General features: G+C 53.8%; 1 long non-coding RNA gene across 1 annotated transcript; it reads left to right on the top strand.

The window, feature by feature from the left end:
• The first annotated feature begins 40,143 nt into the window (after positions 1-40,143).
• LOC128627720 (uncharacterized) lies at positions 40,144-135,163 on the top strand. Its single transcript, XR_008392018.1, has 6 exons — positions 40,144-40,225; positions 123,957-124,040; positions 124,560-124,754; positions 132,061-132,210; positions 133,405-133,875; positions 134,595-135,163. It is a non-coding gene; the product is annotated as an uncharacterized LOC128627720 (long non-coding RNA).
• The last annotated feature ends 7,153 nt before the right edge of the window (positions 135,164-142,316 follow it).

The following is a 142,316-nucleotide window of genomic DNA, read 5'->3' as shown; positions in this document are numbered from 1 at the left end:
TTAACGAGTATACATTTTACTACATTCGTGGGACACCTCTTACGTATTCTGCCGTGTATGACGCACGCTTTTTGGCCCGGGTTTTTGAGGGGAATAAGAGTGCACATTATACATGGGTAGTACTAATTCTGTATCTAAATAAATATTTTAAATTCTGTTATTTATGTTTATGCATTAAACATGCAACTCTAGAAAGCAATAACAATATTCGCATGCAAAATAATACCCTGGAAAACGATAATTGGTTTTGTTCCTAAATATGTAAGTAAATAAAAAATTGAATTAAAAAATTCAAACAAAACATTTTCTCCCTGAAAGTTTGAGCCCCAAAACGTGGGCGCACAGTATACCTGGGAGTGGGTTATTCATGGCAAAACATAGTACGTACTGAGAAATTAATTTAAGAACCTAATGGCTTGTTTTTAGATTAGGCGCAGACATGCGTGTCCTCGTGCCCATGGTCACAGGACCCACAGGTCTTGACGCGGCTGCAGGCCGAACTTCGGCGAAGTCTCCCCATTGGGACGACCCCTGACTTCTCTGCGAGGGGACTGTTGAAACAGCTGTAAAAACGTGACAAGACAGCATCTGTAAGAGCATCAGGGATGGCATCTGAAATTAGTTTGTGAATGTAAAATTCTTTCTTTCCATATTCCCCTGACTCCACTGGCAGGGCCCTTATTGGAGAAAGAGAGAGAAAGATGTTAGTTGGAGTTTAGCTCTGAGTTTCAAATTCCAGTTTTGGTTATCAGGAGCCCAAACTGGAAGAAATTAGCAGGTGATCTATCTCAAAATGACAGGATTTCATGGAACACGTTGGTCCTTTTCCTCTGCGGCCCCCCACTCCCGTCCAGGGCGGGAGCGCAGACTTCCGCACACTCTGGTGGCTTCTGCAAGTGGGGCTCGCTCCGCAGAGTGGGGCCGGGCCAGTGCTGGATGGTGTGGCTCTCCTGCCTCCCGAGTTCCCTCCAGCTCCATCCTGGACAGGGGCACCTGGGGAGCTGGTGACAGAATGGCCCTCAGTGTGGGGAAGTCCAAGTGCAGGGGACCTGGGCCTCCCCGCTGCAGACTCTGCCCTAGGGACCCAGAGTGGACTCCCCCACGCAGCCTGACCCCGGAGCAGGGAAATTCAGAGACAGGACATTGTCCAGCATGTCTTAAGCCTTTATGTTTTGCCGAGTGGAGCCAATGGAATGGTCGCGACACGGGCTACACATGTCCCAAAGTCGCGATGGTGACTGGACGTGGACAGAGTGGGAGCTGCAGGGGGTCACGAGCAAAAACTCCCAGGGACAGGGTTCCATTCAGAGAGATAGCAGGGGGTGACAGTCCTACCCGAACAGGGTGACCTTCCCGCAGATGTCCTGTGAGGCCTCAGTCTGCCCGGAGCGCGCTCAGTCTGGATTGAAGGGGAGGAGAAAAAGGAACAAACTCTGTGTTTACCTGTAGACTGAGAAAAGGGACTGGAAGGGCCGAGTTCCCGCGAATTGGTAAGGCTTACTCTCCGAGAGGTTGGAATGGGAGCCCAAGGTGGATGGTACGTCGGATGGTAGGGAGACACAGTTGTGTTTCTGCTCCCTGAGCTTGTGATTGGAAGTCCGCCCGGCCGCACACACACCTGGGAAGAGGCGCTGCAGGTAGTCGGGCCGAGGGGACCACGGGGACCCCAGCTTATTCCACCTTGGACATGCCTCGGGGAGAAGGAAGGAGTGTGACGAGACCTCAGAAGTGGGTGGCGTGTGAATGGGGACGGTGGCAGGACGGACAGGAGTGAGGCGGCTGGGGAGAGGGAGGAGACCCTCTGCTTGGAGCAGGACGACAAGTGATGAGGGTGTCCGCAGAGGCGTGGGAACCGCAAAGGGAGGGAAGTGACACCGTGGCTCAGGTGGCGGAGATGCCCCTTCTAAACACACAGGAGCCAGAGTAACAAACGGAAGGGTTTTTAAAATGCCGAGGCTCAAAGAGGAGAAGAGGACATGTTGAGACGACCCAGGGAGACGCTGGTCAGCGGGGACCCGGAAGGTGGTGGCACCCACGGCCACTGGAGACTTGGTTTGGGCAAACTGGAGACGAGGAGCTGGAATCCCTGTAAAAAGATGGAAACAGAGAAGATCAGTGTTTCAGTGGAATGTTCTAGAAAAACTGCATGCATGGCCTTCGAGAAGCCAAAGGAAGCTTGCCATCTCTCTGCTGGAGGCTCTGGGTGGTGACGAAATGTGTCCACCCGAGAACCAAGCCTGTGCCTGTACCTGGCGTGGTGTCGACTGCACACAGCCGGCCAGGCAGGGGTCAGGCCTAGAGCCCTGGCCCGACAGTGACCGGGAACACGAGACTGCTCCCTGGGGCCCTTGAACTCCCAGCGGATCCGGACCCGCCGAAGAGGAACTCGTACGAAAATGGGAGCAGTGATGGGTGTGTGGGACTCGGTGGTTATCAGTGGGGGCAGGGGTGGGGGGAAGCATGAGCAAATTCATGGATAGAACTCAAGGGCCCTTGGAGAAGAGAGTAGCCAGAGCCCAGCCCTGGCTGTCACCCCAAGGCTTGGTGATGGCCCGGAGTTAGTCACAGTGTTTGGCACCGCCTTCGGCCCAGGGAGACTCTGACCAGGGCTTCGTGGGGGAGAAGGTGGATGTGCCTTTTGAAACAAGCACCATGGGCTTTCTAGAGAGAGAGGGGAGCCCACTCCAATGGACAACCTGCCATTAAGAGGAAATGTGGGTCACTGTGGATGAGGAAGCAAGTCCCCAGACCTCCCCGGAGGCAGGTGAGTGGGAGCCCAGGCTGGCGGTGTGGTGGGGATGCGCACAGGTAGCGCCTGGGGGGTGAACCTGAGCGTGTGGTCTAGAGCAGGAGCCTGTGGTCCAAGAGCGGGGGCTTTGGAAGCACCTGCTTGAGGGGTAGGGTAGGTTCCTCCAGCCTCAAGGGGCATCTCTGACTTCCAGCCCCAGCAAAGAGCCGGAAGCCTCCAGGATGACTTTCCAGCAAAGGGACACCCAGGGGACCCCGGAGACTCTCCGGACAGAAGGGACAGATGGCCCGGGCCTGACAGTCCGTGGGAACACGTAAAATCTCTGTGACCTATTTTACACCCTGGTTTCACGCACGTGGGCCCCGTGGTTTATACTCAGCGTACCAGGGTGCTCCCGGAGGACCTGGGACAGCCTGCCCGTCCACCCTCGGAGGAAGGCTTCTGTCTTCTGCCCGGGACGCCAGAAAACGCAGCGGGAAAGCCGTCATCATCTCCCACCTCTGTGTTGGAGTGTTTCTGTGGCTATCGCCAGCTCAGATCTTATTTGGTTCCCCATCACCTGCCCCCTGCTGCGCTTCTCCTTCGGCCCTTGCACAAGGCCCACCCTGTGCAGTGCCCGCTTCACCGCTCTATGGTCAGGCCTTTGGGGCCCGTCCCTATTTTGGGTTGGCAGCGCCTAGTTGCTCACAGTGGCCTGTGGGCGTCTCAGATCTGCCTTAGTTTAATTAGAAACAAACCAAAACAAAGCACCCAGCATCGGTACACAACATGCAATCAGCAGGCATCTCCACTGAACTTCCTGCTGAAACACACTGGATTTATTGTTTGATCAGGACGTCATCTGTGCTCACATACTGTGCTTCATACATGCTCACACGTCTGTGCTGTTTTGCATATCTTTGTTCTGAGGGTCCTCGCCATGCCTGTCCTCGCTGTCCTGGACCCTCATCTCAGAAACACGGTCTCTGGCCTCAGAGTGACATTTAGGGTCTGCGCTTGAACTACTTAGTTCTTTGGATGCAGGCGGTGCCTTTGAGCCCATGGTGCTTAGAGAGGTGGTGGTAGCGAGCGGTTTGGGAGTGAGGAGCCAGCACCTGCCGCGGTGAAGGGACTTGGCCGAGGTCCCGTTACTAACGAAGCCGACAGCCGTAATTGGAACCTCGCTCTCATTTTGTAAACGCAACACTTTTCTATTCTCAAGAAATAGCACTTCTGCCCAAAGAAGTGAATGTTTAACTGGTGCCCAGCACTTACCAGTCTATGTGGCATTTCTCAAATCCTTCTTCCAACTTCCCTGGCATGAGAGGACAGCGCTGGCCACCTGCCACCGGCTGCCGACCGAGGACCAGGCAGCAGGACCTGGGGCAGCCGGCACCAGTACTCCTCACGCCGGGGTTTTTGTTTGTTTGTCCCTTCATCGCTTTCAGCACCCTCTCTTCCTCTTCCTCACTCACTTCCTTAGAACTGACCTGCTTACCTTACCCCAGCCTACTCCAAAAATAGAGGGAGAGAAAGGGAGATGTATCCGTTCTCTAATTTCATGCAGAGAGTTTGAATAGAGTAACTGTGATGCCTTCATTTTTCTGATTGTAAAAGCAACGTGTGCTCATGTGGTAGGAATTTGGAAAATACTTTAAAGTCTAAACACTAAAACACACCCCCGTTACTCCAGTCCCCAAAATAACTACTCGTGACATCTAGCTGTTGACTTACTGATATTTCTCTTCCCTCTATTTTATCTCAGCTATACTATTACCTGCTTTTATTTATCTTTTATTTATGTTTCCAGATCTCTGTAAGTATAATCTTTATAAATGCAGATCAAATCAATATAGTTTTACTCATAAATATATAATAACCAGTTGCCCATGGGATCCATAGTTCTTAGAGATGTGATTTAGTGGATCAGTTTCCTGTTGGCCATTGCTGCTGTCCTGAGGTTTTCCTTCTGTGATAAATTTCCTTCTGAGACAACCTTCCCAGACCCCCCGACTTCCCCAAAGAATCGGGCATCCTCACGGTTGCTTGTAAGTTGCTTATTTTTCTAACATGAGGGAGGTGTATGGGTACAGTGGGACCCCAAAGCAGATACCCTGGGGGCTTGACAGCTGCAAGTCCTGAGCTGGCTGCAGATAGACCACTGGACACTCGCGCCCGGAGGCTGGACGGCTTTGGGAGCCCTTGGCCCCGACAGCTTCATGAAAGCAGCCACCAGAGTCTCTGGGACAATAGCAGACGGGCCTGGAATGTTGTGTAGAAGCCAAGTTCCTTCCGGCCTTATGTCCCAGTCGATGAAAGGGTGGCTTCTGATCTTCTCAGGGGGGTCGCGTGCCTGAAACTCCTGTCCGTAATCCAGAGCCTTCGGACAGTGTGTATTCACCCTTGGGAAGGCTACACAATGGGTGCTGAAGTGTCTTGGTTGCTTGGAGTACACCAGCTCAGGGAGGGAGGCGATGTCCTCGTTGGGCCAGTGCTCTGTGGGGTGCAGCCCAGGGAGGGTCAGGGGCAGGGACTGCGGGACGCCCTTGACCTCCCTCGCCTCCTCTGTCCTTCATAGTGGCTCTAATGGGGACGTTTCCTCCTGGTCCCTCCTCCCTTCGGGCACCTCGGTGAGGTGAAGGGATGCCTCCTGGCCCCGTGGCTCGCCAGTGGTCAGAACGACCGATGAAGCCGGTCCCCGTAACTCAGGGCTCCCCTGTCCAGCCTGTGCCCGTTTGGTCCTGGATCACTCTTCGCTGGGGGAAGGGTTAGGGTGGGGCTGTTCCCCAAGTTTGGGGCGTTTAACAGCATCTTTGATCTCCGCTCACTAGGTGGAGGGGGCACCTTGCCACCTTCCCTAGTTGTAACAACCAAAAAAGTCTCCGCTGTCAAATGCCCTGGGGGGGGGCACGTCATCCCGAGGAGAACAGCCAGCTCTGTTCCATTGCACGGGCTTCAAGCAGCGGGCAGTGTTTCATCTCCCGGGAAAACACGCTTTACCTAGTGGGTTCCATTTGCCGGAAAATGTGTTTGTCTCAGCGCGAGCCTCAGGTTGATCGGCATCCTCTGGTGTCACAGGGGGGCAGGGGACAGAGGCGGTGCCGTCGTGCTGGCCGGCTGGCCTGCTGGCCTGCAGGTCCCCACGGCAGCCAGGCCTGCTTCCCAGTGTGGAGGCTCAGCGTTCCAGTCCTTGGAGAAAGCGCCTCTTTTTTCTCTCTCATCAGGCGGCGCGCTGGTCCAAACAGGAATCTTCTGCATCAACATTCTGAGCATCGGATGACTTTGTTCACGTCCGTCCTCGTTCTCCAGATGCTGCCTTTTCCCTTTCACAAGCTGCCTCGATGCCTCCCGGTCTTTGCACACCTGGCACTGGGGCGAAGGAGGCAGATTGTGAAAATGCTTACTCTTGCTTCCGACTTAAGGTGGAGAAGGATGGAAGTTCATGTGGGTTGAACAAGTCATTCCTTGAAATTGTCCGGGGACGAACCAGAGGCTGGCAACGACCTCCGTCCGAATCGGCCATTCAGGGGTCCAACGGCAAGTGAGCGTCACCTCCGGAAACTGCATTGCCGTTGCTCCGTGGCCTGAATGCCTGCCAGGGCCCTGCATTCAGATGCAGCTGCACAACAGCTGGGATGAAAACTGGTCCTTTCCCAGAGCCCAGTGACGAACGCCCTGCCCAGGCCGTGTGAGCGGGGTCACGGCAGATTGCTGTGTTCGGCCGAGCTCTCTAAGGTGCTCAGAGACATCGCAAACGTGAGTGAGTGTGTGTGGCCTGTGCCTGCTGGTTGGGGACAGGCGCCTGTCCCAAACCTCCGAGGGAGGAAGACAGGACAGAAACTGCCGCATGTCTCAGTGGTGGACTTGGTCAGCGACTCTGGAGGGACACCTTGGACAGGGTTCTGGTGGTCACCCTTCTCTGGTCAGTTCCAGCCTCAGAACGGTCGTCCGGCCAAGCACCAGCTCATCTGCGGAGGCCAGTTGGCTCATTTCTCCCTCCCCGAAGGGGTGAAACAGAGGTGGGTGGTATATGGATTGAGAGGCACCGTGACGTGGAACCCAGACTGCTGGCTCTGTCACCTCGGAAACCTGACCTGCCCGGTCCCTCTGTGTCTCAGTGTCCTCGTCTGTCATGCAAGGAGAAGAGGGGGAGGGACTCCGCACCGAGTCGCCTGGACTAGGCCCCATGCTTTCTTGGTTTCATGATCTCATTTGTAAGGACCCAGGAAGCCGTGAAATCATCAGTGAATAGGTTCCTGACGCACACACCCATGACACTGGAGACAAACACCCCAGGCCTCGAGGAACGCGGAGGACTGCTGTCACCCCCACCCCCACCAGGGTGGGTCCCCTCACAGGGCATCCGACAGCTTCCCAGGTCCTTCCTGCGCGTTCCTGGAACCTGTGTGAGCTCCTGGACCCGCCACCTGCTCCTCCTTTACTTGCACAGCAGACCCTGGGGGACTTACGAGCGGGCCAACAGGACATGCCTCTCCCCAGTTCTTACACCAACATAGCTTTTCCACACGACCGGCCTTTCTCTCTGTATCTCACCTGCTTTGGCGGAGGTTTGGGGGCCGTGGGGCGAGGCTGTCAGAGCTGAGGGCTGGGCCACAGGTAGCTGTCTGAGGGTGAAAGGACACTGACCCTGAGAGCAGGGGGCACCCCCATGCAAATGTCTGTTCTTGGGGAATTAGCACGTAACACGAAGGTCCCTTTGGGTGCCACGTAGCCCCGGACCTGCCTTTTCTCCTGGAACGCTTTGGTCTCTGGCCGTGGCAAGTGACCCCCTGGGGCCCAGCTGCTGCCAGACTATAGCAGCTGTCTGGATCTGACTGTCCCTCCAGGCTGGCTGGAGCCATGGGTGCACCTTGGAGAGGAATGGACAAGGCTTCTCAGGACAAACGTCGTGTTGGAAGCAGGGAACCTTGGTGCTGCTGGGACCCATTGGGTACAGAGCCAGGCTCTGGGCACACACATGCCCTGGGCTCCAACCCCTCGCAGGAAGCCAGACACGCGGAGGCCACCAGATGCCCCATGCTGAGGGACAGGTGGCCTGTCCAGAAATGCCAGGTTTGGCAGCTCCTAAAACCCCTTCTTCCTGCTGCCGGTGGCTCTCAGCTCCAGCAGGGCAAGAGGGACGCCGGCCCTGAAGTCTCCTGAGGGGACCATGTTAAAGGGCCTTTTTGGCTCTGCTCCCCAAGCTGACCGTGTGTGTGCTTCCTTGGTGGCACGCTGATGGCACTTCATGGTGGGCTGAGGGTCAGAGTATGCTTGCTGGAACGCATCTCTGGTTTTGTGGTCTGTCCAGGGTCCCCGGTCGGTGGGGCTGGGAGAGACCGGACCTGTTAACAGGGCTCGAGTTTTGGGACTGGCAGACATCGGCACACACTCTCCGGTCCCATTTGTAAACAAAAGGTTGCTTTCTGATGTTCCTGCAGCGGACACAGCCCTCTCTCTGAGCCCCCGCCCTGCTGGGCAGCAGAGAACGGAGAGATTTGCCAGTTGGCGGGTTGGCAGTCCCTTCTAACTGAAGAGACACTTTTATGAGATGTGGGCTGTTAACGAAACCTCAGCTCGTCCCTGCGGTGTTTTTGGGGGGCTGCGTTGACAGAGGCTCCCGAGGAGGGGGCAGCCGAGGCACCGACTGGCCCAACAGGGCAGGACGGAAAGTGACCAGCATCCTTGGCGCCCAGGTAGCACTTCTCCGGCTCTGGGGACGTTTGTCGGGGTGGCCACGGCACACAGGCGGGGAGAGTGGAGCGTGTTCTGTCCGGCCCACGCCCGGGGACACGTGGCCCGGGAGGCGCCGCGTTTGATCACGACACAGCCTTCAAGGTGCTGCCTTTGGCTTCCTCGTCTCAGATGAAGAAACGGGCTTCCAGGCCTGGAGATCGTGCCCGAGGGACCCAGCCGGGAAGTGTCAGAGCCGGGGTCTGAGTTCAGGGACCACAGGCCCCGCACCCTCGCTCCTCCCCAACACCACACTGATTTCCAACCTTCGGTCCTGACCCGGGGTCATAAAGGTGCTTTGCTACGCAATAGGGACTGAGCCCCAAACCCAGGCAACAACGCTGACAAAGCGTCCCTGTCCTGGGCAGAGACAGAGCTTGCTTCTCACGAGGCCTGTGCATCCTCTGCCTCTGCTTTTTAGAGAAATATGACACAGCCGGGGGGGTGGGGGAATTAAAAAGACAATAAGTGCCCACACCCTTGGCGGCTGAGTCAAAGATTTGTACCCGCGCCCTGTATTTATAGCTGCAAACAGGGAAACGGGTGGGGGGGGGGGGGGGGAGAAGCAGCTGCTGGCTGCTATTTCGAAGAACTCAGGCGTCCAACCAAAATAGTCTCTGAACTTTGGAAACTCTCTTTCTAATAGTCTCAGGGGGAGTGTACCAATATCCTAGAATTTGAGACGATATTTTTAGTCTCGCAGTAAGTTGCGCGGTTTCCTCCCTCCCACCGCACTGTTCCCGCATCTTTCAGGCCGAACCCTGCGGTTTTACACGGGGGAGGGGCTCCTGGGTGAGAGCGCCATTTATAAAAAAGAAAGAAAAAAAAGACCTCGAAATGTTTATACACTCAAGAAATTGCCCCAAGGAGTCGAGAAATAACTTTAAAATATGTTTAAAAAATTTAAAAAATAAGATAGCTTGCTTTTTCATCTTAATAAAGACGCTTATTAAAATAGATTTGCAGATGCTGTGGCCCATATGCGGGCTGCGTATCTGTGTTCCTCGTGCGCATATATTAAGCTTGGAATGTTACATTCCATATGCCCGGCTCCTTGCCGTAGGGAAGGCGGCACCGGCGACAGAATCTGGACCCACCGTGGCCACGTCTCCAACCAGAAACGTGGGCACTGTGTTCGTTCTTGCCCCCGCTCGCCCCCACGCGCAGCCCCTCGGTGGGACTGGTGGCGCCACCTGTGGACTGTCTGGGGTCCGCCCCCATCGGCCCGCCTCACTGGCCGCACCGGCCAGCTCACCGCCTGGGCTCCACTCCCCACCCTGGGGCCGCCTGGCGCAGGCTGGTGGCAGTCGGGGCTCGTGGGCTTTGCCCTCGGAGGATCAAAGCTCCAGGTTTGGGCAATGACACCGTTGTCACTGTCCCCGCTGCATGGCATCCGCCTTGGTGGGACTGTGACTGAGGGGTGGTCTCCCCACCGTGCCGATCTAAGCCAGACTGTCGGGGGCTGCCTCTGGCCCTGGGATCCGGAGAGAGGGCGCCCGAGCCAGGGGGTCTGAGGTCTGCTGCTGGGGACCCGCCTCCTCTGGCTGCGCAGACGCCCCGGGGATGGGTGTCCGGCCTTGTGAGGGCCGCTTGTTCAGAAATGTGGTCACTTCCCATGTGTTTTGTTTCACCAGAATTGGGTTCTTTTGTACTTAACCGAAAAGTGCGATGGATTGGGAGGTCCTTGAGAATTTGGTGAGGGAACGCCGCACCTCTGTTCGCCCTCGCCACCGTCCCCGTGTGCTTAGACAGGAGGCTGTCAGGCAGCGGGGGACCCACCAGGCTGCCCAACCCCTGGGGACGGGGGTGTGAGGGGCCCCACCTGGGCCCGCAGCACCGGGCGGCACCTGGGGCGCCTTCTCTCTCTCTCTGGAACTGGCTAACGCCTTCATGGGGGCTGCGCAGTCCTGTGATCTACCGTGTACAAGCTGGAGACCGAGGGCGTCCCCGGGTGGAGGTCAGTCCTGGTCCGAAGGCCTGGGAACTCAGGGCCCAGGGGCATGTCGGGGCCAGAGTCCAAAGGCCTCAGGGCAGGAGACACCGGACGTCCCAGCTTGAGCATGAGCTGAGTCCTCCTCCTCCTTCCAGTTCTGCCCAGGCCTTCGACAGCCTGGGTGGCACCTGCCCAGGTGGGTAAGAGTGACCTTCGCAGAGGCCACTGCTTCCGGTGCCGATCTGCTCCAGAGAGACCCTCGCAGACACTCTGGGGAACGCCGTCTCGCTGGCCCTCTGGCGCTCCCTTAGCCGGGGCCAGCTGACACATACAATGAACCATCAAAAGATCTTTGCTCCTTCCTCTCTCCAGATGTCTGGTTTATGTTTCTCAGGGACTAACTCGCTCCCTGGGGCACAGAACGCCACGTTCCCATTGCGCAGGCCGCGCTTTCAGAGGCGCCAGGAGAAATTCCGTCTCCTGCCTCCAGCCCACGCGGTTGGAGTGCAGTGGCCCCATGCTCCAAATTCCCTGAACGTTCACCCTAATATCAAATTGCTTGTTTAGTGTGTGTGGCGTCTTTGAAGATGCTGTGTACATCTGTCTAATTACCTGGGACATGGCGTTTGTGGCCGAGCGGTTATGGAGGAATCGGTTCACCACGGCACCATTCGAGGGTCTGGGGCAGGCGCGGCAGAGATGTCATCACAGGCCACCACCTCTGTGTCCCCCCAGAGGGAATGGGCGTGGGAGTGGCCCCTGCCCACAGTCCCCAGTCGCTCTCTGGGGGACACCACAGCACAAAACTGGAGGAAGACTCTGCAGGCCCTGGGCTGGGAACAAAGTGGCCGCGTCTCACTCGCTCCGCGTCTGCCAAATCATCTGTAAATTATAGTCCGTTGCCTTTTTTTCCATTAATTGCACATATTCTTTTTCATTTGGCTGCAAATTCCATCACTTTGGCCAAAAATGTGTACTTCTGCAACAGCACAGAGTTAGCACTTTGAAAGGACAAGCAGTTCGGAGAGAGGAGGTAATTATACCAAGGAAGCCGAGAGCAGGAGGAGAGCAGAGGCCCCCAAGACGGAAACGAGAGGAAATGGAATAAAACGAAGTCCCCTGCAGTCTCGGAACCAGGCAGATGGCTGACGCCCGAGGGACGGGCCGAGTGCCTGCCCCCCCCTGGCTCCCTCCTGCTGACGTTTCCATGTCTGTGCCCTGGGGTTTGTCCCTCACGCCCCCTCTCCCTGTGGCGGGGGCAACAGAAACCACCACACTGGGGAGATGTGGTGTCCGATCTGCCCCGCGCCCCAGTTGTGTTGGGGCCCAGGCAGTGCATCTGGAGTGTCACTGTGTGTGTGTGTGACCGTCCTTCCACGCCGGGCCGGGCGTGCTGGGTGGCCTCCCTGCTCGCTGCCACTAGGAGTTGGCATTGTTGTGCCCTTTTCCCAGAAGGTGAACTGGTCAGAAACACTGGTGGGTTTTCACAAGAATCCACTGGGCCGTCCAGCGAGCGGGCCGGGCTTGCAGCCTGACCGTCCGGAGCAGGAGGGGCGGATGGACCCCCTGAGTCCCGAGGGCCCTCTCCTCCTCCTTCAAGACCCCCGCAGACATGCTGGGTGACAATGGGGACTGCGTCTCTAGGGTTCTCATCGGCCAGTTCAGCTCTTTCGTTCTTGGGGTGGGAGGTGGGGCGGGGATGAGGGGCCACTCTCTGTTGACTGCCGCTGTCCAAACATGCAAACTCCACATTAAAAGGTGGATTCCCCCTGTGTGTACATTATGCCTTAATTATAAAAAGAGAAATAAATATCTCATAATTACTCCTTTCTGAGCCACAGAACCACAGCTGGCCATCACTGGCCCTGCTGTTGAGCAGAGTCCTGGCTGAGTCCCCCCGAGGGCTGCAGTCCTGGTCACTCTGCATCTCGTCCCCCTGACTCTGGGCACCTTTGAGAACCAGTCATGTTGGGGAAGAAGGAAATCTGCAGACGGCCAGTGGCAAAGATATGCCCTCCCCTCTGGAGCCCTAGTCAGTCCTAGAGAGGAGAAAGCTTCGTTTAAAATGAAACTGTGCAAGTTGCCTGAGACTGGCAGACCGGCAGGACACCGCTTCCCCGTATTGAACCACACAATTGCATGTGTTTTCATGGAAGGCTGATTTGTGATTTCTAAACCATCAGCGTCCTGCTGGATAAGGGCTTTCCCACTCTGGGCCCTTATTGTGGCCGCCGGGAGGTGGAACTGACCCTATAGGTCTGTGTCGCTGCTCACTCTTCAAAGACAAGAGGAAGACCGACACTATGTGAGCTTTCCAGACACAGTGGGAGCTGCCGGCACAGGCGTGGGCACAGGCGTGGGACAGGCCCCTGAGGACAGGGGATGCTCTCGGGGAATTCTCCGAGGCTGCGCTGTTTGGCCTTTGATCGGCATTCGCTTCTTTGTGCCGAGACCTCTGCCTCCTCAAGGCCTTCTCGTCCCATCAGCGTGGGTGTGGGCAGGAGACGGGAGCTGCTGTAAATGCGCTGGGAACAGCTGGGAACAAGGCAGGTTTAGTGCTCACCGAACACTGGGAAAGCGCCCGCGGAAGGATCCGGACAGACCCTGAGACCCGCATAGTGAAGGCAGCGGCTTCCAGATGCTCACCGAAAAGGTCTGATTTCTTTAAAGTGCCCGAGGGAGCTCTCGCCAACCACCTAGGACTAGCAGCCAGGTGGGCGTGTCCCACTGCCCGTGTCTGTGGAGCCGGTCCCTACCCCCAGATCCGCTGCCCCTGCCTCCGGAGAGTGCTGGAGCCTGCCCACCTCTGGTCCCAGGTCCGCGTGGGCACACTGCATGAAGTCACGCAGAAGAAGGGAAGCTGGGGGAAAGTGTGGCCCAGGGGCGTGGGGTGGCCAAGCCTCGCTGCAGTTCATTCGCCACACACACGCTGTTCCAGGCTCCTGGAACACTGTTCCCTCACACCCCGAGGGCCGCAGGCACAGTCAGTGCAGCCTCCCTCAAGGTCCCAGTCTCGAGCCCGTCCTTTCTAATTCACTTCTCACTAAGCTCTCATCCTTCCTCACAGGACCTATTATAGTTCGTGAGTCTGCAGTGCTAGGTTTCGCCCACCCGCGACGTGCGCCTCCACGGGGTCGGGCGCCCCAGCCACCAGGCTTCCTTCTGTGGGCCTGTGTCCTGACGCAGTACTTACCAACAACCACGCACCGACTCAACTCCTGCGTTCAAATCCTCCTGGGGCATCCCGAGGCCAGTCTGTATCATTTACAGAGTGCGCATCCCCGTCTATAAAGAGAAGAAGGAAAGAAGAACTACTGGGCAACTGTTACTGCAAGGCGGGCTTCTGGATGCTGTGGACGGAGCGCGCAGGCGTTAAGCAGAATGGGTTCCTCTCTGGCTTTCAGTCATTTGCTCCTGAACACACTGGGTCCGAGAGAACTCAGACCTCCCCCCCCCCAGGAACGCCTTTGACTGGGTTCCTGCTTCAGTGTGAGAGGGCCTCTCTGTTTCATAGAATAACGTGGTTCTTTTTATTTAGTCAGTTTATGCCGTGGTCCAGAGTGGAAGAGAGACTATTAGCTGCGAAGGTTAGGGACAGGATATACGAGCTGAGGAATTTGGAGCTGGTCTGTGTAGCCAGGGTTTCTGACCAACGCAAAGAGGGCTTAGAAAGGCAACTCTGGGGTGGCGGCTTGTTGGGTCTCCAAGCTCCATATCACTGTTTCAAACTTCGTTTCAGTCACGTCATGTTAGTTCTTGAATTGGGGAGAAAATACAAGTGTCTCATCTTTTCTTTGGTTTTGGATAACAGAGAAATAACATAACTTTAAGATTTTTCTCGTGAGACGGGGAAACTTTTAAAAGTCATCTTTGGTTGGATGTGGTATCACACCTCTTACCCGGCAGGTTAGTTAGATGTCTGTCTAGTTGGGAGGGGAACTTTAATTGAAGAATATACCATTTAAATGGTTTGGAAAATGTCAACATGGTTTCCTATTTTGAGCCCAACACAGATGATAGAACAAGAGGGTATAAATGAAAATTAAAGAAAAACAAATTCGGAACAGATGTCAGGAAGTGTTTCTTTTTCTATTTTTTTTTCCTCCGCTCAGAGAATCATGAATGTGCGGAATAGCTTACCAGGCAAGATAGTTAAGGCACAAATTGGGAGGTCATTAAATAAACAATTTGATCGCAAATAGATGGCAGAAACAAGGCGCTGCAGTGAATGGAATGGTCTCTCTCTTCCTCAGCGTGTGCATGTTTTTGGGATGAAATCAAATTTTTGGCCACCACTCAAGCCTTGAGCATCTTGAACAGGTGGAGGGAGCTCATGGATGTTCCAAGGTCTGTGTTTCTGTGCTTCAAATGTGTGCTCATCGAGCGTCGTCTTGGGAGATTTTCGTGCTGGAACCCTTCCACCCAACGCGTGTGTTCCGGGGGAAATGGGGAGCGTGAAAACACGGAGTCCCCGGGAACAAGAGGCGTGGCGGCAGATGAAGGACTGAGATGACGGCTGGGCGTGGGCACCGGGCCGCACCTGCTGCCTGCGTTAAAGAATCAGAACCAGTCCTAAGAGTGCGGCTAATTCCGCGCGTGGTTGCTCCGTGGAAACCAGTAATAGATGGAACTGCAGGATCGAGAGGCATCTGCCTGGACAGGCCCTGTCCTGGATCAAATGACTGTGTCCCGTGTCCTACACTGACTTTGTCAGGAAGCCCCAAATGTCCCGTGGTCACTAAATCATGGCACTCAGCAAGTAGAGTTATTTTCCCACCGCGTGACTGCGGCTTGACCGGGCGCACGGCGAGACCGGCCGCCCATCACACTGCCGCGTGCAAAATTCTGGATGATGGCCGTGGCCACTCCCGGGTCTGGCTGAGCAAAATGCAAAAGAAAGGCCCGAGAAGGATTAACAGTACTTTTTCCTGTATTCGAGAAAGGGAAAATTGTGTGTTGGCCCAAGTGCCAAGTTTTGAAGATGTAAACTGTTTATTTGACATAATCTCCCATCACTACCCACGCTCTGAAAATCACCGAGGTTGTAACTGCCAACCCAGCAAGGACACTGCCAACCCATCAAGGACACTGCCAACCCTGGATGGCGAGCCAGCCCATCAAGGACCGCCTTACAGCTGGACACAACAGCCAGTTAGCACGTGCTTCTCTCCGGGGTCCTGGCCTCTGAAAGTCAGTCTTACTGACTTTCTGGAAGTTGCAAGTTACGGTGTCTGAGCACTTCCCCTGGTCAAAGCCTGCCCACCTTGTGGGCGGGGCTTCCCCAACCTCCCGAAGGACCAAGGCTGCACCGACTGTACCCGGGAGACTGCAGGAGTCTTCCCTGCTCAAGAACCACAGGGCTTCGATCTTACATGACATCTACAGTTTAATGTATCCTTTATCATTCAACCTGTTTACAGTCACTTGTAATTGCAAACTTGTGAGTGACAGACGCACTGATGTCACTGATGTGGCGCTAATGAGCTCAAATTCCATGTTGTCAATCCCTGTGATGGTTATTACCCTTTTTTTTAAAAGTGGAGACATTATTCTTTAGAGCAGTTTTGCATTCCTAGCAAAATTAGGCCCAAGAAGCAGAGATGCCCCGCAGATCTGTGGTCCTCACAGGTGCAGCCTCCCCCGTCGTCAATATCCTTCACCAGAGGGTCCTCTGGGTACAAACGGGGAACCTACACTGACACATCGTCACCCTCCAAAGTCCGCAGTTTACACTGGGTTCCTCTGCAGTGTCAGGCTGCTGTGGGCCGGACAAATGTGTGATGATGTTCACGCTTCACTCGGGTGCCATACGGAGTGTTTCCACCGCCCTGAGCGCTGTCTGTGTTCTGCCAACTCATCCCTACCCCACCCTTCAGTCCCTGCAAGCACCGAGCTTTGTACCGTCTCCATAATTTTGTCCTTTCCAGAATTCATAGAGCTGGAATTAGGGCCCACGTAGCCTTTTCAGACTGGCTTCTTTCACTTACTTACATGCATTTAAGTTTCTTCCGTGTTTTTTTTTCATGGCTTGATAACCCATTTCTTTGAAACTGAGTAATATTTCATTTTCTGGACAGACCACATTTTGTTTATCCATCATACACTGAAGGGCAACTTGGTTGCTTCCAAGTTTTGGCAATTATGAATAAAGCTGCTATAAACATCTGTGTGAAGATTCTCTATGGACACAGGTTTTCAGTTCTGTTGGGTAAATACCAGAGTCCAACTACTGGGTCACATGGTAAGAGTGTTTAGTTTGGTGATAAATCGCCAGACGGACTTCCGCCGTGGCTGCGTGACTTTTGTTCCCACTGGGTCCTGTTGCTCCACACCTGCACCGGCAGGTGCTGCAGTCTCTGCCACAGACCCTGCACACTCTCAGGTGTGTGGCGCGGTCTCCCTGTTTAACGTACACTTCCCTGATGACACGTGATGCACACCCTTGTTTCATTCACTTATTTGCCATCCGTACATCTTCTTTGTTGAGGTGTCTGTTCAGGTCTGACACACTATTTAATGAGGTTGTTTGCCTTTAAAAAATATAGTTGATTGGTTATGCTGTTATAGTTGTCCCATTTTTTCTCCCCTTTATTCTCCTCTGCCCTGTACCCCCCTCCCACCGTTATTCCCCCACATGGTTCATGTGCATGGGTCGTATATATAAGTTCTTTGGTTCTCCATTTTGTAACCAGCAATTATGCTACTTATTCTCTGTACCTTCCCCCCCTTCCCCCTCCCCTTTCCTGCTGATAACCCTCCATGTGATCTCCACTTCTGTGAATCGCTTCCTGTTTTAGTTGTTTGCTTAGTTTGTTTTTGATTCTGTTTTTGTTTTTTTAGGTTCAGTCGTTGATAGTTGTGTTTTCATTTTATTTTTCATATTTTTGATTTTTTTAGATAATTCCCTTTAATATATCATATAATAAGGGCCTGGTGATGAGGGACTCCTTTAACTTGACCTTATCTGGGAAGCACTTTATCTGCCCCTCCATTCTAAATGAGAGCTTTGCTGGATAGAGTCATCTTGGATGTAGGTCCTTGCCTTTCATGACTTGGAATACTTCTTTCCAGCCCCTTCTTGCCTGCATGCTCTCTTTTGAGAAATCAGCTGATGGTCTTATGGAAACTCCTTTGTAGGTAACTATCTCCTTTTCTCTTGCTGCTTTTAAGATTCTCTTCTTCCCTTTAATCTTGGGTAATGTAATTATGATGTGCCTTGGTGTGTGCTTCCTTGGGTCCAATTTCTTTAGGCCTCTCTGACCTTCCTGGACTTCCTGGAGGTCTATTTCCTTTGCCAGATTGGGGAAGTTCTCCTTCATTATTGTTTCGAATAAGTTTTCAATTTCTTGGTCTTCCTCTTCTCCTTCTGGCACCCCTATCATTCGGATGTTGGAAGATTTAAAGATGTTCTTGAGGTTCCTAAGCCTCTCCTCATTTTTTTAAATCCTTATTTCTTCATTCTGTTCTGGTTGAATATTTCTTTCTTCCTTCTGCTCCAGACTGTTGAGTTGAATCCCAGTTTCCTTCCCTTCACTGTTGGTTCTCTGTACATTTTCTTTCATTTCACTTTTCATAATCTTCACTTTTCCCTCTATTATGTTACCATATTCAACCAATTCTGTGAGCATCCTGATTACCACTGTTTTAAACTGTGTATCTGATAGGTTGACTACCTCTCCATCACTTAGTTGTATTTTTTTCTGGAGTTTTGATCTGTTCTTTCACTTGGGATATATATATAGTCTCAGTGAGCCTCTTTTGTAGTAAGGGGTGGAGCCTTAGGTATTTGCCAGGGCAGGCAGCCCACATCGCTGTTTCGTGATGCTGAATGTGGGGGAGGGGCCGAGAGGGAGCAGTGCCACTTGTTCAGCTCTCTGACAGCTTTTAGTCACTTCCCTCACTTCCCGCAAGCAAATTGGGCCCTTCTGGTGCTGATTCCAAGGTGGGTGGGTTTGTGTGCATTCTAGGACCCTGTGGGTCTCTCCAACAAACTCTCCTGTGAGGCTGAGAGCTTCTCCCACCCCTGCTACCTCCACAGGTTTTTTCGATTAGAGGTTTTGAGGCTTTATTTCCCTGTGCTGGAGCCATGGGTTGCGTGGTCTGTCTCGCTTCCCAGTTGTTCCTCCCGGTTTATCTGCGCATAAATGTGGGACCACCCAGTCCACCAGCCACCACCTTGCCATGAGTCTCCTTTGCTCGGCTGCCCATCTCTGCCCCTCCCACCATCTGGGTGAGTGTTTCTTCTTTAACTCTGGTCGTTGGACTTCCATACAGTTTGATTTTCTGGCAATTCTGGTAATTTTTGTTAAATTTGTTGTTGTCCTTCTTTCAGTTGCGTGAGGAGGCACAGTGTATCTACCTACGCCTCCATCTTGGCCAGAAGTGTAGGTTGTTTTCTTATTGTTGAGTTTTACAAATTTTTTGGCATATTTTGGATAATCATCGTTTATCACCTATGTGTTTTGCAAATATTTTCTCCCAGTTTGTGGCTTATCTTCTCATTCTCTTGACATTGGGTTTCACAGTGCAGAGATTTTCAGTTTAATGAAGTCCAGCTGATAAATTACTTCTTTCCTAGGTCATTTACGTACACAAGTTTTGGTTGTGTATATAAAAAGGTACTTCCATACCTGAGATCATCTAAGGTTACTGGTATTATCTTCTAGGAGTTTACCGTTTATCTCTTTACATTTTGACCTGGGGTTCCTTTTGAGTTAGGATTCATTAAGGTTGTTACCTCTGTGTACAGATTCATTCCTTTCTGTGTGAATTTCCAGTCGTTCCAGCGCCATTTGTCAGAGGGAATATCTTTGCCCTGTTGGGGTGCCTTTGGTGGTTTGTCAAAGATTAGTTGACTGTATTTATGTCGGCCTCTTCCCATGTACTCTATGTTTTTGCACTGATCTATTTGTCTTTTCTTTCACCAACAAAATTGTCTAGATTTTTGTAGCTTTCTTATATGCCTTGAAGTCAAATAGCATCCAATGTTATTCTTCTCCCTCAAAACTCTTGGCAGTTAGAGTTCTTTCATCTTTTGACCTAAAGTTTTAAATAAGTTTGTTAATATTTACAAGGTGATTTGCTGGGATTTTGACTGGGGTTGCACTGAATCTCTGTATACAGTTGGGAAGAACTGACATCTCAACAACACTGAGTCTATGATCCGTGAACATGAAATATTTCCCCATTTATTTAGTTCTCTGATTTTTTCCCATGATAATCTTGTAGTTTTCCTCATATGGATGTTGTACATGTTTTGTTAGACTTATGCCTAAATGTTTTGGGGGAGGGTGTTAATATATATGGTTTTATGTTTTGATTTTAATTTCTGTTTACTCATCGCTGGTAGATAGAAACGTGGTCAACTTTGGCGCATTAACCCGGTGGCCTGACAACTTGCTGCCAATTGCTTCTTAGTTCTGGGAGTTCTTGATGATTTCGAAGATTTTTCTTCATAGATGATTATGTCATCTTGGAGCAAAGATAGTTTATTTCTTCCTTCCTAACCTGCACACTTGCTATTTCCTTTTCTTGTCTTTTTGCAGTACAGTAGAATTCCCAGCACGGTGCTAAAGTGAAGCAGTGAGAGGGGACAGACTTGGGCTGTGTCCGGTGTCAGCGGGAAAGTGTCAAGGTTCTCACCATTAAGCATGATATTTGTGGTAGTGTTTTTCTAAATATTCTTTATCAAGTTCAGGAGATTCCCCTCTACTTCTAATTTACCAAGAGTTCTTTTTAAAATCAAGAATGAATGTGGAATTTTAAACATTTATCAAATGCTTTTTCTGCATGCATTGATATGATCATGTGATTTTCCTCATTTACTTTGTTGATACAGTGGGTTGCAATGATTTTTGAATGATCAACCAGTTAGACTTGCATAACTGAAAGAAATCCCACTGGGTTGTGGTATAAAATTATTCTTCTGCATCGTTGGGTTCAATTTGTTAGTATTTTGTTGAGGAATTTCACACCTATGTTCATGGAAAATATTGGTGTGTAGTTTACATGTAATGTCTTTATCTGGTTTTGGTGTTAGGGTAATGCAGCCTGACAGGATGAGGTAGGAAGTCTATTATCCATTTTTTACTGGTGAATATTTGAACTCCAAAAATGTCAAAACACAAGTGTCAATTTTACCATAAACTTTCTGAACAGTAGGAATTCTAGTTCCGTTTACTATTGCAGAGGCTATCAAATCTCTGGATGCCCCCGCCTTTTCATGGCCAACCACGGCGGCCAGCAGTCCCGATGCAGACACATTTTCCCTTTACTTGAGTAAGACTTTTCTCACGTAAAAACTATCCTATTGAGAGTAAACACCTTCCACACAAGACTTTAGGAATCACGGTGCACTTTTGCAGATGCTTATGTGTAGTGGCAAGTACTCAAATAAAATTTGATAATTTTATTGATCGGTGAACATCAGTTTTTTGGTGACTATTTGAATGTATTTCTACAAGTTTATCAAGTGATTCACTATAATCCTGAATAAGACTCACAAAAAAAGTTATGCTCTGAAAGATGCCATTGTGTCCTTGAGCAAATGGAGGTTGAGAGTAATTCTGGAGTGTCCGCATGTGTTTGGAACTCTGGTTGTACCAAAAAACTCCCCTCATACTCAGCACGTAACTCGAGTGCTGAGCATGAGTTTTAAGGCACAAAAGTGGAATTAGTTGGGTGTGACGCTGTGGGGGCTGTCTCAGGGTACACGGCCGGAAGTACAACTCTCTGCCAACAATTGTATTTGTCCGTTCCTAGGAGCCGGGCAGCAAGGTCGAACAGGTGGCTGCTGGCACAGGTGGCTGTACACCATGGTGTGCAGGTGAGGTGACAGCGTCACTGACTGATGGACACATTCTGAAGTGGAGACCATTCTAGACTGGAACCTGGCTCTAGAATTGGGGCGGCTCTGTTTGGGATTTTTATCTACGTGGCCTGCTGGAGAGAGAGCAGGCTGGCGCTGGAGGGTGGTAGACAGTGGGTCGGGCTGCTGCTCGGCTCTCCACCCCGGTGACGGTGGAGACGCTGAGTCCCAGGGAGTTTGAGAAATGGGAGAGGAGCCGGGCGGGCAGTCTGCTAAGTCCAGCTGGGAGGCTTCTGCGCGTGGTGTGGGATGGAAATGGTCGGCCAGGGCCGCCCTGCTGTACCAATATTGTTTCTATACCCAAACCAACATGCCCCTGGGCTGACACCAGGAGTGGCAAGTGGGGAAACCAAGGGGGACTCCTCTGCACGAGCATGCGTGTGTTTCTGGCAGGGATTCAGTCGTACCCTTTGGAGCGGCTCCTGGCCTCGGGGTCAGTGTTATAGACTTACAGGCTCTCCAGAAAAATAAAACACATGAAAGAAAGTTGTCAAAGACGGAGCCCGCTGCTACTGCAGTTAACTTCATCTTGAAATCCCTAGGAGGCAGGCCAGGAGTGACTAGGGAATGAAAGGTCCCTGTACCATGAAGGTAATTGTCCCTCCCCGCTCTCACCTTCCAGGCGTCTCAGGCATTTCTCGGAGGCGGCGTGTTTAAGTTTTCAGAGTTGGTTTTCGGGGAGTGTGTGAAGCGTCGACTCTCAGGTTACCCTCCTCCTGATGCAGCCTGTCAGGGCGCTCCGATCGGCCGCTGCCACCCGCGGGGCTCTGTTCGTACAGGGAGACGTGTCTCAAACCAAACTCTCTCTCGTTCTCTCTCTTTTCTTGCACCAGTATATTTCATAAAGGAATCAAGGCATAAAAGTTCAGTGTTTTTAACCTACAAAAACCTGTCTTCATGTGCTGGAACTCAAGGTGTGTACTTGTGTATTTTCTCCTGCTCCTTGGGTGTGAGTTCATCTCATCACCTATTGTTTACTAACTCACTTCTATATGGAGGGCACCTACTATGTGCAAGACAACAGGCACTATGCCAGACACCGGGGTCAGATATCTAACAAAGTATGTTCCTTGTTGCTGTGGAGCTTGTGGTCAAGGGGAAAAGTACTTATTTTAGGTTTTGCTCCAAGAATACTAGTTCAGTGAGAGAGAATCCGAAAAAGCCACGTAACTCAAGAGCATGCAACTTCCACTGTGCACTCTCAGCTCGTTCCTCAAGACTGAGCAACATAGCCTCCTGAAACAGACCTGAACTTGAACCCCGTCTGTCACTTACTAGCCATGAGCTCCTGGGCTTTTCCTCGGATGCAGATATGGGGGGGGGGCCGTATTTCATTTCTTATACCCAGATTGGTGCCCCTGTAATTCAGCCGTCATTCTCTACTGTTGTAGGAGATGAGGAAGATGCCATGTAGAAGGTTGCCATGGTGACTAATAAAGTTCATCTTGTAAAAGGTTTTGTATATTTATTTTCAGAGGTGGAGAGAGAGGGACAAGAAGAGGGAGAGAAGCATCGATCGGTTGCCTCTTGCACTTCTGATGTCCTTTAGTCCTCATAACAGGTATGACACTCAGAGTGCCACTGGCCTTTAGTGCCGTGGATAACTGCTCCAAGTTCGTGGCCATGGCTGGGTTTGCTTCCACGGCAGCCAGTCCCGAAGCGAGTGCTCTTATCCACTGAGCTACAGGCTCTTCCATGTTTGGGTGGAGCTTGGGGTCGACACCTCTGCAGTTACTCCTTGGAATGACGCCTTGTCGTTCGTTCTTAAAGCAGTCTGGCTCTGTCACAATTGTTCATCAGGGACCCACCATCGTGATGGTTTGCCGCCTCATGCGGTCCACTGCCTTCATGAGTGAGTGTCCTGGGTGCTCCCGAGTCAGTAAGCATGTTGGCGTCTGGCTGTTTCTTCTGGACCAACTGCAGAAAAAGAGAGAGGTGACCTCACCGATAAAAAGAGAAACGGAGAAGGTCGCAGAAGACTTGTTTTTGCAATAAGGGCTTGAGAGACAAAGAAGGGAGAAGAGGTCGGAAGTCGAGGGGACTGGTCTCGACACCACGTGGCTGAGTGACCTGGGCAGGGAGGAGGGGCTGCGGCTAACCCCCGGGACCTGATGGCAGAATCTCTAACATGCATTCCTCTGGAGAAGGTTCAAGAAGGCTGGGAAGAGGCCGAAACATACCCACAGCCCCTTTTCTGTCTTACGGGTCCACGAAGTGCAGCCTGTTGGAAATCCTGGCCTTACCCGGGAGGCGTGAAGAGAAAGCCCCGGACAGAAGGCCGGAAAGTACTGAGCAGTTTGCTGGGAGACCCCGCAGAGGAGAAATAAAGGACCCCTGTCTGTTCACATCCCTCAGCCGGCCCGGAAGAGGGGGACGTCTGGTTGACCCTGCAAACAAGTGCTTTGAAGCTGTCTGGGAGAAACAAGGCTAGGAAAGGGGACCGATGCGTAAAACACATGATTCCTCACGGGAGATGCTTAGCGGGACGCTGATTTGTTTAGTGTGGGTGCCTTCTGTTTTAGTGTGGAAAGATGTATGTAACACAAAATTTACCATTTTAAGCGCAGTTTGTTGGCATTAACTACCTTTGCAGTGCAACTGTCACCCCTCCATGTCCGGAACATTCTCGTGCTCCCGACCACACTCTGTTCTCTAACATGCTGACGTCCCGCGCTGTCTCCCAGGCCTAGGAGCCGGCGTCCCACGCTCTCTGAACCGGACCACTTCTAGGTGCCTCATCCAAGGGGACCCTGCAACACTGACCTTCGTGTTTGGTGAGGTCCACTCAGCGGGGTGTCTCCCATGTCACCTGTGTTGTAGCAGGCATGGGGACTTCATTCCTGAACACATTCCGCTGTGGGGACAGACCACAGTTAGTCCATCTCCTGCGGTTAGACATGTGGGTCGTTCTCACTTTTTGGTTACTGTGACCAGTGCTTCTGTGAACACGGGTGCGACAAGGTCCGTTCAAGGCCCTGATTTCAGCACTTCTGTGTGTACAGCCAGGAGAGGAATGGCCGGACCGGATGTTATGACTGGAAAACATTCTAAGGCCTCGCAGAACCTTGCCACCCCTTCCCGCACTTGTTTCCCCGCTCAGGCTCCGCTCCAGCTCTTCCGCCTCGGGCGCTCTCTCGGCTGGTGGCAGAGCCGAGGGCCGTTCCGGAGCGGAGCTTCCGTGGCAGGGGGGACACTCACGGTGGGGTGCTCGTGGTTTCTGAAGCGTTTCTCACACATGGTCTCTCATCGGACCTCCGCAAGGCTGTGAACGGGCGTGGCGGTCTGATTCTCTTCTTCCCGCCGAGTGACTGACGTGGCTTGCAAGGTGTTTGGACGAAGTGCAGGGTCCGAAGCCATACAGGCCTGCCTGGCTCTGGCCCTGCCCGTGCCCGGCTGGGGTGCGGGGCTCGGCCCCCCCGGCGCACCTGCCAGTAGGTCCCCTTGCTCATGGCTCGGACCACCTCCACTTGCTGTTACATGTAGTCATTCACATTCGGTTGTCAAAAACGTAGTTTCTTTGTGAAATAATTATCCACCCCCCACCCCCAAGAAAAAGCCAACTTCCAGTACAGATGATGAAAAAGGAAAAAAAAAAAAAAAGAAAGTGAGACAAGCTCAGACACTTCGGATTCTTCGCCAGAATATAAAAATGAGTAAATTCAAGAGAAAAATGCATTCAGCAATGGCTCAGATCTGCGCAATGAACAAGTTCACCAATTTCTCCCTCCAGAAATGAGAAAAAAGACATTTGTGAAACTGCTGTAAATGATCCAGCCAGTGAAAAAATTGCTCATCAAGTGAGAGATAAGACTTAAGTGAAAACTGAAAAGGAGGTTAATGTGTGGAGTGAGAATACGCACAGGAAACACGGGCTTCGGATGGAAATGGGACTCGGCAGGAAGCCCAGACCTGGTACAAACATTCCCACGAAGCAGCCGTGGGGGAAGGTTCCAGGTGGCCCCTCCGCCAACCTTTGCTGCGAGAGCAGCCGACTGGGAAGCTCAAAGGAGCGTTTTCCCTCGGGTGGTACCGGTCGGCCTCTGTGTCCAGGACCAGCTGTCTCCCACGTCCAGAAGACCCCGAGAGGGAGGTGTGGCGGACCCCCCCATACTCCGATGCTGGTCTACGAACCTTCACGGGAGGAAGCACGACTCGGCGAGCGTAGGAATCTGCGAGCGGAGTGGGTGCTAAGACAAAGGCAAGGCAGCCGAGGACGGTCTCCGCACTTTGGGACGGGGGTGAGCTTTGTGGGTGAGCCGAGCTTGCCCCACCAGCTCTGGAAGCCCACGGCCCGTAGAGTCAAGGAAGAGAACTGCGTGTCCACCAGTGACCTGCTGGAAACGCCACGCTGGGGACGTGGCACGTCACCTGTGCGCAGGACAACTGTGCTGTCAAAGGGCAGTGTGAACGCCTAAGGGTCTCAAGGCCCCAGCCCCGTGATGCAGATGGGGACCCTGGGACGGAAATCGCACTGGAAAAGAGGACAGAGACGTGTTTTTCAAACACAGACCAGTGTCGCTCCAAAGTCTATGCTGCGGTCACTGTCCCTACTGAGTCCCAGGAGTCGGGGCAGGCAAGACTCGCTTCCCGGAGTCTTGAACCCCAACCGGAGGGGAGCAGGGTGGAGCCCTTTGGCGGTCCCCTTCCGTCCGTCCCCTCCGTCCGTCCCCTGGCCCCAGCTGGCACGTCATCGGAAACTGAGCAAACTCCCAGCATGCCAGCAGCTCCATCTTGATTTTATATGTTTTAAAGATATTTTTCTATCAATACTGTTCACAATTTAATTACAATAATTAACATAGTTTCCCAATATTATTTTTGCATTTGATTATATGCCTAAAAACGTTGCAGCTGTGTTTACCTATGTGCCTTTTGTCTTAGGCTTCATTTAAAATGAGGAGTAAATATCATTTTTATATATAGCTTTCCACTTGCTTTGTGAACTATTTCCATGACGCCCGATTTAGCCACAGGCCCCCTCTGCTGCGCTCAGCCCTCTCCAGTTTGAGGCGAGCGGGACAGAAATCAGGGGACAGCCTCAGCTCCCTGGCCCTAACAAGCGTTGTTTCCAAGAGCTAGGAAAATAAATCTATTTTTCTTCATAGAAACAATGTAGATAATTTGTAGTCGTGTTTGGCTACCCATCGCTGTGCAGGCAAAATGGAACAAAACAAAATCCTTTTTGGCTCCTCTGCCTTGGAGGAGGGAGGAAGAGAGCGGGCTGCTGACCAGAAGCCAGTTTCATCTTGACTGTTAAAAAAAAAAAGGAAGAGAAAAAGAAAAAAGCCTTTTAAAGACCACATGCCCCTCCCCCAAAGCAGTGCTCCTACTTGGAGCCGGGTGTGGGCTGCAACCCGTTGGTGGCTGACAGGCAGCGGGGAGGAAGCCAGCATCGTGCTTGTCAACTCGGGTGACCCCCGGCCCTGGCTGCAGGTGTTTGTACCTGAGTCAGGGGCCTGGACACAGAGAAACAGGGTGGCAGGCCCTAACCCGCGTGGGGAACTTTGCACATGCGAACTGTGGACTTAGTTTCTTTTGGGGAAGGTTGCCTGGGGTCCCCCGTACACTGGTGGGACACACCCGGAGGCTGTCTGCTGGGGATGCCTGGGTACCGCTGTGTGCTTGTCCCTGCTCTGGTTCAGTGCTGCAGAAAGTGTGACCTGGAAGCCACGGTGACCGCAGGGTGATCTCAGGTGTACCTCTGATGCAGGAGGAGACTGAGGCCGGGGCTGGGCCGGGCCAGGCTGGGCTGCCGAGGGCCCACAGGGTGGTGGGGACGGGAAGGAGAAGACGGGCCGCAGAGGAGCCAGGAAGGTGAGAGGAGGAGCCGGTGCACCAGCTCTGTGCACGCACAGAGCAGCCGCTGGCTCCCTCAGCTTGTGACGATAGTGCCTCGGACCAGCAGAGCCAGGACCACGGGGCTGCAGATGCTAAGGCCTCTGGTGCCGGAGGAGGGACCCACCTCCCCAGGTTGAGATGCAGCGGAGGGGCCCTGATGCTGGTCGTTCTGAGAGCCTGGGGGTCTCAGCAGCCTCTGATGTCCAGCCAGGAGGGCGGCTCCAGAACGCAGCTCGGCAAGGCTCCATGTTTGACGCTGACTCTCAGGCTGCAGCCTCCCAGCTCTGTGAGCCAGGCAAGTCCTTCGCCTCCTTGAACCTCGATTCTTGACTGTGTAAAGGACCCGCCTGTCGTAGGATGTCGTGAGTGCAGGCTGTTGAGGGGGGCAGGTCTGAGTCCATGACAAGGGTCCAGTGTAATTATGATCACCCATCCAGACAGATGGACCCAGACTTGGGGGTGAGTCCTCCGAGAAATGCGCCCGTTTGATCAAATACCTAAGACATTATCAGTCATTGACCTGGTTACACACTCCTGGAAGGGAGCTGAGGGCGGTTTTGCACGTCTTGCAAGCAGCTGACTTCGCACACGGCCTTCGGTGCGAGGAGGCTGGGCGGTGTGGGGTTCAGCGCTGACACCCCTGCCGTCCAGGGGAACCTGCAAGCAGGTGCCTGCAGGAGAAGACCAGCTTCGGGCGTGTGTGCGACTCTTCCTGGAGGAGAAGTTTATTGAACGCCTTGCTTCCCTTGGACAGCTGCCCACTCAGGGTATTTAACAGAGAAGGAGCTTTGCCCCGAGTTAGATACCTTGGTGGGAGTTGTGAACAGGAAATTCCACTGTCTGTTGACATAGATGCCCCCACCCAACCCCACGTGCCCAGTAGCATGTATCCTGTGAGACCGGGGGCGGCCACGGACTGTCGGAGGCCAGCGCTCCCAGTGATGGGGGGTCGAAGTGCCCTGGCTGGGCAGGAGTCCTGGGGGTCCCCACAGCAGGGCTCTTGGACTTGCGCACCAGCCCCACCTGCCCCCACCCACGGCCTGTTGAAGTGCAGATTGCTGATTCCGCTCTGAGAGCTGGCTCAGGAGGTGGTGGTGGCCCTGCCCTTTGCACGCCAGCCAGCGCCCACGCTGGTCCAGGGGCCACGCCGTGAGGAGCACCGTTCTGCGTTTCCCACGCCTTAGCGTCTGATCTCCTTCACCATGTGCAGACGCTCATCTCTGGGCCGGTGCAGGCCATCTTCTGGTTTCTGTCCTTGATGGGAACACCTTTAGCCATTCGTCCTTCCTGCCCGGTCCCCAGCGGTTAGCCGGGAGGTTGCCTGCAGCGGGCTTTCAAAATTTCCTCTGTTTTCAGAGAAACTGCTTACCAGGAAGATGCTGAAACCTACCAAGTGTTTTTCTAGGAACTTGTGATGATCACGTTTCTTTTTCTGTTTATTCAGATAACCAAATACCAAAACTTTCTGTAGTGCTGATTGAAGTCCGGCTGTGTTCTTGGATGTTTTATTCTTAAGTGTTCCGATGAATTAGATTCACTCATGCATTTTGCAGGGTTTTGCTTGTGTGCAGAAGTAACCGTGACTTACTGTGTTGCTGTTCCCTGTTCTCCCTTCCTTCCTTCTCTCCTCTCTTCCTCCCTTACCTTGTCTTTTGTCCTCTTGGTTTCGAAATGACGCCAGCTTTGTATTTCAGCAGAAAACCAGCCCACCACCCTCTACATCACGGGCTGTTTTGCGTAGTGCAGGACTGATCTGTTTCTTGAGAATTTGGTAGAATTTATGTTATAAAACAGTGTAGGTTTGCTGTCTCTTGGAGACACAGATGCTCTCTATTATGTAGGACTGGCCCGTGTGTTTTAAAAACATATATTTTTGAATTAAAATACATGTTACAGAAGATGTACAAAGATAAATATAGCCTTCACCTAGCTTTTTTTGATGTTGGCATAACCATTGTACATTTGTCAAAACTCAGAAATTAACATTGGTACGATACTGTTAATTAAAGCACAGCCTTTATTAGAGTTTTTCCACTCTCCCCCTGGTGTTCTGTTCTGTGTCAGGCTCCAGTGCAGGTGCCACGTCACACTTAGTCGTCACGCCCCCCACCCCCCAGTTTCTTCTGGCCTGGGACTGTTTCTTATTCTCTTCTCATATGTCATGACCTTGAAACTTCGGGAATCCCAGAGCCTGTGCAGAGTGTCACTGCGTTTGGGTACGTCTCCTGTGTTTGCATGATTTGAGTAGGTCAGGTTTATATAGGTGTGGGGGGAGAAATCTGCAAAGACCAAGCACGTGTCATTTTATCACGAGATGCGCGGTAGCATCCTGATTATTCCTGGTGACGTTTATTCTGATTATTTGGTTAAGATCATGCTGGCCAGGTTCCCCACATAAAGTTTATATTTTCCCCTTTCTATACTCAGTTACATGGAAGCAAGCCATTAAGCAGGGACAAGATCATAATCAAGAAACACACAGCTTCTAGCACCGCCCCGTGACGTGAATTAAGTAACACAGACAACAGGGATGGAGGGTGCCTGGACCCAGGACCGGCTCTCCTGGAGGCCCACGGGAGGCCTGCAGGAGGTGACACTGAGTTTGAGACTTGAGTGATGAAAAGAACGAGGCCAGTCGAGTGCCCAGGAGAGGGGATCCTGGCCACGAGAACAGGCGTGGCGTGTCCCAGGGACAGCGAGCGGCGGGGGGGGGGGGAGCGGCGTGTGTCGTGAGGCACGGACTGAGCTCGGGCAGAGTTCTCCCACGGCGGGGAGTCTGGATTCTGCTCTGCACACAACCGGACACCGTGCGAGCACGTTAAGCCAGGATGCGAGTGAGCTTCTCCCGAGCGTGCTGTCAGAGGGTGTTCTGACGGCTGCATGGGGCGTAACTGAGGGGACGTTGTGGAAGTGGAACCGAAGCAACTCCAGCAGCCTGGTGGGCGTGTCTGGTCCAGGGGGTTCCAGTGAGCGCAGAGGTGGACGCACTCGGGGAACAGATTCCGAAGTAGCACCCGGTGATGAGTACGCACGGGGCCTGGGGAACAGTAGAGAATTGACAGTGACCCCTAAGTCATCCATTGGACCCCCCCTGGACCGATGGCAGTACTGCTGCCTGCAATGTGGAGGACTCCAGGAGGAGCAGATTCGGTGGGGCTATGAGCTGCAGACCAGGAGCTGTGTTGAAAATGTAGAGTTGAAGGCTCGTTAGACTCACTAGTGCGCTGTGTGTGTCAGGCAGGCAGTTACGTTCAGAAATCCGCTCGTGGGGGCACATCAGGCTGGGAGCCACCCCCAGGAAGACGACGTGAGATGTTAGATTTCCACTGCCTTTTAAGGCAATCAGATCGCTCCCAACATTCGGTAAGGAGGACGCCCTGCTGGGGACTGACATGCCCCCTCGTACCGAGTCCAGCGCAGCCAGGCCTTCCTGCTGTGTCGAAGCGTTGAACTGTTTCACGTGCGTGGACACGTGCGTGTGCAAAGTCACCGGCTTGTGCTTAGCAGCCACGCCGAGGGGAAACACGTGTTTTAACACACTACAATCACATCCAGCATGGTGGTCTGATGGACATCTCAAATTAGGTATCTCCAAAATAGAATTCACGGTTTCTTTCCAAAAACTGTCGGATTTGTTTCTGCCCAATGACTTCACCTTAGCCGATGGCTCCTCTATCCATCTGCGGCTCAAAGGACCGATAAGGGTACTTGTCTCTCCGAGAGGTTCACAGCATTGGGCCGAGGGAAGCAGTGGAAGGTCTTGCTTCCCCTTGTGTTTGTTTTGGGTAGAAATAGGCAAAGGCGGTAGCCAGCCTCCGCCACAGCTCCGGAGATCCCACCTCTAGGAGCTGACCCTCTCTTGTGGTCCCTCCCTTCCTTGTACCGCAGTTGGTCTTGGTGACCAAGTGTAATGTGCCAGAAATGGTGGTATGTTTACTCCTGAGGTGAGGTTATGAAAGACCCCAGTTTCCGCCTAGAGTTCTGTCTCGGATAACCAACCTCGTCAACTCACCTTGAAGCCTGCCTTGCTCTGAGGGAAGCCATGTGCTTGTTTTGGGGACCTACTCAGGTGGCTGCCGTGCAGACAGACCCACGTGGAGAGGAACTGAGATTTCCAGCCAACGAGAAACCCAGGGCTCCCACCGACAGCCCCTGGGGTGAGCCCTGTTGGGAGTAGCCCCCCAGCCCCCTCTGGGCTTCCGGGGTGGTCATCCGGCCGACAGGAGGTGCAGCCTCAGCCGGGACCCTCTGCGGCTCCCAGGCCTCTGACTCATGAAACTGGGTGAGGCGTTACACCTTTCTTTCTTAAACCGCCAAGTTTTTGGACAACCTGTTACACAGCCGTAATAACTACTACATGCAGCAAGGGGGCCTGCCGGCCTCTATCGGTCAGTTCCCTCTGGCTCTGGCTTCAACTCGGTTCTTCTGTCTCCCTCCATCCGCTTTGCCACAACGCCACGGCTGCGGCTGCCCCACCAAACGCAGACCCTCTTTGCAGCCGTCCTTTCAACTGTGAACAAAGGTGAGCAGCTCGCTCGGCTCTCACTGAGGGACCCGGCAGTGAATTAGAAAGCAGACTGATGACCGGGGTCCCTTCCTCACCGGCTCAGTGCCTCCGGAGCTGTTCCATCAGGCTGATGAAAGAGAGAATGTTAGTTATTCGCTTTCCTTATAAAGGGAAAGATCTATCTGATGGGTGCCTCCAAATTTGGGCTTATTTCTGAAAATTGGCCCTTTGCTTCCAAAAGAAAGCATAGCATAGATAACCACACTAGCAGAGGCCATTGGAGAGCATTCGGTCCGTTTTGCCCGTTTTTTTCTGGGGAGCTCCGATGCCCAGAGGGGGCAGGACGTGCCTGACAGCGACCGGACCACTTAGCAGGGCGGGGTGAGAATTCAGGGTTTCAGCTCAGGGCCCGACCTCGCCGCCCTGCGCACCGACCTCAGCGGCAGTGAGTCGCCATCACAAGTGACAGGAGCGGCACGGAGAGCTCGCTGTGGGCCAGCTCGTTTCCTTCCTGTGTCTGTGGAGTGGGTGAACTCACTCACTTGTCCTGGTGAGCCTGTCAGCTGTCAACATGCCATTTCTGCAAATGAGACAGTGGGACCCAGGGTGACTGGGTCGTAGCTGGTGCTCTGAGGACGGGTGAGTCTCCGACACAGGCAGCCTGGTCCCAAAGTCGCCCTCCTGTGCTCCTGTCTCATCCGTGGGCAATGAGAACACGTGGCTTCTGTCTTTTCCACATTCACAGGCAGGAACGTGTTACATACTTCATCACAAAAAATGTTCATCCGCAGAAACTTCCGTGAGTCCAAGTTCAATCTCTTCCCATCATTAAGACCAGTAAATTATTTCCAATTGGAAACTGCCAAATTTTGCCTCAAACATTTTTTTTCTAGTTGGAATGAGACATTTGTACACTTCTTTATTACGGGAAAAGTAGTAAATGCTGTAGAAATGCTATTAAAATATCCTGTGAGAATTATTTTTAGCTTCTTTCGCGTAGATGGCAATTGCTGCTGTATTTTGCTTCCCTGGATGACTGTGTTGTGGAGCGCGGAGAAAGGCTTGTGAAGTTAGATTAAAGCCAGCGCTAAATCACCTCTCGGGGCTGGTTCCGAAGCCAAGCGGTAGATGGGATTTCATTAATGCGCCTTCACCTTCACCCATCCAAATGCATTTTGGAGAGCTGCTAGTAATTAGAACACAGCGCTGATGGCCATGAAAGAGGCTGAACCGACATGAGGAAACTTGCTTTCACTTTAAATTCGGGTCCGGAGGGCTCTGAGGCCGGTCTGCCCGTTCACCCGCCGTCTGTCCAGAGAGGTCATCGTGCTCAGACCTCCTGCTCCTTCATTTCCCACTTAGTAACGAGCCTGGAGACACCTTTTTAATGCCGGCCGCAGAGCCATCTCGCGCATTATCTGGGAGAACGAGGGTGATTTCCGCCTTGCCCGGAGAGCGGGAGTCGGTGAAAACAGGCAGCTCCGTTTTAGTTCTACACCCACCGGGAGGACGAAGGCCTCTCTGTCTCGGAGGGTTTGCTGTCAGTCTGGGTGCCAGCCAGCGCCCCTGGGCTCCCAGGGACCCAATGCCAGGCTCTGGGTTTGCCTTTGAACTAGTGCCTGAGCTCGTGTTTACTGAGCTACGTTCCGGTCACGCCCCTCGCACTGCCGGGGTTCCTGCGTGCTCAGAGCTCCAGGCTGACCCTCAGAAACTGCCGGCCCTCCAGGCACACGTGGGACGCTTTTCATGGGCATATGTCTCAGCTGCATGTACACGCACATGGCCATGTGACATGTGGGCCCTGCACTTCAGCAGTTCACAAAGCGATGCCTCCCAGTGAAAGGCGACCAGAACTGGACTGTCCACGTGGCGTGCGGACTGTGCAGGGCACGGAGCCCTGTGTACGTGTGTGGTGGTGTGTGCACGGGGGCCGTGGGGCACGGAGAGACGATGAGCTGATGCGTGGAGCACTCGTGGGAACAGGAGGGGCCCGGGGACACATGGTGAGGACTGTCCAACACGGTGGGGCTGGGTGTCTTCACCTGGGGGGATGGAGGAGGGCTCTCACCAGACTCGACAGCTGCAGGAGGGGTAGTCACGGGGGAGCAGGGGTTGGGGGAGTGTCGGTCAGTGAGCTGTGAGCTGTTTTTAAAAAATATGGACTCTGTTCCCATGATATAAAGGCAAGATATTATGTCTCAAGTACGTCTCTAAACTGTTGTGTGTATTTGTAAAATTGAAAACTTGTATTCTACTTAGGCCCATCATGGTCTTGTAGTTGAGGTTTTTAAATTTGACACCCTTTAGATTTTAACATTCTCGTGGATATGTCTGTGTAAACTGTAATGAAAACTATCCTACTACCTTCTACTTGGTTACGGCATCAGTCATGCTTCCTTGGAGTGGAAGGACCTGACCTCGGCCCTCAGCACAACTCAGCGCACCCGCGTCAGCCTGTTGTGAGGATGATGACGGTGGAGACAGCAGCTGCTGGTGCGTGTCAGCCCGGAACGACCGGGTGTGACTATGTTCGCTAACAACGGCAGAAATGCCCGCCTACCTTAGAGGTGGGCCGAGAGCCTCTGAAATGAAGAGCGGAAGTCCCGGAGAAACTTTCTAGAAACGCTGTTCTTAAAAATATTGCTTTCTGCCACGATGTGAGAAAGCACAGAGGGAGCCGGGGGAGAGGCGTGCTGTCTGGGGGTGCGAGGGAGCGTGGAGGGGGTGGCCCTTCTCGCAGGTGCACTCAGGAGACGGAGGAGACCAGGCGCCCCCCACCTCCTGGCAGAGGACGTGGGCTGCTGACGGGTCCTGTCAAGGACACCGAGGGGAGGGGACGCAGGATGGACGGTCACTCACCTGATGGTGCCAAGAAGCCCGGTTGGAAGTGCCACCTTGTGGGGTCCCCTGCCCAGGACACCATTAGCGCTCAACAGTTGTCGAAGGAGCAGGAAACATTCAAAGGAATTGGACAGAAGGTTGACTTCAAAGTGAGCCACATTCTTCCCCTGAAATGCTTTTGGCAAGAACTAGATCAGCACACCTTTCTCGCGAGGGGGGGGTATCTATCACATTCTCTCACTATTACAGTTTTATCACACTCTCCGTCCCCGCTCTGCTGACCGGTTTCCGTGGCCAATCAAGCTGCTGTGTTTCTGCCCCGAGCTGGCAGAACCGCTGCCTGTCTGAGCAGGCGGCCAGGGCGGCTCCTGTGATGTGCTTGATGTCCCCACTGAGCGCCGAGGCCCTGGCCTGAAGTTACACACACGTGATTCCAAACAGGCGCAGTTGTGTTTGAAGGGCGAATTCCCCAAAGTAAGTGTTAGACCGAAGAACTGTGCATTTAAAGTTGGTAGATATTATTAAATTTCTCTCTATGCAATCAGTAGCAGAACGAATTATCACACCGCTTGAACTCTGCTCATCTGATCAGAAAAAATGATGTCTTGTGGTAACTTGCCTTCCTCTTATTACAAATGAGGTTGAATACCTTTTAAAATGTTTAAGGGGCATGTGTGTGTGTGTGTGTGTGTGTGTGTGTGTGTGTGTGTATTTGTGTCTATGCGTTGGTATAGCTTGTTCTTTGCACATTTTTCTATTGGGTTGTTTGTCATTTTTCAAAGTTTATTTGTATTTTTAGAGAGAGGGGAAAGGAGGGAGAATGAGAGAGAGAGAAATGTCAATGTGGGAGAGAAACACCGATCAGTTGCCTGTCATTCCTGCCCCGACTGGGGACTAAACCCATAACCCAGGGACGTGCCCTGAACAGAAACAGAATTAGTGACCTTTGTCTTTGCAGAATGATACCCAACCAACCAAGGCACCCCAGCCAGGGCCAGAGTTTATTTTAAGATATATTTATAGTTTAAGAAAGTTAGTACTTTGTCTAAATTCCCAAGCATGTGATTTTAACTTTGTTCAGGGTGATTTTGTGATCGGAAATATTTTATTTTTACACAGCCTACTGTATCAGTCTTTTCTGTATGGTTTCTTCTTTGGTTCCAAATTTTAAAGTCTTTCCCGTGACTTTTAAAGGAGATCGATATTATCAGATATGAATCTGGACAAGGTGGCTCTGGCCACAGCCCGGACACAGGCGGCGGCGGGACCGAAGTGGGAGAGGGCAGTCCCCAAAGTCCGCGTGAGCGGCGCTGGTAGCGGTGCTCATGAAGACGTGGAAGAATCCGAGGCCTGTGTAGGAGGCAAAACGGGGAGGCAATGGACTGGACCTGGGGCAGAGACGGGCTTTTGGTTTCCACAACCGGGCCGAGGGATGCCATCCACCGAATTAAAGAACCGCGGGAGAGGAACTACTCTTTTCCTGTTTATTTATTTACACGTTGGCTCGTTTGTTTGGTGCAGAAGGGCAGAAGGGGGCGTCATGAGTTTGGTGTGCTGTGCGCTCCTTCTGGGTGGCTTTGCGATTTCCTGAGGGAGTCACTGAGTGTTTTGCCTGGAGACGGAGACAAAGGAGTCAGGAACTGGTGATGGCATTTGAACCTGGGCGTGGGTGGGCTTGTCCGTGGGGACAAGTGAGTAAAAGGTGACGGGAGCCTGGGGGGGACCTGGAAGAACTGTGACCTGTCGTGACTGGGACCAGGGGGGTGACCCTCCGGGAAGCACTGAATGCCACCTGACCACCAGGGAGGGAGAGCTGGGGGAACCACAAGCAGTGAGGGGACAAGGGCCAGGCTGGGCTCCGGGCAGGGTCCCCACAAGGGCCACAGTGAGGCGGGCGCCCCATTGGGCGGGGCGGCCGGCTTACCAGACAGCTCTGGGACATCTTGCGTTCCGTTCAGTACGCTTTCTTTCTGCATTCCACATGACAAGGGGACAAAAGACAGCGTCCCCTTCTCTCCCCCGACACTGACACCCAGTGTCTGTCTGCCACTTCGGCTTGTTAGTGACCCAGACAGACATTCAGGAGAAATACGCTCTGTTCTCCACAGGCAGGCTTGGTCAACTAAAGATATGGGGTTTACACTCCAAACTGCAGTGCGAGTGACTCGGGACGTTTTCTCGGCATCTCTGTCAACGGGCTCTTGTCTCCCTTGCCGTTGTGGTGGCGTCGTGGGTACGGGCAGGTGTTAAACGTGTCTGGGCTGTGGTTCGAACCCCAGCACTACCTCCTGCTACAGCTGCGGCTGCAGACACGTCACCTTTTAAACCTCAGTTTTCTCCTGTACAAGGTCAGTGTAATCATGCTTGCGTCCCAGGGCGAATGTGAGACCCAGAGTGGGAATGCGGAAGGAACCTAGCACAGGGCTTGTCTCTCACCCTTAGGTGCTTAATTGCCTCCGCTCACCTCCCTCCTGCCCCCATCTCCCTCCGGACAGTAAGTAAGATAAGCTTGCTCAGAGTCGAGCCGGCCTCTCTTCCCAGTCTCCGAAATTCTTCCTGTTCCCCTTGAAGCAACAGGAGATGTTGCAGGTGCAATGTTTCCGTTTGTCTTCTGTTACCTTCGCCGCTGGTTTCTGGGTAACTGTAGGTGGTGAGCAAATACGCAGAGACTGAAAAGGGCCAGGACCCCTGGCCTTGAACTTGCATGCAGGGAAGAGTGAGAAGACAGACAGTGGTCAGTGTCTGGAGGCACAAATGAGGGACATATACCCGCCTCCTGAGTCCTGGCTGGACGCGGGGCTGCTCACAGCCCCCCAGTCCGCCTGCTCATCTTTGAAGAGGATCTCAGGATCTCTCTGTGATGTCACCCAAGCCACCCCATGGAGGAAAGCAAGTGGCCTCTCCACCAAGGTCTGATTCGTGAACATCTCATTTTAAAACCTGTGGGCAAGACCACCCCTGCCCCAAACACCCCCTGGGCTGTGTTTTGAGAGAGAAGAATGTCCAGCGCTGTGGGGGCAGAAACTGGGATCCCAGAACTGGTCATGGGTGTATCCTGTGCCCCAGCTCCACACTCGCTCACTGATGTGCGGATTGTGCCAGGTCTTTGCCTTCTCGGGCAGGGCCTAGAGCCCGAGCCCTTTGACTGCTGGGATGTGCCCTGGGTTTGAGGAGCTGGGAGACAGGAGACCTGGCGGTCCTCCTCACTTCGCGGGGCTGGGCTGGGTGCTTCAGTCCCGTGAGGAGCCGGCTCTCCTACCGGCACCTTGCACATTTTTATTATTTTGCCTCTGATCGTGCAGCAAGGCATGCATCGCTGGTTAATTAACGCCGTCGGCACGTACTCCGCTGAGCGGTTGTTTAGCCTGGAATGGAGCGAGCCGCCACGGTGGCTGGTGTGGCGTCATTATGTAACGGGAAATTAAAAATCTGATAATTTGATTGGGAGTCTCAGGTGAGTTTTTTGTATAAAAATGTTAACCTCAAGTAGCTATAAGCAGGTAAATGTTTTATTCATCCCACTGATACGAAATAAATGCTTATGATATAAATTACGTATAATTAATACTCCTGGGATAAAAAAAAAATGTATGCTAATAGGTTGTCAGTTAATTAAGAAAGGAATAGGAGGTAAACAAAGGTAATTATAATTTATCCTGGGAGTATAAACAGAAATCGAGCCTTAAATAATCTCTGTTAAAAAAAATCATTATACAGCAAACCCTTCGTTTGTACCCAGAGCCGCCACCTGATGGCTCACAGCAACTGTTCAGTGAGGAAGCTGAGTGGGGAGCCGGGACGGCCGGGGACCGTGGCCGGTCCGGACCTCCCGCCGTCGGGGCACGGCCCTCATGGTTTTCTATGGGCGGCCTGGGCCCTTCAGGGCGTCGTCCGAAATAGAGCTTTTCCAAGACCAGAGACCACATGAAAGGAAAAACAGAAACCGCACCCGACTGAGGAAAACCGGAAGGAGTCCGCGGGGGCCACGTGGAGGCGCTCTGCTCCCGGCCAAGTCGGCCCTCTCCTCTGGGCCTGGAGAGCCGCTGGTGCCCGGAGCTCGCGCCTGCATGTGGCTGGACAAGCCCCGGGGTGGACGGGAGAGCTGTCCTCCGAGTCTCCCCGAGCTTCTCTGTGTTGCTGATGCACCTGTTTGTTCAACAAACAACTGTAAAGTGCCTACTGTGCGCTGCGCACGGAGGATGGAACAAGTGATCTGGGTGCCACTGTTGGGTCTCTCCTCCCTCTTGTGTGGTCCTCGCTGAACTGCAGGGGGTCGGTCTGGATGCTCAGTGGAAAATATACAGCCCAGCGCTGGATGCGGCGACCACAGCTCTGGGCGAAAGTCAGGGTCAGAATGCAGGTCTGGGCACATCAGAAAAAGTCACCTGCGTGTCCCCTTCTGGTCCTTCCCTCCTCAAGGCCAGCAACTGTCCTACCTGCTACAACTATGGCTTATTTTTTTCTCATTTCAAACTTCACACAAATGGAATAATCCGGGATGTGTTATTTTACATCTGAGTTATTTTGATTGCAATCCATCCGCTTGTTGAAGGAAGTTGTTATTTTATTCTTATCCCTTCATAGTATTCCATTTGTGTATACACCACAGTTCTGCTGTTATCTACTACTGATCGATAGATGGCATGTGCTTCTAATATGAGCCTATTCAAACATTGCTGCAATGAGTATGCTTGAATATGTTTTTTGTAAATAATGTGTACATTTCTATTGATATATATAAATATGTATTCCACACCTACATATTATATGTATTTACACACCCACATACAATTTCCAATAATTACGTGAACTCTAGTTGCTCCAAACACAACACTTGGTTTTGTCTGTCCGTCTGTCTTTTGAATTACAGACTTTCTCTCACATGGTTGTGTTTATGCGGTGACAGATGAAGCTGAGCACCTTTCAGACGTATTTTTAGCTATTTAGCTATTCTCTGTTTTTGTGCCTGTTCACGTCGCTCTTCTCTTTTGGCAGCTGGCCTTTTCCTTGTTGATTTATAGAAGCTCTTTACATGTTCCGGCTCGCCTTTGTGAGACACACGCCTTACAAACAGCTTTTCTGCGTCTGAGTCTTGCCTCCCACTTCCAATGGTCCCTTTGCTGTGCAGAGGGTCTTCATTTTAATGGAGTCCTACTCACCAATTTTGTCTTTCATGGTTATCAGTTTTATGTCTTTGTAACGTTTGCTTCCCCCGAGGTTATGAAGAAGTTCTTGACTGTTTTCTTTGCCTTCTTTATTGTTTTACTGCTCACATTTAGATCTGCAGTCGTATGGATTTGATTTTTATGGGTGGGGCGAGGTAGACAGTCAGAATCCACCTCCCCTGCTATGGATATCGGACCGACTCAGCACCAATTATTGAAAAGGTAGATCTTTTTCTCGGGGGAGATTTGAACACCTCACAGAACATTTGCAAGGGCTTGGGGACAAGTGGCAGTGGAGCCAATGACACGGTTCTTAACACTAACGCAGGAGACCTGGGGCGTTTGCCTGGGGGCTGCTGAGAAAGCCACACCCACTTTTTACCCATGAGTCTCTTCACCTGTGAGTTTGACTGTACTTCCGTGGGGGGGGATACTGACTCCTCCTCCTCTCCTGCCATTGGACACTCAGCTGGAAACCTGGGTGGGGAGGGCTGCTGGGAAATGTGGTTCTGGGATTCTCCTCTGGGATGTGGAGGGGGCTGGAGGAGGGGGCAGCAAGGACGCCAGCTGGAAACAGAGGTCGGCGTCGTCACTTACTGCTTCTGCGTCTCAGGTGAGGACATTACCCTTAACGGTGGGTGAGAGGGTCTCCGGGGAGCTCGTAGCTCCAGCGTGTATTAGAAGTGCTGTGTATTAGAAAGGCTCTCAGGAGACTTTATGCACCGTGGGGTGCTGTACGAGGCCACGAATATGAAAGTATAAAGACGGGAAGCTGCTTTCATCAGACGCTTTCCGGACACCACTGCGGGGGGGGACGGGATGCAAACAGACGACCCAGCGCAGTGAGAAAGGGCTGCGGCTGTAACTGCTCCAGGCACTGGTGGTCCGGCCGGAGCAGCCCTGGCCAGCAGATCCACCAGCCTGCGGGGGCCCTGTTTGTGACCCCGGGGGGATGCCGCCCAGAGGAGCAGCGTGGGGGGAGCAGGCCCCAGGAAGGAACAGCAGGTGTGTTCACGGGTGCCACTACATTACCTGGGAAAAGTGTAAACGCAAGCTTGGCTTCCTTTTGTCTTGAGTAGTTTGAGGAAAACCACAGGTGCCTTCTGGGAAGCAGATGGAAGCTGTGATCTGTTTCGTGCAACGGGAACCCTGGCAGTGTCTGCGTGGCGGCATGAGCTCATTCCTCTTTACCGGCTGAGCTCCGCTCTGTCCGAGGGAGCGCCCCAACTCTCCATTGTGTCTTTACAGGGGCCTCTCTGGGGTTATTGACTGGGCTCGTCCTCTGCTCTCATTTGCAACTGCACAAACGCAGGCTCGTAGGCTGCTTCCTAGGCAGACTGGCTTTGCCCTCTTTTCCAGCTCTCCCCAGGGTCCTCGGGAAGTGGGGTGGGATAGAGGCAGAAAGGGGAAGAGTGGACCAGGGTGGGCGGGTCGGGGGTGGGTGTCAGTCAGTCAGCGCCGGTTTCAGTGGTTTTGCAGGGAGGGCAGAGTGTGGAATCAGGAGGAGGCTGGAGAAGGGCCTGCTCCCCGTGAGGCCTGGCTGACTCGAGGCATTATTGCCTCCAACACTTCAGGCGTGGATCCGTCCCTCTCAGTCCCAGCGACTACCAGTGCCGCTGACGGCGTCAGTGACTTGTGCTCATGCCCCAGGGTGGACAATGCCATGGGGCAGTCGCTGATTTTAGGGTAGAAAATGACAATGCTTGTATAGTAAACAGCACCTGGAAGTTGGCTAATGGTGTTCACAATTAACAGCAGCAGTGTGGGCTCATTATTCATGCCCACTTTCTATGAAAGAAAAGAAGCAGAAGTGGAGAGACGTCACAGGGCTTCACATCCATGGGAGGAGGGAGAGGGGGGTGGGAGGTGGAAGGGCAGGGGCAGGAGGAAGGAAGGAGCGTGAGACGGAGGTGGCTTCCTGTCCCCTGCCTGAGGAGGTACAATGCAAGCCACCCCTTCCAAGCCTGGAAACGAATGGCAGATATGCTGAGAGCAGTAGGACTTTTGTGAATGGTGCACGAATAAAACCCCATGAACCTGACAGCGGCTGGACTGCTCGGAAGGCACGTTGGGAGTTCAGGGGGGAACGCAGATGATGGGCCGCTCCTCCGTGTCTGCACCGAGGACGGGGTTGCTCAGACAGGCGTGTTGGGGGGCGGCCGGCTCCTTGGCCTCCCCAGGTGGGCTCAGGAGACATTGCGGGGCACTTCTGTGTTTACCCGCAAAGCCAGCTGTGTTATATCTCAAAGCTTGATGACTGGTTCCATTTCTCTTCATCGATCACCGATCAATGTCTTTAATCCCTGGTTCAGCGTTGGGTCAATTCCATTTCCTCTATCTGTTCTTGCCTCTACTTCGTTTTTATACTGGAAGGATGATAGAGTGATACTAAGTATTGTTCCGAAGGATTCAATGTTCTCTTAGGTTGTACACACAGGCGTGACAGATGATTTCATTGTCCTCAGTCTTGGTCTATAGAAGAATATTTTTATATAGGTGCAGTCATACAAAAAAGGCTATTCTGTGTTTTGCCTTTCTAAGGTTTTAGAAACATGTGAACATGTTTCCATTTTCACATAGTGTTTTCATATGGCCATCGCTGACCAGTTATTGACAGCACACTCTGTACTCTCTCGGGTGACACTGAGGGGACTCGTCTGAGTGTTGCTTCTGTCATGTTGCGTGTGAGGGAAGTTTCCAGGGATGGGGTCAGCTGGCAAGGGTGAAGAGCGGTCTTCAGGGGTGCTCATGACACTCATTTGTATAAACGAGATAAGCTTATTTGATTTTTGTTAAGGTTAACACTTCTGTTTTGGTTGACGAGTAGTTCTTCCCCATTTGCATCAATAAGAATTATTATGGGCCTCACGCAGAGGGAGTCTGGGCCACATGTCGTCCTTCTGGTAAGGCCGAGCCCCTCGGGGCCACCCTCTGCTGGGGCTCCGTCAGCCCCGATGTCTCATTAGCCGCCGCAGTCAAGGCTGCCTCTGACACGGGCTAACTGGACTGAGTTTCACGTGTGTGCTGTCTCTTCCAATGTAATTGGCGGGTGGACTAAGACTCCTCATCTCACTCACCTGAGCCCCTTGTTCTCCGAGCATTGTGGTCCCTCTGACTCAGAAGGGCAGGCAACTAGCCTGCGCCTCCTACCGACCTCGCACGGCCGGGACAGTGCTGCACGAATGGACCGGAGCGGCCTCCCGCCTCTGCCTGGTGACCCCTGAAACCAGCCAGAGGGGGTGAGGAAGCCCCGTCAATGAGCCAAATGGGTCTCAGAAGGCCTGTGTCCCAGCGCCCACCATAAGCGCCCGCCGCAAAACTATCTTGGGGTTGGTTCCGTGCAGAGGAGGCGTCAGAAGTGGCCGACCGGACACACTTGCCTTTGTCTTGATTAAAACCGAGACTGTGTCACAGAGAAGGGACTGAGCCTCAGCTCAACTCCATGCTGATTAGCTGCTCCCCCTGCCCTGGTTGTACGACCTCTAACTATAGATGCCCCTTTACTTGGGATGCGGTTCCATCCAGGCAAACCCACTGTAAGTTGAAAACGTCATAAGTCAGAGATGCAGTTAAGGCACCTGACCTACCCAGCACCTTGGCCCCGCCCCGCCCCGCCCACCTGGCAGCGTGTTCAGCACGTTGGCAGTTCAGGCCACGCCCCCTGGAGTCCGGGCCGCACTCAGTACCTGCCTCCTCCTTGAAGCGAGGCCAACGCGCACCCCCACCAAACACTGGCACCGCAGTGCGCTGTGCGGCGTGGGTCATTTGTCCCGGGATGGGTGACGGCGTGCCCGGCGCACTGCCGCTGTCCAGCATCACGAGAGTGGATAGCCCGCCTACCGCCATCCGGGAAAAGATCAAAATTCAAAATCAGAATTTCAGTTTCTACTGATTGTGCACTTTTTTGCCTCACTGGAAAGGTGGAAACTATTTAAGTGGAAGCATCATAAGTCAGGGACCCTCTGCGGCGTCGGCAGGGGGCCCAGGCTTTGCTCTGCGGTCTGTGTGAGCCCCTCACCCACTGCAGCTCAGTGTCCCGCAGGCGGGAGGAGGAATGGCGAGTGGGGCATTTGAACTGCCTCCTGGGAGCGTCGGTGATCTGTAACAAGGAATAATACCTAGTAGGCACCCCCAGTTTGACTCTTGTTTGAATTCTCAGTTAGCATCATGAGTAACAATAATGAAAAGTGTAACAGGTTTATACTTGAGCTAAAGACTGTCCCGCACTATGTCATCTTCTTGGATGTCTGTCACCCCAGTGACCCCTTATTTACCGATGAAGAACCAGAAGTGATGAGCGAGTTAGTCCTTCATCCCATACACACTCACTGAGCCCCCTCTAGGGGCTGAGGACTGGGAAAGTACCCGAGGACACGGAGCCAGGTGAGCCACCCCTCGCCCTTAATTGCTGAAGGTCACTGTCAGTGCCACTTTGAGAAGGCACGGCCTTGGCACCCAGGTCTCAGGGTGCCGGTCGCCAGGAGATGGCTCAGCTCGAATGGATGCTCGGCCCGACGGGCTTCACTGTGAGCCAGTCTGCGTCACTTTCACTGATGCCAGAAGGATGGAAAGTGAGTGCAAAAGTTGGACTTGTTTGACTTTTGTTAAATATAAGCCACCACATAGAGGGCCTTGCAGCGAGTGCAGAGTTTGGAAGAATATACACAGTGGGACCGAAACAGCCAAGGGCACCTGCCTGGGTGCGTGCAGCTGTCAGGACTCTGCGCGCAGAAGGACACACCCGCCTTCTACCGAGGGCAGGTGGTGACTCCACGGGCTTCCTGCTCGGCCTGCACAGCTGTGCGTCCCTCCTCTTCTCCGTGTGGCCAGAAGCAACTGTCTCTGCTCTCGGGAGCTCTCTTCCTGGGTCTTGCCCATGGAGAAGGGCACCCATCTTGCTGTCCCAAGCACGGACCCACAGGGCTTTTGTGCTTTAAACGTGAAGTGCAAGACTGGGGGCCAGTAATCTGGCTTTGAACCTTATCTCTATCCCTCTAGCTCCGTGGCTTCAGGGGATGTTTAACTTCCAGGGACTGTGGCTTTCACTTCCTCATCTTTAAAGGCAGGAATGAAAGACCATGTAGGAGAGGGAGCAGCCTGGCTCCTCGGGCAGGACATGAGCCCGGAGAGGCCTTTACGTGTCACCCTGCCCCATGCTGGCCGAGAGCTCCAGCCCGTGACGATGATAAGACGGATAAGGCTGGGGACGTGGTGCACTCTGGCACCTGCTTTGTGTGCCTTGTCCAATGTAATCTTCTCCACACACCTGTGAGGCGGGTGCTTTGATTGCCCAGGACTCGAGTCCTGAAGGAGCCTGTGGTCCGGGGAAGGAAGAAAAGTAGACATCAAATGATGACCTGTCTGCTACACACAAGCTGAGTGTGACCAGCTTTTCCGAGGGGCTAAGGAAAGGATTGGGAGGTGGTTCAAGGAAAACCATGGGTGAGGGGGAGAGGGCGTCAGGGTGGACATCATCTGTGAACCTAGATGTGAGAAAGTGCAGTGTCACCAGCGACTTTGGCTGGGTTTCCTTGGAGACAGCTCTTTGAAATGGAGCAGGGCAGGCTGTGCATGTCTGGGGGCTTCCCCCAGGAACATCTGGGGGGTGGGGGGCAGGTGTGGTCAGGGGCCTGGGCCCCTGATGTAGCTGCAACACCAGCCCGTCCTCAGAGGTAGCTGTGGGGCTGGGACTGCGCTCACAGAGCCGGCCTCCTCTGCCCCCAGGGGGAGCCGTCTGGGGGGGTCACTGCCAATGCCTCCCAAGGGCGATTCTTTAAGCTGGGTGCTCTCCGTGGCTGGAGACAGCCCTGGGAGGGGGGTTTAGCTGGAGGCTGTGAGTGGCCACCATCCCCAGCAAAGGGGGAGCGAGTGTCTCAGCCCTTCCTGGGTGTCTGGGAAGGTGGTCAGGCGTCAGCTTCCAGGGGCCTCTGCTCCTCAGAAGCTTGTCCTGCCTGAGAACTGAGGGCCTCAAAGGTTTGAGGAAAACAAAGGAAACTGTGGCCAGATTTGCATTTCAGAAGGAGGAAGGATCTCTGGGTGTAACATTGAGGAGATGGTTTGGAAATCAGTTAGGAAAATCTTAGAAAACTTGAGAAAAGTGACAGAGACAAGACATGGACTCGGAGCTATTTGGAAGGTAAAGGAATTAAAAGTGAGTGGCCGGTTATCGTGGTCAGCGAGGGAGCAGGGCAGAGTCTTGGAACCTGGTGAACAAGAGGAACTGGGGGGCACGGAGGAGCAAGGTGGGAGCTGCACAGGGCCTTCCAGAAAGTGCTCAGTTCACCAGGAGGCAGAAGGGAGACTCCCTGCGTGGGAGACCTCTGCCAGTGAGTGAAGAATAGGATGTTCAATAAAGGGGAGTTTGCCTCTTTTGTCTCTGCAGTTCATGTATGATAAGAAAACTATTTGGAGAAGGGTGGGTACTTGCTGATCCAATTGCATGTTTTTCAAGATAGCCCACTCAAACTAAATCAGCATCATCACTAGGTAAGATCTCGTGAGTAAACTTGAATACCTGCCCATGTGTTCAGGGCCAGCATTCGGGGCTGTCAGTGGAGGGGAAAGGACCAGAGGAATTGAGGGGAGAAGACGTGAAATTCATCAACAGGGTTAGTTCTTGCTCCTAATTAACATCAAGGAGAAAGAGGAATTGCACAGGCGTTTGGCTAGAAAGAGCACGTTAAACAGTGTTCAGCCTGCAGGGAAGGAGCTGCAGAACCCCACCGAGAGCGCACATGCAGGGCACTCACTGCCTACCTGCTGTCCTCTGTGGTAGAACGCCGTCAATGTTGTCTGGGGATCGCCCCTTGCCTTTCCTGGGTCTCCTCTCCACAGCGGGCTCAGTCCCCTCCGCAGATCCCTCTAAAATGTGTTCAATTATCTGGTTAGAATTCCACGTCCCCTCTGAGCAGAGAAGAAACCGGACAAAGCCCTGGGCTGTCCGTGTGATTCTTCTTCCAGCAACTGTTCTGGAACGTGAACTCCGAGGGGGCAGGGCGGCGGCGTCTTGTTTGTTTGCTCCTGTGTGCTCACTGTGCAGGTGTGAGGTCCACGGCGTGGGGATGTCATTTCTGCGCCACCGGGTGTTCCTCCCTGGGTGGCACCCTCAACACCAGGACGTGGGCTCTGCTCAGTTGGCTGGGACCTGCGCACTCCCAGGTTGTGTCTTCTCCTGGACAGTGGATGCTTATATCCACTGGAGCTCCATCCCTGGAGCTTATATCCACTGGAGCTCCATCCCTGGAGCTGCCGTAACACAGGACGAGAGCCTGGGTGGCTTAAAATAGTAGAAATGTATTTATTTGTGGTCGTTCAGGTCCAGAGTGTCAAATCCAGGTGCTGGGTGGGCCATGCTCTCTCAAACGGCTATAGGAGTCGACCCTTCCTGGTCTCCCTGGCTGTTGCGGGCTGCCTGCAAATCTTGGTGTCCTTGGCGTGTAGGTATGTTCTCTGTGAACACAGTTATTTTGAAACATAAGACTCCTTAAAACTCAAAAAACACACTTTAATTTATTCTGCAAAACCATACAACACAATTTTTCTCACTCCTGGAAATAATCATAAAAATGCTAATTTTGTCAATTTTCCTCTATAATTTCTTCAGATCTCTGGTTGGGAAGTTTATTGGTACTACATCTAATTGTACAATATTCCGCTGAGAATGACAATAAAAAAAAAATCACCTCACCCTGAAGTCTCAACTCATTTTTCTTTTCCGTTCAAGTTTTATTTTGTTTATAATTCCATCGCAGTCCCCCTTCCTGTACATCTCTATCTGTGCGCCCCCCATCGGGAGAGATGAAGTGGAAACCTCAGGAAAAATAGAGCGTTTGTCTATTTTATAAATCCCTTGAAGGCTTTGAGTCAGAAGATTCTTCTCGGAAAACTTCGTTTCACAACGTGGCCTGATCTGGGGGCTCATGAGTCGGCGAAGCCATTGGCCGCATTGAGACAAACAAAGATGCACCATCACTTTGAGAGTGAGGAAATAACCCATCTCTGCATCCGTCACCCGTCCATCCCCCTTCCCATCCATCCACTCGTGCCCCACCCCCGCCACGCTGTGCAGTGTCTACTGTGCCCTCTGAACGTCAAATGCGTGGGTCTACTTGGCATCCAGGGGCGTGTGCTCTCCTGACACGCTGAGGGGACAGACCCCTGTGCCTTGGGTCTCATCCTCCTTTTTCAACTCAAGGCATTTGCTTCTGAAATTCGACCCTCTGTCTGGCATCATCGTTACTCTTTCTACTGGTGATTCCCATCAACAGAAAACACTTTCAATACTTTTAACTCACAAGGAAAAGTCTGAGCCCCCTTTTGTTCTCGTCCCTGCTTGGTGGCGGAATTCCTGGGGAGCCCCGTCCGTGCCTGTCCCTCTTCTGCCTTGTCTTGGTTGTCCTTGTGAGCCGGTCTTGGTGTGCTTTGGTCCCCATCCCTCTGTGGACAGTGCTCTTGTCCAGGAATCGGGGAGCAACCCTGCTTCATCCTGTGGGGGAGGAGCAGGAACTAGGTCATGATCAGGGTTGACTCGTGTTTATTTACTGCTGGTCACGTGTGATGCTGGCGGAAGTCACACAACAGCCACTTTTGGAGTGATGACGGAGGGACAGCAACTGCAGATACTGTACCCAGCCTGCCCCTCCTCTGTGCTCACAGGGTGCTGTTTACCCCACCGCTCCCGCATCCGCCCGACTTCAGTTTCATCCTGGTGTGCGCATGGCTGCGGCTCCTCGAGGGGAGGCTGCAAGCGGTCCCCATGTTTGATGCTGTGTCTGGTGTAGCCCAGGTCTTCCTTGGGTAGAGACTCCCTCTTAAAGATAAATTGCACAAGGACACTTTCCACTGGTTACCGACCATGGCTCTGCTCCGTGCAGGCCACCTTCTCAGAGCAGAGCAATCGCGATCTCACTGGGACAGAGCAACCGGCTTCGGGATTCTTCTTCTCCAAGGTTGGGGGAGACAAGGAGAAATAAATCATACACTTCCTCAGCCTTCTCATTGTTATTTCTGGGAAAACATAATAAGGCTACAGCTGGCAGGCACTTATTTTTTTCTTAGCATTTAATAATAGAATTAATTGCTAAGTGGAAGGCTCGCAACCCCCTTTCTGCTGTGCGCTGCCCTCTGCTATCATTACGGAGACATGTGGAAATCAGAGCTGATTGTCATTCAGAATGTTTGAAGAGACAGACTGAGCTGCACCCGCAGAACTCGCGGCTCCCCTGCCCCAGGCCCGGGGGGCAGAGTTGAAACCCGCGCACAAGCGCTCACACGCAGGCTGTAGGGTCAGGGCCGTCCGCGCGGATCCCCATCAGCCCTTGATTTCGGGTTCTTTGGCCGTGGTCATGGACCGGAATTTGGCCATTTCACAGCCCTGCCGGTTTCAGAGTTTTCGGGGACCGGATCCCGGCCCACCGAGGACAGGACTCGGGTTATCTCAAGGAGCCCCTCGCAGAGCCAGCACGTGGCTCATGTGGCTGGAACATGAAACGAGTGACGCTCATCAGCCACTGTGGCACCCGACAGTGTGTAATGACAAAGAGCAAGAGTGCGGGGCACAAAAACGGGAGGGGAAGTGCTTCGTCTCTGTTCAGAGAGGAAAGGGCCATGATGGGGTGTGGGAGGGGGAGTACGGGGCACAGGAAGCTCCGGAGGGAAGACTGGATGCTCCGGATGGACTGCCGGTGCGGCGGAGGAAGCAGTGAGATGGCAGTAAGGAGAGGGTGTTCGCCCCGGGCTGTGGAGGCCCGCACCCCCCAGGAGGGCTGCAGTCAGGGCCCGGGAGGGCTGGAGTCGGGGAGGGCTATTTTTAAAACCAGTAGTGCCTCAGGAACTTCATTTTGGGAACAAAAGTGGAAAGACTAAATACAAAGATTTTTTAAAAAAATGTATGTTAACTGAGGGATGTTAAACTAACTTTCAAAAAGTTAAATTTACTATTTTCAAGTAAATATAAGCGCAGGTCAAAGACTTTATTAACCCATTCATTTGTGCATGAAGCAGTGAGACATTACCCCAGAGTTGAAGACTAGCGAGAAAACTGGAGAGGGACACAGCCGTGGCGGGCACACCGCTGGTCAGTCGTGTCCAGCGGGACTGCCAGCCTTGGGAGCCGACCAGAAGGGGCATTGCAGACGTCAGGACCGTTCCAGATCATCTGGTTTCCAGTTGAAAGCGAGCTTACTGGGCGGTCCGACTTAATCAGGTAAAGACCTTCAGAGCCGCATGTCCTCCTGGGGAGGTCCTCCTGCTGAACCCTTAAAGAACCGGGGCTTCCACGGCCTCAAGGAGATGCCTTCTGCCGACAGCCATGGAACGTGGAGGGGAGCTCCAGCCTCAGGGGAGACCCTAGTGTCCAGCCACCTGAGCAAAGGGCCAGCCCAGCCTCGCCCGGGCTCCTGACCCACAGGGTCTGTGCAGGATGGCGCTCTTGCGCGGAGCTGCCAAGTGTGTGGTGCCTTCTCACACAACAATCAAAAACCAACACAAGGTGGCGGGGGTTGTTTTCCCTCTTCCTTCATCCCTCTAAGATATATAAAGGATAAGAGCAACAGCAGAAAGTAAAAACTCCTAGAAAATAAATCACCATTCCTTTTCGAAAAAGCAATTTAAATGCATACTCTAGTCAACTAGCAGATGAGCAGAAATAAATAATTCAAAAATGGGGAAATGAAACTATTAATAACAACAGGGTAAACAAAAGGCGTAATCATTTAGAAATCATCGAACATGGAAATAGCACCTTAAATTACTCCTGGATCAAAGAGGGAATTTAAAGAATCAATTACAGATTGTTTAGAAAATAACGGCGCCGGGGATATTGTGTGCGAATAGCTGAGGAACATACATATTCTACTCCGAGCGAGATGCGTAACCCCAAGTGTTTTTATTTAGCCGTGATGAAAATAAATAACAGAGCTTCCTCCGGTGCTTGTATCAACGCGAAAAGGAAGTGGAAGAGGATACTTAAGACCAAAGCAGGCATTAAAAATTAGAAAAAAAAATTGTGGATTATATAAATATCAAGAGCTGTGTCTTTCAAGGAAATGATCAAGTAAATAAAACCCTGATGATCTAGCTAAGTAAAACATATAGAAAGAAAACATGGATTCAGTGAGGCCTGGGACCAGAAGGACATATCAACAGATACACATTAAGAAATTGAAAAAGAAAATTCTATAAATATCCTTTTAAATCTAGACCTTCGCGAATCTGTATCTCTCTAGTAATAATAATATCTATCTCTCCTTAATCTCAATAACCCACGTCTTATATAATAGCAGGTAGACCCTTTTTCCTTTCTCTTGTTTGCCGGCTTCGTGCCTGATCCAGGGGGTGCTGAGAGCCGGAAGAGAGTCACGCCCTGCGGCCCTATTTGCCACAGCAAATGGGCCTCCCCAGTCGGTTTCAGTGCCCAGAGCCACTGAAAAAGAAAGTTTCTTAGGAAAGAGGTGGGTTTATACTGAGAAACACGACCAAGTCGCTGGGGTTGCTGTTGATTCAGGTGCTCAGGAAGGCCGTGGGGGCGGAGTTTCCATGGGGCGGGGCAGGTCGCCCCCCCCCCCCACTTCCCATGTGAAGCTGAGCAGGGCATTCGGGATGGGGCTCCCACGGCCTCGCACTTCTGTGTGTGTTCAGCAGATAGAGACGTCTCTGTGCTTGTACGATGCTCTGCTGCAGCATCGCGCGATCGTAAGCGGGTGCGTGAGGATGCTGATGGGGTCCCTGATATTGCACACAAAAGTTCCGTGCTGGGGGGGTGCAGAGAGGTGACTGTGGCTTTAACTAGTGACACAGATACGCACACAGAGCGCTTCCACCTGTGTCCTTGGAGAAAAGGCCCGGAAGAGGCGTGTGGGTACTGTGTCCGCTGTGAGGTGGGAGCAAAGAGCCGGTGTCAGGGCCCGGAGCGCTGAGATGTTGGGAGGGACCCCGAGGCCTGTGCAGAGGGAGCAGTGAGAGAAGGGGGACCGTGGGAGAGGAGAGACGGGTGTGGGGGTGAGGCAGGTCCCCACGAGCCTGGCTGGCTCTTCCAAGGGGGCTGGCTTGGCCCCTGAGTGAGACAGGGAGCCAAGAGGAGGAGGCTTTGGACCCAGAAGCACGTCGCTGAGATGTCCCCTCAGAGCGCTCCTCTGGGCTGCTGTGCGAAGGGTCAGTGGGGGTGAGGGCAGAAACTGGGGTTCCATCCAGACGCCCCTGCTGTGGTCCTGGTGCTGGGGGCTTAGATTGGGTACAGGACATCAGAGGTGACAGAGGTGATCTCTCTCTCTCTGGATCCGTGTCACAGTCACAGGATGGGTGACAGGCAGGTTCTGAGTATCATAGAAAGAAAGGGAGCCAAAGATGACTCATTCTTAAGATGAAAGCACCCAGTCCCTCTACTTGGAAGCCCTAGAGGCCGGTGGCCTCTGTGTCACCAGCTGCGGAGCAGACGTGCGTCCCGCCACTCCCAGTGCCCAGGGGTCACCCCGCTGAGGGTCCATCTGGGGAAATTCCATCCCTGTCCCCAGGCCCTGACAGCAGGGTGACCTCGGCAGCCCTGTCACCTGTCTCTGGAAGGCAGGGCCAGGAGGAGACAGAGGCTGAAGGCGTGGTGCTGAGGGGACACCTGGTCGGGCCATGCTTTTTGCTTGGTTCGGTCTTTACGTTTATAATGTGCAAAGTCATTTTGTGGTTATTTGAATCGTCTCGAAATCCCTTTGTGACTGGGTTAGTGTGACTGATAACCTGGTGCTTAGTTCGTTTCTGTGCGTCTTTCCACGATTGTTCTGGACACACTTTGAGATTCTGCAGGTGCTCCGCCGACCCGGAGTAGGTCTCTGTGCCGTCCTCAACTTCACCACCTCGTTTCGTTGCACTTGGTCAGATTTCACAGGCCTCCAGCGTTAGCTGGTTCCCGTCAAGTCTGCATTCGGAAAGGCTATCTGTTCTTTGATTTTTTCCTCAAAATTATTTCTCGTAACTGTTGGGGAGGGTGAAAACAAAACAAAAGGAGGTAGAATAACAAAAATGCCAAGTGCTAGTCGATGGTTTAAAAAAACACGACCCGGGCACTGACCTGCTCTCACCTTGAAAACCACGGTGTGTCACGTGATGGAGGGACGCCCATTGGGGTCCTGTGTCCAGGCCAAGGTCAGAGACAAAGGGGAGATTCGTGGGAGGAACGAACAGATGATCTTTTCCGTGACAAGAGAAGATTTTTGAAAATCATCACAGAACCGAAGACCAAGCTCTGACGCCATGAAGAGGCTGCGTGAAGAGGCACGCGTACCACGGGCGTTTCTCCTGTCACCCTCTGCGCTGACTCCAGGCCTGTTGTCCAGAGCGTCCCCTCTTCCGGCCGAAGCCTGCAGGTCCACTGCAGTGTCCATGTGCGTGCCTGGCGTCTGTGGCACTGCAAGGCAGGAGGAGGGTTCAGGCAGGGGCGCACCCGTGCCTGGCTCCAGCCGGTGCCGAGCCGGGAATCCTGCATCCCCACTGCGCTCCTCCACAGAGGGAGGCAGACACAGCCGGAGCAGAGCCACTCGATGACCAAGGCGTGGTGCTTTCATCGGAGTTGGTCTGCTTAGGAGAAAACGAAATATTGCCACGAGGGGAAGTCGAAATGGGGGCAAGCGCCTTTTCTCCGGCCCCCTTTGGAAGCCCATTGGTCAGGACCCTGCTGCGGGTAAATTAGTTTAATCTGTGTGTGGAAATAGTTCTCTGAGTTGATTTTTATGTAGAATTATAATAATTCCATAGGCTCAAATTCCCTTTTTTGCAAGTAAAACAATAAAGTGCAACATATGTAAGTTTTTAAAGAGGAATCTCCTGGGAAAAAGCCCAAGCCACCACGTCAATTCTGTGCCTTTTTTCCCCAAGTTTTTGGACTATGAAACAAGAGCGTCTTCCAGCATCGCATTAGCCGAAGCCCTGGGTGGCTGGGCGGCGAAGGCCAGGAGGGGGTTCCACTGTGCTGGTTTCCCTGAAGCTGGGGTTGCACGGCACCCAGCCCACGCGGCGTTGTAAAGCGGCCGGCGTCCTCCCTCCTGAACTGGCTGGGAGGCACGTGGGGGGTTGGGAGGCTGCTCGCAGTCCCACCCGCCAAGGCTTCAGAGGCTCCAGCTGAGCCAGGAAGAGAGAGACCACACCAGTGTGGGCTTGGAAGGCTTTCCTGACACGAATGACACCCAAGAATAGAGGGTTCCTTTATTTCTCCTGGGGTCCCTCGAAGATTTGGAGACGAGAGCTGAGCTGTGGCTGCTCAGGGTATAAGAGGGTGAGGGGTGCCGGGAGGAACCCCCAGCAGTGGGACAGAGTTCCGATGGCGACGGTGATGTGACGGTGTGACAGCCATCAGTGGGGGAGTGGCAGGGGTTGCCGAACGCAATGCAGGGGCCGGCAGGTCTGACCAGGGGTCGCCGTACTATGTTGTCTTATGCCCAAGCACAGAAGCAAGGGAGCAGGAGCGCGGCATACACGGGTTCCACCGGCCGAGGACCGTCCCCACAGAACACCTCCCTGCCTGCGGTTTGCCATGAACTTCCCCAGGTGATTGGCTGCATCAGCTCCTGCTAAATGGCCTCTGCCGACCCCATTGTCCCAACAGGTCCAAGAACAGGTCAAGTACACAAACAATAGGTTCTGCGTCTAGGTGCCAGACACTGCTCTGGGCACTGCAGGCACAGCAGCGAGCAGGCGCGAAGCCCCTGCTTTTTGGTCCTAGTAATGGGAGGCAGTGGAGGTAAACAAAAGAGAATGTGTATTACATAATAATATGTGAATCAATAATACAATATAGACTATAAATACAGCGCAGAGAAGAACACACACAGACCCCAAGCCGAGCAGGCGTGAGGAGCACCTCCTTCCCCGGAAGGGGCTTCCTGCAATTTCATGAGAGGGTGTGAGGACCCCAGGAGAGCCAGGCTCTGCGACCACCCCTTCCCCTGTCCCTCTGCATCCACGTGGCCTTGGTTTGGCCACGATCTTTCCGTGGCCCTCTTGACATGACCCCCTGGGCTGCACACCCCTTGCCCGGACCATCCGGCCGCCCCATCGCTGCCCGCGGGCGGCTGCCTGGGGCCCAGAGGCTGACGAGCAGGGCAGCAGATCCTTCTGCCACGTGGAGTTCTCCCCTCCCCTCCCAGCGTGGCCCTCTCTCTCCAAAGCCGTCTGTCCCACTGTACGCCCACGTGGCCTGTGAGGGTGACCTTCTGCCCGCCCAGCGACCGTGCCCCAGCTCCTGCCTGGCAAGCGTCTCTGCACGTGGGGGCTGAGATCCTTCCCGCTCCTTTCCCGCGTGCCTCCCTCTGTGCCGGACGCCAGGGAGAGTTGGTGGTGTCCTCACCTGTTCTCTTCTACCACGGTGAGTGATTATTACGTTGAGCTTCCCTGGGAAACCAAACTAGACCTTTAAAATGGACTGAGATGGTTGCATCTGAGCACCCCTCAAGCCAGCGAGAGAGTCCGGAGTTCTTCACGTCTGGCTGGTCTCTGCCAGGTGGGTTTCATGGACATTTCCCAGGTCCTGGCAGATCCCCACTCTGTTCACAGACGGCTTTGCTCAGAGTCTCCGTTCGGGCCAGCCCTTACCGGGACAGCGGGGACTGAAAGTCGCTAGGCCGTCTCTGGTAGGGACTCCAGCAGACCCTTTCCCAGCTCCCCCATGCTGCCCATCCCCAAGCCAGGTTTAGGGGGACACAGGGGGCAAAAGGGGCTGGGTGTTCTGGAAGTCCCCTGGTCACATGCAGGCAGTGGGGTGTACCCGTCGAAGGAGTCTCGGACTCTACTACCGTAAACTGAATTGTTTCCCCAGAAAAGTGAGTTGAAGTCTGAGCTCTAGGGACCTGTGAATGTGATTGTTTATGGGAACAGGGGTTTGGGGATATCATTCGTTAAAAAGTGTTGGCAGCAGAATAGGACGGTCCCCGCATCCAGTGTGGCTGGGGTCCTTGTAAGAGCAGGTGCAGGCAGAGACACAGGTGGGAACTGCCCCGTGGTGGCGGGGGCGGGGGTTGGAGGGGCGTGTCCACAAGCCGAGGGTCATAGGCACACCCACAACCGGGAGAGGCAAGGACAGAGACACCCCCGGAGCTGGGCCCTGCCTGGATTTCGGAGCCCTGGCCTCCGGAGCCCCGAGAGAGCAGGCCCCAGCGGTCTGAAACTGCCCCCCAGGGCCCCGGGCTGTGATGGCCCAGGGAGCTCAGACAGTGCCAGGAGGCAGGCCTCCCCTTCCACTTCCACACTGTCTACGTCCAACGCATGCCGTCCACCTAAGCTGTGAGATAAAGTACCTCGGGCTGGATCTCTGGAATCCCTAGACCAAAGGCCAGCAAATTCGGGCCTGCAGACCCAGTCCTGTGTGTGGCCCCATCTCGTTAATAAAGATTTATCAGCAGTCAGTCGTCCATGGCTGCTTGTCAGCAGCAAAGGTGGGTCATCTGGACAGTGACCCACAACATGTGACCCCTGACCTTGATGGGAAAAGATCACCTGGTCCTGCTCAAGGCCACGATGAGCACTCTTTCCGTGTGCAGACACAGGAGACTGGTTGACTAGATCCATCCCACAAAATCAGGCCATCACTTCTGAGGACTGGGCATGAGACCCCCGCCGCCCCGGGGCCCCGCAGGAGCAGGACTCACAAGAAGGAAACTACACTGTGGTCGGGTGGATTTTCCTGGCTTCAGAAAGGCTTTGCTTGGTTTGAAAGAAAGAATTATTTGTGGTGGGAGAGAAGGCGGCCTGCCAAGGGAGAAGCAATTCCTCTCCTGCGGACAAAAGTGCTTCACAGTGAAACCTGAGTCGGACAGGCTGGGCGTCTGTCCTCTGGGAGCCCCGTGGGGACACAGACACCTGGGCAGCCGCCGGGGGCCTGGCTGGAAAAGGGTGGCACCGCTCCCCTGGTGGGCGGGCCCAGCTGGCTTGGGCCGCATCTGAATTGTACTTTTCATTTTTGAAATAAGAGATGTAGCTGGAGAGCTGCCGAGCCCAGACAGGCCTGAGAATCACCTGGGCGCTAGTTAGAGATGCCCGTCTTCAAGTAAGGCCTGGGAGGCTCTGAGTCCACGGGTCTGAGTGGGTGGGACCCAGGGCAGGGCTGGGGAACCATGCCAGGCCGTTGTGGGTCCCCCTACTGGTCAGAGACCCAGGGCTGTGTGAGGGCACCTCTGACTCAGGGTCGGGGTCCGTAGCAGTTCTCCCCATGCAGCAACTGCCCAGGGCCTGCATCTCATAACTCAGGAACTCAGTCCGGTCTCCACTCCCACTTGGCACCGCCAACCCTCCCCTACCACCTCGTGTCTGTTTCTGGGGAAGACAGACACACACACACACACTCTCTCTCTCTCTCTGCAGTAATCTCGCACTTTCCTGCTGCTCCTGACATTTAAACTAAATGACCTTTCCTGAGGGTACTCAGTATTCCAGCCCCAAGCTCATCTCTGCCGCACACTTTGCCAAGACCAGAAGCCTCTTCATTTGTGGGCGGCCACAGTCCCTGCTGACACGGGACCTGGGCTGGAGCCAAAGGTGAGCAGGCGCCGCGGGGGCTGCTGCACACCTGCAAGCCCGCGGTTTCCAAAGGCGCAGCTTTCTTCACTGCTCGGGCGCGCTCCCCGAGTCGCCTCCGGTGTTCGGCAGTTTGCAGGGTTTTTTATTTGTTTCTTTGTCTGTTTCTTGGTGTTTTAAGAGGAAGATGAATAACTTCTGATCATATTTGGTACATTATTTGAAGGGGCTCAGAATCCGTCACTCTCTCCCGGCTTGAAACGATTTGGCAACTGCTTGATTTTCGGCTGGGATTAGCTTGTGTCTCTTTGAACAGATTGTCATGCATTTTAGTGAGTAAGTAGAGGTTAGAGGCACGTGTGGTTGCAGGGAAGGAAGGGACGAAATGAGACGCACGTATAATGCGGGGTTTAAACACCAGACGTGCGCTATTTCTTCCGCACCCACGGGGGAAGTTAGTGGTGCTGAGGAATGTGTCTGTATTTTTTGCAACAACCTCTATCTGTCTGTCTGTCTATCTCTGCCTCTCCCAAGTGGTTGCCTTGACGCTATCCGCTGCAACTGTGCTATTTAAGTCAGTTTTGCTTCATGAGGAACTCGATGCCATAAATCCAGCCCAGGCCACTGTGCTGTCTACAGGGTACTGGTATGTTCAGAAACTCACTTAATCCTCATTTCTGGCACCTTTAACACATTTAAAAACAGCCAGATATCCTGGTCCTTCAGCTCCCAAGGTTTCCCAGGGGCCTCCGGACAAACAGCCAGCTCCATCCAAGGGCCACAGAGATAAGAATCAGTCCCGTGGCCCCCACCTGTCCCTGGGAATGTACTTTCTGTTCCGCCTCCTGGCGTTTAACCTGAAGCATCATGAGCACCTGCTCACGGGGCGAGAGGGAGGGGCCTGTGGCCACGGGCCTGGGGCCGTGACCCACACCAGGACCTGGAGCACAGAGAGGGAAGGCGTGATCTCTGCACTTAGGCACCTCACAGATGAAGGCGGCAATGGACACGTAGAGAAAGAATTAACGTGCATAGCTGTGCTGAGCTGTGCAGGCTTGTTGTGAAGAGTCTGTACCTCCACGGTGTAACCGCGGGACCCTCCCCAAATAAGGATGGGCGGTGGAGGGGCTCGTGGTCAGTCCATTGTGATTCTAATCCCTACCAGGGGCAGGGAGGCTGGCACAGGGCAGGAAGAAGGGCGGAGCAGGGACCCTGCCACACTTCAAGCAGCATGGTGACAGCAAGAGCCAGGGCGTGTGGTCGGGAGGGAGCCAGGGGCTGCAAACCTGCTCCTCTTGGCAAATTTTTTCTGACTTCTGGGCTACGGTTCTGTCGTCCGTGGAAATGCGGCTCTTCCATGGGATGGCTAGGAAGGCGTTTGGGGGACCCATGTGCAGGAGACGGCGCTGTGGCAACATTTATGTGGGTGGAAACGGAAGCCGCCCCTGGGTTTCTGATGTCCCATTGCTGTCATGCCGTGGGAAGAGTCCCACCGTGTCCCCAGAGAGGCCAAAGCAAAAGCCAGTGTCCAGAGCTTCTGCCTCATGTTAACGCTCAGTCCTCTGGAGCCCAGGCCGTCTGCCGAGGGCCCCGGTGGCGCTCCCGGGTGAGAGAGAATGTGCGGATACAGGGGCGAACGTGCGTCAGAGAGAGTGAGTGAGAGAGGGAGGCAGCGTCTTTGTCCCCTGGGATCATATCAGCATGGGGTTGGCATGGACCAGGTGCTTTTTCAAAACCACCGATGAGCTTCCCAGCTCTCGTGGGCTTTGGCAGGGGCACACCCCCAGTCAGACCGACAGGCCTCTGTGTCCAGCACCGCCCCCTGCTCCCCAACAATTTGGTACCAGAGCAGGGGAGGAGGAGTGTTGATCCCCTTGGTGGACCCAGGGCTCTGGTCCCCTGGGAGTGAAGCTGCAGCTTCCTGGGGACGCGCCAGGCTCCTGCCCCCAGGTCACCGAGCTCTGGGTCTGGTTCTGTCGCTCTTCCTTATCACTGACTAGGTAAGCACTGATGTCCCCGTGCGATGTCCCCTAGCGGAGGTGCCGCTGTGAGAATCAGATGAAAAGACACGGGCAAAGCGGCCCGCCACGAGTCGCCAGCTCACTCCCCTTCCGGTGCAGAGCGGCTGTCTCAGTGAGCAGGCCTCTCTGTGCTCCTATGTCCCATCGCCACCAGAGGTCACGGCAGGGGTCCGGCCCCAGCTGTCCGGGAGCTTCCCTTCCCTCCCGCACGTGCAGAATGGGGAGGACGGATGCACGCCTCTCAGGCTGCAGTTGAGAAGGCGAGCGGGGTGAACCAGGTGACTACCCAGGAGGGCGCCTGGCGCGCGTCAGGGGGACGCCCATGTAGCACCACCCCCTGCGAACAGATCTTCCTGTAGAACAGATTGCCTGCATGAAAGGCTCTGTCATGCGATAGAAGGCGCCCCCGCACCGCAGTCTCCGCCCAGCGGTGGGACCTTGTGGAACTTCAGGGGGACCCGAGCTGCCCATCCCCCGGCAACACCTGGAGCTTTTCTGGGAGGGACGGACTGATGGAAGCGAAGGGACCTGCCCCCATTTTGACTTGGGGGTTGCTATGCAACCCCAGGGACATTAAAGCTGGAAAGTTCCTTAGAGACAACTTGTCCACGCTCCTCATTCTATAAGGAGAATCAGAGACACGCAGACAGAGGGAGGGCCCTGTCCCTGTGCAGCCAGGGCCAGGCCGGGGGCTGGGGTCCAGGTCCCTCGCCCCTGCCCGCTGCTCTTTCTATTACAAGGTGAGAGGCAGCAGAGTGAGTGCGGAGACCGTGAACTTAGACTCAGGGGGCTGGAGCCAAATCGTGGCTCCCTTGCCTGTGGCCTGTCTTTTATCAAATAAAGAGAGACATTGGCTCCTGTGTCACCCAGTTGCTTGGAGGGTTGGATGAGGTTCTGTGTGTGACAGCACCTGGCTGGAAGCAGGTGCTTAATGAATGTGAGCTTCTTCCCCATTGCAGTAGAACTTGCATATTTATAGATGCTTGGAAACAGGAGCGAGACCCAGAATTAACAAAGGCTCCTGACGGAGCAGCTGGCCCGGCGCCTGTGCTCAGAGGAGTGCGCAGGTGAGTGCCCGTAGGCGCCGACCCAGAGTAGAGACCGAGGGTTAGAGCTGAGAGAGCAGAGAGCTCATTTTCCGGGAACGTGACCTAGCTGGCGAGGACTCAGTGAGAAAGGGGCGGTAGGTTGTGAAACCCGCAGGTGGCACAGCGGCGACCAGAGGCAATGTCAAGGCTGCTTTCCTCTGTGGGGCCAAGGCCAAGTCAAACAGGGCTGTACTGGCCCCAGGCGCTCCCGGGGGTGGCTGCATCGGGTCCCGGGGGGTCAAACGTTCGCCACCCGCCTGCCTGGAGGCGGCACACCTGTGTCACTGTCACACGCCACCTGAGCAACAGCTCCTCTGTTCCCCCCAAAGCCCCTGGGTGTGCACTTTCCTTACAGCATCGAGCACTAACCGAACGCCGAGTCCTCAGCCAGGTCTAAACATTTGCCTTGGCCCCGGGCCATCCTCGCACGAGGCCCCCATGAGTTCCCAGGCTGACGGGCCTTAAAAAAACTTCACACGCTGAAATTCAGCGGGATCATAAATGTGCCAGGTACACAGTTGAATCTGCAGGTTAGACTCAAAGTTGTTAAATCGAAGAACTAAAAATTAAGAAAAAACAAAAAACAAATGCATTTTCCAGCATGCTGGGAGCCCGGCGGCCCTCAGAATGGCTGCTCCCCAGGGCACGCTGCCCCGGGCTGGCCCTGCTGAGCCCCAACAAGGCCCTGCTGTGGTTAAGCCTATTCTGTTGGTGCACAGACCGAGGCCTGCAGTTGATGGGCATCTTGGCACAAGGTCACGAGCTCCTGCATGATGGAGCCAGCACTGGAATCAAGGTTGATGTAATTTTTTAAAAGCTCATTGTTTCCAGGATATCATACTAGGAAATGAGGATAAGTGAAACATAAATTAAATATCTTTGTGGGAGCAGAGCCTTAACACAAATGGACACAAGTGTGGATTTCCTCGTGGGCAGCATGCAAACCCACAGCACTGGCCTCAACTGGGGCAGGAGACCAAAGTTCAGGTTCAGCAGACGGCCCCTGTCACTCCTGCTCTCAGCACAGTGGAGGATGGTCCCATGGGCCCCCCAAGGCTTTCCTTGCTGCCACAGCCACGCCAATTCCTTCTGCAAAGCTGCCTTTTCATCTCTAGTTTGTGAAACCCTGACCGTCCTGAACTCTGAGACTTCGGCCGGACCTCTGCCTCCAAGGTCAGTGACAGAACAGCACACTTGGCGACCGAGTAGCCACCGACCAAGGTGCAGGTCCCTGAGTTCTGCCTCTCGAGATGCTGGTTCCCTAAATCTAGAGTGGACCCCAGAGACCTATTTAGACAGACAGACGATTCTGATGCAGAAGGCCACGCCTTGAGGACTACAGGCTGTCTGTGGGTTCTCTCCCGTTGGAAACTTAATCGTTCTTCTTGTTTACATTCCAGTTGTTCCTGGCAGGCTGGGGGAGGGGTGTCAGCCAAGGCTGCCCTCCTCAGGGGCCTCATGGAGGGAAGACCTGGGTCACCACCCTTGGTCAGACATAGGGAGGGGGGCAAACTGCGTTCAGTGGGACAGCAGCCTCAAAGCACACTCCCCACCCCTGACCGGAAGTGTAAACTGTGACAGGCTAATGGGGCTTACCCACAGCCTTTGACCAATCAGCAGCTCATGCCGACTCAGGGTGACCCCCAGTTGACCAAGTCAAAGGATTAAAACTGAGAGGGAGGCGGGATGTGAGCAGGAACAGGAAAAGCTGCTCATTGGGCAGGAAATAGATGGAGGGGATTTCAATTGGGCCAAATCACTAAACCACAAATGACCAGATGAACGGCCAGCGGCTCTGGGAAGGGGGTTCATGTCCAGAGTTACTACAGTTTGTTATCTAAAATGACCAATTTCCAATGTAAAAGTTGTAAAACACACAAATAAACAGGAACCTACGACCCATTTACAGAGGAAAAAAGAGCAGGCGTTGCAGCAAACAGCCCCTGAAGGTGAACTTGGCAGAGACAGAATTCAAAGCTGCTGTTATAAATACCTTCAAAGAACTACAGGAGTCCGGGCTTTACAAATGAGGGGAAGTGAGATGATGTCGTCTCATCAGAGAGTATCTGCAGAGGTGAAAAGGATAGAGACACCAAGTGCTAAAAAGTGTAACGACCTAAATGAAAAATTAACTGAAGCTCAGGAAGAGTTCGAGGACGCCCTCCGCCCCTGCTGTTTGCGTGGTGCTGGAGGGTCCGGGCAGAGCTGGGAAGCGATAAGGACTGAAGACGTCCAGATCCAAGGAGAAGGTGAGCTATCTGTTTTCCCACTGACATAACGTTGTAAATGTAAAACCCTAAGGAATCCACTAAAATTCTCTTAGTGAGCTAATATGTTTAGCATCGATGTGGGGTCCCCGATCAGCAGGCAAACTCGATTGCCTTTCTGCACACTAGCAACTGTGGACCCTGAGAAAGGGCTCCCGGTGGTTTAACTGGGCTCATGTTTTAAAACCCAGAGCCTTGCTGCCACTCCTGCCTGCGGCCTCTCATGCACACAGAGCCCTTGGGGGAGCACCTGCGCTGAACTGCTCCTCCCCCCCCCCCCCACACACACGCTGGTTCCTGATAAAGCAGCTCCTGGAATCCTATTTCTACCAACAATACTGAGGCTTTCCCCGTCCAATCCGAGCTGCAGCTATATCCCCATCAACATCTTCTCTGACCAATCAGAGCGGCTTCAATCTAACCAATCAGGACAGTGTCTTTTCCACCAGCTATACTGTGAGTACTTGGAGCCCTCATTTGTATGAGGGCAGACCAATCAGGGGCCAGGGGCAGGGACTGCTGTCTGTATAGGTCGGCTTCCCTCTGGGTCTGAGAGCACACCTACAGCCATCACTGAGCACTGCGTTTCCCAAGCTGGAGTTGAACCGCCAAAGACTCCTTGCCAGGGCAGAGCAGGTGGGCATGGGTCAGAGAGGACCAGAGAGGAACCAGAGAGGAGCAGAGAGAGCAGGAGAGGGCCCGGCTCCAGGGCCGCCTCACAGCCCTGCTGCCTCACAGTCGAGCTGTTCTGCACTGAGTAAATTTCCTTCATCACCACACCCCAAACTTGGGATTCCGGTTGGTGTTGAATTGACGCCAAGGAGCGTCAGTTGACACAATAAACATTCCGAAAAGGAAAGTAAGAAAACAATGCCATTTGTGACAGCATCAAAAAGAACAAAAGACCTAGGTACAGATTCCACAGCAGAAGAGCAAACCTTTTATACTAGCACTGCAAAATATATAATTAAATGAATTGAAGATCTAATAAGTGGAAAAACAACCATGTTTATGCATGAGGAAACTTAATATTGTTAAACATGGCAAGACTGCCAACATTGATCTCCGGATTCAACTCAAACTTTCAAAAATCCCAGCTGCCATTGTTGCAAAAATTGACAAGCTTTTCCTAAAATTCATATGGAAATGCACAGGACCCACATTAGGCAAAACAGTATTTAAAAAGAAAAACGAATTTGGAAGACTCAATTACTGATTTCAAAACTTACAGTGGAGATACAGCCATGGAAGCGGCGCGGTGCTGGTGTGAGGGTGAACACAGAGCCGCTGGGCGAGAACTGAGACTGAAGAAATGGACCCACGCACCTGTGGTCAACGGATGCTAAACAGGGGTGCCAGGACCATTCGTTTGGAAAAAACAGTCTCTTCAATAAGTAGTGTGGGAAAAACTGGTTAGCTACATGCAAAAGAATGAATTTGGAACCTTATCTCACATCATATAAATAAAGATGATCTCAAAAAGAACGTATAAAATGTAAGAAATGGAAGAAATAAAACAATAAAACATAGGAAAAAATGTAAGAGTAAGTCTTAGTAACTTTGACACAAGAAAAATATGAGTGACAAAAAAATATTGTACTACATAACAATGAAAAAATAGATTAATTAGGCTATCTGAAAATTTAAAATTAGACACCATAAATTTTAAAAATGTAAATAATACCATTAAGAAAGTGAGGAAATAATGATTTTCTACTCTATACATCAACTGCTAAGGGATTTGTGCTCTATATAAAGAACACTTATAACTCAATATTAAAAAGACAAGTAACCCAATTAAAAATCGGGCAAATCATTTGAATAGACATTTCTCCAAAAAAGAAAGAAGATATGCCAATGGCCAGTAAGCAACAGGAAAAGCTGCTCAAAACACGAGTCATTAGGGGAATGCAAATCAAATGCACAGTGAGAGACCACACACTAGAACGGCTATAATCAACAAGGCAGGAAAATACGTGTTTACGAGGATGCGGAGATGTGCAGAGCCCTCACGTGTCACTGGGGAGAATGTAATGGAGCTCAGCCACTGGGAGACCATCGGACAGTCGTGAAAAGCTTTCATGCCCAAGTCAGTGCGTATCAAACCCCACTTCTCTGTGCACACCCAGGAGAGAACCTGCCACACCAACACCCACATGCAAAGTTCATTCCAGCCTTGCTCACCACGGCCGAACTGCAGAAGCCACACCGATGTGCACCCACTGCGTGTCCGTGCAACGGAGTATTAGTCAGGGGTGAGAAGAAACTAAGTGCCCGTGCATTCCAGAGTGAGCCTTGAATCCATTATGCTCAGTGAGAAAAGCCAGCTGCAAAACACCACGCGTTGCCCGACCCCCTGTTTAATCCAGCGCAGGCAGATCTACAGAGGCAGTGACAGAGGAGCCTCTGGGTGGCGGGGGGCATGGAGACTGACAGCTGATGAGTGGTGAGCTGCTTTTGGTGAGAACAAAACATTGTCCGTTAGGTTATAGTCATGGTCACACAGCCCTGTGACTCGACTAAAAAAACACTGAACTGTGTGCTTTAAATGTGTGATCACTTGGCATGTGAATTATCCTTCAATACGCTGTTAAAGAAAGACCGGAACAGATAAATTACGGTCCATTTGTACAAGACACGCTATACAGGAATGCACATGAACACGTTTACATGTGCAACACAGGTGTATCTTACAAGGGCAATGCTGAACCCAAGGAGCCGGACACACACAAAAGTGGGCCCTGTAAGCTCCCATTTCCATAAACGCAGCCTCTGTGGGGGAGGACTAGAGAGAGGGGGAACCTTTGTGGGGGGAACGTACAGAACAGGGCGGGCCTTCCGAGGGCCTTGCCGACCACGTGGGTGTGCTCAGTGTGTGAAATTCACTGAGGCGAGCCCAGCGGGGTCTGTGTCTTTCCAAAGGCGTGGCCAGTGGGAAGGTTTTACAACCCTCTGTCTGCCTCACTTTACTACGTGCCCTTGTCGTGAACCGCGGAGGGGAGCAGCCAACGGAAGGGTTTTGGTTTGGCGACTCGCTCTTTGTTGAATCAGCACAATGCTTAAGAACCCCATGCAGAGCCTTTGAAAATGGCCCAGGTTTCTGGATCAGGAAAGTGAACTGAACCTTGTAGCTACTTCTCTTCGCCCAAGTACCTCTGATTTGGCAGAAGGCATCACTTTGTGTAACCGCGAGGCAGGGAGTCAGCAGTGCGCCAGAGAGTCTGACGTGCGGGAAGCGGAGCACAGATCGGCTTCGATGGGTGGCAAAGGAGAAAGAAGCAGAGACTGTGTTCAACCAAGGGGAGCCCAGGGAGCCGAACATGTGTAACCATGGAATCCACAGAGACAGGTGACCCCAGGCAGTCGGGGTGCTGCGTGGAAGAGGAGGGGCAGCATCTGGAGCAGCTGTATCCCCATCACTCTGGGCCTCAGCCCAGGCAGAGAGGATGCCAGAGGACAGGCAGCTTCTGTGTGTAGGACAGGCGGACACATCCTTCATGGCCATCTCCCTTCTCCGTCACCGGCGTTGAGAGGAGCTCAGCACTCAAACCGTGCCATGCACTCGTGAGCAGCGCCCGGGCCAGGGCTCACTAGAACTGCTCCCTGCCACCCCGCCCTGGGCCTGCTGAGTCGGCCCTCCGTTCGCTCTCCTGGGCGATGTCTGTGCCCATTACACATGGAGCAACTCATTCCCTGCATTCGACGATGCACCAGAACGAGGCTGTTGACACACACTCCGCAGCGTTCCTCTGTTCTTTCAGACCTGCGTGAGGAAGTTCCCTCGGACCTGGGTGCCAAAAAACTAATGAGCTCACTGCGTTAGCCAGAGTTCTCCAGAGAGAGTGAAGCAATGGGATGTCTCGATTTACACCCATGGACGGAGATTTATTACAGGCGATCGGCTCATTGGACTGCAGTGCTGGCAAGCCACGCGATGTGTGGGGTGGGCTGACAAGCCAAAGACCCTGAGGAGCTGATGGTCTAAGTTCTAGCCCAAGTGCAAAGGCCTGAGAACCAGCAGCGCTGATGGTGTCATTTTGGACTAAGGAATGGCAGGCGAGGGCCCTTGGAAGGGCTGATGTTTCGGTGCAAGTCTGAAGGCAGGAGAAAAGCCGAGGACCAAACCCAGGGGCTGCCAGTGGGAGGGGTGCACTCTGAGTTGGGGGGCCTCAGCCTGCTGGTCCCCTGCAGGACTCCAGTGGGTGAGACCTGGGCACCCTGCGGAGGCGACATGCTTCCCTCTGTCTACCGGTTCAGATGTGAATCTCACCCAGCACTCCACAGACGCACGCCCAGAATGATGTTTGACACGGGTCTGGGGATGTGTGTCAGGGGGACGCATGACATTAGCCATCATACTTACCAACTGTTTAGTCATCCCTGCCTGCGGTAACTGAACGCTGTCCATAGCTTGTGGGAGACTATGGCTGTAAGCAAAAAAAAAAATAGTAAGAAAACTGATAGAAATTGATAGAAACAAGAGTTGAGTGTCTACAGCACATTTCTGGTCACAAAAACATCAAATTCTAAGAACAGACCCCAAATACTTCAAATATTATTAAGCATTGAAAGAAATGTGACCTCTATATACATTTTTAAAAATTCTAAAAACCAGTAAGACGCTTACTGTCCAACCCACTTGTTCAGGTTCAGGGTCAGGGTCGAAGGTGGGCTGGCTCAGCAAGCCTTGCCTCCAGCCCTTCATGCAGGGCACGGGGGGCCCATCCCATGTGACAGACAGAGGGAGGCGCAGACATGGAGTGACAAGAGGGAGAGCTGGGGATTGAGAACAATGTGCCAGGAGCTTCCCTGGTCCTATGTCCCCTCTTTGGTCCCCCCCAGGATAAATCGTTCCCACAGGGTCAGCATCTCCCAGGAAATGCTTCAGGTCCCCGGATCTCCCAGGACAGCTGGGCAATGTCTCGAGGGGGCGAGTTCTGCAGGCGGCTTCCCCCCATGATGGAGGACGGAGACGTGGCGGGGATGACACACTGGGCACCCACGCAAGGGCTGCTCACGTCCTTTTCTAACTAACGGGATGATTGTAGAATTCTCCGGCCAGGTCTTCCCATTCTGAGAAGACCTGCTCTGATTCGGGGTTCAATTTCCTTGTTCAAGTTCATGATCTGATCTCTTAAATGCTTTCCAATGCTTACATAATACCTTCTAAAATCACTTGAGTGAAATTTGATTTGCCTTGGGTGGACAACACAGGTGGCCCCCTCGCCTGTCCTGGCCTCGAGTCCGCAGCACAGTGTCTCCGCAGCCCCTGCAGCTACCAGGCCTGGCTCCGGAGAGGCTGCAGCCCAAATGTGCATGGCGGGGCACCCTGGTTAAGGCTCCCTCACTGGGGTTTGGCTCCTCTTTATTCCCGAGTGCATTTCGTGTGGCTCCTTTGTCTGGTTCCCCCTTTTCTCTCAGTGGTTCTCAGTGGGGCCCATCCCCAGAGCATCTGGCTCAGTGGGTCTGGGGCAGGGCCTGGAATGCATTCCCAACAGGCTCCCGCAATGCCGTGGCAGGTGTCAGGGACCCCGTCCAGTATTGTGACCCGGAGGGGAGGACAGAGACTCCTCGGTGAATTTGGACCCTGGGCTCGAGGCCTCGCACCTGGAGGAGAGGCAGGCTGCAGACCAGGGGTTAGTGTGGAGCGACTGCCAGGTGCAACCTCAAGGCAGCCAGGCCGCAGCCCCTCAGGCTCCAGCCAGAGTCCAGGCCGACCCTGGAAGGGTGGCTTTGCACCAGCTTTGCTGGATCCAAAAGGTCTGCTCACCTAGAAGTGTCGAGAGCTTGCACCTCGCTCAGGCTCCTCCCCACTTCTACGGGGGTCTCACACCTCCGCATGTTAAGATCTTGCTGCTGTGGGATCGGGGCTTGGCAGGGTGGGGACATTCTGTGATAATGTGACCTGTGTCCCTAAAGGACTTGACATTGCTCATCTGTGTGCACGATGTCTCCCTCCCTAAAGAGAGCCCTGTGGAGTGTCCCCCCAAGGCCCTGAGTCAGGGGACGTCACATAGAACCTTAAATGTGGCCTGCTTGCGTGTCCTCCAATGGCAGACAGATGGGTTACTGCGCACAGCCCAGAATAATGCCTGTGCCCTTGGCCATGGACTCCAGGCCGTCCCTAGGTGCCAGTTTCTGTCTCTTTCTACTGTGTAGCATCTGGGAGAAAAGCACAAGTCCTCGGGGTGCTAACCATGGTTTTTCTCAACCTTTTCCTAGTGCTCCCTTTTCTTTCCATTTTAAAGAGGTCAGTGACATAATTTAACTTCCCCTCGGGAGCTCAATTCACGTTCATGCAGAACGTTTGCATGCAGTCCTGTTCACTGGCTGCCGAGCGTCACTGGTATGTATAGGAAAGTGTTGCGTAGGCTGAGGGCCAGCTTTTTGTCATGCGGTCCATTTCCCCATGACTTCACAACGGCCTTCTGTCTATTCCTCCATCCTTGAGCAAAGGAAAGCAGGTGGCCGACATGAGAGGACACCTCGCCAGGCCGCTGCCAAGATTGCTCCTGAAGAAGCGACTTGGCTCTTGCCTCAGAGGCTGACGTGTTGGTGAAGTTCCACTTCTGGGGGAGTTCGCCTGAGACCCCGACGTTCCTGGCACGGGGTGCTTTGGTGGGTTCCGCAGCTCTGCACCGGCGCCAGTGGAAACAGACCGATGCGAGCGTGGCCCTCCCCGAGCCGTCCTACCTGCGCCGTATTTGTTTGGTTGTTCGCTCTTCCCACCGGCAGTTCCTCCTTCCACTCAACGGAGCACTGGCCACTGCCGTGCCCCAGGCTGAGTGACGTGCTGGGGACCGAGTTAGCAGCCAGTGGTGTCCCAGGGCAGTGGGCCAGCTACTGGGGGACACAGGCCCTGTGTCTGGGGTCGACTCCAACCCCTTCTGCCGCCTTCCCTCCCACTGGTGGCTAGGCTCCCACTGGGCCTAAATGCAGTGTGGGGAAGCCCTTCTGGCTTTAAGTGGGCGTTCCTCCTCGTCCGCAGTTCCCCTTGTCCTCCAGGCCTGTGTGAGGGGGTGACAGGCACAGATGGGCCTGTCCATGCCTCTGTGTGCGTACCTGGGTGGGTGCACGAGTGTGCATGTGTGAGTCTGTGTGCATGCGTGTGCATGCCGGTGTAGTGAGAGAGGCGCTCATATAATAGGCTTTGTTATTTTGGCGATTTTTTATGTCCCCGAGAGTACAGTTCACTCCTTCAGGAACTGCTCCCGGTCAGGGTCAGGGCGGAGCTGAATCTGAGGAGCAGAGGGAAAACCAGCCCCCAGGTCAAGGGGCCGTGGTGGGGGTGGGGGAGGAGGACTTGCTCCGTCCGTATTCCTGCAGATACAGTTTCTGCGGAGGCGTCGGGGTCCCCACCCGAATGGGGCACCCTCACGGGTGGTCTGCGCATGTCGTCTGTGCGTTTCAGAGAAACGGTGTTGGAGAGCAAGGTGTGGTGCTATGTTGTCCAGGTGTGTTTACCTGGCTGGCAGAGCCCAGGACACAGGTGCTGGTCCCTCAGGCCCTGGGTGGGTCCTCGTGGCGAGCAGAGTGCCAAGCTCCCAGCTGCGGGCAGACCAGCTGGTGGCCAGAGCCGCCTTATTAGGTAGCAAAGCCGCCCTGTGCAGCCACCCGGGGGCCCTGTCCTGGCTTCGCTCCGGGGTCTGTGCTTCCTCAGCAGCACAGGGCTTGGGCTGCCCCCGAGCCGCTCTGAGCAAACAAACCGAGGCTGGCAAGTGATGGCTGCCAGACAGCCTCTGCGCCAGGCGAGGACTAATTTGGTCATGGGAGCAGCGCACAGTGACATTTACTGCGTCCTCTGGGGGAGCCGACACAGAGCACTGGAGAGGCGGGCGGGGGGGGCACTGTTCTCAGGGAGCAGCAGCTGGGCCGCCCTGGCCGGTTTTGGTCTTGGGGGGCCTGGGGCTGCCTGACCCCCTGGCTTCCTGCCCCTGAGACACCTGACTCTGCCATTCGCCCAGCCCGGCCATCGCCCAGCAGGTGTCGTGGGTGAGAGGCAGCATTCTCCCTGAGTACTGTGGCCTGGCCCTCGCACTGGGCAGGGACATGGAGCATCCTTGGGCAGAACTAAAGGAAGCAGGTCCCATTTGCCTCTGCTTAGACCAGGAGTTGAGCATGCAGTTCAGCAGGTGAAAATGATGCTCCAGCGGCCACTTAGGAGGGAAGACTGTGACCGCAGACACCAGCCACTGAAGTCAGAGGTCACCAGACTCTTCCTGCAAGTGCCGGGACAGTGACTGTTTCTGTTGCAGTCACTCAGCTGCGGCCAGCAGTGCAGAGGCAGCCCTGGGAAATGCACCAACCGTACTCAAGGCCGTGTTCCCATGAGACCTGGCCTGCAAACGCGAGTGCCTGGCTGTGTTTGGCCTCGGACAGCCGCTGCCACCTGCTCTAATTCGTCACCAAAGCCCGAGGCAGTGCCTCTGTGTTCGGAGCCCAGAAGAGTCACCGATGACCTCGGAGACAGAGTTGCTGCCCCCGTAGACTTTACACGTCATGGGGCAGAGAGACCCAAACTCCTACATGATTATGTGATAAATGACAGGTAGTGAGGCGCTAGGGACAAAGGGAAAGCTGGGCAAGGGGTGGCGACGTGCGTTCAGGCCCTTTCCCTCCCCGAGCCAACCTGGTGCTCAGGCCTGTGTGACGGGGGCCCCGGGGACGGAGTTTACCATCCGCCTGCACCTGCCCGGGGCTTCCCGCGCTTCTGGCCGGCGCGGTCAGACGGGAGAAACCACGGAGAGCACGCGAGTGTGGGAGTGGCCACACGACTGGCCCACGGGGCCGAATGCTTGCACGCTCCTACTGGAGTTGCTGCCAACAGTCGTGAAGTCCAGCCCACAGCAGGGGCGTGTAAATAGGTGTGACAAATGCGTGCATATTAACTATACGGCAAAAGGGGTCCATCGGAGGAACGAGACACGCAGTTTCCATATAAACACACGCATAGATATGGAGCCACGCACGTGACACGTAAGTGGCCGCAGCAAAGCATTTAAGAACGTACCTGAGATGACACGCGACCTAGTGTAAAGGTGCCCCCGAGGGAGGGATGTGACAGACACGAGCCACTCTGTCATTTTATTAGAAAGCAGAGAGGTGCCATGTGTCATGTCCATCCCCCATTTTTCCGAGGGGAGGAGGTTCCTTCTCCCTCGCCCCCGCAGATCGGCCTGGCAACACAGGGCCCGCGCCAGGACCCCGAACAGGGAAGCCCCTTTCCCTGCCTCTGGTTCGATCAGACGAGGCCTTTTTCTTTCTTTTTTTTTTTTTTTGTACAGTTTCCTGAGAGGAGAAAGGGGCTTGCTTTGTGAGCAGTGGTGCATCGGTCTGAGTGTGCCTCATGGCGTCCACCCAGGCAGCCTGCGGAGAGGGTCAGACGGGGCGGGGCAGCCCTGGGTGAGGCACCAGGGGAGCGATGTCTAGATGGCTGCCACCACGCCACTGGCACCCTAATGACTGGAAGGAAAAATGTCATTTTCATAAGTGCAGCAAGGACTGGAAAAATTTGGTAAGGATTCCCGATTTTTAAAATTACTGAGAATTAGAAGCACGAGCAGAGGAGCCCACTGCGCCGGGCCTGGGCGCACAGCAGCTGCCAGCATGGTGGAGCTCGCCCCTGGCCTCAGGGTCCTCCTGGGGCTGCAAACCAGACCCTGGCTGGGACCACCCACTGTCTCTCCTGGGCCCTGGATGGTGGAGGGGCCCGAGTCCAAACTCTGTCCCGTGGTCATTGGCCGTGGGTGATCTCCGGCTCTTTCTGGGACACAGAACTGATGGCCTCTGCTCCCTGAAGGCCACCTTCGGGGTCCAGCCTCTCCCCCAGGCACTCATGGCACAGACGCTTGGTCGTCCGAGCGAAGAGCCAGGGAGAGAGTACGAGTCAGGCACAGTCACCTTCTCTAATGACACAGTGACAGGCGTGAGATCCCAGCAATGAACAGCTAGTCCACCCTCCAGGACTGGAGCTGTCCCGGGGTGTGACTCCCAGGAGATGGCATGGCGGGCCACGGGCAGAGCCACCATCCAGTCTCCAGCTGCTGTGCCCTCATCCAAGTCCCTTCCTGGTGTTCTCACGGTCACAGCTGCGGCTTGCTCGTTGGCTCGTTCACTCGTCTGGTGTCCGTGTCTGCCCCGCCGCTTCATTCCTCCAGGGGAGCGGTAACCGTGCCGGTCAGAGAGGGTGATCCCGGTGCTTGTCCCATCCGGAAGGACCTAGTGCATGACCCAGCCACACGGAGAAGGTGGCCACCTCCTCGGAACTCAGGCGGGCTGGCCAGTCTCCCCGAGAGCAGCTCGCAGACGGCCGTGCACGTTCTGCGGGAGGCTGGGGCAGCGGACCCGAGCTTCCCCGAGTCACTTCGAGGCAGCTGTGCATTCTGTCTCTGACCCCTTCTGACCCCTGTCCCGGGGACAACCATTTAGAAAATTCGAGGTGACAACTGTGCCACACATGCTTATGCGATGGACGTGGTGCCCTTTCGCGGTGGAGCTGGCAGACGGGAGAGAGCCCCGAGTCCTGCCGCCGAAGCCCCCAGGACTCCCCCGACTCTGGGCTCTCGGCGCTGTCTAACCCTCTTCTGCTTCCTTGGCCTCCCCTGGGCATTTCCCTGTGCCCTTGAGACGGCGAGTCTTGCTCCTCCAGCAGCTAAAGTGGATTATTCTTTGCTCCATGACCTCGTGGTATTCTGTCAGGTCAACGCACGTAAATTCTTCTCAAGGCAGTTGTGCGGGGAAGACTGTCCTTGGGGACAGCGGCGCCCAGGGCCCGAATCTGCTCCTCCCGTGCCTCACCCACCCGCCTCAGCTCCGGAGTCTGGACACGTGCCGGAGGGGGGCCTGCGGGTGCTCCCCCTGGGCCGGGCTCGCAGTACAGGGATGGATGACGTTGAAGGTAGTGCCTTCCATCATTTCCAGAACTTCTGCCTTCAGACCAGGTGCCCTCTTCCTGGTATCTCTTACCCCTCTTCCCAAAGCCTCCGAGGAAGATGAGCCAATCTGGAAAAAAGAACTGCGACGTGTGTCGTGATTGTGAATTTCAACCACGAACGCAGATGTTCAGATAATGAACTTTTTTTAACGTAGTCGAAGGTGTTCAGGAGTCAAGCAGCCCTGTGACACTGGAACAGAACCAGCAGACCGGGTTCCGCCCCTCACGCCTATCCCCACCCCAAGGGGTGGCCCTTCCCGCTCTTCCGGAGGTTTGTTCCTGCGGCGATGGCCCACGTGAAACACGCATGTGCTCCTCTGTCTCAGCTTCTTCATTTCAGATGCTGTCTAGCGACTTCCTGATGTGTGACATGAGGAAGCAGCTGTCTGCCACCCGCGCCCTGACGCCGACACGGGTGTGCATGCGTGCACACTCACACGGACACGTCCGCACCCCTTCCCCAAACAGCGGGGATTTCTGGGCCTTGTGACGATCACCTCCTTCTTGTAATCTTTTTGTTTGTTTTAATATGTTATCTTTTTTATCCACTTAGATTTCTAAGTAGTCATAATTAATTCATTGCACACCTCCCTAACCAAAAAGATGTCTCGTATTAACATATTGAATTCTTTTTTTCTGGAAGTCGTCCATTAAGAATCTTCTGTTTTCTCCCTCTAATGAGCGGGGTTTGTGTGAAGCTGTTCTCATGGGAATTCCCATTATCATCACCCTGGGAATTTGCCTGTTCACTTTTTATTTCTCTTGGGTTAATGATTTCTTTCTTGGAATTCATCTCTTCCTCCTTCATGGTGGGTTCCTCGTTCATTGGAGGTCGTCTTCCAACAAAAAGTAAAATTTTGACAACTTGTTTCTCTGAAGGTGTTATTCTGCACTTTGTCACATTTGATGATTTGAATATAAACAAAATTCCAGGTGAAAACTCCTTTTTCCCATCAACGAATTTTCAGGCGTTGTTCGTTCTCTTCTAGCTTCTTCTGTTGCTGCTACAATGTCCTGTTCCTGTCGCCTCTTGCTGCGTAGGAACTGGTCTCAGATCTTAGTGCTTAAAAAAATAATTTATTGTCTGGATGGGCCGGAGATTCTCATGCTGGGTTCACATGGCTCTCTCTCGTGTGGTGGCTCCCAGCTGCAGCCAGCTTGGGACTGGGCACACCTGGGACTCTCTCTGTCTGTGCTGCACCTTAAGGGGGGCTGGTCTGGGCTGAGCTCCCCCACACAGTGGCGGCAGTGTCCCCCAAAGGCAAGACCCCAGTGGAGTATCAGCTTATGAGGTGGTGACTTGCCACACATCTGTTGATGCCTGTTATCTGGAACAAGTCCCCTGGCTGAGCCCAGTCTGAGAGCTGAGCAGACAAGAGCGTGGACGCTGAGAGATGTGATCACTGGGCGTCGCTGGGGTAACAGCCTACAGCAGTCCAGCCTCCAGCCCCCGTGTTTCACACTCTTTCACATGGAAGACACACTCGTGCCTTAATAAGACCCCACCGCGAACTTCCCGAGGCCCAGCAGCGAGTCTGTGGTCTCGTTGTCCACAGAAGCCCAGATGTGCGGGAAGCTCTGTGGAGCGCTTCTCTCCTTGGTGCAGAGGGGTGTGACTTAGGAACCCGTGCAGCCTGCCCTCCACGCACCTACGCACAGCGGTGAGAGGGGGACAGCAGCCGCAGCAGACACTCTGTCCAGGGAGAGACGGGGCCACGTGGAAGCCGCTGGTCCGCAGCCATGCTGCATGCACTCCAGCTGACCACAGGGGAGGCCCGTGTCTGGCAGCAACCTTCCTTGGCTGGGCCAAGTCTCCTGCTGGAAGTAGTGTGCTTTCCTAACTCACGATTTCTTATGGTTTTGATTCCACCCTTTGGGATTCTTCCCCCGAAACAGCTTTTCTTTCCCATAAGAAATAGCCCACATTTTCATCAAATCAGTTTTCTCAGCCTTTTCTCTTGCCTGTCAAACCCTGAGAGCCCCTTTTAGTTCAAACGTGTAAAATGCCTTTAAAATCTTTGTGGGCATCCTACAAATCTGATTGGGCCTCACTCCACCTCCCAGAAGCCGTGCCCGTCACTCTTTCTGTGTGAACTCTCTCTGCTTTGGGGCAAAACACAGCCACCGTGAAACAACACCTGTAAGATGAGAAGTGCTCTTTCCCAGCTGAGCCAGCCTACCAGGTTGGGGTCTCTGGGGTCTTAGTTTAGTGAGGGGTCTTAGGACCACATCTTTGATCTACACTTTCCCCTGAGGCTTCTTATTTTGAGCGTCTTGTGCCGGCTGGTGTGTCTGGGAACGTGAAATGGTCTTATTTTCAACCTTGTGCGTAGAGACTGGAAGGTCTGCTCGCGTCCCGAACAGTTTCTCTTTTCCGTGCGTCTTCGTCTTTCCATATCTTATCATATGCAGCTAACGGAAGCCAATTGGCACTTTCCATATTCTGCTTAGCGATTTTATTGCATGCATAGGTTAATTTGGGTACCTTTCTTTTTATTTTCCAGGTTAATGCACACAGTAGTCTTGTTACTTGTTTCATTGCCACAGAGCATGGGTCGCCCTCTATCAATTCCCACAGCAGCTGACTGCTGTGGGTCCAGCCCCCTGCCCCGCCCTGCCCCGCCCCTGCCCCGCCCTGCTGCCCTGCGTCAAAGCCAGTGCTTTGTGCTTGGGGTGGTTGTTACGTCAGCACCCTACACCCCCAGACCGCTGCTCTGTTTTCATTGCGCAAAACAGAGCACCCTAACCTCTGTGTGACTGTGCACAGCACTACGCAAATCTGAGAAATAATATCTTCATCTTTACTTAACAAGACCTTTGATCTGAGGATATAAAAGTGATCTGTTCTGTGGGAATCGTAGAAAGAGAGTGAACATCCAACTGGAAACATCACCCACCAGTTTTTAGAGATGTGATACCTGAAAGTCCAGCTTGAGACTTTCAATGTCATTCATCCCAAATAGAACTGAGAAAATGGTGTTTTTAAGATGTGTCTTTAGGTAAAGAGTTTTGAAAATGCATCTGCCTGGAACTTAGGGAAGGTGGTGGGTTCTCCTGGGCTCTGTGAGTGGGTTTCAATGACAAACACGAAGCAGAGAGGAGAAGAGCGGCTCCCGGGGTCACCAGACACCGAGCACGTGGCCTCGGGCAAGCTGCCCCGTCCCCGCAGCCGCCGTTCTCTTGGTGCTGCGGCAGGGCAGGCTGCCTGCTCTTCCTCATCTCCCCTAACAGCCCGTGACAGGTTGGGTCACACTCTTAAACAAATCTTCTCCATCGAGAAACGGGACTGGCTGTCCAAAGAACACAGTGTTAGTATTTGGGACAACTCTCCAGAGACAGTTTTCATGAACTATCTCGAGTTATTTCAGGTCAAGTACCATAACAATCCTCAGCTTTCCTTTACTAATAACCTTGATACAAAGGTAAACAACAGGAGTAAATCTCTTTCTTAAAAATATGCGGCTAACCCCTCCGACATCGCTGTGATTCTGGTGACTAATCCAGCTTCTGTTTTCATCCAGCGCATGGAAAAGAGAGAGTTGAATCTTCCGGGCGAGTGGGGAAGGGACCGGCCCCCCGGTGTGCAGGGGCGCCGTGGGCACGGGACGGTCTCTGGATGCACATTTCCTTAATTCTTTATCGCGCTCTCAGGTTGGGTGTGGACAGGCTGGAAAACATTCAGAGACGAAAATCTCTCCAAAGACGCGAAAGTAGAGAGCATACTCCCTGCCTCAAAGCGAACCCAGTGGATGGTGTAGTTTCTTTGCGTGCAGGTTAATTACTTAGGAGAGGACCGTGGTTTATCCGACAGGAGACATGACCTCAGAAATGGGGAGAGTTGCCGCGCCTCGTGCCTGAGAGCTTCAGAAGCGAGGCAGGAGTTGAAACAACAAGAAGTACATCAGTGGAAGTCTCTCTTGGGCTTAAACTGCTCGAAAATGTGTAATTTTGGTCACATGACTTAGTTCCACTGTGCTTTCTCTTTTCGGACCCCTAACACATAAAAAGAGGTACCAACTGTGAGAGACCTGGTGACCGACGTCTGAGAGCTGATTCTCATACTGTTCTTGCACTGCATTTTATACTGAAGACTTTCAAAATAGAAAATGGAAAGAGCTAAAATAAAATTTAAGCAAGTTTTGTATTCCATATACACTAAGTTATTCTGAAAAATTGTTAGGTACTAATATCTTGTATTCATTGTAGACTGAGAGAGAGAGGATTGTATCTTTTTATAAAGTCTACTGCATTGTAAATATTTTGCAGTTCAATGAATCATTTCCAGAAACGTGACTTTAAATGCATGTACTTGTGAGTCTCCTCCAGGTCCCCATCTCTGCACTTGTTGCCCATTTCACTGGTCATTATTTTGATCTGTTACTCATGTAAATATGTTTTCAATTAAAAATTATGATACAGTGCTAATATGTTTTTTGCACAAAGACAAGTGACCATTACACTATCTTTGACCACTTTGTAGGGTAGATTCCTAGACATCTGTGAAGTTCCTGGGACAATGCGGAGAACTTGGTAAAAACCGACAAATGGTTTTAAGGGGTCTGTATGCCTGCCGCTCTAACAGGTGAATTGAGAAAACTCCCCCTTGCACATCTGCTGGCCAGCATCCCACTTTCAGGCCTGTCTCTAGTTTGTAATGCAAAACCAGCTTTTCACTGTTTTCATCCACAAAGGTTTTTGTCATTTTAGAGCTTCACAGTCTAAACCGGTAGCCACTGGCCACATAGTTTCCGTGTAAATGAACTGAGGTTAGAAAGTTCATAAATGCAGCCCTTCTGCTGCCCGGTCTGCAGTTTGAGTGAACCGGCGTGGTGCGGGCTGGCACAGACGCTCCTGCTGGAGAGGCTGGACTTCGTGTGCCTGTGATACATGGTTGTTACTCCATTTCCAGTTGCCGGCGACACATCGTGCTTCTTCCTTCTTCTCTTGGTGTTTAGATTACATGGAGGTCACCCAACGAAGCTCCTAGAACCGCTCTTGTCTCAGTACTTCACGCATACAGAAGGGGTCACGTAGGGAAAACCCGAAGACTGGCGGCCATCCCTTCCCGTCACTGCCTGACACGTCTCCATGGTCACCCTGTGTGGGATCCTCGCTGGCGCTCTGGGCCGAGGTGATGAGCGCTGTCCTGTCGCAGAGGGTGGGCCAGTAAGTCCGCTGGGCCATCCAGCAGCCCCTCCCGAGGCTGCCACTTCCTCCCTGGGAGCCTTGGGACAAGTCACACCACCTGTCTGGGCCTCAGTCTCCTCGGCGGTAAAATGGGGCCATCATTGTCTGCTTCTCGGGTTGTCGTGAGGGCGGCCACAGCCGGCACACCGGCTGACTCGTAGACAGAGCTCAGGAAATAGCAGGCCGACCACGCTGACCTTGCCCAAGAGGCTGGCTTCGGAAAGGCGGGGATTCACCTGCGCCTTCTCGACAAAGGGCACAGGCTGTGATGTTGGTTGTGAGCACAGAACCCACGCCCAGGACCTCACTGTATGGTGGCCTTCCTCCAGCCCTGGTACACAGACGTACACACTCACACACACACTCACTGCCTTCCACACTCACTCTCAGACCTTCACTCACATGCTCACTCTCACACACACACACACTCATGCACACTCATATTCTCACACACTCGCTCTCACAAAGAGGGAAGGCCGGTTCCTCCCTCTTGGGCAGGTGAGCTACGAGGCTGGCTCCGGCCTCCTGCTGGGCCTGAGGGAGGGGCCCCTTGCACAGGTGTGAGTGTGGATGGGAATTTTATTTTCTGAACAAGCAAGAAAATGAGAAAACCACCAGAAAAAGACCAGGCACCTTTCCCTGGTCTGGTTCAAAAAAGGCAGGGAGAGGAGCGAGGATGGGGCGGAGGGAGGTTTGAGGAGTGGAAGGGGCAGGCAGGGGGGCGGGAGAGGAGAAAAGCAGTAACTCCGCCTGGGTCAGGCCTGCCTCTCAGAACGAGGTGTCTGGCTGTGCCTGTGACCCCCAGTGTGAGTCACCCCACATTGGCGGGGGGGGGGGGGGGGGGTTGCTCACCGCGGGAGGCTTTGCAAGTCCGGCTTTGCAACCAGCAGCGCCTGGACCTGGCTGCACTCCCACCAGCCCCGAAGGCCCGGACTGGGGAGCTGGTTCTGCACCCGTTCGTTCCCTCTGCTGCTCCAAGCCACGCAACCTGGGGCTTGACAGCAGTTCTGCTGGTGTTCGTGGTTGAGTTTCTGTGAGACACTTGATTAAAACCCTATTTGCTTCTTGCTTGTCACACCTGGTCAGCTGCGTGCAGAGCCGGCCCGAGAGCTCTGCTGGGCAGGCTGGCCTGAGTACGCCGGAGCGGGGCCGCTGCTTCCTTGGGGTGCTCCTTCAACTCTGAGAAGGTCTCCTCCCGCGGCGTTGTAGCGGAATCTCCTGCTGTCTAGCTCCCCCTCTTGAAACCTTTCTTCTGGATGAAAACTGCCTGATGCTTGAAGAAATGATCTCACATCACACGAATCTTTGTTTATGGCCACCCTGGAAATTCGTGGTATTGGGAAAGAAGGTGGAGGTGTTAAAGTCTGTCCAAAAGCAAAACCTTCCATTGCACTATTATTTTTATTAGGCTGATGGCTTTCAATGAATCTTTTTTTCCTAACGGTGTTTTGACACAGCCTGAAAGGGAAAGGAACCAGATGCCCGCCTCTAGAGGCAGCTTAAAGCCGAGAACAGCTTGAAGAGTCGCGGCAGAATGAACAGGGAGACCTGTGTGACCAAGAAGTGAGGGTCCCTTCGACGGTCAGACAGCGGCACCCTTGACAAAGTGCCGGGCCACCGGCATCGTTGGCGTTCTGTAGTCATTATTCCCTTTCGTTCTGAGCCCGACCTCTTCTTCCTCTGTGTCTCATGGCAAACAGGACAAGTCATGCCTGTCCTTCTGCAGTTTGTGGGAGAGCAAGTAGTCGGACCACTGCGTGTGAGCACATTTCAGGTGTCAGAATAACGAGCAGAGAAACACAAGCTGAAAAACAACCTCTGCCAAAGGTGCCGTGACGAGGCCTGTTCTCAGTGTGGCCAGGCCGTGTGTCTGAGCAGAGTGCAGGGCTGAGCTCCTGGTCCGGGCCCGGGTCTTGCCTGTGCGGGCTGTGACCTGGCGTTGGAGCTTCAGAGCCCTTCTCGAGAGACTGAGTGCCCGGCTGCATTCGCTGGGATGAGCCCTGTTTCCAGTGAGCTGTGCCAGCCACACACACTTCCTTTCAGGCTAATTAACTGACCGATGTGCTGATGTGTGCGCTCCTGACAGTGCAGGTGAGCGCCCAGACTCCCCTCCGCCTTCCTGTCCCGGGCTGGCTCCCTCTCCAGGGCTCCAGAGTCCCCGCGGCATGGGCGGCCTGGGGACTGCATGGCAGGCCAGCGTGGGGCCAGGTCAGCTTTCTGGACCCTCGCCTCATGCTCACTTGCAGATGAATAGCCCAGACTTGGAACCTCAAACAGGAGACATGTTCGAGGATCAGCAAGTGGAGCTGCTGTCCCTGAGCCCCTCTCTGTGGCCTGTCAACGACCAACCGCTCCCTAGGTACCCACCGCCCCCAGCCTTCCCTCTGTGCCTGTCTGTGTTCTGATCTCTTTTACAAGGACAGCGGTCCTGTTGGATTAGGGCCTATTCCAATGACCTCACTCGACCTAATTACCTCTTTAAAGACAAGTCCTATATCGTACCTCCAGGACATTCTGAGAGCCTGGAGTTCAAGACTTCCACTTACAGGTGGGCGGGGGCACCATTCAGCTCGTAACAGCGCCAAAGGATGCGTGCGCTGGTGACATCATGCGCTTGTCATTGCTCGCCAGGAACTGTGACCACGGAAACATGTCAGCAAAGCCGGAACGCACAAGCTTTTCTGAACCGTCGCCCCGAGCTCACTTAGTCAAGCGAGCAGTTGAGATGGCAGCCGCTGGGGGCTCTGGGCCTGCCACCGAAGAGCAGAATAATGGGGGGAGCAGACGGCACACCCACCCTCCAGCCCGAGGGCCTGTCCCCAGGGCCTGGGTAGTGGGAAGCCGGCCAGCAGCCCTCTGCAGATGGTCGTCTGGTGGGGGGTTCCTTTTCCTCTATACCGCTGATGTTCTCAGGGAGCTCAGCACCCCCCCACCCCCCCACGCACACACACCAGCCACCTGGCCTATTGATCACAAGGGCCGTCACGGGCCATGGCGGGGCTGGGCAAACCGTGCTGTTCGCTCTCGTTAACAGCAAAGCGTTCCTTCTTCCAGCCACTGGATCTTAGGACTTTCGGTTTGTTCTTGGTCCTTCCTGAGTGTGAGCCTCAAACACTCCTTGGTGCTGTCTTCTTTATTTGGATTTTTAAATATTATTCTTTTCCCTAAGTCTCAAGGCTCCCATATTCATTCCTGGTGGTGAGGTTCGGGCTGGCTCAGCTCTGAATTCCCAACTAAACCTCTCCAACCTGTCTGTGGCCTTCAGTTGCTCCCGCCCGGGGCGGGACCGTGCGTCCCCTCTGTGCTGTGCTGTGGTCTCGTTGTTTCGGTCAGTACTAATCGAGTCCTCTGATTACTTAGTGTTTGGCACCTTTGTGTTATTTCAAGTGCTGTCCTTTAACTTTGTGCTTTTAAAAACTGAACTCAGTTCTGAGATGAAATAACACAAATGAGTAGTTATTCTGAACTCCCTAAGAACACGGGGCCGTGTGCAGACCATGTCGGTATGTTTGTGTCACCGCACGCCTGTGTGTCTCAGCCTGTCCATACAGTGTCCCTCGAAGCCCATGGTGGCCCGTGGCCTGCACACGGATGTCTGGGGAAGGGAGTGTTGGCCCAATTATGACCTGTTTTGCACGGCTGTTATAAAGATAAAATCAGTTAAAATACATGAGACGTTGAAAACAGTGCCTGGGATGCAGTAAATGCGGCGTCAGTACTTGCAATTTCTGTGGTCGGCGTGTGCCGTCAGCTCCGAAGGACACGGAGGGCGATGGAAATGGGGGGAGCGTTTCCCAGTGGACCTCCCTGTGCTGTTGATGAGGTCTTCGGGCTCCCGGGCGCGCACGGATGGCAGGGAGGCGCGGGGACGGGGGCCCTCCCTGGCTCTGCTCACCCCGGCACAGTACATGGGGTGTCGGAGCCTGGCGCTGGCCCGCATATGAACGAACGTTCATTTTCAGTTGAAATGTAGATTGATATGTTACTAGCATTCACTTGGATTAGTAACACCTACATAAAATAGGAGCTAGACCAGTTCATAGCACATGTTAGCAGTACAGGTCTCTATGCAGAAACAAAAGCACTGCTTACTAAGTATAACGTCCAACGATATCACGGATTATAGACTTCCACTACTGAAATAATATTCAGTAAATATGTAAGGGAAAATGTGTTTGATGCTGATAAAGTAGAAAAATAAAATAAGATGATGCCAGTAATAGCTAACGAGACGGTGAGCCCCCGGCGTCCACTCGGGCTTCCAGAACGGAGTCTGTGCCGGACCAGCCGCGGGCCTGTTTCCCCGAGCACCGCGCCGATGTCCGAGATAAGGCCTGAAACCTGGAGCCGTGGTTTATCAGGGATTTGGAGACAGTTTTCCATCATGCTCTGAGCGTTCCGGCGGAGAAGATAAGCTTACTTACAGAGCTAGGCTGATGAAACGGGTGAGCTTTTCAAAGGGTTTTTACAAAAACTTTCATATTCTACCTTAATAATTTGTAAGAGCCTGTTTAAAGCAGATATTGTACTTTCTTAAGGAAAAAAAATATTTTAAAGCACATTTTATTGTAATATTCGTTAAGGAGCATGCAATAATATTTTTAAAGAGTTTATTTATTTTTAGGGGGGGAAGGAGCGAGAAAGAGAGGGGGAGAAGTATCCATGTGAGAGAGAGACATCTATCTGATATGTCTCATATGTGCCCCAGCTGGGGACATGTGCCCTGACCAGGGATCGAACCTGCGACCTTTTGCTTTGCAGTATGATGCCCAGCCAACTGAGCCACACTGGTCAGGGCCAGAATAATATTTAAATATTATGGAAAAACTGTGTCAAACATTCAAGTACTTTTTTTTCAAGGGGAGGCCATATCCTCTGAATGATAACAAAGCCGTGCTCCCTTTGGCATCTTTCCTCCAGTCTTTTACATGAAGAAACAGTTTTAGATTGTCGTATTTATAGCATGCACACTCTTTTAGCTCTTTATTTTAGAACCATTGTGACACAACTTCAAATAATTTGAAATAATTATGAAATAGTGCAGAGAGCCCTCCTGCACCCTTAACCAGCTCCCCGCAGTGGGAGCAGCGGCGGGACTGGGCAGGGCACCTAAACAGAAAAGAAGAAGATTCCAGGAGTGGATGCTGGGGTCTTGGGAAAATCACTTGACCTTGGTTTGTGCACAGGTAGGGGCGTGATGTTATGGACACAGCTAGGAGAAGGTTACTGTGAGGGTTAAGTTAACGTGGATAGAGAGGTAGACAGACAGACAGACAAACAGACAGACAGAAGATGGAGAGGGCTAGCAAGGGACCTGACCCATGAGGGGCGCTGCAGAAATATTTCCACAGCGGCAGCAGCCACACGTGTGGCATGGACCACGTCACGGTCATCAGAGGGGGACACTGAGTTCTCTGGACTGGGGCGATGAAAAGACCATTTGTGCATGAGTTTTTCATAGAAGTGGGGCCCAGAGTGAGGCTGAAAAGGCGTGAGGACCGGGTAAGGGATGGAAGAGAAGAATGAACGGAAGACCCCAGGCGGACAGGGAAGCGCCGAGACAGCCCACGCCCAGAACGGAGGGAAATACCAGACCGGCAGAGGGACCCGTGGGCTTGAGGAGAAAGTTCAGGGGCCGTGTAGGCCACCTGGCGCCATTTTCATGGGACTCGAATACCTGCAGAAGGAATCTGGACCGGACCCTATAGTACAAGCAAAGGGAGAACATGGCACTTGACAAAAAGTTGACTTCAGATTTATTTTGCTTCCAATTTATTTTTAAAAAGATTGCCCAGAGAGATGGAGCCATGGGTGGGCATGGGGTAGGGCAGTGGGAGGTAGGAGGACCCTGTGGAAGACTGTGCAGGTGGCCGGAGCCCGGAGTGGCCATTTCACGCCCCGGGGGTCAGAGGGCACTTGTGTCTTCCAGCTGATGCTGCCGTGCTGCCCGACCGCAGCGCCGAGTCCTCCGAACCAGATTTCCCCACCTGCCCAGACTGAGACACGACCCAGCTCTGGTCGTAACAAAGAAAGTTAACGCATACCTCGATCACCCCAGCCCGGGGCGCTGTGTTTTAGAGTAGTTATTCCGACGGGGTTATTTTCCACGCCACACACTTATACAGGGAAAGTCTATGCACTTGGGCTTCTGGCAAGAGCAGACATTTCCATTTGAAGTCTCCATATGCCAACCGTTTGATTTTTCCTTTGTGTCCGGCATCCAGGGCCTGGGCTAAAACTCATGGTGAGATTCGCACTCCCTTACCTCAAGCACGAACCCTCATGGCAGTAATGGTTAACGGGCCAGGGGCTGGGCCCTTACCTGCGTCCTACCTCGGGGACCCTGGGCGCAGGCCTGGCCACCCCTCACCTCCCATCCGAGCCTGTGGACGGTCTGTTCTCACTCCGCTACCAGGCCTGGGGTTTGGGGCTACAAATGGCCACAGAACCCACCTGTGTCTGTCCCACCCGACACCTGTACCCACTGCGCTGCTGCCAACCTTACTTGACTCTCCTCCTTGCCACCACTCTGCTCTTGAGAAGCCCCGAGGACTTTATTTCCGCTGGTGGTGCCCCCGCCACCCCCACCCCCGCACAAGCTGAGCGGGGGTGTGGGCACCTGCCGCCCTGCAGCGGGACACAGGGTGGCTTCCCCGCTCTCCCGGACGCTGTGTGCGGTTTGGGTTTGGCACCACGATTCCCGGCTACAGCCGTGTTGGCGTCTTTCTCCACGTTGCACAGATACCCCTCGCTTTTTGTTGGTGGGTAAATACCTGCAGGTTTGCGCACCTGTTTCTCTTCCAGGGGGATGGGAATCTAACAGGCACAATCGGTTTCTTTACTGACAGGTGGGTGTTTAGTAAAGTCCTCTGGTAATTAAAATCTTATTCTAAATATTTAAGTAAAGCGACACAAACTATGAAAATAAGTTTACCTTCGATCGTTTGGCGCTCACCATGCAGGAGCACCGGGCGATCTTCTGGGGCCGTTGTGTGATGAGGGAGGCTGTGACCCGTCCGTGCTCTGCCCCTGAAATGGGCAGTTCCCAGCCTGGGCTGCTCCTAAGGAATCTGCTTTGTCATCGGGCCGAAATGCCTCTGGTTTTGATAAACAAGCAAATTGATAAGTTGATAGGATACTGGCTTCCTCTCATCTTCTTACAATTAGGATTGTAAAAAGCAACCCTACAAAATATCCATGTGTGAGTCATGCTGATCTCTTTTAATGGGTGGGAGTATGATCTTTCTAATGTATACAAGTCTTGCAATTCATTATTCTTTACTTTTATTTTAAACCAAGAAAAAGAGTGTAGCCTGCACAGCCCTTCTAGTCCAGGGCACATCAGGGGAGGAACGCGGGAGGCATGTGGGGAGCTGAAAGGAAGGGCGGGGTGGCGGCCACCATGGGGAACAGATTTGCGTGTGTCCCCCACACGCCAGGTGTGCCGTCTTGTGGCGGAGTCGCCTTCCGCTCACCCAGGTTCCAAAAGGAGCCCACCTCTCCATCCAGGGTGATGGGCACGGTGCAGGCTCCAGGGCTGGGCGGTCTTGCTTGTCCTTTCTCCTCTGGGTCGGACAATCGGGGGTCTCCACCAGGAAGGAACTCACCTTCAACCAGCACAGAATAGCATCTCCTCTCCTGCTGTCCCCATCAGCAATGCGGACCCCACGTCAGCGAAGCTGTCTTCTCACTTCTCCTCTCTCTGCTGACACTTCACTAAACACCTCGTTCCTTCTCAGTGATCTTCACCCCATTTATGGGGGATGTGAGACAGAGACTCAGGTGGACCGGGGTGCGGGGCCCAGGACATGCCCAGATTCCCAGAGTGACTGCTGACGGGCTGGCCGGGCCAGTCCTGCCTCTGGGCACGGGAGCCGGGCCAGGGGCAGAGAAAGGAAGGAAACAAGTGTGAGATCAACTCCCCGTCCCCGGGACGGAGACAGGGCACTGAAGGCCGTGCACCTGCTCTATTGTTTTGGAGGAAAAAAATAGCCCTTAAGAGCAACTCCTCGTGAGCCTTCATAGAGACAAGCAACTCCTGTGTAATTTGAGTATAAATGGGTCCCTTTTCTTCTTTTATGATGGTTTATATTAACCATTTAAGGAAACGGCTTTAGGACTCAATTTAAACAGGGAGCTGCTCTGTTCTTGCTTTAAATAGAAACAGGAGCGGCGGCAGAAGAGGGGTCCTGTTTGCAGAACGGCTTCCGGGGACCCCATACTGCTGTCTGTCCTAATTGCTCCGGGACCATGCAGTCCTCGGTCACAGAGCTCCGGTGTGACCTCTGTCCGCCCCACACCAGGTCCCGCCGCTCAGAGGGCCAGTGCTGACAACTGGGTGACAGTCTGGGCCCGTCCTCAGTATGTCATTCAGAATAGGAGTCATCTCAGCACGGGCAGGAAAGCCCAGGGGGCCCTGCTTTCTTCCCCTGCAAATCCTTTAATGCCTTCTGGGCACACACAGGCTTACATTTCTCTCCCCTGGTGGCCTTGTTTGTTTTTCCACAAACACACAAGGCTAGTGCTCATTGGCTCCTCCGGCAGCCCCAAACCCCATCTGTCTGCCTTTGCTGGTGTGAGAACACCCCAGGGGAGCCACCCCCACCCCCCAACAAGCCTGCCCCTGCTGTCTGTCCTTCTGCCTCCTGCCCCTTGGCCCTGGGAGGGGGCTGGGGAGTCGTGGAAGGTGCGGCTGAGACGCATGTTTATGAAGTCAGGACAGTTCCGCTGCACGAACGAGGGTCTTCTACAGTCGCTCTGGAAATCGCTCCCTCGGCCTCCTTTCCTGGGCCTGTTCCTCATGCAAGCTGCCTGTCCCCTGCTGTCCCCCACAGGCAGGGGCCTGCCATTCTCCAGTGAGTTCCCGACCGAGCCCCCGGGGCTCTGCTCCTGAACGTGTTTACCGGAGCCCTCCGTGTTTACTTGTAGCAGGGATTATTTTGTGGAAGATCTGCTGCCTAGCACCAGCGCTTCACAAATGCCGGCTTTCACACAGATGAATATAATAAACCAACGCCCACCAGCGTGTGTGGTGTGTGCATGTGAGTGTGCGCCCACATAGGTACGTCTCTGCCACACCTGTGTTCACTTCTTCCTGCAGCGCCAGCACAGCTTGGCCTTTCCCGGTGTCCCATGGACACGGTGTGACCCTTCCTGGTTTGACACCCTTTTGAGGGTTGACGTCTACGATCAGGTGTAACTCCCCAGGTCATCTGGACCATGCCACTCTGCTGGACGGCGCGTTGCTCCCTCCGCTGTCACTGTGGACGCGTGTCTGAGATGTCTTCCCTCTGAGGTTCGGTCCCCCCTTGCCACGCCGCCTTCGGGAGGTACACATAGGGCGGTGGCTGCCTGAGACACCAGACTTTGTTTGCAGGGGCCGAACCACACAGAGCTGCACTGGTTCCTAATAGCATAGGTCAGCCTGTATTTTCTCTTGACGAGCTTTCCTTTTAAGATGATAAACCCAGATCTGTTTCTTGGTGCAAATATTTATTTTCCTCCATTGCGTGAGCACGTGCCTTGGATATTATGGCAAGACCCAGAATAGCATATTTACATCTGTTTAGCAAACTTAAAAAAAATAAGAGCCTGGGATCTTGCATTCTTGGCGTCTCTTCCCAGAAGGACGGAGCTTCTACCGGAGCCGTGAACTGGCTGACTGAAGCATGACCTGGAAGAGCGTGACATCCACGTGGGCCTCGGGACTCTTCTCCTTCGGGGGCACTCCTGAAGCAGCTGGCGCTCAGCTTGGCTTGGTCCCCGGGGGGCCCTCGTGGGAAAGTGGAAGGTGAGAGGCACAGGCGCCCCTTCTCCCCACGCCACCTGATTCCTTCGTAAACAGCCCCGTGCTCATCGCTGTCTGTACACAGAGGTGGCTGGCAGTCCCTGCCGCTCAGGCGAAGGGAACGCGATGCCTGCTGCATTACCAAAAGAAAGACGCCGTCCCACCATCACCGCCTACCCGCCGGTCTGCCCCCTACACTCGGGGCAGAGCTGTGTGGGGTGCGGCCGCTGCCTCTCTGCTCCATCAACACCTTGGAATGGGACGCGGGTTCTGGCACGGGCTAAGCAGGAGAGTTGTCTGGTGACTCTGATGTCTGTGATTCCAAGGGTCCATCAGCATGTGCGCCAGGGGCCGGAGCTAAATACAAAGGTGAGGGGCAGTATTGGGTGACCTTCTGTCTTGGGCAGTGGACCCCAGAAAGCAGAGCCTCTGGCAGGGCATGGACCTAGGGAGTCTGTTTGGAGGAGAGGGACCAGGGCAGAGTGAAACAGGTAAGGAGGACAGCTGGAGCCTCTGCGGGGACATCTGGGGACCTCAGAGGCACCTGCAGCGTGCAGGGGTGGGGGCAAAGGTGTGTTTATGAACTGTCTTTCATGCTCCGGTGTTTGGGGGTCACTCCATGGGCGTGAATGGTGTCAGACTTCTGCATTTGCATGGGTGTGTTGCCGCTGGGCAGTCGTCTAAGGACTGACCCCCACTTGGTGGGGACAGAGAAGCCCCAGGGCAGGAAGCAAGAGCAGCAGCCTGTGCACCTGAGTGCACCAGCTGGCCTCCGGAGCCGCAGGTGAAGAAGCACATTGATCAGAGTGGATGCAGGAGCTGGAGGAGGGGGCTGATACGGAAGCTGAAGGAGACGCCTCGTCGGAGCTCCTTGGAGATGACCCTGGGCCGTCAGGGGAACTCAGAGTGGTGGTGCAACGGGGAAGCCCCATCCTTCTCCCCTGCTGGGACACTCGTCCACCCAGATCTCCGAACGGGACTTCATCCGACATCCTGAGAGCCAGGCCAGAAAAATGGCAACGCTGCTCTGAACGGGCTTCCCGGCGATGAGAGCTTGGTGCTCAGCCACCTCGGTCAGCAGGGCAGGCTGGTCTTGGTCGCTGTCACCCTTGGTCGTCACCAACAGCAGAAGCAGTGAGTAAGTGGTTGTTTTTCAGAGAAAATCCGGAATCCTGGCCGCCTTTGAAACAATGCAGGTGGCATGGGAAAGGCGGAATATAGTCAGTGATTAACCAGAACTCGAATTCCGGGAAATGATGAAACAGTGTCAGTTTAAGCAATTTCTGCTTTTAGAAACAGAATTAGTACAGTATTGGTCTACTTGAATGTTTTTAAAGCGTTTAAAAAACAAAATATTTTTTGAATGATGTATTGGGTACATCACCAAAATATACAGCAGATGAAATGAGTATTTCCCTACTATGAATGTATTTTGTCAGTTCAAGTTCATCATATTTAATTTTTATATCAAGCGATTATATCAGGAAGCTGTTCATCAGCATCAGCATTTGAGATCAGGGGCTGAGGCTCCACCTGGTCTTGGGCGTCTCACTTACTCTGATGTTATGTTACCGCTGCACAAAAGTAAACACCTTGATCGTACAGATAGGAGCATGCAAATAACAATTTTCCTACGTTTGCCTTGTACTCTCAGGCTTAATTTATGAATCTGTTACAAAAGCTTAAAATATAAATGAGTAGATTTTTGTTTACAAGTTAAACCAATCACCAGCAATACCTGAGTTCTCACAATGCCCTGGAACCATCCATAAGAAGATGGGACCACACAGGGACATGTCATAGGGTCTCCTAGTATCTTGCAGATGGTAACGAGGCTGACACGGGAGCCTGGACCACACAGGAGCCCCCCAGCACCACCTGGCACCGACCGGGAAGAGGCCTGGGTGGAGCTGCGACCTCCCAGAAGCGCACACCCTCGCCAGGTCTGAACGTCCTCAGGACAAGTGTAAAGCTGTCGTCTTCATTTTAATGATATTCTGAACATGCATTGAAACGTATTTGTGAAATGCAGGCAAAGTTGATCAGATCTGTTTCAAAAGAGATTAAGCTGACTGTACAAATTAACACATCGGTTACGTCTCATGTGTTAAAATCTGCAGAAGAACGACACCGTTTAAAAAGCGCTGGCTGCGTATATTACAAAGGAAATTCATTTACATATGAATTTCTAGAATCTGTTTCGCTTGAAGTTAACCCTGTAGCTTTAAACAGAAATGTAGAGGTGTGTCTTAGCATGAAGCACACGGGAGCTGTGGTAGCCAGGGCTCGTGACCGGCCTTGACACTCCTCCACTGGCCCTCACGGCCTGGGATCCTTTGACATTGTAGGCCTTATTACAACACTAACCAGTGTTCCGTTTACAGAAGACGGTAGCTTTGAGAATCAGATCACTGAGCTTTGTTGGGGGGGTGGGGGGCTTGGACGGGAACATTCGAGCCCTTCTTATCTACTAAAGATGCAGAACCTGCTTCAGGCACAGATCAGAACCACTCACGGCTGTAACGTGGTTGGTGCCTTTCCAGCGCAGGCTCCTTAGTCCAAGAAGTGTAATGATAAGGCAATCGCCCCTAAGGAACTGTAGGGTTTAAAACATTGTTAGTACTCACCCTGCCATAAAGTGGTATGTCTTTATCAACAGGAAAGAAACGTGTCAGGAGAAATGAGAAAAGTCACTCCGACCAGCATGGTCGGCAGGCAGCCAGCGCGACCAGTTCGACTTGTCTCCTTCCTGCCTTGCTTTCTTACTTATATCTTAATATTTAAGCATGACCATGGTCGCACACACTTTTTATTTCACTATTTTGTCTGGACGCCCAAACAGACATTGTCTCACGTCACACTGTGGATTTCTGGAGCGCCCACGGCAGGAGCCCACGGAGCCGGCACACCGGACTTCCACGCCTGCCTCTGCCTTCTCTCCCCGGCGGGGCCTGGGTCCCGGAAGTGGCGAAGTTCACGGATGAGGCACGGTGACCCTGGGGGAGACATCGGGCATCGGTCACAGGCACTCACTGGTGTCTGGTATCTGTTTCTGGGGGCAGGAAGCCTGCCCGTTTGGCCTGTCCGTCACCCGGGGACCAGTGCAGGACACAGCAGGCGCCACACAGAACATCCTGCCCTGTGCCCAGCGCGCGGCCCCAGGATGCTGGGCACAGACGGAAGGCCAGGAGGTGGACACTCTTGGGCGGTTTTGAAGGCTGTGCCTCTGAGACCACAGCGAAGGTGGAGGTGGGGCCTGCCAGGGCCATCCCAGAAGCTGTCCATCTGTGCGGACCCGCATCTTGGGGACCTGCCCCTGTCATGCAGTGCTGGGACAGGAGGGTGCGTTTCCCTTCCTCCTGGTGCTGTGTCTCGTGACGAGGACCGACCTGTCTCTGTGCTGCCCACCGGGGGAGGATGGGATGGACAAACAGAAGCCCCGCGCCCCGTGGCCACAGCCGTACAACACATTTCTCGAGTGCCCTGTAAGAGCACAGCTCCTCCAGCCCTGCCCTGCGTGTGACGTCATTGCACAGCACCGCTTCCTCGGGACGTGGTCAGCGAGTGTGTGTGGAGGGCGGGCCCAGGGCCGCAGGACCGACCGGGAAGCCCGCGGGGGACTGAAAGTGCAAACCTGACTGACCCCGAGGCCTGTCTGCAAGGCACAGCTCACTGCTTCCCATGAGCCATGCCTCAGTTTACCTGTTTGCCCTGCCTGGCCTTGAATTCCCCACGGAAATCATACAAAACTGATTCCCAAGACAGTCATTGTCACCCAGAACCAACGACACTGAGGCCTCTGGAAAAAGGACCCTGTAAAGCAGACATATTTCGCTCAGATGGATCCGAGTGAAATCAGGTCTTTGTTTTCTCCCTAAGCCACAGCCTGGCTCTCATTTCCCCTCCATTCTGCCATTTCCGAGTGTTTCAGCCCCAGGGCTCTGGGCTGCCGGCGCTCCGCACTCTCCAGCCTTCCTCCCTCCGCAGGTTTCCCCCTGTGAGGGACCCCCCTCAGACCCGCCCCCCGCCCCGGTGCCTGGCGTGTGTCTGTGCTCATTAGTTCCCCCCCGTCGAAGACGCACGATTCTCTTGGCTCCCGAACAGGCTGTGCCCAGCTCCTTGTCTGACACTGATGAGGTGGTAATGGCTGAGACTCAGATGCCGGTCCCCACTGGGGCCCGTAAGAACCGGGTGAGCAGCGCTGGAGCATCAGGAGGTGCCGAGCCAGGCTCTGGCCCCACTGATGCAGTGTCAGAAGGAGACCTGCTTCTCGGGGCCTTCGGGGAGGAGAGGTCCCCGAGGGAGTCGGCTGGGAGGGTGCCCCTGCCCGTCCTGACCTGGGACCTGGGCCTCCCCTGTGCACAAGCAGACGCAGCGCTTCGGGAAGAAACCAGTTCCCGCCGTGGGACCAAGGGTGCATTGGCCACCTTCTTGGGGCCTCCTCACCCACCTCTTCTCCAGGATAAACAACAGGAGACCAGCTGCTACGGCCTGAGTTGTGGTCTGTCCTGGGAGCCACGCGTCAGAGTCCGAGCCCCTGGCGCCGCAGGGTGGGAGGCAGACCCTTTATTTGAGGCAGACTCTTTATTGAGGAGTCAAGTCAGAGTGAGGTCCCCAGGGTGGGCCCCAACCGTGTTCGGCAGTGTCTTTGCAGGATGGGGAAGTGTGGACGCGGACACACAGAGGGGGACGATGACCCAAGCCCCCGGGAGACGACCAGCCAGGGCGGGGACCTGGAACCTGCCCTCCCGGCCCCCGGGAGGCAACGCCCAGACTGGGGCCTCCAGCCCCCAGATCTGCCAGAGCCGACAGTTCCTCTGGTTTCAGTCACTCAGTTTGCGGCACCTTCTTAACACAGCCTCAGAAGTGGCAGCATTGAATGAAAGCATTCATGTGAAGTGCTCAAAAATGCACGATTGTGATTATGGTGTTCATCACATTGTTGGTGATAGTGGGGTTGTTCTCATTACTGATACTGGTCTTTGGAATCATCGTTACTGATGCTGGAGATGAAAGCTGTGCCCGAGGTCGAGGCCCATGTGGAGGGCAGGCTTTGTCTCGCCGCATTTTGGAGCAGGGTGTCTGGAGTGTACTGTGTGTGCCTATTTCATTTCTCAGCTCGGCCAGGGAGTGACTAGTGACTCTGCACCTCTCTGCCCCACGTGACTTTGCCCGCAGCGTGAGGACCTGGGGCTCTGGGTCTAGACCCTGGAGGCGGCCATGGTCAGTACAATCAGGTACTATTTTCCCCTCTGCGTAGCCCTTAGCTCTCCTCGAGAAGAGGCAGGGGGAGGCCCTGCCTCTGGAATGGTTCTGGATCTCTGCTTGGCGCCTGTGGGCCCTTCGACACGTGGGTGCCCCTCTCGGGGCCACCTGTGAACTCGGAGTCAGGGCAGAGCCTGAGTGAGCCTCTCGGAACCAGTCACACGTGGGTGGGACGGTCACCTGATGCAGGCCATGCTGTTCCTTCCATCTGTGGGCCGTCCAATCTCGCTGAACAGCGAAGCGCATCTCGTACCGAAGAAGCGTTTCTTTAACGTAGTTTAATCATCCGACTGCCACACGATTAGCATTTTCGAGGGGATCGGAGTTAGTGGAAGCAGATGGTTTATCTTCTCTCACCGTGTTCCGACTTGGACATTATATCATTTCTATATCGAGCTCCGTCCTCACAGCGCCCGAGGACTCGTTCCAAGTCCTGCGCACTGTGTTTTGACTTATTTAATGCAGACGTACTTTCCCCGCGGTAAACATGATTACCAAAATACTTTCACTCGAGAGCTTCTGCGCGCCCCTCGCTGGTGTAATTAGTCACACCGCGCTCCCTCTGCAGTCAGGGGAGCGGGAGGGAGGGAGCGCCCAGCGGCATCTTGCAAATGGGCCTTTATTCTCTCCAGCTGCTTTCCTCGCTGGCGTGCGTTTCCGGAGCGTGGAGCCCTCACACGCGGGCGGAAGGGTGGAAGGCTCCCGGAGTGGCCACCTAATCCCGCAGTTTCAGGCACAGGGGACGGGAGGCCCGTCGAGCACGCTGCCTGGAGGCGGAGGAGGAGCCCCAGCCGGGACAGTGGGCTTTCACGGCCTCGGACGCTGCTCTGAGCGTCCTGACACTGGGGAGAATGTTTTCTCTCCGTGAGGAGGAAGAGCAAGGTCACCCTGAGAAGCAGCAGTGACCTAAAGCCACAGAACGTCGCACCCGCCTCTGAAGTTGGCCTCCCCGCGTTCGGTCGCACACGGAGGGAGGTGAGCACTATAGTACTGGCTGTGTGGGCCGTGTGCTGGGCCCCTGGTCAGGTCGAGGACACTGTCTGCGCAGGTTTAGCTTGAGGGTGGGAGTGGGGTCCGTGGGAGCCGGCGGGAGAGTCGGGCACAGCAGGTTTGCAATCGATGGGCTTTATTCTGTCTTTCCGATGAGGAGACATGGTTTGGCGTGGATGTGTCCTGTAATAACAGATGGGTCCAGACTTAAATGTCGGCCTTGGTTTGCTGGTGGACAAGCACACACACAGGGAAGCGCAGAAGCGTATTTTAAGGCGCGTTTGATTTCAGCCGCTCTGGCGGCCCAAAGCGCCCTGTTCCTTAAGCAGCTGCAGCTGCAGCGACTGCTCCATCCTCCTGGGTTTCGAGCCCCTGGGCACACACACTGGGCGTGTCCTGGGCGGGGCCAAGAGCCTTGGGGAGCGCGATGCCTTCCACACGTGATTGCTGTGCCATTCACGCCCCTTCTTCCCAGGGGTCGGTCCTGTCCTTTCTGCTGCTGCTTCTTGCTTGTCAGGCCCTCGTGGCATCGCCCTGTACCCGTGTCTCTGTCTCTATCAAGTGCGTCCCTCTGATGGTGACCCCTTCCACGGCGACCTCACTGCCAAAGAACACAATCTAATTTCTTCGTGGGTTTTCATCTTTTCATGTTCTGTTCACTAACACTACAGCGTTTTCCCAGAGGGTTAGAAAAGCCGCAGACACACTCACACTCACACACACACTCACACACACACACAATCTGTACATAGACATATAGATGCAGGCATATGCGCTGCCTGGCCTACATGGGAACACTTTGGCCATCTCCAGTTATAAACATACGATTTCTCATACTTAACTCTCCACCTTTTCCACTGAGACATGTGGCTCTCCCACGGGAGGAAGAACTGGGCCGGCGAGGGCTCGGCAAGGCCGGGTGCGTGAGGCGGGAAGAGGGCTCCGGGCTGTGCGTCAGTCCCCAGGAAAGGGCACGAGTGAGTGCTGACGGTCAGACCCGCAGGGACCGTCAGGGGTGGGTGCCAGGGAGCAGAGCCACATGGAGTTTTCTTTCCGCTTATGAATTTTAAAAAAGAGAGAACAAGTTGACTTCGGGACGTGTAGATCAGGGGGTGTGTCAATGCCAAAGTGAGAAGCGGGTAAGAAAACAGGAGGACAAGGGCTGTCCTCTGGGAGTGAAACATCAGCGTGGTGGGGTCCCCGCCACGTCCCTCACCGTGCTCCAGGCTGGTTTCCAGCCCGCACTGGTGCTCTGGCCCGGCTGGGCCGGGCCGGGCCGGGTGGAAGGAGGCCCGTGGGAGCCCCACCGACGGGCAAACCGGGCAGAACCGACCCTGCCCTTATCACACACGCTCACCGTGGGTTCTTTGTGCATCGACTATAATCTTGTAGTCACTTTTACTCCGGTCCTGAGAAGTCCCTCACATTTCATTGACTTTTCCAATTTCATCGGCCACTAAGCAGGTTCATGTCGCAAGTGCTCTGGCCCTGTCATTACGGGAATGAGTCTTCCAGGTGTCCAACCTTTTGGCGTCTCTGGGCCATGCGGGAGGCAGAGTTGCCCTGGGCCACACGTTCAGCACATTGTGGCACATGATCACAACAGAATCTCACGATGCTTTGAGCAAGTTTATGATTTTCATAGTGGTCCTGGGCTGCATGGGGCCCGCAGGCTCTGGGTTGGACACCCCTGGCTAAGTCAGAAAAGGACTCGATTTAAATTTAGTTAGAGGTCAATATAAAATAAGGACTAGTATGCCAATACGGCAGAATCATGACTGAAATTTGGGACCCGGTTCTGTGGTGCGGCGGGCATGGATGGTGGTGGGCGGGGTCCCCGCAGCCCCTGCGTCTGCTCCCGACAGTCTCCAGTGTCACTGTGGGGGAGCCTCAGACTGCCGGCTAATGAAAGGAGGAATTGCTGCCACACAGACGCATCAGGACGCCCCTCACACAATCACACTGGCTAGAAGCACGTCTCAGGTTGTGTCCTGTGAAACGGGGTCTGTCTGCGGAGCTGTTCCCACTGGGTGCTGAGAAAGCCCAACCTCCCACGGGTTTGGGTGGGCACCCCCCTCCTCTCTGAGTGAGCCAATGTCCAGGGCTTTCCTGGTGCTCAGGAAAGGAGGGACAGTCCTGTCCCCGAGCGCCACACGGAATCCAGTCCGACAGCACTGGAGAAGCAGCACCCATGTTTCTGACTTTTGGGTCGAGGAGTGGCTGGCCGAGGTCTGCAGCCTCAGATGGAAAGGGAAGCGGGGAGAAGACACAGACTTTGGGGAATGGCTGCCGTGCGCCAGGTGCCCGGCTGGGTACCGCCCATCCACCCAGGTACCTGTCCACCTGCGGATAGTGTGCCAAGTGCTCTGTGATGGCCCTTTGTCAACACAGAAATGGAGGCCCCTCCATTCTGTCATCGTCAAGGGGAGATCTCGAAATGTTTTTGATGGGAATCCAAAAAGGGAAGAAAGAGAAAGAAAAGAGAAAAACAGGCATAGTTCTAGTTTCCGTTCTGAGTTCCCAGGCCGATGAGAAGAATGGTCCATGCAGAGCCTCATGGGAAAGGTGGGGTGGGAGGGGCTGGCCCGGGCTCCGGAGCGCAGGTCTTTGCACTTCCCTGTCCACGCCCGAGGCAGGAGGCGGATGAAAGCCAACAGGACTGGTCGCACTTGACCTTTGGAAGCTGAAGATTCATTTCGAAATTTACAGGGAACCAAGTGCAGAAGAGCTCAGCCTCCCTCCAGGACCCGAGTGCAGGTGACAGGATGGCGGGGAAGCCCACGGGAGCTGCGTGGCAGTGACCGCTCCTGGGAGGGACAGGGCTGGTGCACCCTCGGCAGAACTCACACGTGGCTCCCGGGACCACGCCGGAGAAGCAGGTGCCCTTTTAAGAAAACCCTCCTCAGCGTCAGGATTTCTTCGGTTTAACAGACGGGAAATGTACTGGAGGGAGCTGACGTCTAAGGGAAGTCCTGGGGTCCAGAAGTGGTGAGATTTGGCCTGAGAAATTGCCTTTCTGCGTGGAGTTTCAGAGTCACATTCACGAAATCTCAGTGAGTGACTGCTCTGAGCCGGGCACCTTCACAGACGGCACCTTGATTCCTCTCCCCCAGGCCCTGTGCGGTGCCCATCGCTTGCTGGACACTCACACCAGGTGACAGAGGCTTGGTGATGCTCTGTGACGCATGCAAGGCTCACTGCCTGCACAGGTTGGGTCAGAGCCCAAACCCGGTTCCACTGAGTGTAACCCTGTGAGTCACATAGGCTGCCTGGCCTCTTCCCAGGACCCCGAAAGGGAGGGTTTTCAGCTCCCGGCTCAGCAAACAGTCCAGTGTCGTCCTGGAGATGGGCTGAGATAGACGGTCTCCAGCCCCTCCCCACAGGGAGACAGAATTCCCCGAGGGAGGAGGCCGTGCGAGGGAAGCAGGGCCATCCTTTCGCAGCAAGAAGGACGACGTCCCCACGTTCTTAGTTGTAAGAGGCAGTGGGCTTGGGGGTGAGGGGAGTGACAAGGGACAAGGGTGGAGAGGGGACAGAGTGCTGAGTGGAGGGTCTCATGAGCCATGCTGGGATGTGGTGTGTTTGTGGGTCACTGGGGAGATTTCCATCGCAATGGGACATGACGGGACGAGGGGACATCATGGTTTTTTTCATGCAGAGGCGCCTGTGGGGCATGAGAAGTGCGGGCCGCAGTCGGCCTTCTGGTGGGAGCGCAGGCCAGACCCCAGTTACTGGTTGTTCATCATTCTACCAAATGGTTGCGAATCCCCTCCTCTTCAGCAAACGGGGGGAGTCAGGTCCCCGAGGCAAACGTTTCCTTGGCCATCCTCCTGTGACTGGTTCAAAACTGGACGGTTCCTACATCTAGTTGGGCCCCAAAGTGAAGACATGCAAACTCACTGCCTAAATGTCTGGAAAGTTCTCCATCCGTTTCCCGCCCCCCCCCCCCGGGATAAACGCCAGAAACTCCTGCTACTTCACGGAGGAGTGTGTTCTGGTCCCTTTGCAGCCTGTGTTGGCAGGTGCCTCGGCTTCTGCGTCGGTGAAGCCAGTTCCTGGAAAGCGGCCAAATCATTCGGCGCGTCCTCAGAACCGGGTAGCACTGTTCAGTCACCAGCAAGTTGATCACTGTCCCCAGCAACTAGGCCTGGGCTGGCGATGGCCCCCCTCTGACTGACATTTCAGAGCACGTCCAGTGTCCGCCCCCGAAACGCTCTTTCCTGGAGCCTAAAAAAGTTCATCTTTAGAGAACAAGCAAAGGGGAGAGAGCGGAGCCCGAGAGGCTACAATGGGGGGAGCAGGGGGGGTGGGGTCCGCCCAGGCCCAGCCCCGTCGTCCACCAGGGCCCGCAGAGGCGGAGACTGGCCACCCCGGAGGCACAGGTGGGGGCGATCACCTCCCCCCGTGGTCCACACCCCGAGTGTTCTGTCCGAGAACGCTAAAACGGCCGTCTGGCAGACTGACGCAGGCGCCCGGGCCGGCCGTCTCGGGGCCTGCGCAGGAAGGAGGCCAAGGTGGGCCAGGTCTGTCTGCTGCACAGCCTTGTGGCCCGCACCGGGCGCCCCTCAGGGCTTCCTCCTCCTCAGCCACCCGGGGCTGGGCAGCCGTAGCCCCCAGAATCGCTCCCCTGCTACTGCCACCTGGGGGTCGCCCCAGCAAGCTCCTCTGAGTTTGCCAGGTGGCCTCTCCACGCCTGCCTGAACTGCAGCCGGACTCCCGGTTGGAAACTTCAAAGCCATCGGCTGGTCCTTCACGGTCTGGCCCTGAGCACGCCTTCTTAACGTCTTCCCCTGTGCATGCGGACAGTCACTCTTGTGTCTCCATGGGCACACGATGTTTTACTGACATCTCCCTGTCCCTCTGTTCCTGCTGCTTGAAATGCCTCCTGTACAGTGTCCCTGAGAACTCCTTCCCTGTCCTGTGAGCTCCTGCACACCTGGACTTCACCTGGACACCCCTCCCCGGGGTGCCTCTCCTGTGTCCCCCCAGAAACCCAAGGGCTGCCTGCCACTGCCCTCGGCCCCTGGGCAGTGACTTCGGCCCATGGGTCTTCCTCCCTCAGCTGCCCGTGTGTGTCCCAAACATACCGCATGGTCCGTGACACACAGATGGCGTCCAGCACCGGCGGAGTGAAGGAAATGGGAAAGAACAAGCTGAAAGGGGAGAAGACACAGGGCTTGCCGACATTGTAGAGAGCAGAGAACCTGGTGTATCTGGGGAAGGATTTTAAGTAAGTGATTCGGAATGTCTCTGAGAGAAGGGACAGGCTGCTGGCAGACCGCCGTCTGGGGCTGCATGGGAGCCATGACCCTCAGCCTGGCCCACAGATGGTCTTCCTGGAATGACTGCTGGCTGGCGGGTGGCGGGGCGTCTCTTGCCCCTCCCTGTGCAGCCTGCGTGGTCCCTGCCTGCCCACTCGCAGGGACCTGCCTTTTTCTCACTGGGGACGCTATTTTCTCTCACAACATATGCTGCTTTTCACTCTGCCCACCCCCTCTGCTCACTGGCATCTCTCATTGGCGTTGGCCATGGCGGCCTCACCTCGGGAGGAGTTTGCAGATTCACCCTTGGAGGGGCTCCCTGGGCCCAGAGCTGCCCTGGCAATTCAGTGACTCGGCCACCAGGTGGCAGGACAGTGTCCAGACTGGCTGTCCCCAGTGCCTGGGCCAGAGGGGGGGGGGGCGTCTGCTCTGGGCCGTGCCAGAGTCCCTTTGGCCATCCATCCCGGCCAGCCTGCAGTCGCCCCCACACTCGGGCCCTCCCAGGACAGGAGACGAGGCAGACGGCCCGCTGTGCGTGCAGATGCCTGTCGGAAGCAGAGGCACTCACTGTGCAGAGAGTTCACGTCGTGTCCTGCGGGAATGCCAGGGGCTGGAGCCTTTGTAAGTAAGCCCTGGAAGCATCCACTGAGCTGCTCCCAAGAGCTCGACCTCCTCCTGAGTTCTCCTTCCCAGAGCGGATTTCTGCGTGAACCCCCGGCTTCTGCGCGGCTCCCAGCACTCTGCGCGTCAGTCACTGTGCCCTTCCTGTCTCTGTCCTGCTGTCCTGTCCCCCTCGGGCCCCCAGGAGCCTGCCAGAAAAAACTAGAAGAAAATTAAGTGGCCATGGTGGCTCGGTTCCCTATGATGTTTTCTTCTTTTTCTGGCCAAAAGGAGAAGATTCAAATGCTCCTTTGCCCGGGTCTGCTCGGTTTGCCTGAGGTTGACTCACACGCCAGCTGTCCAGGCCGGCTGCATCTCGTCTGGGGCAGAGTTGGGCTGCTCACCCTCCCCGCCGAGTGGCACCGGGGCCTGGCCTCATTCGAAGCCACGTGGCCTCCAGCACTGGCACCGTTCGAGTCCCCAGAGCTGGCCTGGGTTGCATCAGCTTCCTCGGGTGGCCAGGAGCAGATTTCACTGTTTCCTCATTCAAATCCCTGTGTCCTGCTGCCTGCTACTTGGCTCTCTGTCTCTGAGACACATCGTCCATTCCCACCTGGTTTTCAGGCTGAGGGGCTATTGTGCTTTTGAGGGGTGTGGCCTTACTTTCCCCTCTAAGCTCCAAGTCCCCAAACCAACAGCTGCCAGGGTCACAGCTCCGGGGACTGGATGTCCGAAATGTTATCTCTCTGCTTTCGGGTCTGCCCAAACATCTCAAGCAGACAGTGTGAACGGCACAGTTTTTGGCAGACTCCAGAGCGCAATCTTCCCGAGCAGATGCTTCAGAGAGCCCCGCAGGCTCGCGCAGGCTGGGTCTGGGAGGCTTCTGGGTCGGGAGGCTTATTAGCATTCTCTGGCTCGACCCCCACTGGGTCCGAGGGATGTGGAGGCAGCCTTTGGGTGAAATCGATGAGCCTGACGAAGATCTGCATTGGAGCTTCTGATTCCTTCCCTGGTTCCACTTGGAAGGGTGTTGAACGTGGGGAAGGAAATGGCCATGTCCCAGCCCCGCACCTGCCGCCCCTGCCTCGTAACCCTCACTGCAGCCTGGTGAGCACCTCCCTGACAACTATCCCTTTGAAGACGCGAACCTTGAGAGCTCAGAGTCAGGCACTTTAACCGCTGTTACACGGACAGTGGACATTCCCTTCTCATCCAACGGGGATGACATGGCGCGTCTGGGCTGGGACTGTACTAGAGAGCAGTACATGTCTTTGCTCAATGAACTAAATTTCCTTCTTTTCCTTTTTTGACTATGTAAGCAAAACTTGCTTAATGCAGAAAGTTTGAAAAATGTGATTACTCCCCAATGACCCTTTATCTACTATTGGTAATAGTTACTATTAACATTCTGATGTATTTTCTCTCTCTGGCAGCCTTCCTGTATCACTAGTTCATTAGCTGCCCAGACAGCTAGGTGGTTAGACAGACGCATGGATAGATGGAGAAATGGGCCATAACATATTTAATCATTTTTCTTTTGGAAATTTTGGGGTTTATTTTTTTCTATGAATAACAGTTCTTGGATTGCACTCGTGATTGCTTTTTCGTGGCGTGGAAATACCACCTCGGAATAGGTGTGCATTTGTGCTTCTGGGCACTGATCTCGGGCAGATTTCTAGAGCGAACTGAGGGCTGCCCACAGCAGTATGTGAGCATGTCTGTCTTGCTGGATTTGGAGAGGCAGCGATATGATAACTCCTGTGATCTTTGTCCTTCCAGGAGACAATGGCCCCTTATTGTTGAATTACATTGCTGACAAAATCACACAATTCTTATTTTTTTAATCAGTTTTTTCAGTGTCTACTTTGCCATGATTTACATTTTCAGTCATTTTCTGTAGCAGAGGTTTAGCTATAGCTATATTCAGAATTATAAGCCTCTTTTCTCATTTTATGGCAAAAGATCTGTGTTTCCCCCATAGACCTGTAATTTCTGCCTTCCCATCGACAGAAGGGATGGAGCCCCCTCCCCTTCCCACAGCCGCACCCGCGTCCATCACCAAACCCCCACATCCGGGGAGACTCTGGCTCTGCAGGAAGCTCCCCCGTGCCCTGGTCTGCAGACGGGACTAAGCGCAGCCAAAGCGTCCATCCTCGTGCCCGGTCACTGTGCCCCTGCCCCTCTTCCTTCCTCTCTGAAGATCAGATTCAGAGCATCCCGCACACTTGATCCTTGAACACCGTGGGCTCTGGGTGCTGAGCACCCCACAGGCAATATCCACGCATAAGTTTTGACCCTCCCAAAACCTGACTGCTAGCAGCCCAGTTACTGTTGGCCAAATGCCTTACGGGTAACAGAAACAGCTCAGTTGTGCTTATTTCGTTTGTTCTCTGTATTACATCCCACGGTCTTACAGTGAAGTAAGCTAGAGAAAAGGAAATGTTAAATGCTATTTTTAAGAAGTCGTAAGGAAGAATTACTTTTACGTATTGAAACAACCTGTTCGTAAGTGGAGGCCTGTAGTTCAAACCCGTGTTGTTCGCGGGTCCGCTGTGTCCACAAAATCTTTGAGCTACTTTTGGTTTGCTGATGAGTTCTTATCGCCGTTACATCTATGGGTGCTTCAAAGACATTGCATATAGTGGAAAAACTTCTTTCTATTTTTCTTTTTAGATCCAGTGGTTAACGTTTAGGAGCTGTTTTGGGTAAACCTAGCAATTCATTTTTTATTATTTAATTCTCCTTTTCAGGTACAGCTTACAGTCAGTGTTGTCTGGTGCTAGTTTCAGGGGTTCAGCACAGTCCCCAGACATTCACACACTTTACAGAGTGTCTCCCCGGGTTTCAGGGCCCACCCGGCCCCGTCCCATCCGTGGTCATTACAACATTACTGACTGTGCTCCTGATGCTGTGATTTACCTCCTCAAACTGTTTTGTGACGGTCAAATTGCAGTTCTTAAGGTAAACTTAGCACTTTAAATACCCTGACAATTTTTGAGATTTATTTTGGGTCCCTTCCTTTGCACAGAAGGTGAAGCATTCTTTAGGCTAATTTTGTGTCTTTTCCGAATCGTTTGTAGTATAAAATATAACATTTATGGTGACTAGCAATCAATCAGTGAGTGTTCTTTGGGTCAATTACTGAAGTCTTTCCTCCTGTTCACCTAACCAAGTCTTACCGTTTTCTAAGTTCAGGCCAAGCCCCCCACTCACCTGCCGTGGCCAGGCTACAGGCAGAGCCCCTGCCCTCCTCTGAAGTTTTACGTTCCGTTGCCTCTCCCTTGGCACAAAGGGCAAACCAGCCGAAAGTCATTACACTGTCCACGGGTTTGCATTTCCTCTTTCCAACCGACTTCATTAAGTGTGTATCCACTCAGCTCAATTCATTCAACAACTGATTAAGCTCCTTCCAAGTAAGACTGCACACTTATGTAGTTTTACGTGTTGTGAACACACATGTGTGTAATGGGGTGTTACCTTGTGAATGACATGAGAGGAGAGGAAGGTGCAGTGGTCGGAGAATGGGCAGCGTGGCCGAGCTGGCTTGCACGAGCCTCTTGCTGAGTTCCCAAGGATGCTGGCAGTTGAGTGTCCAGCATGGCCATTGTTTAAAAACCCAGTGTGTGGCTGTGTCTCTCTGCCCACAGGTGTATCGAGTGACATCAGGTTCATAGCTCGGTATGGGCCACGGCTGGAGTGTTTATAGAGACTGGCAAACACTGCAAATCGAACTTGATTTATTGCTTCGTCAAATGACTAGACTCAGGAAAGTGGTGGAGAAAATGTGGATGATGCGGATCAAACTTAAGAGCGTGTAGAAGTCACTACCATGTGCACAGCACAGGAAAGGTTGCAGAAGCAGCTCCCAGCGTTCGGTCACTGAACAGAGAGTGAAATTCTAACACGGAGTTGTGAGCTGGAAGAGGTCTCAGTTTAAGGAATACAGTTTGTGTGAGAGTGAACAATATGTTGCCAATTGATTACACGTCCTACTTAATGGCAATTTAAGGGGAACGGGCTATCGGAAAGGGGTGCACCTCCACTTTCCCGTCATGGCTGAATTGCAGTTGTGGATTAGCTACAAACGCAAGGTTTTGGCAAGAGCCGGTGGAAGTCTTCTGTGAGAAGCAGGTGGTGTGCAGAGCCCACGATAAAGAGGCCTGCTCTCGGTAAATTGCCTGCCGCACACCCTGAGTATGAGCACATTTGGTAGTGACACTTTACCCATGTGTACGTGGTATGCCCCAACATTCATTGTGACCATTATTCGGGGAGCCTGCTGAACCCTGCGTGACTCCAGCACACACGGTTTTCATCGCAAGATGCTCTTGCAGGGAATTTTGAACCAGGGAGTGGAGGGCCCGGGCTGCACCCCCATCATCGTCTCCAGACCCACCCTGGGGCGGCGTCCTATCCCAGGACCTCCGGGAATATATAGAGTGTAGGGTATTGCGGGGTGGGGGACCCCTTCGTAAAGGCCTCATCTCCGCAGGGCCTGCAAAACACCTAAATGTGCTTTCTTTCTCTTCCAAATGCAAGCAGCACTCAAATCAAATCTTCTTCCAAAGAAACCGGGGAAAGACATGCAGGCCCCTCACTGGTGCAGCAGCGTCTCTGGTTTGCCCTGCAGCCCCCTCCCGCCCCCCTCCTGCAACTTTCTGCCCCAAAAGAAATCCCGTAGGGTAGAGCTGCATTCCAGAACAAGAACTACCTATGGGGGGAAAATCACATTTTGTGAAAGAGAGAAAGAAGGAAGGAAGGGAGGGAGGCAGAGAGGGAGGGATGGAGGGAAGGAGGGAGGGAGAGAATGAAGGAAGGGAAGAAAAGAAAAAAAAGAAAAGGAAAGAAAAGAAAAAAGAAATGAAAAAGAAAAGAAAAGAAAAACCCTCAGGACTCCTGAAGCCGCCCCTCAGTCTCTCTGGGTCAGGTGCCCCTCTGCCCTCTGCCCAGCTGGTGCCTCTGTCCTCGGAGAGCGGACTCTCTCCAGCTGAAGCCCCTTGCCCACATGTGGGCTACTTAACGTCATCGTCTCCGGGTTAAATCGAGGAGAGACCAAGCTGGCTGGACAGTACTAGCTGCTGGGGCCGTCCCCTTAGCCCCCCCAACCTGGCCTCAGGCAGGACACCCCAAGACTGCGAACAACTGAGCTGGTCTCATCTGAGTCACCCCCCAACTGAAACGCCAGGTTTGAGTCTCTGCCCTCCAAACCCGAGCCCTAATCTTCTCCCAGGAATCTGGAAAAGACCTCGTGCTGGTGGTCAGTGGATTTTGCGCAGGGAGCAGGGTAATTTGACTTAGAGGGTGAAGAATGATGGCTGAGGCTCATCTGTCTGCATTTAGTGTGTTAAATACCAGGAAGGACCCAGGAATTCCTATCTGGTTCTGTCTGCGCGGAGGGGATACACAGGATTTAAGGAAAACCCGCGGTGGTCGGCTAACCAGGGCGGCTCGGTGACTCTCGCTCTGTATCCGGCAGGACGAGAATCACGAAGTGACACTGAAAGGTACGGGAGGAATGCTCCTTGGGGACTGGTGTGCCTACAGAAGGCTCCAAATGGCCACGCTGACTGGGCCTCTCTACGTCGCCATGGCAACTCGCTTTGGTACCTCACATCGCCTCGGTGTGGGAAAACAAGGGGCAGAGTGTTCTTGGGAAGGTGCAGCCCCCTTCCAGCACGTCTCCAAGCATGGCAGATGAACAGAACTTCCAACATTCCGCCATGAATATTCATGAACTAAGTTGTTTTTTGTTGCCTGCCTAGTCAGCAGTCACAAAACACATGGTGTGTGTTGGCAGCATCTTGCCTAGGTAGAGGGCTGTGGACTGAGGCAATGGCAGGAGCCGGGACCTGGGCGGCTGACTGACATTTCCATCTGCGGCGAAGGCTGGTAATTAACGGGGAGGAGCGCGCCCGCAGCACCGTGCCATCTGCTCGGGGAGCGGCGCGGCGCGCGGGGGCTGCGGAGCATCGCGCGGCGGCGGTCTGCTTCCGACATGAGGCCGGGCATCTGCTAGCCCGAGGAGCCAGACTATTAGGAAAGTCGCCTGGGAATGAGCAGCGTGGAAGGAGCACTCTGACCCAGCCCGTCGGAGCGGCTCTAGAAACGGGGTCTTTTCATCTTACTTAGCCCGGGCTTCTGAAAATGGTTTGCCGAGGGACCATTACAGAGCCGTTTGAAGTAACACAATGGTTTCAGAAAGGCTGTTTAATTCCAACCGAAATTCTTGAAATCAGGATACAGCTGTCATCTTTTGACAATAGAGCTAATTTCAGAGCGAGGATATGAGGTTAAATTCTTTCTTTTGTGCTCGGGGAGTGGGGTGGGGGGAGAACAGAATGGTTGTTTAAATGCCACGCTATTCAACATCGAGAAGGCAAAAACACCCTGGGGCCCCCTGGCAGAAAGTGAGCGGGTCAGAAATCACCCCCCCCTCCATGTCTTCCAGTTTCTGCTTCGCTTTTCCTATATGGTGCCTCCGAGCTCACGGCAAATTCTGCTCCTCCTGGGAAGCCCCGCTCCTGCACTTGGGGCACGGCCGTAACTTCACTAGCCTTGGGACCTCGGCTGAAGGGAACACCGGTGTTTCCGGTGCCAGGTCTAGACACTGGAGTCCAGTTCAGGGTCAAGTTGGTGTGGATTTGGAGCAGGATGAGCGGGAAGCTCATTTCCAAAGCCCCACACCCATATTCTCAGGAGGGGTGTAAACCTCCTCCGCAGGCGGACTCATTTTCAGGGGGGCCAGCAGACAGGAAGCTTGGTCTTCTCAACAGCTTATAGATTAACGCCACTTTTAAGAAAATAATGTCTTCTTGCTCTTCCCGCAGGCAGGGAGAAACTCTGACTGTCTGAAGCAGGTTGGAGGTTAGTGTCTACGAACAGAGTCTCGTAGACGGGACTACGGCTCCCTTACGAAGTCCAGCAGATGGCAGAGGACTCGAATATGTCTATGTGTGACTGTTACTAAATCAGAGCCATCGAATGATATTTACTGAGACCTCATGGTGCCATATGGAATCGAAGCATATATAGACCTTGGAATTTAAACTCCTCTGGGAAGGCGGACGCAGCCTACAGCTCAGAACATCCCCTCTCTCTCTTTGGTGACCGCGATCGTTTTACTGACCCTCGGAGATGCGGTGCCTGCAGGGTCTGGAACAGAGCAAACAGGGAGACTCCCCCTCACTAGATACGAGAACAATAAGTGTAAATTTACCTGTGAGGAAACATTTTCTCCAGTTGCCTGCTGGCAAAAGTTTCACGACTCTCTCTAAGGTTAGGGGAGATAAAGAAGGGCCGGACTGGTAGCTCCTGCCAGTCCTGTGGTGTAAATACTCCCACTCTGGTTTCAAACTAACCACGTGGAGATTTGAGAACACACGCACAGGGTCAGCCCTCTGAAGCCGGGGGAAGGGTTCCAATCCAACGCTGGTCTGGCCCTGTCTGATCACTATGTGAGGGTCGGTGACGCTGGTTGTGGTTGTGTTGGAGAAAGTGGCCTCCTTTATGTAATACCGTCAGTCACTCTTCACACACCGAGAGCCCTTGTTCAGTGTGTCGTAGCCGGCAGTCCACTCACAGTCGTGCATTCTTTCACTTGATTTTCTTCCTGGCCCTGCTGTCTGGATAGGAGTCAAAGCTACGTGACCTGGCCTAGGCCATGGCATTTGGCAAGTGCGGAAGCGACTGAGGTTTCTAGGAAGGTCTTTTTAAAATAAGAGCACAGATAGATGCCTGTGTATCCATGGACATGGACTTGACCGTCCATTGGGCCAATGCCTCTGTTCCTGTCTCCATGTCTGTTCTGTGCTGTGTTACTTCTCTGCGCTTGGTCCTCTGCCTTCCCTTGCGATCTCGGCCGCAGTAGATGAAGTTCCCCGAGAACATTCCTGGCCGAGCCGTGGTGTGCTGTCAGCACACCCGTGGCCGGGCTGGCGCTGCCCAGGGCACAGCTCTTCCCCTTTCTCCGCTTGGCCAGGGCGCAGGCACGGGCCACATGGAACATCGTCATCCGGGAGCCTGCGGAGCACCCTGCTCTGTCCAGGAGCTCATTCGGTGTCACCTGTGGCTCCTGGGACACACCACTTAAGCGGTGGATGGGTTGAAGTCCATTCAAGGGCAGCCTGAACTAGTGGAGATCTTTGTGGCCATGCAGGAAGCTGGATGGCATCAGACAGGGTGGGCGTCAGGGACAAACCCTCTCTGGCACCCTCACCGGCGACCCAGTCGCTCCACAGAGCAGTCCCACTGGGCGAGCGTTTTGCTACATGGAGCGGACGCAGAGGTTAATGGGAGTCCCCATCCTCAAGGCTGTTGCTGTAAATATTGTCCTTTTGGAGGAAAGCATTCTGGCCACGAGCCCTGTGACCTCTCAAAGCAGCCAGGCTCCTTCAACTGACCCGATAAACCCACGAGACAACTGCTTCTCTGGGAGAGAGCCCCCCACAGGTCCCTTGTGGGGAAGGGAGCGTCTCGGTTCAGCGTGGGGAAGACCGCCGCAATGTGCGTCCTCTGAGCCAGGATGCAGCACCGTGGGCGAGGAGGGGGCCTTGAGATCAGGGACGGCCTGTCTTTCTAAACCCAGGGCTGCTGGACACCTGAGACTCGCCATTCCCGGTCCCACGCCCACCCGCATGGTGGCAACACATGGAACCAATAGAAGTGGATTTAAACTATTCTGAGGGTTGTGTCGATGACTTCAGTTGACCCCTCAGAGTCTCCCTGATTTTAACAGTCTGGCACTGGTCTCCTGGTGAACGTCCCCAAACGGATGTGGGAGCTGGAGTTGGGGTTGCTTAGCTGGGAGTGGGAGTGGCCCTGCCTGGGGCCCAGCACACTGTGTGTGGGTGCCGTGGGTCTCGTGTGCAGAATGCACCAGCCTTACCTGACACACACCCGTGCCCAGTGGGAAGCACACTTGCAGCACCAGCTTAGTGACCATACACTCTAGGCCCCCAAAGCGATCCCACCCTCACCAGGGCGGTGTTCCGGTTCCTGGTGGTGGTTTTCTCCCTGCGCTTTTCCCGACACTGTGCAGGGGAACCTATGAGTAATCCGGGTGTTCGGAGACATACTTCCCTTTGGCTCTGGGGCATCGGAATCACTCATTCATTCCCCAAAAACTGGTACAAGTGCCCGTCACATGGCAACCAGTGTTGTAGATGCCTGAGTAGCACAAACACAGACTAAAGCCTACACACACACACACTCTCTCTCTCTCTCTCTCTCTCTCTCTCTCTCCCCCCTCTCCCTCTCTCTCTGCATCCGATGAGGATGACCGGTACGAGAAACAACAAAGTGGACGTGGAGAGGAGGGGTGGCAGGCGTGGTCACAGCTGCTTCAGACACTGCCCAGGAAGGGCCTCTTTGATAAGGGACAGGAGAGGGGATGGGAACCAGCCACGGAGCCCGGGGAGGAGGAGTATCAGGAGTCTGAGCCTCGGCGGTGGGCCCGGCAAAGGGCCCGGAGGTGCTGAAGCTCCGAAGCAGCCGCCTGGAGGGCGTCGGTGGGTTACGGGAAGGGGAAACCGCCATCCGAAGATGGTCCTTCTCGATGGAGAGGTGGCAGCTGGTGAATCTCTGTCTCCACATACTCTGAAAAACGTCACGACATCCCCACTCAGAAAACCGACGCCCCCTGGGCATTTGCGTCACCCCCCTGCGCCGGCTCCCCCGAGAGAGACCCCTGGGGGAGGCCAGCAGCCCTCTGCCCCTCGGCCCCGCCCCCCAGCGGCGCCCAGCAGGCGGCAGCTCTATACTTTCTCTTTACTAAAGATACTTGATCTGTGCAGGGTCTTCCTTTACTACCTCTTCCTTCATTACTTTTTATCACATAAAGAGTATGCACTCATTTTGAAATGAGTTCACAATTGCAGCCAGAATAAGTTAGGCAATAAAAGAACCTCTTGTCTCATTCAAAACATTGTTGATAACGTGTTTTAAATACTTATCATACTTCTGTAGTATTTGTCTGTTACATCTGAACTGCCGAAAGCGGACTGTACTGTATGAGTAATCTAGAAATTTGTTTTACTTATTTCAGCAAACATTTTAGATGATTTTTATGTGGACACGTGTTCTTCTACAATGTCGTATTTTTTTTTGCATAGAATTGTACCACATAGTTGACCGAAGGATATTTAACTAGGTCTTTATAACTCAATTCTGGTTGTTTTAAACTCTTTTTTATTACGGAGAACGTCTAGTGGCCAGCTGTGCACCTCCGTCCGACACGTCCCCGAGAGCAGGGCTGGTGGGGTGAGGGCCTCCGCCCGACTCGCCCATCTGCAGAACAGCGGCGCACACCTCTGTGGGGCTGTTGCTCCAGCCAATGGATGTGAGTGATGTCGCGTGGTCCCATGTCCCCAACATGGACAATGAGGGGCTTCATCATCCAGGGCTGTTTGTGCAGTTCCTGAGCTTTATGAACCAAGGGCTGCTGCACTCCGGCACCCACACTTTTCTGGTGGATAGGCCGCATGGCCCCTCCAGGAGGCATCCGGAAGGTGGAGCATTGTATCTACAAAGTGCTTTTAAACCTACTTTTTGACAGTGAGGAGACATCGTGTCTAGCCCTCCTTGGTTGGCTTCATCAGCGACATGGGAGGTGGGGTATTTTAAGGAAGATTAAAAAATCCAGTCTTCAAGACCGTTCAATCAAGCAACAGGAGATAGTGAGCTGGTGTTTGCCTTTCTGTCCCCAAAGCTGGGGGATTCTCCCTACACCCCCCTCAGGACACAGTGGTGTCTTAGGGTCCCTTCCCAGGGGGCCCACTGGGCACCCAGGGACGGCCACCATTTTGGTTTGGGTGGGGCTGATGCCTCACTCCCTCACACAGCTGCGCTCTGTGATTCTAGGAAGTCACGTGGGTTGTCAAGTTTGAGCTGGGATTTCCGGTGAGTCGTGCGGTTGGGCTGGCTGGTGGGCGTGAGTCAGCGTGGGGTGGTTACTTCTTGCTCATATCACAGCAGCGCCTCTCACGATAAACAAATTCACATCATTCTTCAGAAATACACACTTCGCAGGTAGTGATAACTGGCGAGTGACCGATTTCTGGAAAGGGGAATCTTCACAGAAGTCAACATGGGTATCTACCACGTGCAAAAAGTAAGAGAAGACTCCCCCCCGCCCCTGGGAGTGATCCAAGTCCCCCACAGGGACAGGTAATGAAATAACCGCTGAAATCTCTGAGGAAGTAACCACATCACGTGTTCGGATGAGAAAGCCCCCGAGCAGAAAGCCTGCAAGGAGCACACGTGCCCTTCGGGCCCTGCCCCCGGCCGCCAGTGTGCAGGCGATCTTTGGAAGATGCCCGACTGCTCCCGCACCGGACGGTCCTGACGCAAACTGTGGCGACATCTCCCCAGACCCCCAGGACCTGCTTGCTGGTGGGAGACAACGCGCATCCCCACTTCGAACTGCGTGGGCTGTGGCCTGACCGAGGCTCGCTCTGTACAGCCAGTGGAAGGGGCAGACCTCCCGCCCCTCGTTCACACCTGCTTTTCTGCCAGCAGGTCGCCTTCAGCCTCCAGTGGCCAATGTGTCCTCAATCAGCATTTCTCACTTTTCATGCCGTGCTGTTCTTCAAAGCATCTTTGCAGCTGTTTGGCCACCGAGTGGCTGTCATCGGTCCCTCCCCAGAGTTCTCCAAGGGCCCCGGAGGTGATGTGACTTGTCTGAGGCTACCAACCAGGCTGCGGCCACTCCCAAGGCTTCCAGCTTCCCGCAGCCCAGACAGTGGGGGGCATGGCGAAGCACTGAAAGGCCACCAGGTCATCTGCCCAAGGCGCTCTGAGTGGACAGAGCCCTCCAGAATGAGCTGTGTCCCTCGCGTGCCTGGGAAGAGCCCCTCGAGCCCTCCAGACTGAAAGCCCCCTTTGAGTCCCGTGTTCTACTTAAGTGTTAAACGAGAGCTCCTCGGGGAACCAGTGCAGGTGTGAGCGGGTCCCCGTGCACCGTGCATTTATCTGGGAAGCGATTACTCTGCCGGAGGGCCGTGAACCTCCCACTAAGCGTTTTAGAAGTGGTACCTCCGTGTCCAGTGACACGCTGACCACAGTGCTGCCCTCGATACAGCAGGCTGCCCAGGGGCCCCCATCGCCACCTGGACTCAGGGATGAGAGACCCTCAGCTATAAGCTCATGGATTTGCTGAACTTGCAAAGTTGTGTCTTTCCCGGGACTCCCTGAACATCTACAGAAACAGAGTCAAAGACTCACTGCTGAGTTCCCGCAAAGACTTGCCAGGTCAGAGGGTCCGGGTGTGACATTGCTGACCCGCCACGTGTCACCAACTCGAAGCCCGTCTGTGCAGTGAGGATATTATGGATGCAGAGCTGGTTGAAGCAGACAGAGCTCTCGATCGCTCCTGAATGCCAATGCTATTTCCTCCTTCAGTTACTCAAATTTAACACCCCTTTTAAGAAGATGTCAAAAACTTGAAGATGCTGAAAATAACCGATCGCATCCACAGTCATTGAGAATTTTTTAAAACAATAACATTTAGAGAACCTTCTATGTCTTCACACTGGTTGAGTTGGTGAGTCATTGGGTAGCACAAGATGTAAAATATTCCATTTCAAAGACCATCAGGTCAGGTCTGATTTTGTCCAGCGAGTTTAAAGACGTCCAAGCCTCGTGCACGGGACATATGTGTCAGACCAGCTTGAATGCCAGTGTCCTCTCTTCTTGTGTCTTGCACCTTGCTCTGTGGAATAGATCGAAATCATCTAAAGTTGGTGTGGTTGGAAATAACACAGCATTAGGGGCCGATGGTCCAGCTGGGAAAACCGGGACATTTTTCCTACCTCCCTGATTTCCATGTTCCCCATCCATAAACAGGGCGATAAATCCAACTTGACTTTCTATGCAGAGTTTCCAATCAAGATTGACAGTACAACAGGTAAAAAGTTTCTAGAAGTGGCTTGTAAATGGTAGAAACTAAGTAATAATGTTTGACATTAGATTTATCTTTTTAAACCCAGTGAAATCAGGGGCACATAGAGAGTTGTAGAAAGGGGGTTTTGGGTTAACATAAAGAAAAACTTCACATCAGAGTTCATTGTTTAACAATAAAGTCAGGTATAGTGAGTTCTTTGTGGCTGGCACAGTTAAATAAAATTTAGCGACCTACTTTAGCAACAGTTACATTGGTCTTTCCACGTAATACTTAAACTGTATAAGGGGACACTAAATAACGCGTGTGTTACAGTCACAGTGTAAACACTCCGCCAAGCCTAGAAATAAGATGTGAAGGTAAGAACTGTTCGTGGAATCTAAATAAAGGAAGATGTATACCAGACTTAATATCCTAAAAATGCCATTGTCTCCAAATTAGTTGCTGGATTCAGTGAAATTTCGATCAAAACCCCACGCATGTTTTCACGGTGCTTGCGGGCAGTATTCTGCTACCCTGGCTGGGAGAAGGGTCGCGAGCACAGGGTCTTCCCAACTGTGTCCCTGGTGGTATTGGACCTGTCCTCTCTGTGAGTGACTTCAGTGCTGGGACGAGCGTACAAGATAAATGGCGTAACCGTGTGTCTGAGCCACAGCCAGCCCACATCCACTGGGCTTTCCGACTGGAGGCCTTAGTGATCAGAAAGTCTGGGTGTTCTGTCCTTTGTCACCAGGGTGAGATTCAAGCCACATGCAGGGACTCTTACCCCCGTCCCAGGCCTTAACCCGAATGAAAGCTCCAGCCCCTCCCCTTTCTGCTCTCTCAGGCCCCCTCAGACCAGTGCCACGGGGCTTCCCTGCTGCCTTCAGAGACCTCGGCCACGTGCAGAATGACTATTTCTATACCATGTGATGTGTGCGTGTGTGTTTGGGGAGGTGCCATCAACATCGATATCAGAAACAAGTTTGTGGTGAGGGGTTCATGTGCCTCTGCAGGCAACCATGAAGATTACATCACCACCCAAAATCTTTAGATCAATTACGTTCATGTAGACAGACATAATACCTGAAGAAAAAATGAGCAAAGAAAGCCTGGCAACACACTCGACAATACAGCGTAGGCAAGAGAACCAGGTTCCTGGGATGCACCTCTCTTACCTACGCTGTATTGTCGAACGCAAGGTTGGTTTAACGCTTGAAAACTGATCAATGCAAGTTATCATATTAATAGAACAAAAGCAAAAAAGCATATGATCAACTCAATAGATGCCAAAAAAATGTATTTGACAAAATCAGATCAATTTCTTATAAAAACTCTCAGCTGGTTTAAAAATCCTACAGCATCCGGGGACCACAGTCCTCTGTGCCCTGCACAGAACCGCCTGCTGGTCCCTGTGAGGGAGAAGCATGAACCATGTCACCGTGGCTCACCCTCCGACTTTCGTGCCGCTAAGTTTTGATGAGTGGAGACGTTGAAATTCACAAGAAAACTCAGGTTTTTCAATCTGATCAGATAACATTATTTTTCAAGCTTTTATTTGCTTTTCTCGCCTTTCACAGGGCAGAGATCCCCATTCTCCTGGTCTGTGAGAGGGGAGAGCCCCCTTCATCCCTCGGTGACCCACTGGGTGGCCCTGCCTGCGCCCCTTCAGCGTGGCTCTGGTCTTGGTCTCAGTGTCCTCCCTAATCTTGTCCTCACCCCACTGGTATCCTTTTAGCAGCAGTTACACAGACTCTGCTGTCCTGGTTGCATTATTCTTTCCAGATATAAATATTCTATCAATTCCTCCAAGAGTCTATCTGTTGGCTTAGCTCGTAGGTAGAAATCACTTATTCCAATGATGGTATTATTTTTACCAAGACTTCCTCAAAGGGAATCACAATGTTGGTCTGGTCCACGGCTCTGTCACTAGCAGGTTGCACTGCGCCTGGCTTTTGGCTGCAGATGTGGAAAAGTGTGACTGAATGAGGGTTAAGTGAGTCTTGCCTGCTGAGTCTGGAGAGGGCAGGGGGCCACGCCGGAGGGTGGGCTGCCCTGATGAAGCGGATGCGGGTGCTCACCCCAGTGGGCACGGGTTTTAGATTTGTGGTTAAGATCCCGTAGCCACGAGCAAGTGGGCTTCCATCTGTGACCCACATTTCAGAGTTTTAGTTTTCATAGCAAGTGCATCTGACTCGCAGCGGTGACGCCGCGTTTGCTTCGTTGGTAGACGGTGCCCAGGGCTGCCGTCTGAGGGCTGTTACCGCGTTTGCACTCAAGGTTTCGATTCTAAAAGCCACACGCTCATTATAGACATATTTATTCCCCACGAGTGTTTCTTTTCTGCCCTAAACAGATGGTTTGGATACCACCCAGGCTAGTTTTGTCCGATCTTTTTTATATCCAAACAATATTTTATTATGACGAAACTGTGGAGTGCAACCAATAACATAAATGCTATTTATTGGCACTTAGAATATTTCCATTTCAAAAAGCCACGGGAATTAAACTCTTCCAAGCATGTGAGTATGAACTAATTTTTTTATTTGTTTTCATAAATACAAAAATGAGTAACCTGCTGAAATGTACCCATGTAATAGATTAGACCTTTGTATTCACTGATGACATTATTGATATCCTTTATTTATTCATTCAGTCTATAAATAATTATAGGATGTCCATCAAGTAAAAGACACTGTTGGACACACTGGGACAGACACAAATATAGTTTACACAACAGTCCTTCCGCCAAAGATTAAAAATAGAGGACAAAAGAGAAGACTTAATCCCACAGGACAATCGTGCCGAGTAGAAAGTACACGTGTGCCTTCAGACAGTGTGAGGACACCCGTGTCCTCGTGTGAAGTGGCGAGAATCATCACCCAGGCCGTATTTGAAAGCATCGGTTTACAACTGAAGACAGGAAACAAGGATACACTTCCCTGACTCCGTGAGACTCGGGGACACACAGTGAGACCCAGTACCGGGTTCTCAAGAGCTGATTCTTTTCAGAGACAAGGCCCTACACCGGTTCTAGCTGGTACCGGGGCGCGCCGGGCAATCCGTGGGAACAGGTGCTGTTTCGGCTTCCCCTCGGGTCGTGGATGGAGTCGCTGCCGCCAGATCCCCCCTGACCCACTTCCGAGCATTATTACTTTCCGCTGAATCATTGGACATGTGCACTGCCAGGAAGATTTTATTCTTTGACCTTCAAGAAAGATCTCCCTAAAAGCCAGACAAAATCAGAGATGAGCCAAAGCTTCGCTTTGCCACAGTCTCACTCCCCAATTTCCCGAAGGCTGTATTTTCGTATGACGTGTATTTGTGAGCCTGGGGCAGTAGTAGTTTTGGGGCAAATACAGCTTGGAGGTAAAAATAAAAGGCAGCATTTACACTCTGTAACATTTCTTATACTAACAGACTCTTTTGAGGAAAAAATATGATGGAAACATTTCTCCTTCTTTAAAGATCATCTTTAAGATCATTGGTTCAGCCTTCGCGGCCTCACTTTCTGAGGCGACACTTCTCATCTACGTTGGAAGGCCCCTGGGACGCAGAAATTCATGCTGAAATGGAAACCGGACAGCTGGGACTGGGGTGCCGGCCACCCCTGGAGTGCCTTGTTTTGTGGAGAGAGAAAGAGATACACGTTTTTCTAACACACTTTCCTTCTTTAAACAAAGTACAAAAAGGAAGAAAAAGACTATTAACAAGAATGGCTTGGACCCTGGCCAGGTAGCTCAGGTGGTCAGAGCGTCGCCCCGATGCCCAAGGTGGCGGGTTCCACCCCTGGTCAGCGCACACACAAGAACCAGCCAACGGATGCATCAGTGGAACAGCAAATTCATCTCTCTCTCTCTCAGAATCAATAAATAAGGAAAAAAATTTTTCTTGAATTTAAGATCCATCTTTACCAAGAAATCGGCAGCTTTCTGTGGCTATTCAGAAAAAAAAACACGAATAAAAGTGTGTCAGCAGCCCGATTGACCTTCCAAGCGTGTGCAGGTGAACCACCCCTGGCGAGTGCCCTTGACGGGAGTGCATTGTTTCAAGGGCATCGCGACACAAGAAACATGACCCGACTCTGCATTTCAGGGTCCTTTTGAAACGCTCCGGCCCTGGTGGGCACGATCGCACAGCAAACCATGGCGTGCACACTCCGCCTTTTCTTCTAGTTTTTCTACAGGATGGTTTCTCCTCTCACCTCTTTGGAGCGTAACTATGGAGTCCTTCTCAGGAGCTTGCCAGCTACTGGACCCGGCTGTTAGCGTGCGGGGCAGGCAGACACACACGGGCTTGCGGGCTTTCTCAGTACTACACGGGTCTCCAAATGGCACCATGCGCTGGTGCTGAGCGGCCCCAGGACTATCGTGGGGGTCACAGAGCCCAAAAGATGTGCTGTCCTCATGGGTCCAGTTTATTCCTTTGAAAAGACAGAGATTCCAATTAGCCAATGAACAGATACACAGGTGGAGCCCGGGAAAACCCAGGTATGAGCTTTCCGTTGTCGTATCTGGTGGAGCCACAGGAACAGCATGATTGTCCCGGGGACAATGTGTGACAACATGTGGTGGGAAGTGCAGGCCAGCCAGGGGAGCTCCCTCAGCCTAGGTGCCCAGGGTTTCAGCAGGGGTTCCGCCATTGGCCAAGCAGGGCCACAGCGCTGGCCCCTGCAACTCAGACCCCGGCTTCCCCCGAGGTCAGACCGGCCTGCAGGGGCCACCACAAACCCCGCTGTTAGTGCAAACAGTCCGGCCTGGCCCCAAGCCTCAGGTGTGCCAGGTGCTCTTCTCAGGCAGAGAAGGAGCTCGGGGGCATGGATCTCCCAGGAACTGATGAAGGTTCAGTCCTGAGGGCCTTGGGGACGTGCAGGGTTTCGGAAACCCAGGCCAGCCGTGGTGCCCATTACTGCATGTGCTGGGTATTTAGTTCTTTAAATTCTCTTCTCTAGATATTAATGTTGGCTTTCAAGGGGAGAATACAGACCAACAAATCAATCCCAGACCAAGAGAGACCATCCTGTTTCAGACCACGTGTGTTTCAAGTCATCGAATTGCTTTAATGGTCTGTCTGTTTGACCGTGAGGGTGAAATCCAGGCAGATACAGAAGTGACGTGGTAGCTGAGGAATAAGTAAACGAAAACAAGTGACTTTCGAAGACGTTCCTACCTTACTAACCATGGATTTGGGGCAAGCACTCATGTTCTCTGCTTTTCTCCTTTCTAATGTGTAATAAACCCAACATGACTTCTGTGGCTTCTTGGAGAATTAACTAAAGCGATGTGAGCACAGCCAGTTTTTCGGAGCGTGGTTCAGGGCTCATCTAGAAGTATCTCTATTATAAATGCAACATTACTGGCAGGAAGAGAAAGACACTGAGAGAGAGAATATATTAAGAGCATTTTCAGTGAAAAATTGCAAAATTTTTCACACCATGGTACAGATAGAAAGTGATCATCGTTTCACGGAAGGAAGGCGAGGCCGCCGGTGCGACTGGGCCGAGGGCCCGGAGCCGAGGCTGTGCTGGGCCCCTTCCCACACCACCTGGTCCCTGGAGAACGGAGGGAGGCAGGGTGGTGGCCCACAGGTGACCCGCATGGCGCAGGCAGTGAGACGCTTCGTCGGGGGCTGAGAGACTTGCTCACCAGATGCGACCACATTCCGTCGTCACGGACGCGTCACGGTGGTTCGGGAAGTCAAAGGAGACCCCCTCGTAGCAGAGACGACCTGCAGCCCCAGCACATCCCGGCCATCGCAGGGTCCACGCCGCCCCGTTCCCACGGGTGCTCCCCAGTCTGGGGGGAAGGTGAACAAGAGCCAGGTGGACGGGGGAAGGGACGCGCCGTCTGGACAGGGCTGAGGTCGAGGGAGAGGTGGGCTGTCTGAACTGGTGATGGGAGGGCGGGACTCGCCTCGTGTAACTGCTTGGCTTCTCCTCTGACGAAACCGGCTGCTGGAACTCGTAAAAGTCGGCCTGGGATCCTTGACTTCTGTAAGTGTGTTGCTGTGTCTGATTAAGGAGTCGAGCCACAGTCCTAGTTCTCAACTCTCGCTCCATACACGTTAGAACCACCGGCAAAGCTTAGAATGAAATGAAACGACAAACACACTACAGGACAGCACCGTGGCAGAGTCCGGGCCTGGGCTTCACCTCTGGTGGCCCCGACTTAACTGAACAGGGGTGAGCCTGGGGGAGGCCTTTTCAAAGGTGCCCTGGAGAGTCTAATGGGCCACTGCTGCGCTAACCAGTCAGAGTGTCTCCTGTTATCACCAAGGAGACGTCTCTCAATAACGATACAAAAGAAAGAACAACATAGGTCGCCAGCACTAAGCTCTGAATGAGTGACGGGCCCTGGGAGCTTGTCTCCATCCCGAGCACAAATTCGCTGCCGTCTGGGATCTGCTCAAAGCGAGGCAGCCTTGCTGGCCAGGGAGGTGTCGGTGCAAAGACTGGGACCGGGTTGGGGACACCGTGCTGGTGTTCAGGGGGCCTCCTGTCCCTGCTGGCCTGTCTCACCCTCCTGGACACCCTCAGGTCTCAGGGAAACTGATGTTGAGATCGCCCTCTGTACACAGCTTCACCTTTTAAAAACTTCTGGCTGAACTCACACACATAGAAAAACAATAGGAAACATTCCACACCCCGTCTCTGTTATCGACAGAGTCATGATTATTTCAGAAGTAGCCGACGGGCTCAAATGCACACAGAGAGGAATAAATGAGACAGAGAGAAGGAGCGCTGTGTGTCTGATGGGCGCAAGTCTGACCCCGTCACTGTCTGCAGGTGAGTCAGGGCCAGCATCGTCCCTGGGACGGTGCCCGCCTGTTTAGGAAGCTGTCACTTACTGTGTGTCTTTCAAAGTCAGGGCCACGTCTCTTGTCCATGCTGCGGTGAGGAGAAATCTGCCTTCTTGGTGGGTGACTTTTTTTTATGTGTGGTACAGAGACCAAGGAGTCAGCTACTGCGTGGTCTAGCAACTCTCACCTCCCTTTACTTTTTAAAAGTGTTCTGGCAGCGTCTGCATCTGTGGTTGTGAAGTTGCACAGGCCCCTCGGACCGTGAGGTCCCGTGAGGACATCAGTGCAGAAACACTCACTGCCCGGTGCTGGCCGGCCTTTGTGGGCTTTGTTACCGTGACCCAAACCTGATGCAGCCACGGTTTACAGAAAAACAAATCCTTGTCTCCTGCTCACACTGGCCGATGGCCTCGGTGGCCAGCCCGCAGTCACTCTCCACACAGCCTCTAATCAGGGACCTGGGATCAAGGAGCAGTCACAGGGGACACCCTATCCCTCAGCACAGAGAAGAGACAGGAGGACTGAAGAGAACTCGAAATAGGGTGACCTTGCCGCTTGCCTAAGGCCTGTGATGTGTTGTAATATTAGTGGGGCAGGAGCAGACTCGAGTCACAGGTCAGCGAGGCAGGACCTGCAGTCCCCTCACAGGAAGGGCAAGGGACAGCCAGCAATGATGGTGTAAATCTGCAACCAAAGCTACGTAGCCTCCCTCCGCCTGTGTCTCCTGCTAATGAAGGATGGGCTACAGACCCCCCCCATGGGGTCGTTGTTGGGAGTAAATGACGGGAGGCGTCAGTGGCATGGGGCACTCAGGCTCCCAGAATGGTGTTCAGAACATGCTCCTGTCCTTCCGCAGCGGGTGTCCTGCTGCACTCAGGGGGCCCTGCGTTTGGGGTAAGGACAGCAGCCTCCATGAGCTGGATGTGCCACTCAGGCAGAAGAGAAATGGGTGGGTGGGGGCACAGGCCGAGCGTGACCGGGCTCAGGGCAGGCCGGGGCAGCGCCGTCCTAGGAATCCGTCCAGGGGCTGCCGCCCCCACAGAGCCGCTGGGAAGCTCAGACTCCACGGAACCAGAGGACTCGGGGGCACCCCACCTCCCACTGGCTCGGACATGGGGACAGAAGCTGACGGAGCCTCAGCTTCCCCGTGCGTGAAGGGGAGGGTCGTGTCTGTCCAGAAGTGCGATCAGGAGGGCTGGAGACCAGGTAAGTGCACCATAAACTGTACTGTAGACGCCGACAAACAATTATGGTTAAAGATGAGACTCGGGGCTGAAACCATCCTCGTTTCTGGGACCATGAACTTCGGGCTAGAACTGTGTCGGCCAAGCCTCCTGGGTGATCCAAGGGAATATTCTCAGAAACCCGCCCTAGGAGACTGGTCTACGGGCTCTCGGAAGGAGTCCAGAGCCACGGCTTTAACCCTTTCACTTTGCAGGACGAGAAGACTGAGACCTAGTCAGGGGAAGTGGTTCCCCAGATCTTACGCGGCTGAGGAGTGAAAGGAATCGGAAACCCTGGAACACCCCGCTCATTCCCTGCTGCTGTTCCCCTTTATCGGGGTCCCCCCAAGGATTCGTGTTCCCCAAACCATCAGCCCAAGGGCTGGCCGTCCAGGAAGGAGTAGAGAAAATAGTCGTTGTTTTTTTTCACTTCTGACCGGCGCACAGTATTCGGAGGCACCGCGCACACGCCCGGCAGTGGGGTCTGCTGAGCAGCGCCAGCCACGCAGCCGGTCCAGGAACCTGGTTTGGAAGGGGTGCCGACATCCAGGGCACACGCAAGTAGCCGTGGGTTTCTCTCCTCATCTTTTTTTTTTTGCTTGCCTCAGTCCCACCACTAATTATTTCGTGGTCTTTCAAACCTTTTGTAGTGTCTCCTCGAGAAAGCCCTGAAGGGTATTAATTCTTAGCCACGGGCCTCCTAAATGAAGACCATTCTGCTGCACTTTAATGACAAGGCTGAGGCAGCAAGATGTCATTTGCTTTTTTCTCGGGTTTTAAATTGCTTTCTAAATGAACTACAGCTGTGAGGGCCAGGTGCTGTGATCCCTTTAGAAAGATCAGGAAATGATGAAATCCAAAATTTCAAAGTGTGATGGATGTCAGCTCCCGATTTGGCGTGTGTGAGGTCACCCTGTGCACCTGGTGCCGTCTCCACAACGGAGTCACTTTTCTGTGTCGGGGGAGAGGGGCGAGCGGGCGAGGGAGCCGCACGCACATGTCTAACGCGCGCGCGACAATAAGAGAAACAGTTTATAATTATCTCTTTGTCTGCGCCTCATCTGGATGGAGATGGCGGGCCCTGCCTCCCCGCCCCCACCCCGTCCCCATTATAGGTGTCGCCGCCGTGTTAAAAAACGGGACTTTTGTGCGTTGTGGAGCTGGTGCGGTGGAAACCCAGAAGCCACTAAAAAGCAAATGACATGTTATGGTGACGGGAGGAGCGGAGGGAAGGGGGGTGGGGGTGTGGGCAGTTTGTTAATACTTTTATTCACTTCCTCTGGGGACATCAGAACCCTTAACATCAGGAGCCCTGTCTGCTCTGGGGAGCCAGCCCTGGAGCTCCCTGACCCTGCTCTCCTAGACCCCCTGCAGGGAACTCCTTGCATCTTGAGTCGTGATCCCCCTCATCTGTGCAGTGGGGAGAGGCACGCTCACCCCGTGTGGGCATGGGCCAACTGGCATTGCCTGAGACAGCGCCCAGGAGAGCGTGCGGCACACGGTCAGGGGGGAGAAGCGGTGGTCTCCCCAGCACCACGGGCTTGACTTTTTTTTTGTAGAAATTATATCTATTCTAATGTAGCTTAAGAATACATGGCCTTTCTGGGTCTCACATTTCAATGTTGACTCACACCCAGCTGAGTAAATTCACAATAGATCAAACCCTCAAATATAGTTCTCACCTTTCTTCAATGAAGGTGGTCTCTTAAAATCAAACATAAGATGTAACCCCACCCCAAACACAGGTTAAACTGGATTTTGCTGTATTTACCGCCATGCCTTTTGATTTTGTGCTGACCCAGCGTGGGGCTTAAAGATGCAGTTTGTCATTAAGCGCCTTTTCCTAGGCTGGCACTAGTCTGTTCACCTGCATCATTGGGGGCAGAGACTTTTTTCCACTGATAAATCCTTGTGAGTCTAACAGCAGCCAATGGGTCGCCTGCGTTCAGACCAGAACGTCCCTAGCCATCTTTCAAAGGGCCTTGCTGAAGTTCTGCCCTGTGCGCTTTCCCTGAAATACCCGTCTGAGACGCCAATGACGTTGAACATGGCAGTCGCTGTGTGCATGCCCATGGCATCGCTCTGCCTTAGGGCTACTCCTACGAGGCCCCCCCCACACACATGCCCTCACCGGGAATTCAAAGCAACCCCATGACGCAGGGGAGACCCCCTCTCCCATTCTACATACGAGAATGTTGACGAATACTGATCAGTAATGGCCGGAATCAGAGTGGTCGACCTGCAGGCTATCGGCCACCCACTGCACAGTGGGGTCCCCCCTCCGTGCACTCAGGTGGCATTAGACCCATCGCCCACACCTACAGCCCCGACCTTTGACACGAATGAGTCTGATAGTCAGTTTGGCTTGTTCTAAACAGTCCCTCTACAACACCTAGAATCCTGTGACCCCGCAGTTTGGGGGTCCCCAGGGTTCACCTCCCACTGCCTCCCCCACATCCAGAATCCGCACTACAGATCACCCCACGGGCCAGCCCCCCACCTCTACCCTGGCTGTGAGCAGAGCACCTGTCTTCATGAAGCTTCTCTTCTCCCCTGGCAGGTGGGCGAGTGCCCCAAAGGACCAGGAAAAGCTCCTGCTGCCTTCTCCCGCGAGGCTCCAGATCGCTCCCTGCTACCTGCCCAGGTAGAGTCCCTTTCTCCCTCAGGCAGGTGGAAGGGGGCCTTGGCCTCCCTTCCCCAAACAGTGCTTTCCCCAACCGCGTCACCCGCCCACCCACGGCCCCGCCCCGCATGCACTCCCATTTCTCCACCTCCGAAAATGTGCTGCCTGCCCGTAATTAGGCTGAATGCTCCAGATGTGCCGTGACCGGCCCACGCTTATTTCCCCTTTTGTTCTGGGCTGCGCTGTCTCCTAATGCTGTTTACTGCTTCTTCTGTCGTCGTTACTTCACGCTGCAGCCACTTCTGATCCCGAGACCCCTGAGCCGGGGGCCCTTCCCTCCCGCACAGCTGAGCACCACCCCACCGCGGGCCCTGCACGGTCCGTCACTCTGACCTCACTGCCGTCCTGCCCATCTCGTACCTGCCCCTGCTGGATCCCGTCTCAGTTTTGGCTCATAATTCAGTCGCTGGACCTGACCTTCTCTGTATTTACTCTTTGATAGCTAAATGCTAATTAGCATGTCTTCTGGTTTTTCAGCAGAATTTGGCATGAAAACAGCACGTAACTTTTAGGAACGAGGCCTTCTGGCTCTGGTCACACCCTCGTCACCCCTCTCTGGTGCCCCTGCCTATCAGGTTGCCGTCAGCTCCACTCTGGACGCCGTGGGGACACAGAAGCGCACAACACACGGGACCTCGGACTGGGGGGGCGTCCAGCGCACATGGAAGCAACCAGGTGAGAAACAAGAGGGCTAGGTGAGACGCTGGCTTAAATGGGACCAAACTTTTAAGAACTTTAAGGGAGAGAGTTGTCAGGGTTGGGGGGGGGGTTTAAGTGGGTAGAATGTGGACTTGGAGTTGCACACAACTGCAAGATGCCTCGTTCTGTGTTGGAAGTAAGTTACGTACCAAGGGCCCAGGACAGGGTCAGGCTGAGCCGTCACCTGTGGGGGAGGCGTGTGCGGTGAGCCAGCAGTGCGCACCGAGGACCCGAGATCAGGACACACGGTGGCGTCTGAGGGCAGGGAGCGGCCCATGGGTCTGGAACACGGGTAATGACAGGGAGGCAGACACCTCAGAGCGGCAGCAGGTGGGCAGGGCACAGGTCAGGCTGCCCCGTGGGACCCTTTAGGAATATTGGCTTTTAGCTCTGGCTGGTGAGGCTCAGTGGATTGAGTACCAGCCTATGAACCAAAGGGTTGCTGGTTCAATTCCCAGTCAGGGCACAGGCCTGGGTTACACGCCAGGTCTCCGGTAGGGGACACATGAGAGGCAACCACACATTGATGTTTCTCCCCCTCTCTTTCTCCCTTTTCCCACTCTAAAAGCCAAAAAAATATTGGCTTTTAGTCTAAGTGAGAAGGGGAGACATTGCAGGGCTTTTAAGAGAAGGTTGATGTAAATTATACTTTCACAAGATAATTCTGGGTGTTGCTTTGGGAAGAGACTGTAGGCAAGCGGAGGCAGAGCAGGAAGACCAGTTAAGAAAATGTATCAGTTTTTGCCACATAACAAATCACCCCCGAATCTAGCAGCTTAACACAATAAGCACTCGTCACCACCTCACAGGTCGGCCACATAGTCCTCTGGGCTGCGTGGGGCTAACACAGGGGTCTGCTCCCCTGTTTGCTGGTTTGCCAGCTGTGGGCCGGTCTAGGTGCCTGTGGGGGGGGGACAGATGGGTTCCGCTCCAGCGGTCTGGCCTGGGCTTGATCACCGAGGGAAGGCAAGATTTCAAAGGAAAACGTGAACTGAAGCTTAGGCTCAGGGCTGGCGTTCAGGCCACGTTCTGAGCGAGCAGAGGCCGGACTCAATTGCGTGTGAGGGGCAAACTTCCCCTCTTAGGTGAAGCGAAGGCAGAGACTTCGCTCTTTGGACAAGTTGCCAATGTTGTGGCCACCAGGAGGCTGATGGCTGTGGCCAGTTTTGACATCGTTCTAAAAGGGCGGTGGTTGAATACAGGTGAACATCCAGGGGAGAGACGGCTTTCATAGGAGTGGTGTCCCAGAAGTGGGAATGGCAATGGACGTGATGAGTTCTGGAGTGGGGACGTGTTCACTGGTGCGAGGGCTGGACAAGGATGCTTCGTTTCGGGCCCACAGAAAACAGAAAAATCGTGTTGCAGATCAATGAGATGGGGCATGATGACCAAGGGCAGGTCAGAAAGGGCAGTTAGGTCAGCTTGGTGGTACGCATCACATCCGAGAGGCGCGTCGCACTCCAGGAGGGTCCCCAGAGGGGAGCAGACCCTGTGAGCGTGGACTTCGGGGGAGGGCCGACGTGTCGGTGCCGTTCCGGACGGGGCACTGCCTGTGTTGACGGGAAACGCGAGATACTCTAGTAGAGGGGGAGTTGGGTGATGAGAAGAACTCCAGGGGTGGAGCGCCGGGACTCCAACACGGGGGCAGGGGGAGGAATGAAGGGGACGGAGACTCCGTGACCAGAGTCTTGTGACCAGGGAGGGGTAACTGGAGCCAGACGAAGAGTGTGCCAGGTGGGTGAGCGGCAGCAAGTGTGGACACAGGCCGGAGACAAAGCTGGTGGGAAGGTGAGGCCGCCTTAGGACGAGCCTCACAGTCACGCGAGGAGGAGGACCTGGTGGGAGCCAAAGCTGCGACTGTGGTACCACAAGAGAGTCCCTGCCTGTCCCCGTGGATGGGGGTGGCAGTCCGAGAAGCCCAGTGTTTCTGACCCAGGCCTGCTGAGCAGACTGTTCAGGACAGGGTGGGTTTTGCAATGCATCATGGTCCTGAAGGTGACCTGGGTCTGCAGTGACCTCTGGTCATGGACACGTGACAGATGCACAAGGCCACGACCCCTACCCTTCCTTCGCTCCCTCCCGACCTGCCATAGACCTCCCGGCACTGCGGGAGCCGGCGGTACATGGTGCCGTGGGGTGGCCGGACAGGTGGGGTCCCGGGGCACGTCTTCCACCCGCCCCTCGGGAGGGGACATCTCGAGCTCCGCCACTGCAATGGCTGAGGACTGGAGTCGCAGATTCGCCGGCGAGGGCGCGGTTTCATTTTACCATCCTGTATCAGATCTCTGCCTCTCGCAGTGTGGGCCCACCAGGCGGTGACACTGTTAACTGTTACTCTTCTCACTTCCTTTTCTCCCCTCACTGAGCGTAAACATATCATTACACAGTTACACGCCACTATATTTAGCGTGGATTTTTAACCATCTATTAAAACAGACAGGAGCCGAGCTGTGCTACCTGGAGTCGGCGGGACCGGCAGGGAGGGCGGGCCCTTTGCTGGGGAGGGGAGGGGGAGCCGAGGGCCGCATTGCCCACCTCACTCCCAGGGCCCTCCCCTCTGTGTTCTGGGGACACGAGCCAACCCTCTTCACTGGGGCACGGCCAGCACCTAGCCCTAGCTGCCCTGAAAACGTCCTGTTTGCCAGCGATGCGGCCTTCAGCTTGGTCAGCTTGTACACTGAGGGGACACACAGGTGTCTGGCGTCCATTCCGAAGAGATGCCAGGGGCAGGACGTGCTCTGCCCGTCTGTTTGGGGAGCAGGCTTGCAGATGGGTCTGTGCCCCGCCTGCTCCGCGGTGCCTTGCGGCAGGTGGGCCTGGGAGAGGCAGCGAGGAGCTCCGTGCAGAGAGCACCCGACCTCGACCGGCCCTGTTGCACTGGACAGTCTCCGACTGTTGCTAAGGCCCATTCATTCTGACAGGACTGACCGTGGGTGACCCTACTCCCGTTCATACTGGTGTGGTAGTTCACAACACGCCACCCGGGCTTCGCTCGTGGCCGTGTCACGGCGACGTGTGGCGGGTGTGGTTGTTTTCTCCATCTTGTGCCCCGAGAAGCCGAGAAATGGGGAGGCGGCAGAGACGGCGGTGGGGGAGCCTGGAGCCAGAACACGGCTCTTTAGGTTTCCGCCCCGTCTCGCATTCCGTAGGCCCGACAGCCCGAGAGTGTAGCGGGGAGGAGCAGAGGCCTTCTGACGATGCTGAGGAGTGCGCGGGGGGGGGGACGTGGGCGCCAGGCACTGCTGACTGTGGGTGGCTCTCTCTGTGCGGACAGGACACTTGGGGGAATAGAGATCAGGAGGGCACTGCTGTCACGCTACCAAGTGGCCAGGTGACCCTGTCTACATCGTTAATTCTTCATGCCCTCTAACCAAATCTAATTACGATGTGGTCCGCCAGAATATGGCCCTGTGGTCAAATTCAGCTCTGTCCCCCCGGGGAGCTCCACCATCGACCACCAGGCGTCTGCCAGCTTTGTCACGAGGCGGTTGCTGCTTCCCTCCTGGACGCTCCACTCATTTTCTGATTTGTCGGCTAATATTTTCCCCATCGTCTCACACTGTCCTCTATCTGCCTCTTCTAGCATTAAAACGAGTGTCAGAATCTCAGACAGCAGGGAGGACCTAAGAGAATCGCCAGAATCCAGCTCACTGTTACTTGTTTGGAAAGCTATTTTTCAGTTTGTACACCAAGCTTTTTATGAGTCGTTCTCGTCTGGAATGGAATCATGTCCTCCCGGTGAATGGGCTGGCGCCTCTCTCAGCTTTCCCGTGACAAGGAGATGCTGCCCGTTTGGGTGCGGAGTGGCCGATCACGCCGAGGTTTCTGCCGCTCGTTAAGGTCCTAGTTCTGGGTGGGCCGTGACCGAGTACAGAACGAAGCCCTGTGTCCATGGATGACTTGAAGGCCTTTCCTAATTCATTTTAAGGACATGGTGACTTCATTGTTTGCGGAACATATATTGTTGAGTATCTATTTTTGCCGGCTGCTGAGGATTCAAAACCAAATCCCTTCCTTCCAGTAGCTCACAGTCTCTCTCAGGAGCTCATCCTTCATTCATGCCTAAGAATAATTAAAATAATGTGTGGCCAGTCAATCAAATTAAAACAAAATGATGGTCATAGAAGCACATACGTGCTGCTCTTAACAGATCAGAGCTCGCCAGCAAACCTCGCCTGTGCCTGTGTGTAACGGACCCCACTTGGCATGTGCAGAGCCCACGCACAGAATGGGTTCCTGGCTCGGGGCTCTGCACTTGGCGTGGGGACAGAAGATAGACATTCATAAAACCAAAACAGAGAACAAACTAAGATAAATGCACCTCCCCTAAAATGACAATAGATATGAAATAGTCCCAAGAGTGTAAAATTTCCTGCAAAGAATGGTAGAAAATAAGATAAATTTGGTAAGAAAGAGTTCTCTCTGCTTTATTTTGGGTGAGTGAGATGTTTTCAGGCAAGAAGAGGGTCCTGAAGGATAAATATTTTGTGAGCGGGAAGGCAGACGAGAGGTTTCCCAGGAGACACTGCTCACCAAGTCTCAGAGCCGAGGGCCGCTGCGGTCTGTGAAGGGCGCAGGAGACGAGGCAGCGCCCCTGCCGGCCTCCCGACCATGGGGTGCGAGGCCCCACATCCCCCACCCCACTCAGGGCCTGTCTCGCCCGGACACTGTGCGCAGGTCTGCTCTTTCTTGAGGACTCTGGTGCCTCGAGTCCTCTCCTGCTTTTGGGCGCTTCCTTCTGCCTGGGGTGCCCTGCTCTCTGATGTTCTCGTGAGCAATTCTCTCCTGCTGATCACGTGCCAGCTCATCAGAGGGGTCTTCTCCGACCCAGCAGTCTGAGACCTCCGCACACATTACAGCCTCTCCTGTTACTAACTTAATCCTCGCCAGAGTGCTTAACACAGCCTCGCGGCTCTACCGTGCTTACCGTTTGACTACAGGGCCGGCCGTCTCCTCTCTGTAAGGCTGCCGAGACAGTTAACTTCGGCCAGACCTGGCTATTTACTGTTAAACGCGGATTAACCGTACTTACTAAGTTGTTCAGTGCTGGTGCGCAGTCTTAACAGCCACATGTCATCTGCTCAGGAGTCCCACGTGGTTAGTGGCTCTGGGGTGTTTGGAAATGCAGCCGGCAAACACTTGGCCATCACAGAAACTTCTGCCGGACACGGAACGGTCCTTGAGTGTGAGCTCATGGAGGCCCGGGGCCTTGTTCGCCCCTGTATCCGCTGTGCCCTGAAGAAATCTGGGACGAGGACATTTGTTCTCCTAGTGAAGGGCCCGGGCTCCTACAGTGAAAGCACCGTGTGCAGTAGGAAAAGGGGTAAAGGCTGGATTTACGGTTTGGTGAGGATTTTGACAGAACTCCCTCCCAGGCTTAAATACGGGCTTTGTACTCGTAGAAGTCAGGTGACGGTGACGAACGGTTTTGAAGTGGAGAGTCACACGACTAAATATCCAGTGACAATGATTGTCCCGCAGCACAAGCAGGACAGGTGGGAAAGGGTGGACTGAGGGCGAGGAGACCAGCCAGGCGATCGGCTCGTGGGGAAGACAGGAGGTGACCAGGGACCGGACCGACTCTAACAGGGAGCGTTGGTCCGAAGAGGTGGCCACGTATCGAGGCCACAAGCAGCCTGGCCTCTCTGTTGATGTTTGGTTTGCACAGAATGTCCCGTGAGAAGCCTGGACGGAGGCCCTGATCTGCCTCCAGGACACGTGACTTCCTTAGTCACCGTGGTGGGGAGCAGAGCCTGGCCATCTCGGGGGGCTTTCCAGTCCCCCACAGACGCCACACGTGCCGTTTCCGTGACACCGAGAGCCGGAACTCGCCACTGGGCTCTGCCACCTGCAGGTCCCCGGGGCACTTAGGGACGGATTGGCCGTGTGAGTCAGTCCGGCTGCCACACTGCTGACGCTCTGTGAGCACACAGGGGAGGGGAGAACCCCACGCACCCAGGAACGTGCCTGCCCATGCGGACGTTACGTGTAAGTAGACTTCACAGAAATCGTCGCTGTCCAGAGTGAGGCCTCTGCAGGAAGTGGTCCCGAGCAGAGCATCCGGCCGATGACATGTGAACAGTGACTCGGGCCTGGTGCCACCGACGGGGTCAGGCTCTGCAGACACGGGAGCGAGGGAGGCGGCCGTCGGCCCCAAGCGGCCTGCCCTGAGATCTTAGTCCAGGGGACGAGCAACGAGCCACCAGTTCAGCAGTTTGCAACCTTTCTGTCCCGTGGCACAAAAACGAATCACTAAAATTCTGCAGCACACCAGAAAGTGCATTTTTTTACTGATCTGACAAAAGATGGGGATAATCTTGATTCAGTCGCACCAGGCAGCTATTATTGTGTTGGCTGTTGTCATTTTTTGAGTTGAAAACCTGGGGGAAAAGGGTCAGGGCCCTGACTGGGCGGGTCTCACACGTCTTACCAGTTCTTGTGGCTCACGGGTGGAAAATCACTGACCAATTCATAAGTAGAAAATCACTGACCAATTCATAATTCGCAATTATGACTTTATCTGCTAAAGAGGACATGTAGGAACCTACCATAAGAACCGTTGGATTTTGTAATGCTAACTAGCAATCGTTCTGTCATTTCTGTCTTTGTTCTCGTAATATTTTCATCAATCCATGTCTCCGCTGGGAATTTGGAGCATTCCTCAACTGAAGACGCCTTAAAAAGAGAATTAATATCTATGTGTGGTTGATAGGGACTTCAGTGGGCAACCCAAGTACTTTACTCACTGATATCCTGCCACCGAGGTCTGTTCGGTGACTTAGCTTCTATTTACGCACCTGAGCCGCGGGCGGGAGTGGCTACCTGGCCTGTAGCATGCGCCACGAAACACAAAACTGCCGCATCAGCTCCCCCTTCCTGTGCCGACCCCGCACCCCTGCAGGGCGCTTGCACCCCACCGGAAGTCCAAGTCCTGAGTGAACACCGCTGTGCTACAAAAGTCAGGCTAGACACTAAGAACTGGGCGGTGGCAGCCTCCTCCGTGACCATGGAGTGAGTTCTCATTCAAAGACCAGAGTCGTCTCCGTGCAAGGTCCCAGGTGTGGCTCACACTGATGGCCACGTTTGCCGGGTATCTCTGTTACATTGTGTTCTTTGAGAACTGTGGACACTGGCCAGGTATGACCAGCCCGGAAATGTCCCCCGCATCGATAATCCATTGTATTTTCTGTCGTTGTCTTTTCCTCTTAACGAAATTGATTTCTGAACCGCCCACCTCTGCCAAGTGCCACTAGGTTCCCAAGGACCTCTGTCTCTGTAGCAGACACGCGATGGAGAGAGCTGGCGGCTGGGACTCCCCCCCCATGAGACTGCACGCCCCACGGATACGCCCGACCCTGCCCATCCACCCCGCTAAAGACACAAGGCCCTGAAGACCCCAAGCCCCTGCTCTTAGCGGATGATTGATTCACTTGTAAGTTTGAGGGAATTTCCTTCCAAGCAACCGGTTCACATCTAATTTCAGAATCGCAGCCACCGTTCTACCCTGCTATGAGTATCCCATCAGGGTGAGTTCATTCCAACTTCGCACACAGCTGCTGCTGCTTCAAAATCTTCCCTTGGGGGCTCGGAGCCCGAGGTCACAGCACTGGGGACGGTCACCCAGGGGACATTGGGCTTCTCACCCCCAGGCCACCCCTTTTGCTGTACCAGCCTCACGCCCAGAAAGCCGAACACTCTCACGTTCCCTTCACGAACCTTTAATTACAGGGCAGTGTCCCCGGCTCTTGCTCACGGTGACAGCCAGGAATGAAGTGACAGTAACTGGCTTTTCCCTCTGGCAGTGGTGCCAAAGGGGGTCTTTTTCAGAGGGGGGGCAGCTTAGACATCTTTCAACCTTTTCCTACATCGATTAGGTAAAACTTTTATTTCAAGCTGTTTATCAGAACTTACTAGGCTATAGCGTATTTACTATACTCAAAAACTGAAACTCGATCTTTTTCTTCTGCGAAGTTTGATCAAAAAAGTAACATAACGGCAAAGAGTTAATAGACATTCCTTTTGGAGCAACTTTATTTTGTTGAGAAAAAGTCAGTTAAATTTAAAATTCTGTGGAGAAAATTCACTTATTATAGAAAGAAGAAATCTGCTGAACTGCCCCAAAATAACTCGGGTTTGAGCGCTCCCAGCTTGCCGGCTCCATCAATACGCTCACTGACTACCCCAGTCCCATCTGCCGGAGCTACCTGGCTTCAGATGGGCTGGTATTTGCGAGCTGAATTAATGAAGAATGCAGGATCTTTAGAAAAAAAAGACCCCACTTGATACATATTTAAACTGGAGTTATCATATATATTGGGGTGTTCCTTGTGTTGCTTTTAATGATAAAATACAGACAAAATATGTCAATTCCCAGAGAACTCTTACCTGACACAAATCAATCCCACAAAGCTTAATGTGAGATGATGGAATAGAACAAAATAGGAAAGTTTGAAGAGGATTCTTTAAAACTAAACAGAATTCCAGGGCAGTGCGTTTGGACTGGATGCGGACGAAATAATTTGTTCCTCAATCTAAGTGGTCTAGGTTAGTGACTTATTCTTTCATTCGCCGCCCATGGTTGTAAGAAATAGCTAATGATTTTGAGTGCCATCTCCCTCCCTTGCAGATGCCCAGACCAACCCGATGACATCTCGTGGGACCGTGCAAGCCCGGAGCATTGGCCCCGAGGAGCCTGGAGCTGGATCTGACCGGAGCCTGGGGTGAGCAAATGAACCCCTGTCTACGGGCTGTCTGCGCTCTGGAGGTGAGGTGCCTCCCTATGGCAGCAGGGCAGCAGCTAGTTTTGTGAAATGTATCCAATGTTCCTGACACATTTTAGTGTCTCTGATAGCGGCCCATGGAAGGGTGCACAGAGCTGGGGCAGGGAGCAGCTGGGAAGGGGAGTTCTCTTTCCTGGGTGCAAACGCAGGAGCTGGGGATTGGCGCCCCTGTGGGGGGTGGGGTGGCAGCTAACCCCCTTTCTAGCCTCTTCTAGGCTCCAGGAGTTTTGTGATCCCTGAACCCAAAGCGTTACTGCGGAGCACTCCGACCGTCCTGATACAAATGTAAACTTCTCTGCACGGCCCCACACATGCAGGTAAAGTAGCTCTTTTCAGTGCCACCATTTTGGACTGAAAAGGACATGGTGTCCAGGTGAGTGGCCTTAGTCCGTGAGGTTCTCACAGGAGCAGTCAGACCGGAAGCAGCCGGTGCTCAGAGGGGGTGACAGGGGAGGTCAGGGCAGGACCCAGGAGGGGCTTGAAGCCGTTAATGGCAATGCTCTCACACTGCAATCCTGCGGCGTTGAACTTGAGCGCCCCAGAGGCAGGGAGAGTCCTCTCCTCCTGGCCCACCAGATGTGGGATGGAACCATCACAGCAGGAAGCACTGGGTGCTAAAATCTTATTTACACTCACTTTCACCCAGTAACAGGGATGCTGATACTACCGCCGAAGTGTGTTGGGCCACACTGAGGGGGCAGCAGACCCGGATCGGGGAGGCCACTCCTGAGAGAAGGACGGGGACAGAGGGCTGGGCCATCTGAAATGAGGGGCAGAGCTTGTCCTCGCTGGGGAGACCCCTGGTCCCAGCCCCAGCCCGAGCCCAGAGTCTGCCCAGCTCCCCAGGCTGCCGGAGCCGATGCCTGCGTGGAGTGGCTGTTGTGCCAACCCACCAACACCAACCCCCCAAGGCTCTGACTCCTGGGGACCAGGGAACTTAAACTGAGTCAGCAGGAAAAGCCACAGGGACTGGGGGCTGCCTGGGGATCCATTCCCCATCCTTTTCTTTACGCATTTATTTTTTCCTTCAATAAAGGCCTCCTGAGTGCGTACCTGTGGGTTCGTGGACTGACCCGTACACGGGGGCAAGGACACACCTAAGACAGTGTGTCCTCCTGTGGGTCGGTGGCAGTTTTAATCATCAAGGGGACTTGCCCACGAGGCTTGTCTTGGGACACGCGACAAGCAGACCTCTGCATCGCCTGCCAGCATCTTCAGTTCACAGAGAGGCCTTACCGGGGTTCAGTCTCGTCGGCCACCCGCGGGGTCCCGATAGTACACTGCTCTCTCGAGGCTGGGTCCCCACAAACAGCTCTGCGGTGGGAGCAGAGGGTGAAACCTCCACTTTAAGGACCGGGAGGAGGCCAGGCGCCTCGACTGCCAGGGTCCAGCTCCTAGGTGACATCCTCACAATGACCGTCATTGTGTGTGTGGCCCAAGTCGCAATGTGGGGACACGGTAGGGAATAAAAGGGCCCCAGGGACTGGCCGTCAGCAGAGGAGATGGCCCACAGACCAGCAGCAGGTGCGTGGGCAGCGCCAGCTGGTGAAGAGACAGGGAGGGTGTTCCTGAGGAGGGGACGTCAGGGCAGAGAGAGAGCTGAATGGAGGGAGCCATGGGATACCTGGGCACAGCGTGTCCCCGGGGCAGGGAGGGGCTTGGATGCGGAGGGTCAGCAAGAGCATCTGCAGGAGGAGAAGTTGTGGGGCTGAGACCCCAAAGCAGAGCGTGCAGCCAGGAGCGCCTTGTGACACCCAGGTGCACCTTGTGACACCCAGGTGCGGGGGACGGGTTTGCGAGAGAGAAGGGGTGAGGTGGTGAGAGCTGGAGGGATGGGGGGCCCGTGAAAGAGCCACTGACCACAGCCTCTGGGTCTGCGTGAAGGCATCCACGCCCCACAGAGCATCACAAGTGCCCCGGGTGTGCGAGGCTCTGGCCCCGAGACTTGTGGGACGTTCTCTGCGGCCGCGGAGTGCACACACCAGCTGGGGGGCACGCGGACATGCAAGTGGCCAGGACAAAGCCCGAGGCTCGGCGGCAAGACCTGACTGCGTGGATACCGAGTGCTCGCATTCGCCTGGTTTTCCGCGTGCACGTGTGGTCCACAGTGTGATTTGGGAGTGTCCAACGCATGAACAATTTTCAAAGGCTGACACTGTTACATCTTGTCAGCCCAGAGACACGAGACCCACACCCTGTGGTCCCGAAGCTGACAGCTAGCAGGCCCGTCTTCTGACAGGCTCTGTGCAGGGCCTCGGGGCTCAAGCTGCCTTTTTAATATATGCTCCTGGGTTCCTTAATAGCATGTTTTTAAAAATTGTTTTGTTTTGTTTTGAATGAATACCCTACACAAGTATTGGTAACACACCCAGGAGGGAGACTCACTCAGCACCATTCACGGCTCTGCCCCCGGCCCTTCTCCGTCCAGATGCAGGGAAGCCCAGTGCGCATGCTCAGTCCCAGCTCCTGCGACAGCAGCCACTTCACACGGTTTTGTCCGAGGAGCTGCAGTGGGTGTTCGCTGGGAAAGTCTCCTCTTCCTCTAAAAAAAAAAGAGAGAAAAATGAAAAAGGAAAAGAAAGGAAAAAAAGTCGTGCCAATAAAGTTTTGTTTTTTTTTTCAAAAAAAATTCCTTTTCTGTGTTCTGATTCCGGGAGATACAGCCGCCCTCTCGTGGTCCCGAGGACGAACGGGGGGATGGGAGTCTCCCGTGGGCTGTTGGACTGTTCACGGAGGATATTCTCGCAGCACCTTGAAGACCATGGATCTCACCAACCCGTAGACTTCATGCCAAGCCAGGAGGTGGCCCCTCTGCCTAGGAGTGGTTTCCCAGGAATGGTCCCATGTTTAACAGATTCCTGCTGCAACCAGCTGAACAAGTGTGTTCCACCCATTTTTCTATCTACTGCAGGCTAGAAGAGAACCTAGGGCTCAAAGGGGTCATGAGGTTCCGTAATGGGGCAGTGGAGGAAACTGAGGCTCGGAGGGGTGGGGCTCTAAGGAGCAAACACAAAAGCCGTGGTGGTAGGTTCCCTGCCCCCCAGCCCAGCACTCCCCTCCCCAAACTGAATCGGCGTGTCCCTGTGAGAACTCAGTACTGCACTCCCTCCCATCTTCCCAGGGCGCTGCTGGCCCGTGGGAACAGTTGCTGGTACCCTTCATTATCCAGAGATTGTGGAGATCAGGGGGCTCGGATGGAGGAGGGGTTGGGGCTGCTGGAAGGTCAGGCACCCCCAGTGTCTGTCCACCACCACATTGGCATGAGGGTGACCTGTGGGATAGGACAGTAAGTCGATCACCGACCACAGATGAACACAAATGCATGTCTGTTTTTGAAATGTTTATGGTTAGAAAAAAAAATCTTGAGATTTTTTTTTTTTTTTTGCAAGATAAAAGAGTGGGGTGGATCACTTTCATAGCAATGATGTAGAAAACCATTAGGCAGGGAATCCGCAAAGGGAGCAAAGAGCAAACGGAAGCCCTGGGTCGGGGAGAGGAAGGATGCTTGTGTGTGAGTGTGCAGCTGGGGGCCATGGACAGACAGGACGTCGCCGTGAGGAAAACAGACTTGGCGGAGAGAGAGGAACAGTGGGAAGGCACTCAGAGGCACAGCAGGGGACTGCCACTCTCACCCCTGTCATCTGTCCTGTAAGAGGACGTTCATTCCTGCCGCTCACCAGGCAAGAGAGTGCATCCCCGCCACGTGGACCTGGGTTGGAAGGCGGAGGCGGCAATCTGTCCTGCTCTTGTCCCTCTGCCGAGAGCTCCACAGGTGCTGCTCTTCACCTGAGAGGAGGGGATGGGACAGGAAGGGTGGGACGTGCCCGGAGCAGGGTGGAGCCCATATGGAAGCCTCAACTGTCCGACGGCACAAAGCTTGGGGGGAGGGTTGCTTAGCAGAAACTGGCCGTACCACAGTTTCTTATTAAGATCTTTCAGGTTATTTTAATAACATGGTCCTACCACACAATCAGGCAAAAGGGAATGAATGACTCCGTGTGGTACAATATCACAGGTGACCCCATTGGCCCCCAGCTGTGACCCATGAGTCAAGACACGGGCTGGGGTCCCGGGGCCGAGCCCATGCCCGGTGGACGCCTGCTCCCTTTATCTTTCCATCTCTGCCACGTGTGTCTCCCCTTCCCTCACTCTCCCAGCCCGTCCTCCGAAATAAAACAGAGTAATACCCCTGCACCAGCAGTGCGGGGACGACAAACTGCCGCTGCAGGGCCCAGGGGCTGCTCAGAAGGCTGCATAAACACCGGCTCTAATTACGAACTTAGTACGGCCGGGATCACAAAGGCACTGACAACCAGCATGCGGCCAAAGCTGCGGGCCCTCAACCGCACAGGAGAGGAAGCACTACACTGACAGAGGAAGCAGGTTGTCCAGGGAAACCGCCGCCCTGCAAAGCCCGTGCCCACAGAGTCCCGGTCCCCGAGCAGGTGAGCGGCCCTCGCCTGCCCAGACATGGCCTTCTGACCCCTCTCTCTGCGTGGGCAGACGCCACAGGCCAGACTCTGGGTCCGGCCTGGGGAAATGATAAGACATAGGTTCCCCTTGGAGCAGTGAGGACCCCTGAAAGACAAGGGGACCTAAGCTGGAAGTCGCAGTGTGATGTGGAGGGTGGAGACAAGAGGACTGCGATGTGGGGGCCCTTGGAGGGAGAGTCTGTGCAAAAAGGGAGTGTCACAGAGGACACGGAAGACACCAGCCCGACGGGTACACAGCGCTCCTGCTAAGCCCCCTCCAGGTCAGGAGCCACCGTGGAGGTGGCTCCGTTGTGAGCAGGCATGAAATCAGAGCCCCTGGTGTTGGGGGAAATTGATAGCTATTTTAAAATATAGCACAGCAATCAGGGGACTGTTTTTATAGCCCGGGTGTTTAACAGCCCAGTGATTTGTCTTGTTTCTTCTGGCTTATCACCTACATACCAGAGATAGTGAAACGCTCTGCTTTCTGCCTCTGTAAACTGTCTCCTGCCTTGGTCTGAAGGACAGGCCTCTCCCCCTGCTCTATCCCGCCCCTGCTCTATAAAATTACTGCTTTCCCTTTGTTCGAGGCCCAGAATTTGGAAACTGACTCTTCTGGGCCAGCGTGTAAAATAAACTTCCACTCCGTACACCTGAAAGCGGCTGAGTTGTTTTCTGTAACACTGGCTTGAGAGCCCCTTCTCCGCCCAACAAAAGTGTGACTTTCCTGGTCTTCACAGGCACCTGCAGCCTTCCCTGACCTTGAACTGCCCTAGCCAGAGAGGCCTCTCAGCTCCTGTCTGGAGCCACACAGCCTCCCCATCCCCAGGTTCTGGAAGGCCCTCGGAGGCTTATTCCCAGAGAAGCAGGCAGGCTAGTGAAGCTCTGCCCCCCCGCGGAAGGCCGGGGTGGGGTGGGGTGGGGTGGGATGCAGGCATGGCTTGTGGGGTTGGGAGCTGTGAGGGGTAGGGTGATGGTTTTCTCCTTTGGGACTCTTCTTCACCACTTGGTCATGGTTCATTATCAAGGCCAAAGACCGGCCCATCAGAGACAAAGGTTGGCATTTACGCAATTACCGTAAATACCAGTTGGGTCTTTCAGGTGTAAACCCTGAGAAAGAAGACACCTGCTAAGAAGGGCTCCTGGTGGCTTCACAGGGCTTAGATTTATAAGAAACTAAAACAAAAACAAAACAAAACAAATCCCCAGAGCCACCGCCCAGGCAAGCCACTTGTGCAGGGCCGCCTCACACACACCACACTTGGGTGAAGAGCCTCCGCCCGCCTGCACTGGTTCCTGCCATCTGAGCAGCCCTGATAAAGCAGCTTCTGGAATCCTATCTCTACCAATAGGGCCGAGGCTTTCCCAGGCCAACTGGAGCTGTTTGGCTCTGACCAACGAGAGCACCTTTATTCTGACCAATCAGGACAGTGTCTTTTGGTCCAATCAAACTATGAGGATTTAGAGTCCTCATTTGCATGAGGATCAGGGACGGGGCAGAGATTTCTTTCTGTGGAAGTCGGCTCCTCACTGGCTCTGAAAGCACAATCTCCCTTTCCACTGACAACTGCAGAGTGAGTTTCCTTGGCTGGAGCTGAAACTCCAACATGTCTCTCAGAGCAGCTGGCGCCGTCTAGCTGGAGCGGGGCCTGGCCCCAGGGCCCCTTTGCTCCGGGGCTGCCTAACCGCCCTGCTGCTTTCCCAGCTGTGTTGTATCAACCACAAGCTCTTCCACAGCCCTACTCTGCTCCCAGCCGAGCTGCAACCCAGTCGGGCTGTTTGCACTGAATAGTTTCCTTCTTCGCCCCGCCCCAAATCAGGAATTCCTCTTGGTGTTGAACAGGTGACAGTGACCTCTGGCTGACACACAAAATAGTTTTTAAGTTTTACTATTCAGGTTTGGAAAGGTGCATTGTGCGCGCACGCGCGCACGCTTTGAGAATTTGCACGGGTTTTAGCTGTGTGATTCCACTTCTGGTAACCAGCAGCAGCAATTCCCTGACTCCGGCCAATCAGTGGGCACTAGATGGCCCAGGTGGTCCCGAGCGGAGCAAGGGCGTGGTTACGAGTTACAGCACATTTGTAGCAAAGCGAAGCATTTAAGCTTCATTTCCATTAATTGTGAAAACTTGAGAAACGGGCAAAACATCACGTGGGCAACAATCTTCGAGACTGTGTATCTGGGGCAAATACGCCACCAAGTTAATAAACTTGTCTTGGGATTGTGAACCAGATGTGATTTTCCTTCTCTTTGTTTTTCTCGATTTTAAGATTTCTTCCAATGAGCCTGCATGTTAACAAGTCATTTTAAGAGAGCATGATGAAAACGGCCTAGCAACCCCCCAGCGCTGTCAGGGCTGGTCCCCGGAGGGGTAGAGGGCGACAACTGGGGCAGTAATGGGCGGGCCCAGGGACCTCTGCAGGGCCCTTCGGGGGGGCCGTGACCACACCAGCTTTCTGTGGCCCTTCCGTAGGCACTTACAGAGAACTAGGACGCATCAAGTAATTTACTGTGCCCAGTCAATAAGGTTTCTCAAACTAAGGCTCCTTAGCAGGAGAACTTGTCTTACCTGCCCGATCACTCCGACCAGGAAATAACGTTGCCTTTTTACGCGTGCATGCACCTGGATTACTTTCTGGATTCTTGGGGCCACCTCCTGGGCAAGCCACTTCTTTAGGGCCGCTCACGCCGAGTGTAGGTAGGGAGTCCCGCTGTCTGCAGGCCTGTCCGTCCGTCCACCCTCCTCCACACCCCTCCCCCACACGGAGAGCGCAGGCGCCCTGAGCTGAAGGGCTCGCTGGCTAAGCTCCCTCAGCCATCAGCTGCTGTTTGTTTCTTCGCCTCCTCATTTGGCTCCTGGGAGGATGTTTCAGCAGACTTTTTAGAGAAAGAGAAAAAAAAATACAATAGCTCATTAAGCTAATGACCCTTAGCCAGGCTGGCTGGGAGAGAACAGAGGCAGGAACAATTGCCACCATTTCCTCCACCAAGCATTCTTTTTCCTCTCCCTCCTTTCTTTGCCTGAGGGGCGCATTGGAGGCCCCGCTACCTGCCGGTTGGGGGGAAGCTAGGCTCTGCTCATGTCACATGAGAAGGGACTGTCCTCCCTCCCAAAACATGACCTTGGTAGGAGTGATAGCCCCCCATGTGGGTGCATGCTTCTGACTTTAGAAATCGTCCCTACACCTTGCTCTCATTTACACCACCCGAGTAAATTATTTCACTCTGCAGGCAGGTGAAGATAAGAAAACCTAGGGGTGATATTTGTGCCCTGCTCTTTGCTCATCGCTAAGCCTTGGGGAGTATCAGCAAAATATTCCTCAGGTTAGTCCACTCTTCTCGAAATTCTGCCATTACCACTGACGTTGACAATGGCAGCAAAATGTACCCATTGCAATCAGAGGGGTGGGCAGGACACTCCCTCTGCCCAGAATTGTATAACATCGTTGTCCATTTATTAGCAACCATTAAATAAAAGAAATATTACTTTTACGATGCAAGATGCAAAATTATTATTATTATTATTATTATTATTATTTATTATTATTTGTGGAGGAACTTAGCCAGAAAACAAGGCTAGAGAAACAACATTTTTTTTAAAGTGTTTAAGGCTTGCGACATGATTAAATTAAATGGAAAACGCACGCAGGAACTCAGTGGCTTTCCTCCAAAGCACTTGGAAAGTGTAACGAGAAACCGATACGGTGCTTTTCCAAGAGCAGCCCAGTTGCACGACATCTGGGCAGACGCCACCTAGATCATGGGCGTGCTGCCTTGGTCCTCCTACGTGGTAGGTTTTAACAAAAGCGTGCTGGATTGGAAAGATAAAGAGGAATAATAAGTGGGTTTGAGACCACAAGCCCGACTGGAGCCCCGGGCAGCCCAGCGGGAGCTGCGTAAACATCGCTGGTCTGTGTGCGCCCAGTGTTTCACCGCGCGGGTTCGGGCGCTTCGCTTCTCTCAGCTTCGTTTACTGCGTGGCGACACCTCGGCCTGTGTGCATGTGCACTGAACAGCATTCGGTGGGTCACCTGCTGCCCTGCGAGGTGACTTCTGGCTCAGAAAGGTGGCGGTTGTTTAGGACTCTCAACGCAGGTGCTGTGCCGCCCCTGTCTCACCAACTTGGCAGGACACACCCAATCGTTCCCGCCCCACCGTCGTTGTCCAAGGCTGTTGTGACCAGGGCCATCAGAAAACATCTGGAAACAGAGAGGACGAGCAGCAGCTTTGGCCCAGACGACCCCGGCGCCTGTTTCCGGATTCTTCCAAGCCGGGCTGTTCTGCT

The sequence above is a fragment of the Artibeus jamaicensis genome, unplaced genomic scaffold (assembly GCF_021234435.1).
Source record: "Artibeus jamaicensis isolate MK-2021 breed Jamaican fruit bat unplaced genomic scaffold, CSHL_Jam_final contig_465, whole genome shotgun sequence".
Lineage (NCBI taxonomy): Eukaryota > Metazoa > Chordata > Mammalia > Chiroptera > Phyllostomidae > Artibeus > Artibeus jamaicensis.
Note: the sequence above shows the minus strand (reverse complement) of the source record. Positions and strands in the feature narration are given on the sequence as shown.